The sequence below is a fragment of the Scyliorhinus torazame genome, chromosome 12 (genome assembly GCF_047496885.1).
Source record: "Scyliorhinus torazame isolate Kashiwa2021f chromosome 12, sScyTor2.1, whole genome shotgun sequence".
Lineage (NCBI taxonomy): Eukaryota > Metazoa > Chordata > Chondrichthyes > Carcharhiniformes > Scyliorhinidae > Scyliorhinus > Scyliorhinus torazame.
In genome coordinates this window covers 214735351-214861592 of record NC_092718.1, presented here as the reverse complement: position 1 = coordinate 214861592, position 126242 = coordinate 214735351, and the positions used below count along the sequence as shown (strand labels likewise).

The 126242-nt window shown below is 46.2% G+C and overlaps 1 protein-coding gene across 2 annotated transcripts; it reads right to left on the bottom strand.

The window, feature by feature from the left end:
- Window positions 1-5504: 5504 nt before the first annotated feature.
- On the bottom strand, window positions 5505-114216 carry rps6kb1b (ribosomal protein S6 kinase b, polypeptide 1b). 2 transcript variants are annotated; one of them, XM_072469923.1, is made up of 16 exons: window positions 114021-114186; window positions 94929-95058; window positions 88633-88676; window positions 87628-87748; window positions 80491-80559; window positions 70924-71071; window positions 64453-64510; window positions 61336-61436; window positions 57557-57647; window positions 56133-56223; window positions 51065-51172; window positions 49301-49363; window positions 43543-43620; window positions 32170-32277; window positions 20165-20277; window positions 5505-15675 (listed from the first exon to the last, which is right to left on the bottom strand). In XM_072469923.1, the coding sequence occupies exons 3-16, from the start codon at window positions 88656-88658 to the stop codon at window positions 15432-15434; spliced, it is 1419 nt and encodes a 472-aa protein (XP_072326024.1). In that variant the 5' UTR covers window positions 88659-88676; window positions 94929-95058; window positions 114021-114186; the 3' UTR covers window positions 5505-15431. The 2 variants fall into 2 exon arrangements, with proteins under 2 accessions (XP_072326024.1, XP_072326023.1); XM_072469922.1 differs by lacking the exon at window positions 94929-95058 and having other exon boundaries at window positions 114021-114216.
- Window positions 114217-126242: the final 12026 nt, after the last annotated feature.

Below are 126242 nucleotides of genomic sequence, written 5' to 3'. Positions count from 1 at the left end.
AAGGCGAATTTCACCCTCTCCAATTTAATAAACCCCGCCATATCGCTGATCCAGGATTCCACTCTTGGGGGCCTCGCATCCTTCCACTGAAGAAGTATCCTTCGCCGGGCTACCCGGGACGCAAAGGCCAGAATACCGGCCTCTTTCGCCTCCTGCACTCCTGGCTCCTCTTCCACCCCAAATATTGTGAGCCCCCTGCCCGGCTTGACCCTGGAACCTACCACCCTTGACACCGTCCTCGCTACACCCTTCCAAAAGTTCTCCAGCGCTGGGCAGACTCAGAACACGTGGGTGTGATTTGCTGGGCTCCCTGAGCACCTAGCACACCTGTCCTCGCACCCAAAGAACCGGCTTATCCTTGCCCCGGTCATGTGAGCCCTATGCAGCACCTTAAATTGTATTACTAAGCCTCGCGCAAGAGGAGGAAGAGTTCACCCTCCCCAGGGCATCCGCCCACATCCCCTCGTCAATCCCCTCACCCAACTCCTCCTCCCACTTATCCTTTAGCTCCTCCACCGAGGCCTCCTCCTCCTCCTGCATCACCTGATACGTTGCCGAGGTCCTTCCCTCTCCAACCCACACCCCCGACAGCACCCTGTCCTGGACCCCGCATGGCGGCAAGTGGGAACTCCACCACCTGCCGCCGAACAAACGCCCTTACCTACATATATCTGAAGGTGTTCCCTGGGGGGAGCCCAAACTTCTCCTCCAGCTCACCCAGGCTCGCGAACTTCCCGTCCACAAACAGGTCCTCCATCCTTCTAATATCTACACTGTGCCAGCTCAGAAACCCTCCGTCTATCATCCCCGGGACAAACTGGTGGTTACCTCCGAATCGGGGACCACACCAAGGCTCCCACCTCCCCCCTGTGACGTCTCCATTGCCCCCAAATTTTGAGGGTAGCCGCCACCACCGGGTTAGTGGTGTACCTCGTTGGAGGAAGCGGCAGCAGCGCCGTCACCTGCGCTTCCAGGCTCGTGCCCACACAGGACGCCATCTCCAGCCTCTTCCATGCTGCCTCATCTCCCTCCATCACCCACTTACACACCACCGCCACGTTGGCGGCCTAATAATATCCAGAGGTTAGGCAGCGCCAACCCCCCCCCCCCCGCCCCCCCCCCCCCCCCCCCCCCATCCCTGCACCGCTCCAGGAACACCCTTCTCACCCTCGGAGTCTTCTGCGCCCACAAACCTTATAATGCTCCTGTTAACCCGCCTGAAGGCGGCCCTAGGGATCAGGATGGGGAGGCATTGTTTACCGGTTGGTTTAGCACACTGGGCTAAATCGCTGGCTTTTAAAGCAGACCAAGGCAGGCCAGCAGCACGGTTCAATTCCCGTACCAGCCTCCCCGAACAGGCGCCGGAATGTGGCGACCAGGGGCTTTTCACAGTAACTTCCTTTGAAGCCTACTTGTGGCAATAAGCGATTTTAATTTCATTTAATTGGAACAGGAACAAAAACCTCGGGAGCACCATCATTTTAACTGACTGCACTCTACCCGCCAGGGAGTGGCAGCACGTCCCACCTCTTAAACCCCTCCTCCATCTGCTCCACCAGCCTCGTGAAGTTAAGCTTATGTAGGCCCCCCAGCTCCGAGCCACGTGGACCCCCAGGTAGCTGAAACTCCTCTCCGCCCTTTTTAGCGGGAGCTCACCAATCCCCCTCTCCTGGTCCCCCAGGTGCACTACGAACAACTCGCTCTTCCCCATATTAAGCTTGTACCCGGAGAAATCTCCAAACTCCCTAAGGATCCTCATCACCTCCGGCATTCCCCCCCCCACCGGGTCCGCCACGTACAGCAGCAAATCATCTGCATAGAGCGACACCCGATGCTCCTCCCCACCCCGCACCAGCCCCCTCCAGTTCCTCGATTCCCTCAACGCCATGGCCAGGGGTTCAATCGCCAGTGCAAAGAGCAGGGGGGACAGGGGACACCCCTGCCTCGTCCCCCGGTGTAGCCGGAAATACTCTGACCTCCTTCTGTTCGTGGCCACACTCGCTACCGGGGCCTCGTACAGCAGCCTCACCCACCTGACGAACCCCTCCCCGAACCCGAGCCTTTTCAACACCTCCCACAGGCACCCCCACTCCACCCTATCAAAGGCCTGCTCCGCATCCATCGCCACCACTATCTCCGCCTCCCTTTCCATCGCCGGCATCATTATAACATTCAAGAGCCTCCATACATTGGTATTCAACTGCCTCCCTTTCACGAACCCCGTCTGATCCTCGTGTATGACCTGCGACACAGTCCTCTATCCTCATGGCCAAAATCTTTGCCAGTAACTTTGTATCTACATTTAAGAGTGAGATCGGTCTGTATGCCCCACACTGTAGGGGATCCTTGTCCCGTTTCAGGATCAGTGAAATCAGCGCTCTAGACATCGTCGGGGCAGAGCCCCCCCTTCCCTTGCCTCGTGAAAGGTCCTTACCAACAGCGGGCCCAGCAGGTCCGCATACTTCTTGTAAAATTCAACCGGGAACCCATCCGGCCCCGGTGCCTTCCCCACCTGCATGTTCCCTATCCCTTTGACTAACTCCTCCAACCCAACTGGCGCCCCCAACCCCACCACCTGCCCCTCCTCCACCCTCGGGAACCTCAGCCGATCCAGGAAGCGACCCATCCCTCCCTCTTCCAGTGGGGACTCAGACCGGTACAGTTCCTCGTAGAAGTCCCTGAAGACCCCATTGACACCCACCGCACTTCGCACCGTGTTCCCTCCTCCATCCCTAACTCCCCCTATCTCCCTAGCTTCCTCTCGCCTCCGAAGCTGGTGCGCCAGCATACGGCTCGCCTTTTCTCCGTATTCATATACCGCCCCTGCGCCTTCCTGGTGGTCAACAAATTGAACTCAGCCTGGAGGCTACACCGCTCCCTAAGCAATCCATCCTCTGGGGGCTCCGCGTACCTCCTATCACCCCCACCAACCTCTCCCTCCCCCCACCCCCTCTCTCGTGTGCCCTAATGGAGATCAGCTCTCCTCTGACCACCGCCTTCAGTGCCTCCCAGACCACCCCTACTTGCACCTCCCCATTGTGATTAGCCTCCAGGTACCTCTCTATACACTTCCGGACCTGCTCGCTCACCTCCTCGTCCGCCAACAACCCCACCTCTAGGCGCCACAGCGGGCGCTGGTCCCTCTCCTCCCCCAACTCGAGGTCCACCCAGTGCGGAGCATGATCAGAAATGGTTATCGCCGAGTACTCCGTATCCTCCACCCTCGGAATCAGCGCCCTGCTCATGACAAAAAAGTCAATCCGGGAGTAGGCCTTGTGAACATGGGAGAAGAATGAAAATTCCCTGGCCCCCGCCTCGCAAACCTCCATGGATCCACCCCTCCCATCTGGTCCACGAACCCCCTCAGCACCTTGGCCGTCGCCGGCCTCCTGCCCGTCCTAGACCTAGAGCGATCCAATGTCGGATGCAGCACCGTGTTGAAATCCCCCCGCATTATCAGGCCCCGTCTCCAGGTCCGGAATCCGGCCCAGCATACGCCGCATGAACCCCGCATCGTCCCAATTCAGGGCATATACATTGACCAAGACCACCCGCTCCCCCTGCAGCTTGCCACTTACCATCACATACCTACCGCCATTGTCTGCCACAATGCTCGACGCCTCGAACGACACTCTCTTCCCCACCAAGATCGCCACCCCCCTATTTTTTGCATCCAAACTCGAATGAAACTCCTGCCCTACCCACCCCTTTCTCAACCTTACCTGATCCGCCACCTGATTCTCCTGAAGCATGGCCACATCCGCCTTCAGCCCCTTCAGGTGCACGAACACCCGGGCCCGCGTGACCGGCCCATTCAGTCCCCTTACATTCCAGGTTATCAGCCGGATCAGGGGGCTACTCACCCCAGCCGACTAGCCATATCCCTTCCTATGCCAGCCACGTGCCCGCACCCCCCATTCCCCACAGCGGCATACCCCCGCCCTCCTTTACCAACTCCAGCTCCCAATTGGCTATTCCAGCAGCAACCCGGCACCCCCCCCCCCCCCAGCTAGGTCCCCACCTAGCTGCATTGCTGCCCCCCATTGCACTCCCGTAAGTCAGCTGACCCCGGCCACTCCCATCGCTCCATCGACCCCCCCCAGTGTGGAACCCCCCCTCTGTCCACCAGCGGGATCTCATCCATTCCACTCCCAGCTCCGGCCCCTTCAGCCCTAAACGCGGGGAATAAAAAGCCCACGCAGGAATACAAAACCTGTGCTTTCCATTCGCCCGGCCCCGCCTCCCCTGGCGCAGCACCCTTTCCAGACCCGGTCCCACTACCCCTAACTCAGGCCTCTTTCTCTCTTCCCCCCCCCCCCCAAACGGGCTCCCCTACTGACCATCAACCCTCCATGGGCCCGCCCGGCGGACCTAATTAAAACAATGCCCAATCAACCCCCAAAACCCAAAGAACCCCCCCTCGAAACACAACCCAACAATCCCTCCACCGCGACCCCTCATCCCTGACCCTTAGTCTGAGTCCAGTTTTTCAGCCTGAACAAAGGCCCACGCCTCCTCCGGGGACTCGAAATAGTGGTGTCGATCCTTATAGGTGACCCACTGACGCGCCGGCTGCAGCATACCGAACTTCACCCCCTTCCTGTGCAGCACTGCCTTCGCCCGGTTGTAACCGGCCCTCTTCTTCGCCACCTCCGCGCTCCAGTCCTGGTAGATCCGGACCTCCGCATTATCCCACCTGCTGCTCTGCTCCTTCTTGGCCCACCTTACCACACACTCGATCAGCAAACCAGTGGAACCACTTCAGCACTGCCCGCGGCGGCTCGCTGGACTTGGGCCTCCTCGCCAGCACTCGGTGGGCCCCCTCCACCTCCAAGGGCCCCTGAAAGGCCCCCACTCCCATCAGCAAGGTGACCACGTAGGCCCCCACGTCCGATCCCTCCAGCCCCTCTGGGAGACCCAGGATCCGCAGGTTCTTCCACCTCTACCGGTTCTCCATCTCCTCGAACCTCGCCTGCCATTTCTTGTGGAGCATCTCGTGCGCCTCCACCTTCACCGCCAGGGCCAGGATATCGTCCTCATTCTCCGAGACCTTCTGCCGGACCTCCCGAATCGCCGCCCCTTGGGCCGTCTGGGTCTCCAGCAGCTTATCGATTGAAGCCTTCATTGGCTCCAGCAGCTCTGGCTTTCAGTTCCTTAAAACAGCCCTGGAGAAGCTCCTGCTGCTCTTGCGCCCACTGCCTCCACGCTGCCTGGTCTCCGCCCGCCGCTACATGGTCCTCCTCCCTCACACCTTTCTTTGCTTCAATGCCACTTTTTTTTTTATATCGCCCCACTCCATACACTATCGGGGGAATGTTGCTGTCCCCTTCCCACACCGAGAAACGTCGAACAAGCGCCGTTACGGGCCCTAAAAAGACCCCAAAGTCCGTTTTTAGCGGGAGCTGCCGAACGTGCGACTTAGCTCCGCATAGCCGCAACCGGAAGTCTCATTATATAATTTCCAACCTACCACCCAATCGCAAACAAACAACACAAAGACTATGTTCATTCAACTTTACCTTTAATGGGATTTTACAGCTGTTCATTCATTGACCAAGTTTTATTTCAGTAATACAGCTGATTAGGTACAAGATGATTAGCATGGAGAGAAAAAAAATGTAGCGTCACACCATTTTTACTCAGGCAACTAAATAACGTAGTCCTATCGGCATAATGAGGCAAGATTCTCTAGCAGTGAAGCACCATGCCAAAATACTGATCTTGGAGGAGGGGAAAAGTCATCCAAGATCAGATATAATGTTCTACATATAAAATGTTAGGGTGAGATACTTGTGCTTATTTTTTCGGGAGTTGGAATCGAAGGTGGGACAAAGATTGTTTAACCTCGAGTTTTGTGTTAATTATTGTGCAGAATTGAATTGTCTTACTCCTTGTTGTAACCAACAGGATTGTCCATGCAACTATTGTCAAATGAATGGTCAAAATGCCAATTGAACATGAAAGAAGGGTTTCCTGCTGAGACATCCGGTCAAGCACAGCATAAATATAATGGCAACAGTGATATCCTGCCACTCATAAGTTCCAAATCATACTTAAACACTAAAAACACCAACTTTCTCCAGCTGAATTCCTTTAATCTAATTGGGAGATGGCATCTGAACATACTCCCAGATCCGAGTGGCTGCAGGTTGTACAGTTCTCTTGTACTTGTGAATGCATTAGAGTCAGAAAAGCTGTCAAATGGGTGACATGTGGCACAGTGGTTAGCACTGGGACTGCGGCGCTGAGGGCCCTGGGTCACTGTCCGTGTGGAGTTTGCACATTCTCCCCATGTGTGTGTGGGTTTCACCCCCACACCCAAAAATGTGCTGGTTAGGTGGATTGGCCACTTAATTGGAAAAGAAAAATAATTGGCTACTCTAAATTTATTTTAAAAAAAGAAAAGCTGTCAAAAGTTCTGATGCCCTAATTTAACAAAAATTCAGCTGCAATTATAGTTCCATCAAACTTTCAGGGAATATCCTTTTTACTTGCGTTGCATTTGTAATATCTATTTCTTATACCATTAACCTCAATCATATTCAACATGTGCAACCTTCTGCTACATAAGTGGCCACAAATGAGACTTGCTGTTTTACAGATGATTGTAGAAAGCAAGATAAATTTAACGACTCCGTGATAAGTGGCTTCAATAGTGAAAATTGGTCGTCACAATACATTCAGCAGTTGCTACCACATTCAGCCTCCCTTTGAAACGGTTTACATAAACTAGTTTACACAATGTTCGTAAAATATTGTGGTTTGTCTCTTTGCTGGTCTCTAGAAATTTGGCAATCTCCACATGCCACATGCATATGATCGAGGCAAGCCGAAAATGTTGGCTTCACCAGTCATAGTAAATGGGCTCTGGCTTCCACCAGCATAGCTGCCAACCGTGGCTTTACAAAGTCATTCATCCCAACCCCCAACTCCAATTCATTCAACAAATGCAAGAATGGTAACTTCACAACCACGATAGACCTGTTCAATATCTGTAACAGTTGCAATTGAGCCACAGCCAACAATCTGGGTTGCTAGTTCTATTGTCAGAATTTGCATAAGTATTGGTTTTGAACGTCTTTACATGCTGGTATACGTAATGATGGTACAAGTAAAAAATCAATGCCCACAGTGGGTATACAATAAGACATTCAACAAATATAAAGCCCGCTTTCTGTGTTTAAGCATTTGAGACTTGATTGACAGGCTAATGGTCCTTCACTTATCCTACAAAATATTTTTTAATTTCAAAAAAAGATATCCTGATGGATGATCAATTGAAACTATCTGCATGGAGGTTGGCTATAGTGTGAATAAAGCACAAAATAAATATGAAACCCCTTGATAACTTTAGGAATTCCCTGATATTTGTATGTACAGCATTATAACATTCATATCCAACCCAAAAAACGATGTCATCCAGTCCCTTATAATCCAGTGCATGGTGTTTTGTTTTAGTTGGGAGAGGAAAAGGCTTCAAATGAGGCTATTGCAAAAAAAGAAATAGAGACTTCCCTTTTGTTGAAGAAGCCTTCAAGTTTGCAATCTCATGAGACAAAAGATTGATTAACACTTTGGATGGGACCCTTAGTAATAAACTGAGGTCATATTCAAAATGTCAGTCCTGACAGATTGTGATCTGCTGTGCTTTTCTAGTTATTTTTATTTCAGGTTTCCAGCATTTGCAGTTTTTCTGCATATTTCTGCAACAAGGTAACTTTAAAAGTATCTATGAAGTTTATGCAAATAAGATTTCTAGAGATTCATCAGATATGGATAAAAGTATGTTGCACAGAAGACAGCAATAGCTGGTCACACAATTAGATTCTTCACTGCACCATGAGTTCATCCAAAAAAAGACTGGAAGGGAATGCCTTTGTACTCAAATGTTGAATCATGTTCACCATACCCAAGGAGCACTCTTAACTTTTTAAACTTAGCACATTGCTGAGATGATAAAATTACTTTTTTTTAAAAAAACAAGGTGTCTAATTCCCCTTCTTTTCTTGTGCCCTACTTTTTCAGATCAGCAGGCAAACTGGTCTCAGATCGGTGTATGAGTAGCAGCATAGGATGTCTAGTGTCTCAATCCTCCTTCTGTTGCAGAGCACCAGGCCTCTACATGGGGCTTCAAGACCTTCCAAGTGAAGGCATGAATGAACCTATGCTCTAGTCTCTGGTACAATACATTATAGAGACAATCCATCATGCTATCACATCAAATGGATATTAAATAATGAGCTAATTGCAATACTTGGCCAGCAAGTAAGATTACAGACAGCAATGAAACAAAGATTATGCCAATAATGACTCGAATAAATCGGGAAGGATTCTGCTGCCTGTCTCAAATGTGAGAAGATTCATGCAATACAATTGTTTCCAAATTACTGCTCAGATTAAAAGATGATTAAAGAACCAGCGAGATTGCCCAATGTGATGAGCGCACTGCATAACATGGTACTGAAACATACATGGGAGCAGTAAAAACCTCAATCCCTTATTTGTATTGATTCAGTTAACTTGACCTCATTGTCCTCAAAGGGGTGGAGTTGGGGTGCTGGGCAGGAGGGTGTTGTGGGTCTGTGACCATTTAGTGTAATTACATGCATGGGGTAACTGGACAGCAGAGTTCAACTGTGATGCCCTCCAGAGTAAAACGGCAAACCAAAGCTTATTTTTACGAATGGTGAGTTGGTGGAGTCATTGGAAGGCTAATGGTGCTTCCCAGCAGAAAGGTGAAAGGCACAAAAAAAAACTTGCATCACTATTTTACACAATACTTTTAAGGATTCCATGGTTTTAATGTTTTGGAGCTGTCCTTTTCTGGCTTTGCTTCAAGGGAGCTGCCAATGGCTCATCCTGGCCAGGTACAAGTAGTTTCACAAAGATAACCTCACTGTCTCATCTTTTGATTTCCCATTCCCAAGAGAAAGCCTGTGATCAATTCCGCATCTTTCTCCAGCTGACAGCAGAGGTAAGAAATTCATTGTATTGAATCCTTGAGCTCATGCCTTTATTCTAAAATTCAGTCATCTTTCTTTAAAAATAAAGCAGGTAAAACAACATGACGCACTCACATATGTTAACAAAGCCAATAATACAGTGAACCCTGAACTAATCCAGTGCCTTGCAGCTATCAGTTGGTGAGAAAGGGTAGGTCTCCTCGTTTGGTTTTGATTTCTAGTGTGGGTGAAACTGCTGTAAAAGAGGTGCGAGGGTGAACGGGACACGAACTGATTATTAATTCCCTGTCATTAATCCAGCAAATTACCACAAGTTAAGATTAATTTCATCACTTGCTTGACGATATTCCTAGAGAAAGTGAGTACACTTGGAGCTTAACCACAATGATAATTTAAGCACTCGTTAGTTAATGCCAAAAATATCACCAGGAAGAAACAAACAGGCATGCACTTCCCTGTTCTTTGCAACATTTAAACTGAAATGTTTTTTTTTTTTAAATGCAGTTTTAAAATATTTATATTTCCCAAACTGTCTAAAGACCCAAAACAATTTGTTAAGGTCCAATATTACACTATAACATTGGTACAAGACAGTTTTGAAATTATAAAGTTATAATGTAAAACCCGATCAAGGTTTTTTACTAAACTTTAGAGTGAGACGAAGATCCTTACTCCAGGTCCTAGGCCCCAGGTTTACCCACCAGGAACAAGGCAAATCGAGAGAATGATACAGCTGAAGTGTGGACACAGCTGTAGACCGCTCTAGCCAGTCGCAGTGGGTTGGATCTTCCCGCAAGGGATGGAGTTGACAGCTTTGCAGCGATCCAACCCACACCAAACTCTGGCTCACAAACTGGAGGGCTGCACCAACCTCGTAGCGGTGGATGGCAAGCTATTGGTGAAGTACGAATAAGTCTACATGAATTTCTACCTCTTCACCTAATGAGCAAACTCGAATAAACATTATGGCAGCATCCATCGCCACATTTACAGACAAAAATAAATTTAATAGCCTATAAAGACTATACATTCATAAAAGTTTTAACGCTTTAATTAAAAAACAAATTGATATCTCTCCCCACTTCCCCACAAATTTAAGAGTTAAAAATGACAAAGAAACCAATAAATCTACAAAATAAAACCCGGGAGGGGGGGGGGGGGGGGGGGGGGGGAAAGAAGTAATTTACAAAATGTTTGCACCACAATTAAATTTCAAACCTATTATACAAAAATAAGGATCGACCCAAACATTTATAAATCTGTTGAAATACAAAGCCCAATTTTGAAATTACATCTATATTGAGTGAACCTTTTCATTATTTACAAAAAAATAAAACGGGGGGGGGGGGGGGAAACCCACAAACATCAGAACGGAAATGTGTTTTCAGCCTCCCCTCCCTCAATAAAGTATTGGATGCCTCTCTTTCCCTCCCCCCCCCCCCCCCCCGCCCCCCCCCCCAAGTCTACGGAAAGACCACCTCAAGAAGTTTTTGGGGAAGGGTGTGGTGAGGGCAGAAACTCCTTATTCTTTCTGAACATATCCAAATACCAGCTCATTAAAAGTTCAGGGCAAAACAAGAGTTCTACGAAACTATTGATTATGCACCGCTCTTAAAAGAATCCCTACACCACTGTACTGGTGACCACGGCTATGTACATGAATCATACAGTGAGTATGTAGGCCAATGGTAGAAGAATTACAATCAATCGCGAGTTCTTATGAATTATCCAAATGAGCGTTTTAGCAAGTTTATTCTCAAGGACATTCTCCCTGATGCTATATTGCCCGTCAGAAGATCAGACATAAATTTAAATCACTCAGCAAATGTTTGTGAACTATCTATAGCCCTTCAGAAATACAACCATTACAATGAATCAAGATGCGAAACACACTTCTCACCCCCCACCCACCCACCCAAACTTAACTCCTCTAGACTTTTTCAAAAGCATTGGGGGAGGGGAAGAGCTGGCTGTAAAAGTTAGCATTTGAAAGAATCGAATTAAAGCCAAAGCAGACTTTAATTATAGCTCCTATAACTAAGGAGTTCAATACTTTTAAGACAGTTCCTCAGATGTCACAAAAAGCTCATGATTCAAAAATCTTAAACTGTGATAAAGTTCAGCACAATTCTTTATAAGTGTTGGATTTTATTTAATAAAAGACACCAAAACTCATTCCAACATGCGTTTTAGTGCTCTGTAATTACAATCTTGAAAAACATATTGGCCTTTACATGATTGCAGATTGCTAAATAAAGAATCATAGAAGGCAAGAGACTAACTCCAGAACTAAGTGATCCATTGCTATTTTCGGTGGTCAGTCAGTGGCTGTGAAGCGGTACTGATCTAAGACAAAATGTCAACTAGCATGACCCACAAAGCAAGTCTATCCCCCCCCCCCCCCCCCACATAACCTTCCCAAATAGTCCAGTGGGTAAATGCACCTTTTGTTAATCCGATAGATCCACTCCCATAATGCAGTGCCTACGGAACACAACGAGACATGTGATGGGGAACATGCAGCCACTGTTCTCTCAGCCTTGCTACATCCAGCATGTCAGCTCTCGTGGCCACAGGATGTAGGTAGGACAGCCAAGAGTACCTACAACCTATTTCCCAGCTCCTAGCAAGTGCATGATCCAATTTTATACAATTTTAATGATTCAGCAAAGTCATCCAAGGCATAGTGCTCCTTCAATAGCCCGTCTAAGCTAAGAGGCCCAATTTCCAGTACACTCAAAGGAAATCTGTTTCAGAATTACTTAGAACTTGACATTTATAAAACTGTCATTTTTTGGATGCTTTTATAGGTTAAGCAGACATTATTTCTCAGATATAACACAGGTAACTGATTTGACTTTTATGCTGAAATATAGAAACAAGTTACTTGGGCAATGGGAATATTCAATTCTACGAGTGCATTCATTCATGGCCTCTGGCTTTTCAGATTATATTCAAAAACGAATGGAATCATGGAATTCAATCCAAAAATCTTTGCAAAATCCCAGAACTCATCATCACATAATGGAATTGGACTTACTCAGAAACAACAGACCTGATTGTACAGAGAGTATCTCTTTCATTATTAATAATAGCAGTAGATTTGAAGGGAGGTGTATACACTGGGCTTCAGCCTAGAGTTAAATAGAAATTTACAGGTTTCAGCACTAAAATACAAAAAAGACAGTTTTTGAAGTCATTGAAAAAAAGTTGAATAACGAAGGAGAGAGGTAGTTATGCCTTTGTAAACTTAAGATGTTAAGCTTAAAACTTCGGTTTAAAAAAATCATGACTTCAACTGAGCTTTTGAGTTAAGAGCACAACTGCCCTCTTCCTCGAGGATGCTTGCTGGCAAATGTGGTTACTTCTGGGAGTTTACAGTTTCACAGCATCGCACACAGGAAGCTTGTTAAAATTGCTCCAAACCAGTTCTCACATGACACTGCATTACATACAAGCTGACCATGCCAAATGGTTCAATCTCAGTCGGGTACGCCAATTTGTTGGGAGCCACTTGCACTGCAGCAGTGATGGGACCACAAACCACAAACATTTTTAAATTAAAAAAATCCAATCTGTCATGTCACCGTGAGGAGCTGACGTGTGAATCAGAGGCGAGGCAGGGGGAAAGAGAGAGAGAGAGAGAGAGAGAGAGAGAGAGAAAAGAGGCGGAGAGATGCCACCCGCACTTCAATGCTTACCGTGCCAGCTGATCACACAGCAGCCCTGCCAGAGAGCAAATTTTGAGATTTCTTGAGCTGAACATTTCAAATCAGCCCGAAGAAAATTTAACCAAGAGCAACTGTGGCAACTTTTAGAGTAGTTAAGACTGAATTATATCCTCGATTAACTGTGAAAGGACTTTATGGCAAATTATTATACGGTCAGCAGCACGGATTAAGAGAAGGCCATTTTCAAACAAAGCTGAGGAAGGCCATTTTGGTGGGAATTAAACATGAGAAGTGAACAGATAACAAAGATGATACTTAGCATTTTTTGATGACTGATTGGACAAATATGCTCAACTTCAAGGTTGCCATCAAGTTGGCATGCTAGCTTGGACACATATTTTCTGAGTCAAGGGGACAGTTCCAAGGTGTGTGATTGATTGGGTGATACGCTCAGCATCACAAATTCAAGCATGTGTCAGCAAGTTTGAATATTCGGTCCTGACGCTTGAGGTTTCTGCAGCAAATTATAGGCTGATCAGCGCAAGTCCGATGCCAGAACAGGAATCTCTCCACTTCCACAACATTGAGAATTAAAAATGGTACTCCTGTTGTGTTGCAAGACCCAAATTGCCTGCATGTTTTCCCAAATCAGGAGTGGAATTCTCAGCTAAGGGTTTGCTAAAAAATAGAACAGGATAATATGATCTGAGATTATTTGAAACACGTGCCTTTAAAACACAATGGAATTATTGTCGGGGGGAAAATAAAAAGGTGGAGTCCGCAATTAACCTCCTAAATAAAACCGAACTTTAGAGTTGAACACATTTAAGAAGTCAGTTCTTCTCTCCAATCTGTGGTCTCTTGCTATGATTTCTTATGCCTCAGACTGATATACTCTGCCCACAGTAAGGCCATTTCATTTGCCATGATTTTCTACTTGACAAACGTCAGGAAAGCATCCAAGAAAGACGTTTAATCCATCCCTAGAAGCAAAATGTTGTTACTGATGTAGGTTTGGGAAAGATAGTCCTTTAGAAATTGACCAAGTCCTGGAATTTCTTTAGCAAAACAAATTCAAAATTCAAGTAGCCTAAATTAACGAGAACACAGTTCTTCGATCCAAAGGACTAGAAATGGGATTAATTATTTATAAATTTAGCAAGAGAATAAAAATCACTGAAATGAATAGCTTTTGAACTGCATTTTCATGTCTCTCTATGAAAGTCTGTATACATAACAGCTGCTTTTAAGCTTTGATTTAAGCTGTCATATAGGTTTGTACTGTACTCAGAAAAAGGCCTGTGGCATGCCAGATTGCCTTTCCGTGCATAAAGACATGTATGGCTTGTATCCTATGGCTCAACTGATTTCAATAGAAGAGACAGTTGTGGAGGAAAAAGCAGCTTGTAAAAAGAAAACAATTTCAGCACACACTACACTCCACACATTCAGACCTGAAAGTCTAGAACATAGCATGACGGAATCAGAACACACATTAGACAAGTACCGTAGCTGTGGAAAACATATCTTTTAGAGGGGCTTGATGCAGCATCCTGCTCAGAGCCACAGATTATCCAAGTGAGGGTGCCAACACTCAATTTCAGACTCTTTTGAGGCGCTTGACTGTAGGAAGGGAAGATTTGATTTTGAATCTAAAAATTTAATTCCTTCAACTCCTCCTTATACTTACCACATCCAGCCGATTGGAGGAACACCAGCGTTGGGGCCTACTGTACTAGAAATATGCGGCATGGGCACCAGCATGTTAACATATTTCTAAAGAGAAGAACAGTGAATTTTAAAGGGGGTAAAAGGGAGAAAAGATTAAACTTGAGGAAACGCAAATGGACCAGATATCAAAGTGCTGGTTGCACATCATCACCTATTTGGTGGCACCCTTGGGAGATGGTATTACCCTTTTAAAAAAAAAAGACAGATCTATTGCAGTACTGTGATAATAGACAGTTCTAAGAGAGTATAGTTGCAGTAGGCAAAAAGGCAGATAATGTGGTAAACTTTAAACCTCTTCAAACATTAAGTCTACACAAAGCAAATTTAAGCTTTTAAGACTTGTATGTACAAAAGAGTTAATACAATTGTATCACCATTGTACGCATTACAGCGTAGCATATAGACTTTTTTAATCCATGATCTCTTTCCATAAACTGTATTTATGCAGGCTCCAATGTGTTACAATACAAGATTGAGTGTCTGAGACTTTGGGCTCTGATAACATTATGACAATGTGCAATCTTTCCTATTCCGGGTGCAGGCACACCCAGCATTCTCTGCACCCTTCCCCACCCTCTGGACACAAGCGGCAGTTTGATTGAGAGATTCAGGCAAAGCCGTGCAACAACTCTGCCTTTGGTAATACTGCGTTCATCAGGCACCTAAGCAGAAAGATTTCTTCAACACCATTAATGATGGTGAGCCACGGGACTTTTCTGTTAACGTCTAGTGCAGGACCCCAAGAGGTGAAATGCTGTGTGGGACATTAGTGCCCCTACACCGATGCAGTACATGCGTCTCACAAAGATGTTCATCACCCCGCCAATTATTTTAATCTCCCTTTTTTCCCCCCACTCCCCCATCAGTGATGCATATGTTTCCATTGAGTAACTGTCCTGAACCAAGACTTCCATGGTTGTTTTTGAGAGGGTGTTGGGGGAGAGAAAACAGGGAGGCTTGGTACCCTCCCAAAAACACTCTCACATTTGTACTTGATTAGCGCTCGCACAAGCGCAGTCTTGCATTGATGATTGGTTTCTTCCCTTCCTTCCACGTTCACCTGTTGTCATAGGTTCATGCGCAGATGTGCTGGTCTGTTTGGGGGCACTGGATACGTTTGCTTTTTGAAAGGCACAGAGCTCACGCCCATGGGATGTCGGATTGGCAGTGGAGCGGATGCCTCTCCACTGACCGTCACGTCCATCTGTTCCATCCCGACGTCCATTGTGTAGTCTGATGATCCACGTTCTCTGGGTGGTTCCATGTTGGCTGCCCGGCCCCAGCATTCAGCAGATGAGAACTTCACTGGGCTGCAAAATAAAGCGGCATTATGTGAACTATTCACAGATTTTTAATCCGCTCAACCTGGCCAAAACTAAATTAATACTGGACGAAAATATGTGCAGCGGGAAACTAAACCGGGACCGTCCAACATTCTGTACAAACTGGTCTACAAGATCACCTGGATTTGAGGCAACTTCTGTACACCTCTTGTTACAGCCAAGCAAAAACCTAAAAGGAAAAGCTACAATCCATGTCATAATAAGAGGGAAAAACAAAGGCTAATGAAATTAAAATTGCTTATTTTCACAAGTAGGCTTCAAATGAAGTTACTGTGAAAAGCCCCTAGTCGCCACATTCTGGCGCCTGTTTGGGGTGGCTGGTACGGGAATTGAACCATGCTGCTGGCCTGCCTTGGTCTGTTTTAAAAGCCAGCTCTTTAGCCCTGTGCTAAATCCTCATAAAGTTCAGAAAATTTTAGGCTTTCGCTACTTGGAAATTACAATATGGAAATGGGAATTCACCCTTGATGCAAGCAAGTCGATTTACACCCTTTACCTTCACCCACCTATCTATTTAATCTTGAATGTTCACAAGTTTCTTTCTCTATGTGAATTCTATGTGAACCCTAGAAGTGAATTCCGCAGGCTGACCACTGACAATTAGTGAATCAGTCGGGGCTTTTTTAACAATCTGATAGTTTCATGGTCACTTTCATTGATACCAGCTTTTTTGGTTTTTTTAAGAACTGTATTTTTTGAAAACTAAATTCAAATCCTTAAACTATCCTGGTAGGATTTTAACTCTCATTTTCTGTCCAGGCCTCTGGATCATTAATCCAGTAACACAAGATCCAAAGATGTGCAGGTTCGGTGGATTGGCTATGATCAATGCGTAGGGTTACACGTATAGGACGGGGGTGTGGGCACAGGTAGAGTGCTCTATAAGAGGGTTGGTACAGACTTGGTGGGCTGAATGGCCTCTTTCTGCACTGCAGGGATTCGATGGATAACCAATTCAATAGCACTGCAATTTATGCAGAAATAATATAACGTGTATAATTCTACATCCAGCCACAATCAAGTCAGTTTTCTCTCCTGAAGATTTACACATTGCATAATTCAGCTGCGTATAATGACATTATTTTTGCCTAAATGAAGATGGCTGGTTAAATACTCCACCAATTACACCTTGAAGGTACACCACTGTAAGCATCTGGGATTCATTGTATGGACATAATTTTTATGTGACTCCCCTGCACTCAGTAATTTGCTGGAAAAATAAACAATTAGTATTATTTAACTAACCTCCACTTACTGCATTTTGCTACTTTCATCAGGAAACATTGATGTCGTTTCTGTCACGAGTACTTTTGCTGCAGTTTCTGGCTATATATAGTGGCGCCACTAATGGGTGGCACAGTGGCTAGCACTGTTGCTTCACAGCCCAGAGACCCGGGTTCGATTCCCGACTTGGGTCACTGTCTGTGTAGATTCTGCACGCTCTCCCCGTGTCTGCGTGGGTTTCCACCCACAAGTTCTGAAAGACGTGCTTGTTTGGTTAATTGGGCATTCTGAATTCTCCTTCAGTGTACCCGAACAGGTGCCGGAATGTGGTGACTAGGGGTTTTCACAGTAACTTCGGAATGTGGTGACTAGGGGTTTTCACAGTAACTTCATTACCGCGTTAATGTAAGCCTACCTGTGACACTAATAAAGATTATTATTCCCATTTGCTGTAGCATGCAATTTAAACAAACTGTTTGTTGAGTAACTAGACTTTGCTTGTTGTAAAATTCACTAAAACCCTGCAGTAAGTCCCAAACTACCTCCAACACAATGGTATCAATAGACACTCTAATTTTCCTTTTAACATATGGTTATGGACACGCCTGCTGCCTTGCACGAAATAACTGAACTGACCAAACCTGGGATCTTCTCAGTCTCCATGCTCAGTATCATTTGATGTCCCATATGCTGGGACTTCCTCAATCTACAATATTGATCATATTTAAAACTATTTTTGGTTCTGAGCAGTAACATTACTTTCATATTTATGCCCACAGAAAAGGGCTATGCTGAGAATTTGCTGGACAATTTAAGCCAACATCAAAGTACAAATGAAAGGTTGCTTCTGATTTATTCAGTCGGGGGCAGCCGTTGCGAAATGAATACACAACAGTTCGCTGACCTACATCCTTAATTAGCAACACTTCTACAATGAGGATAAAAATTTCATTTCCACAGAAATCACACCACAAAACATTCTGTATCGATTTACTTGTGCCACAAAATAAATCATTCAAATTAATTTTTTCCTGTCCGTCAATAACCATCTATCAACTGTGTAATATGAAATATATCCAACTCGTGAAGCAATCATTAATTATTGTCAGCCTTGCTTGTACGGGTTTGATCACTGTGACATATCAGGGTAATTTCTGCATGGCTTCACTCTCTTTGTTGAAAAGGCAGTGGGTCAGGGATAGGGCCAAAGCATCAAATCATTGTTTCTATTGCAATTTTTAAAGAATCGACTAAAAAAAAGATTCGGCATGAGGAGAATTATTTACACAAACAGGTGGTTAGAATTTGAATACACAGCCCAAATGAATGGTGGAAATAGATTCAATATTAGCTTTCAAAAGGGATTTGGATAAATATTTGAGGATGAAAATAAACTGAAGGTTAGGGAATAGGTGGTGGACTCGGTGGGCTAAATAATTCAATCTGCTGCCATTTAAAAACAAGCTATAACAGGAGCTCGGTCAACCCAATCGATGTAACTGCAATACTACTTGTAACATTAACTCCTGTAGATGTTACACTTCAGGTGCGCAAAAGTATAAAATCAATTTTCTGAAAAGCCCAAGGAGCCAATCTAAAACATTAACATTTGATCACTGGTTCTGAGCAGATTGTCTACAGAATTATTTACAAAGTCTAGAACCACTTCTGACTATCTTTGTTTTTATATATAATTTGCATCTAAGTTTCGTTGGAAAAGAATAACAGCCAAACGTTTTTAAAAATAAATTTAGGAGTACCCAATTCATTTTTTCCAATTAAGGGGCAATTTAGCGTGGCCGATCCACCTGGCCTGCACATCTTTGGGTTGTAGGGGTGAAACCCGCACAAACAAGGGGAGAATGTGCGGACAGTGACCCAGAGCTGGCATTGAATCTGGGACCTCGGCACCGTGAAGCAGCAGTGCGAACCTCTGCCCCACCATGCTGCCCTAATAACAGCCAAACTTACCCAATGCCGTTTCACCAAAGTGACAGCTGCCTGGGCTACAAGTTTTAAATTCTGAGCACAGGTTTCACAGACCAGGCTTGTATTCCCTTGTGAACAGGAGGTTAAAATGTTGATCAAACCAAGGTGTTCAAGGGCAGCACGGTGGCTCAGTGGTTAGCACTGTTGCCTCAGGGCACCGAGGTCCCTGATTCGATCCCAGCTTTGGGTTACTATCAGTGTGGAGTTTGCACATTCACCCCGTGTTTGCATGGGTTTCGTCCCACAACCCAAAGATGTGCAGGGTAGGTGGATTGATCACACTAAATTGCCCCTTAATTGGAAAAAATGAATTGGGTACTCTAAATTTTTTTAAAATAAAAATAAATCGAGGTGTTCAAGGCGATTAAAGGATTTGGATAGATAGGTAAGAGAGAAAGCATTTCCTCTGGTGATAGTCCAGAATAAGAGACTAGAATCTTCACACAAAGGGTAGTGGAAATCTGGAACTTTCATGCCAGAAAGCCTTTATGATCTGGACATAAACTGATCCGAAAGCAAATTGATAGTTTTAGTTGGAGTTAAGATGCATCTCGGAATGACAAAATAGGATTGAGATTGAATGGGTGGGCGGAACTTGTGGGTGGAAACCCACGCAGACACGGGGAGAGCGTGCAGAATCTTTCAGTCTTGCCTGTAAGTGATTCCAGTTCCACACCAGTTTGGCTGACTTTATCTGCCTCAGATGTGGGTTAGCAAATCACTTCGGTGCATCAATTAAGGGTAGCAAAGGGTGGATGATCAACGCTGACTGTACCAGCTAAGCACTCCCCAAGGGTAAAATAAAGATCTTGCATCTCATCAGGAGTAGGGAATTCACTAGCTTCAACATAACCAACAAAATTAAACACAACTCCATTAAATAAATTCAAACACAAAATGCCAGAAATGCACAGAGCAAGTTCGTATCTGAATTAGAACGAAAGTTTAAAGATCAGGTTGGACTCTTGAGTAGAATGTATGTGGAAAATAAATAGTAATAGACTGGCTGAGTCATGGGGCTCATTCCTGTATTGGCATTGTAAGGAGGCTTTCACCCAAAAACTTCTATTTTCATGTTGATCTACATATGCATTGCACCTTTCATCCTGACCTCCAGTTTTCTTTTGTAACATTATCTCAGTTACAGGGAGTGGAACTTATTATTAATACAAGAGGATTGTGCTACAAGTGCAAAGCGTGTGTCTATTGCCGATATAGAACATACTGAAGAACATTTAATTACCTGACAGGAGTCCTAGGGCTGCCAATAAATCTGCGAGGTGAACGGATTTTTGGCTCAAATGAGAATTTTTCCTTAACGCTTTCCAGTACTGATGGAGCCACATAAGTGAATCCCTGAAATTGGAGAAAAGAAATGTCATATTTTCATTCTCATACAGCTGCAATTCCTTTTTAAAAAAAATAGAGTACCTAATTATTTTTTTCCAATTAAGAGGCAATTTAGCGTGGCCAACCCACCTACCCTACAATCTTTGGGTTGTGGGGGTGAGACCCACGCAGATGCGGGGAGAATGTGCAAACTCCACATAGACAGTGACCTGGGGCTGGGATCGAACCCTGGTCCTCAGCGCCGTGAGGCAGCAGTGCTGACCAATGTCTCACCCCTTGCAGCTGCAATTCCATAAAGAGCTGGAGCCCCCTGACATCTCTCGCAATTATTCATTCTTCACATGAGCCGTGACAACATGTGATGAGCTAGGCAGCAATCACAATGGCATTCGATCTTGTCCTTGCCAAACCTCACCTGCACCTTTGTAAGACTGCTGTTCATCGACTGCAGCTCCGCCTTCAACACCATTATCCCAACAAGACTAACAGCCAAACTCCACAATCTTGGACTTGACCCCTCCCTGTGCAGCTTGATCCTCGACTTCCTCACCAACAGTCCCCAATCTGCCAGGATAGGCAACAGCACCTCATCCACAATAGTCCTCAACATCAGGACTCTGCAAGGATGTGTGCTCAGTCCTGTACTCCCTATACACACACATGACTGTGTGGCAAGATTTAACTACAACTCAATCTATAAGTTTGGGGATGATACGACTGTGGTGGGCCGTATCACAAACAACCCACGAATCAGACTGCAGGAGGGAGATAAATTACTTGATTGCATGGTGTACCGAAAACAACCTCTCTCTAAATGTTGGTAAGACCAAGTAACTGATCATCGACTTCAGGAAGTGTAGCACGACACACTCCCGTCTGCATCAATGGCTCCGAAGTAGAGGCGGTTGATAGCTTTAAGTTCCTGGGGTCAACATCATCAACAGTGGGGACTTCCGGTTGCGGCGATGCACTGCTAAGCCGCACGTTTCGGCAGCTCCCGTTCTAACGGACCTTTGGGCTCTTTTCGGGAGCCCCAACAGAATTTTTTTCAGACTAAACCCAGTGTGGGGTGACGAAGGAAGGTGTCCCCCCCCCGGGTGTATATGGAAAGGACCAGTGGCAGTGGCCAGATTGCGAAGGATCCTCTGGAGCAGCGGCAGAGAAGAGAAGGAAGAAGCAAGATGGCGGCGGATGGAGCCCAGGCGACATGGGGCCCGGACCAGCAGGAATTCTTCCGACGGTGTATGGAGGAACTAAAGAAGGAGGTGCTGGCGCCGATGTTATTGGCAATCGATGGGCTAAAGGAAACACAAAAGGCCCAGGCGATAGAGCTCCGTGGGGTGAAGGCAAAGGCAGCCGAAAACGAGGATGAGATACAGGGCCTTGTGGTAAAAATGGAGACGCATGAGGCGCTACATAAGAGGTGTATCGAAAGGCTCAAAGTCCGGGAGAACAGCTTGAGGAGGAAGAACCTCCGGATTCTGGGTCTCCCCGAAGAAATGGAGGGAGCTGACGTTGGGGCTTATGTGAGCACGATGCTCCATACGCTAATGGGAGCCGAGGCCCGCTCGGGCCCCCTGGAGGTGGAACGGGCTCACCGGGTCCTTGTGAGAAGACCAAAGGCTGGAGAACTACCAAGGGCAATAGTGGTGAGATTTCACCGCTTCACGGACAGAGAGGCTGTCTTGAGCTGGGCCAAGAAGGTACGGAGTAGCAGGTGGGAGAATGCGGTGATATGAGTGTATCAGGACTGGAGTGCGGAGGTGGCGAGAAGGAGGGCGAGCTTCTCGGGCCAAGGCGGTGCTTCACAGGAAGAAAATAAAATTTGGGATGCTGCAGCCGGCGCGATTGTGGGTCACGCACCAGGGCAAGCACTACTACTTTGAAACGTCGGATGAGGCATGGACCTTCATCCAAGAAGAGAAACTGGACCAGAACTGAGGGACTGATGTTGGGGGGGGGGAGACAACGAGTTTGATGTACAGAAGTGTAAATTGGGGAAGGGGAGGTTTATAGTAACGAGACGATAGACGGGGAATTTTTCTCCTCTTGATGGGGGGACACGGAGAAATGTGGGCGCCGGTGGGGAAAAGGGGACTGAGAGGGGGGATGGGGAATGGGGGGACTGCGCCATGGGGGGGCGGGGCCGATCCGGGAAAGCGCGGGGTTTTTCCCGCGCTATGGAGATGATGGCGGGAAGATAGGCGCAGGAAGGGAGTTCCACGCATAGGGGGGTCAAGGAGAGAACGGGGGAAGCCGGGGTCAGTTAGAGTTAGCTGACTTTCGGAAGCATTATGGGGGGAGTAACCATGCTAGATGGTGATCTAGCGGGGGGGGGGATCAACTGGGTTGCTGCTGCTGGGAGCGAGTGGGAGCTGGCAAGAGAAGAGGTGGCCGGGACGGGAAGGCGCCGCCTGGGGGACGTGTGGGTGCGAGGGACCCGGATGGGGGGGGCTGGCCTAGAACAGGGGATGGCTAGTTAGCGGGTGGCCCCCCAATCCGGCTGATCACGTGGAATGTGAGAGGCCTAAATGGGCCGATTAAGAGGGCCCGAGTGTTCGCGCACTTAAAAAGACTGAAGGCAGATGTGGTCATGCTTGAGGAGATGCGTCTGAAGGTGGCGGATCAGGTTAGGTTAAGGAAAGGATGGGTGGGACAGGTGTTCCACTCAGGGTTGGATGCAAAAAATAGGGGGGGTGGCGATATTGGTGGGGAAACGGGTGTAGTTCGAGGCTAGGAATATAGTGGTGGATAACGGGGGTAGATACGTGATGGTGAGTGGTAGATTGCAGGGAAAGGAAGTCGTGCTGGTAAATGTATATGCCCCGAACTGGGATGACGCGTGATTTATGAAGCGGATGCTGGGACGTATCCCGGACCTGGAGGTGGGAAGCCTGGTAATGGGGGGGGGGGGGGGGGGGGGAAAACGGGGACTTCAACACTGTGCTGGATCCAGGGCTAGATCGGTCTAGATCCAGGACCGGAAGAAGGCCGGCAGCGGCAAAGGTGCTTAGGGGGTTCGTGGAGCAAATGGGGGGAGTGGATCCGTGGAGATTTGCTAGGCCGTTGGCCAAAGAATTCTCCTTTTTCTCCCATGTCCACAAGGTATACTCCCGAATAGATTTCTTTGTTTTGAGCAGGGCACTGATCTCGAAGGTGGCAGGAACGGAGTACTCGGCCATAGCCGTTTCAGACCATGCCGCGCACTGGGTGGATCTGGAATTAGGAGGAGAGGGAGCAGCGCCCACACTGGCGACTGGATGTGGGATTATTGGCGGATGAGGGGGTCTGTGGAAGGGTGCGAGGATGTATTGAGAGGTACCTGGAGGCCAATGATGATGGTGAGATCCAGGTGGGGGTAGTATGGGAAGCGCTGAAGGTGGTGGTTAGGGGAGAGTTGATCTCCATTAGGGCTTACAAGGAGAAAAAAAGAGGGCAAAGAAAGGGAGAGATTAGTGGGGGAGATTTTGAGGGTGGATAAAAGATATGCGGAGGCCCCGGATGAAGGACTATATAGAGAGAGGCGAAGACTTCAGACGGAGTTTGACCTGCTGACCACAGGAAAGGCAGAGGCACAGTGGAGGAAGGCACAGGGGATGAGATACGAATATGGGGAAAAGGCGAGCCGGCTGCTGGCCCACCAACTTCGCAAGAGGATAGCGGCGAGGGAAATTGGGGGAGTTAGGGATGAAGCGGGAACTACGGAGCAGAGAGCAGGGAAGGTAAATGAGGTGTTTAAGACCTTTTATGAGAGGCTATATAGGTCCCAACCCCCGGAGGGAAAAGAGGGAATGCAACAGTTTCTGGACCAACTAAGGTTCCCGAGGGTGGAGGAGCAGGAGGTGGCAGGTCTGGGGGCGCCAATTGAGGTGGATGAGGTGACTAAAGGGCTGGGGAATATGCAGGCAGGGAAGGCCCCAGGACCAGACGGGTTCGCCAGTGGATTTTTACAGGAAATATGTGGACTTGTTGGCCCCGCTGCTGGCGAGAACCTTTAACGAGGCCAGAGAAGGGGGGACTCTACCCCCGACAATGTCGGAGGCGACGATATCACTAATCTTGAAGCAGGATAAAGATCCGCTGCAATGTGGGTCATATAGGCCTATCTCACTCCTGAATGTAGACGCCAAGCTGCTGGCAAAAGTGCTGGCGACGAGGATCGAGGATGGTGTCCCGGGGGTGGTGCATGAAGACCAGACAGGGTTTGTAAAGGGGAGACAGCTGAATGTCAACGTGCGACGGCTGTTGGGGGTGATAATGATGCCCCCAGCGGAGGGGGAGGCAGAGATAGTGGTGGCGATGGATGCAGAGATGGCATTCGATAGGGTAGAGTGGGAGTATCTATGGGAGGTGTTGAGGAGGTTTGGGTTCGGGGAGGGGTTTGTCAGTTGGGTCAGACTCCTACATGGGGCCCCAGTGGCAAGTGTAGTCACAAACTGGCAAAGATCGGAGTATTTTCGGTTACATAGGGGAACAAGGCAGGGGTGTCCCCTGTCCCCATTACTGTTCGCGTTGGCAATTGAACCACTGGCCATAGCGTTGAGAGACTCTAAGAAATGGAGGGGGGTGGTTAGAGGGGGAGAGGAACATCGAGTGTCACTCTACGCAGATGACTTACTGCTATATGTGGCGGATCCTGTAGAGGGGATGACAGAGGTTATGCAGATATTGAGGGAGTTTGGAGATTTTTCGGGATATAGGCTAAATTTGGGGAAGAGTGAGCTTTTCGTAATACACCCTGGGGATCAGGGAAGAGGAATAGACGCCCTGCCGTTAAGGAGTGGAAAGGAGCTTCCGATATTTGGGGATTCAGGTAGCTAGGAGCTGGGGAACTCTACACAAACTCAATCTGACGCGGCTGGTGGAGCAGATGGAGGAGGATTTCAAGAGGTGGGATATGCTGCCGCTCTCACTGGCGGGCAGAGTGCAGGCGGTAAAAATGATGGTTATCCCAAGGTTTCTTTTAGTATTTTAATGTTTCCCCATTCTGATCACGAAGGCCTTTTTCAAGAAAATAAGACAGGAGCGTTATGAGTTTTGTGTGGGCAGGGAAGACGCCAAGGGTAAGGAGGGGAACCCTGCAGCGTAGCAGGGACAGAGGGGGACTGGTGTTGCAGAATCTGGATGACTACTACTGGGCCGCCAATGTGGCGATGGTTTGTAAGTGGATGAGGGAGGGAGAGGGGGCGGCGTGGAAGAGGCTGGAGATGGCATCCTGTAAGGGAACGAGCCTAAAGGCGCTGGTGACGGCGCCGCTGCCGCTCTCCCCGAAAAGGTATACCACAAACCCAGTGGTGGTGGCGACCTTAAGGATCTGGGGGCAATGGAGGCAACACAGGGGGGTGATGGGTACCTTGGTGTGTTCCCCGATCAGGAATAACCATAGGTTTGTCCCAGGAAGGATGGACGGAGGGTTCCAGAGCTGGCATCGGGCAGCAATTAGGAGACTGAGAGACTTGTTTATTGACGGGGAGTTTCCGAGCCTGGGAGCGCTGGAGGTAAAGTATGAGTTGCCCCCGGGGAATATCTTTAGATACATGCAAGTGAGGGTGTTTACAAGGCAACAGGTTAGGGAATATCCGCTGCTCCCGACACAGGGGATCCAGGATAGAGTGATTTCCAGGGTATGGGTCGGGGAGGGCAAAGTGTCCGAAATATATCTGGAGATGAGACGCGAGGGGGAGGCGCTGGTAGAGGAGCTGAAGGGAAAATGGGAAGAGGAGCTGGGGGAGGAGATTGAGGAGGGGCTGTGGGCTGATGCCCTAAGTAGGGTAAATTCCTCGTCCTCGTGTGCCAGGCTTAGCCTGATACAATTCAAGGTTCTACACAGAGCACATATGATGGGAGCAAGACTGAGCAGGTTCTTCGGAGTGGAGGACAGGTGTGAGAGGTGCTTGGCAAGCGAACCACACACACATGTTCTGGTCGTGTCTGGCACTGGATGAGTACTGGAGGGGAGTGGCAAAGGTGATCTCAAAGGTGGTGAAGGTCCGGGTCAAGCCAGGCTGGGGGTTAGCTATATTTGGGGTAGCGGAAGAGCCGGGAGTGCAGGAGGCGAAAGAGGCCGATATTCTGGCCTTTCCGTCCCTGATAGCCCGGCGAAGGATCCTACTTATGTGGAAGGAAGCAAAACCCCCCGGCGTGGAGGCCTGGATAAACAATATAGCAGGGTTCATAAAACTGGAACGAATGAAATTGGCGCTGAGAGGATCGGCGCAGGGGTTCTCCAGGCGGTGGCTACCGTTCCTTGACTATCTCGCAGAACGTTAAGGGAAAATAGATCGTCAGCAGCAGCAGCCCAGAGGGGGGGGGGGGGGGGGGGCACTATTTTTTGTTACTTTGTTAGTTCACTATTTTATTTAAATAATGGTATTTATCAGCTATTGTGTTATTTTTACGTTGATTTGTAAAGTGGAAAAATTCTGTTTGAAAACTACAATAAAATATATTTTTTTAAAAAAACATCACCAACAGTCTGTCCTGGTCCACTCACGTTGATGCAACAGTCAAGAAAGTCCAACAACGTCCGGCCCCGCCTGCCCGGACCGCGCAACTGGGCATGCGCGGCGCCATCTCACCGCCGCTGCAAACCCGGGATCCCCTCCCCTTCCCAGGATCCACCCCTTCCCGGGATCCACCCCTTCCCGGGAGCCACCCGGCCCAGGATCCACCCGGCCCAGGATCCACTCATAGAATTTACAGTGCAGAAGGCGGCCATTCGGCCCATCGAGTCTGCACCGGCTCTTGGAAAGAGCACCCTACCCAAGGCCACACCTCCACCCTATCCCCATTACCCAGTAACCCCACCCAACACTAAGGGCAATTTTGGACACTAAGGGCAATTTATCAACCCCAATCCACCTAACCTGCATATCTTTGGACTGTGGGAGGAAACCAGAGCACCCGGAGGAAACCCACGCACACACGGGGAGGATGTGCAGACTCCGCACAGACAGTGACCCAAGCCGGAATCAAACCTGGGACCCTGGAGCTGTGAAGCAATTGTGCTATCCACAATGCTACCGTGCTGCCCCACTCCCCTGGGATCCGCCTGGATCCCCCCCGGGATCCACTCCCCACCCCCGGGATCCACCCCACCTGTATTCACCCCTCACCCCCGGGATCTACACCACCCGGATCCACTCCCCACATCCGGGATCCACCCTGCCCGGATCAACTCCCCACCCTCGGGATCCACTCCCCACCCCCAGGATCCACCCCACCCGGATCCACTCACCCCGGGACCCACCCCCAGCCCTGGTATCCACCCCCTCCCCAGGATCCACCCCCCCGGATCCACTCCCATCTACCCCCGGGATCCACTCCCCCCAGGATCCACTCCCCACTCCCAGGATGCATCACACAAGTTTGCCATCCCCACATTGATTCTGTATATACCTCCCGCTGCCTCAGGTAGGCAGACAGCATTAACAGTGACCTCTCCGACCCAGGTTTTTCAGAAGGTACAGAAGTCTGAAGACCTGCACATCCAGACATAGGAACAGCTTCTTCCCCACAGCTACAAGACTCCTCAACGACTCCCCCTCGGACTGATCTGTTCCCTGTAAGAACACTATTCACGACGCCCTATGCTGCTCTTGCTCATGCATTTGCTTTGTTTGGCCCCTTGTTCTGCACTGTAACCAATCACTGTTTGTCGATGTACCATTTGTCAATGTTCTCTGTTGATTATTCTCTTTGTCTACTATGTACGTACTGTGTATGTTCCCTCAGCCGCAGAAAAATACTTTTCATTGTACTTTGGTACATGTGACAATAAATCAAATCAATCAATCATAAGGTGTAATTAGATAGAAGCAAGAGTCCTGGTTCATCTCTTGCCTAGTTTTTAAACAAAAATCAGAGTATCCAATTCTTTTTTTCCAATTAAGGGGCAATTTAGCATGGACAATCCACCTACCCTTCACATCTTTTTGATTGTGGAGGTGAGACCCACAGAGAATGTCCAACTCCACATGGACAGTCACCTGGGGCTGGGATCGAACCCGGATCCTCAGCGCAGTGAGGCAGCAGTGTTAACCATTGCACCACCGTGCAATCTCTTGCCTAGTTTGATTTTCATTCCCCGCAACACATTTTTCTGCTGTGATGAGTTTCCAAAAGGATATTGCAGTCAGATATTTAGATATTTCAGTAAGCTCAGGGAAGGTGGTAAAAGAGGGGGAGGGGTGGCATTGTTAGTCAAGGACAGTATTACGGTGGCAGAAAGGACGTTTGATGAGAACTCGTCTACTGAGGTAGTATGGGCTGAGGTTAGAAACAGTAAAGGAGAGGTCACCCTGTTGGGGGTTTTCTATAGGCCTCCGAAAAGTTCCAGAGATGTAGAGGAAAGGATTGCAAAGATGCTTCTGGATAGGAGCGAAAGCAACAGGATAGTTGTTATGGGGGACTTGAGCTTTCCAAATATTGACTGGAAACGCTATAGTTCGAGTACTTTAGATGGGTCCGTTTTTGTCCAATGTGTGTAGGAGGGTTTCCTGACACAGTATGTAGATAGGCCAACGAGAGGCACGGCCATTTTGGATTTGGTACTGGGTAATGAACCAGGACAGGCGTTAGATTTGGAGGTAGGTGAGCACTTTGGTGATAGTGACCACAATTCGATTACGTTTACTTTAGTGATGGAAAGGGATAGGTATATACCGCAGGGCAAGAGTTATATCTGGGGGAAAGGCAATTATGATGCGATGAGGCAAGATTTAGGATGCATCGGATGGAGAGGAAAACTGCAGGGGATGGGCACAATGGAAATGTGGAGCTTGTTCAAGGAACAGCTACTGCGTGTCCTTGATAAGTATGTCAGGCAGGGAGGAAGTGGCCGAGCAAGGGAACCGTGGTTTACTAAAGCAGTAGAAACACTTGTCAAGAGGAAGAAGGAGGCTTCTGTAAAGATGAGACATGAAGGTTCAGTTAGGGCGCTCGAGAGTTACAGGTTAGCTAGGAAGGACCTAAAGATAGAGCTAAGAAGAGCCAGGAGGGGACATGAGAAGTCTTTGGCAGGTAGGATCAAGGATAACCCTAAAGCTTTCTATAGATATGTCAGGAATAAACGAATGACTAGGGTAAGAGTAGGGCCAGTCAAGGACAGTAGTGGGAAGTTGTGCTTGGAGTCAGAGGAGATGGGAGAGGTGCTAGATGAATATTTTTCGTCAGTATTCACACAGGAAAAAGACAATGTTGTTGAGGAGAATACTGAGATTCAGGCTACTAGACTAGAAGGGCTTGAGGTTCATAAGGAGGCGGTGTTAGCAATTCTGGAAAGTGTGAAAATAGATACGTCCCCTGGGCCGGATGGGATTTATCCTAGGATTCTCTGAGAGGGACCTGGGATTCACGTCGCATTACATTCATCCCCCACCATCTGGCCTGCAAAATTCTACCAACTGTCCTGGCTTGACACAATTCACACCTCTTTAACATGGGGTTACCCCATCTCTGGATCTGTAAAGATTTAATCACCTGCTAATGGTCGCATTCCAAGCATTTGGCATCTTTGAATCTGGCTATATACGTGTTTCTGGAACACACCTCTTCATTCACCCGAGGAAGGAGCAGCGCTCCGAAAGCTAGTGATATCGAAACAAACCTGTTGGACTTTAACCTGGTGTTGTAAGGCTTCGTACGGTAAGATTCTTGGCAGTGTGGATGAGCAGAGAGATCTCGGTGACCATGTACATAGATCCCTGAAAGTTGCCACCCAGGTTGAGAGGGTTGTTAAGAAGGTGTATGGCGTGTTAGCTTTTATTGGTAGAGGGATTGAGTTTCGGAGCCATGTTGCAGCTGTACAAAACTCAGGTGTGGCCGCATTAGGAGTATTGCATGCAATTCTGGTCGCCGCATTATAGGAAGGATGTGGAAGCATTAGGAAGGATGTGGAAGCATTGGAAAGGGTGCAGAGGAGATTTACCAGAATGTTGCCTGGAATGGAGGGAAGATCTTATGAGGAAAGGCTGAGGGACTGGAGGCTGTTTTCGTTAGAGAGAAGAAGGTTTAGAGGTGACTTAATTGAGGCATACAAGATGATCAGAGGATTGGATAGGGTAGATAGTGAGAGCCTTTTTCCTCGCATGGTGATGTCTAGCACGAGGGGGCATAGCTTTAAATTGAGGGGCGATAGATATAGGACAGATGTCAGAGGTAGGTTCTTTACTCAGAGAGTAAGGGCGTGGAATGCCTTGCCTGCAACAGTAGTGGACTCGCCAACACTAAGGGCATTCAAATGGTCATTGGATAGACATATGGATGATAAGGGAATAGTGTAGATGGGCTTTAGAGTGGTTTCACAGGTCGGCGCAACATCGAGGGCCGAAGGGCCTGTACTGCGCTGTAATGTTCTATGTGCTGTAAACGTACCTAGCCCTACATATCTTTTGGTGATTTTGATTGAGGGATAAATATCGGCCAGGACACTAGGGAGAGCTTCTCTACTCTTCTTCAATTAGAACCATGGGATCCTTTATTTTCAACGAAGAGGGCACTGGAGGATGTGCAGAGGAGATTCACTAGATTAATCCCAGAGTTGAAGGGGTTGGATTACGAGGAGAGGTTGAGCAGACTGGGACTGTACTCGTTGGAATTTAGAAGGATGAGGGGGATCTTATAGAAACATATAAAATTATTAAGGGAATAGATAGGATAGATGCGGGCAGGTTGTTTCCACTGGCGGGTGAAAGAACAACTAGGGGGCATAGCATCAAAATAAGGGGAAGTAGATTTAGAACTGAGTTTAGGAGGAACTTCTTCACCCAAAGGGTTGTGAATCTATGGAATTCCTTGCCCAGTGAAGCAGTCGAGACTCCTCCATTAAATGTTTTTAAGATAAAGATAGATGGTTTTTTGAAGAATAAAGGGATTAAGGGTTATGGTGTTCAGGCTGGAAAGTGGAGCTGAGTCCACAAAAGATCAGCCATGATCTCATTGAATGGTGGAGCAGGCTCGAGGGGCCAGATGGCCTACTCCTGCTCCAAGTTCTTATGTTCTTGTGTTGATTCCCTCAGTACTACTCTGCAGTGTCTGCCTGGATTATGTGCTCAAGGTTTCTGAAAAGTTGCTTGAACTCCTACCCAGAAAGTACATAATTTACATCTTTCACCAGAAATCTTTTGACTGAATATTTTCAATGAAATCCTCAAACCAATGGGAATGTTGAAAAATCTTCTCGTGTATCTGACTATAAAAAGTTTGAGGCGCAAGGCTAGTGTTGGGGAGCCTGGCATTTTTCAAAGGACACAAATTTAAATTAGTGAAAAATAAACTTAAAACAGGGAGTAGGAACATTCTTTTCACTCAACCGACAATAAACTTGAATATATACATCTTTGTCGTACTGCAACCAACCAACATTTCTGGGATGGGGTAACAGCGCATTAAGGACTTTCATTAAAGTCCAGCCAAGCTCATGGGGCAAAGGTTTCCTCTACCTGCTGGTTGCAATGGTTCTGTGAAGTGAATCTGAACAGTCTTTAACTAGCACCTAGGTGGCATGGTAGACAAAACTGATCCTATTTAGCACCAACTGGCATCAATGGTAAAACTGCCACTGTCAGATGCTCGAGGTCAATGCTGAAGCGCATTAATGGAATGGAGGGGGATCTTGTCACAGAAATGGACTGTCCAGCCTAACTGGTCTAAGCCTGAACTTATGCTCCATGTGGCCTTCCTTATACTCTGCATCAGGATACCTTTCCGTTCCTGTCTCCCTCAAGTGCTCAACAACTTTCCCTTAAATGCATCTGTACTATCTTCCCCAAATAGTCCTCGTGGTCCATATCGTGTTCCATTCTCCGGTGCCAATATTCGTTAACTTGATGGGAACTTTAAAAAAAACCACATTAAATTACCTCAAACATGGGCACATGGTATATCCGACAGGCTTACCAGGAAGACTTGATTGGCACTTTCACTGAGGGTTGAGTCATCAGGGCTGTCAACAGGTGTCTGTCGTGTGAACTTTGAATCAAACTGACTGACATCATCATCCGATTGCTGGAGAGAGAAAAGAAAAACACATGACTAATCTAGAATTGGGTGACTAATCCTTCAGATCTTCTCATCCTTTGTCTCCCATTCATTCTTTCTGGACACTCAGCACAACTCTGAACAAAAAATGTCCTTTGTTTACATAGAGCATGGGTCAACACAAGGCAGATTAATTACATTGTGCAAACAAAATTCAGCACTTTTGAAACATTAGATTGAGATCTGTAAAAAAAAAAAAAAGTCAATTCCTTTCGCATGCAAGGTTCTTTTACCAGAACATTTGACATCTACTGATGCTCCTTTCAGGAGCAGACCCTGACATAAATGAAACAAAACATTACCATCTTACACTAATGTGAGAAGAGGGGAGAAAGCAACTTTTGGAAACACGAATTCTCCCACACTTCACCATTACCTCTTATCCGCCGACAATATTCTAAATCAAGTAACGTGTTTTGATCATTTATTTTATCCTACCTCCAGTCACATATTATACAGTCCCATGAGAATGTTGGTAATTAAAGATAACAGAAACACAGCAAACCAATGGAAGGGAAGCAAAGCTCAGAACACAATAATATTATTTGACCAGGTGCATCATCAAGGAACCTCAGCAAAACTGAAATCAATGGGAATGAGGGGAAAAACGCTCCGTTGGTTGGAGTCATACCTGGCACAAAGGAAAATGGTTATGATTGTTGGAGGTCAATCCCAGGACATCACTGCAAAGGTTCTTCAGGATAGTGCCCAAAGTTCAATCATCTTCAGCTGCTTCATCAATGACCTTCCCTCCATCATAAAGTCAGAAAGGGGGATTCACTGATGACTCCACAAAGTTCTGTACCATTCACAACTCAGTCCGCGCTGGTATGCAGCAAGACCTGGTCGGGTTTGTGCTTATAAGCGGCAAGTTATGGACTTCCGGTTGCGGCTATGCTGAGCTAAGTCGCACGTTCGGCAGCTCCCGCCAGAAACTGACTTTTGGGTTCTTTTTAGGGGCCCCAGCGGCATTTACTCGACGGTTCCCAGTGTGGGAAGGTGACAGTACGATTTCCCCGGCACTGTATGGATTGGACCAGGAGTGGAGAGGTGAAAAATGTAATTCTGGTGCAGCGAAAAGTGTGAGGGAGGAAGGCCAAGATGGCGGTGGGTGGAGACCAGGCAGCGTGGGAAGAATTGGTCGCAAGAGCAGCAGGAGTTTCTCAAGCGCTGCTTCATGGAATTGAAAGCAGAGCTGTTAGAGCCGATGAAGGCTTCGATCGACAAGCTGGTCGAGACCCAGAAGGCTCAAGGGGCGGCGATCCGGGAGGTGCGGCAGAATCATAGAATTTACAGTGTAGAAGGAGGCCATTCGGCCCATCGAGTCTGCACCGGCACTTGGAAAGAGCACCCTACCCAAGGTCAACACCTCCACCCTATCCCCATAACCCAGTAACCCCACCCAACACTAAGGGCAATTTTGGACACTAAGGGACAATTTATCATGGCCAATCCACCTAACCCGCACATCTTTGGACTGTGGGAGGAAACCGGAGCACCTGGAGGAAACCCACGCACACACGGGGAGGATGTGCAGACTCCGCACAGACAGTGACCCAAGTCCGGAATCGAACCTGGGACCCTGGAGCTGTGAAGCAATTGTGCTATCCACAAGGCTACCGTGCTGCCCTCGGAGAATGAGGACGAGATATTGGGCCTGGCAGTGAAGGTGGAGGCGCACGAGGCGCTGCATAAGAAATGGCAGGAGAGGTTCGAGGACATGGAGAATCGGTCGAGGAGGAAGAACTTGCGGATTCTGGGTCTCCCGGCGGGAGTGGAGGGGTCGGATGCTGGAGCATATATGGTCACCATGCTGAACACGTTGATGGGCTCTGGTGTTTTCCCGAGGCCCCTGGAGCTGGATGGGGCCCACCGAGTCCTGGCGGGAAGCCCCCTGATCCGGCTGATAACTTGGAATGCGAGAGGCCTGAACGGGCCGGTCAAGATGGCCCGTGTGTTCGCGCACCTGAAGGGATTGAAGGCAGATGTGGTTATGCTCCAGGAGACACATTAGAGGGTGGCAGATCAGGTTAGGCTGAGAAAGGGGTGGGTAGGGCAGGTTTTCCACTCGGGGTTGGACGCAAAGAATCGAGGGGTGGCGATTTGGTGGGGAAGCGGGTGTCGTTTGAGGCGCTGAACATCGTGGCAGACAATGGACGTAGGTATGTGGTGGTGAGTGGTAAGCTGCAGGGGGTGCGTGTGGTATTAGTGAATGTATATGCCCCGAATTGGGACGATGCCGGATTTATGCTGCGCATGTTGGGCCGGATTCCGGACCTGGAGGCAGGGAGCTTGATAATTTGGGGGGGGGGGGGGGGGGGGGGGGGAGGAGACGGACACTTCAACATGGTACTGGATCCAGCATTGGACCGCTCCAGGTCCAGGACAGGTAAGAGGCCAGCGGCGGCCAAGGTGCTGAGGGGGCTTATGGACAAGATGGGAGGAGTGGACCCATGGAGGTTTGTCAGGCCGGGGGCCAGGGAATTTTCTTTTTTTTCCCACATCCATAAAGCCGACTCCCGGATAGACTTCTTCGTTATGAGCAGGGCACTAATCCCGAGGGTGGAGGACACGGGAGTATTTGGCCATAGCCATCTCAGACCATGCCCCGCATTGGGTGGAGCTGGAGCTAGGGGAGGAGAGGGACCAGCGCCCGCTGTGGCGCCTAGATGTGGGCTTGCTGGCGGATGAGGTGGTGGGCGGGCGGATCCGGGGGTGCATTGAAAGCTATCTAGAGGCTAACGATAATGGGGAGGTGCAGGCAGGGGTGGTCTGCGAGGCGCTGAAGGCGGTGATTAGGCACTCAAGGAGCGACAAAGCCTCCAGGCTGAGTTCGACCTGTTGACCACCAAGAAGGCAGAGGTGCAGTGGAGGAAAGCGCAAAGGGCGGTGCATGAGTACGGGGAGAAGGCTAGCCGGATGTTGGCACACCAGCTTCGGAAGCGGGAGGCAGCGAGGGAGATTGGGGGAGTTAGGGATAAAGGGAGGAAACACGGTGCGGAGTGCGGTGGGAATAAATGGGGTATTTAGAGACTTTTATGAGGGGCTGCATAGGTCTGAGCCCCCAACGGAGGAGGGGGGATGCGTCGATTTTTGGAGCGGCTGAGGTTCCAGAGGGTGGAGGAGGAGCAGGTGGCGAGGCTTGGGGCACCGGTAGGGCTGGAGGAGTATGCAGGCAGGGAAGGCACCGGGGCCAGATGGGTTTGGGTTAGGCTACTTTACGAAGCCCCGGTGGCGAGTGAGGCCACGAATCAGAGGAAGCCGGAATGCTTTCGGCTGTACCAGGGGACGAGGCAGGGGTGCCCCCTATCCCCCTTGCTATTTGCATTGGCAATTGAGCCTTTGGCTATGGCTCTAAGGGAGTCTAGGAACTGGAACGGGCTGGTCTGGTGGTGGTGGGGAGAGGGAGAGAGAGAGAGAGAGAGAGAGAGAGAGAGAGAGAGAGAGAGAGAGAGAGAGAGAGAGAGAGAGAGAGAGAGAGAGAGAGAGAGAGAGAGAGAGGGGGGGGGGTAACACCGGGTATCGTTGTAAGCCGATGACCTGTTACTGTATGTGGCGGACCTAGTGGGGGGGATGCCGGAGGTGATGCGGATCTTCAGGGAGTTTGGGGACTTTTCCGGGTATAAGCTCAACGTGGGGAAGAGTGAGCTCTTCGTGGTATACCCAGGGGACCAGGGAAGGGGGATAGACGAGCTTCCACTGAAGAGGGCGGAAAGGAGTTTTCGATACCTAGGGATCCAGGTGGCCAGGAGCTGGGGGGCCCTACACAAGCTCAACTTGACGAGGCTGGTGGAGCAGATGGAGGAGGAGTTTAAAAGGTGGGATATGCTGCCACTCTCCCTGGCGGGTAGGTTACAGTCGGTGAAGAGGACAGTGCTCCCAAGGTTCCTTTTTATATTCCAGTGCCTCCCCCATCCTGATCCCGAAGGCCTTTTTTAAGCGGGTCAGTAGGAGCATCATGGGATTCGTGTGGGCGAAAAAGACCCCGAGGGTGAGAAAGGTGTTTTTGGAGCGGAGTAGGGACAGAGGAGGGTATTACTGGGCTGCCAATGTGGCAATGATACGCAAGTGGGTAATGGAGGGGGAGGCGTGGGAGAGGCTGGAGATGGCATCCTGTGTGGGCACGAGTCTGGGAGCGCTGGTGACAGCACCGCTGCCGCTCCCGCCGGCTAGGTACTTTAATTTCGGGGCAGTGAAAACACCACAGGGGTGAGGTAGAGGCTTCAGTTTGGTCCCCGATCCGGGAGAACCATCGGTTCATCCCGGGAAGAATGGATGGAGGATTCCTGAGCTGGCACAGGGCAGGAATTAGAAGGATGGGGGACCTGTTTTTAGATGGGATGTTTGCGAGCCTTGGGGCGCTGGAGGAAAAATTTGGGCTTCCCCCCGGAAATGCCTTCAGGTACATGCAGGTAAGGGCGTTTGTAAGACGGCAGGTGAGTGAGTTCCCTGTCTGCTTCCAGCACGCAGGATCCAGGATTGGGTGCTCTCGGGGGTGTGGGTTGGAGAGGGCAGGGTCTCGCCGATCTACCAGGAGATGCAGGAGAAGGAGACCACCTCGGTGGAGGAGCTAAAGGGTAAATGGGAGGAGGAGCTTGGGGAGGAGATAGATGAGGGTGCGTGGGCGGATGCCCTGGGTAGGGTTAATTCTTCCTCCTCTTGCGCCAGGCTTAGCCTGATACAATTTAAAGTTCTTCACAGAGCGCATATGACAGGGGCGAGGCTGAACAGGTTCTTTGGGGTGGAAGACAGGTGTGGGAGGTGCTCGGGGAGCCCAGCAAATCACACCCACATGTTCTGGGCGTGCCCGGTGCTGGATGGGTTCTGGAGGTGTATTGAGAGGACGGTGTCTAAGGTGGTGAACACCCGGGTTAAGCCGAGCCGGGAGTGCAGGAGGCGAAAGAGGCCGGTATTCTGGCCTTTGCGTCCCTGGTAGCCCAGCGGAGGATTCTGCTACAGTGGAAAGATGCGATGCCCCCACACGTGGAAGCCTGGATCAGTGACATGGCAGGGTTCATTAAATTGGAGGGGGTAAAATTTGCCTTGAGTGTCTGTGCAAGGGTTCTTCAGGCGGTGGCAACCGTTCCTAGACTTTCTAGCGGAGTGTTAGGAGGTGGTCAGCAGCAACCCGGGGGGGGGGGGGGGTGTATTTTGTGTTTTCTACTGTGTTTATTATTGCTTAATGGGGGTTTGTTTATTGGGGGAATTTGTGATGTAGTTGTAAGATGTTTATTTATGTGTTCTTTGTTTTTCTTTTTTCTGTATGGGGGCAAGGGTTTGTTGAAAATATGTAAACATTTTAATGAAAATATTTGTAAAAACAAATAAATAAATAAGTGGCAAGTTACATTCACACCTGAAGTGCCAGGCAATGGCCATTGGCAACATGAGAATATGCAACCATCTCCCTTTGACATTTAATGGTATCACCATTGTTGAATCCCCTGGGGGGGGGGGGGGGGGGGGGGGGGGGGGGGCTCGACACCATCCTGGACAAAGCAGCCTACCATCTATAAGATGCATTGCACCAACTCATCCAAGGCTCCTTCAACAGCACCGTCCAAACTTGCAACCTTTACCAGCTTGAAAGACAAGGGCAGCAAATGCATAGGAACACCACCCTACCTACAAATTCCCTTCCAAACCACATACCATCCTGACTTGGAACTATACCGTCATTCTTTCACTGTCGCTGGGACAAAATCCTATACCTCCCTTCCTTACAGCACAGTGGGTGTACATATATCACATGACTAGAGTGGTTCAGGATGGTGGCTCATCCCCCACCTTATCAAGGGCAATTGAGGATGGACAATAAAAGCAGGCCTAGCCACATCCAGTAAAAAAATTCTCATTAATCTGTACATAGTTGTTTGCAGCCAGAACAGTAGCTAAATAACTTCATGTATCCAATCATAATTTATAAAATAACTCAACTTAAGTATTTACACTTACTTCTATCTACAGTTGTGTGTATTACTTAGTATATAAACAAAAACTAGAACAAAAATAACATTTAGGCGCCAGGCAGTTGCGACTGAATGGTTACAGTGCAGTCTGTTGAATTTTCATTGCACAAGTTCACATTCCTCCAAATTACAGTTCAAAGAAAGTAATTTTAGGAATAAGGTCTATAGTTTTCAACTTAAATATATTCTAAAGTGTTCGGTCTCAGAGCCAACATTCCTTGGGAGATTCATTTTATTGGTTCTGGAGAGATGGTCAATATTGACAAGGCTCCATGCATTGTCCATCCCTAATTTTAAGTGACTGTGATTTGCTAGGCCAGTTCAGAAAACATTAAAAGTGACTGCTGTAATGCAAACTAGTGTCACGCCTTTGCCAGATCAGGTAGGGCACCATGAACAAATGAGATTTTTACAACATTTTGGCAAACTTTCATGTTCCAGTGTCAAATTATCAGATTTACTGAATCCCATTGCATAACCTGCCATTGTGGAATTTGAACTCAAACTTCTTGTTGCTATGTCAGTCCCGTAACCATTACACTACCATACTCATGTTTAAAATGAATGTTGGGAAGTTAATTATTTAAACAACGCTTCGATCCTGTTCCTGTGGTTTGGAAACATGGCCCCAGCAGAAAACAGCTTGAATCCTATCTTCAATGTCAGACTATGGGCCCTTAAAAACAATAAATGCAACCCCTCAAATTATTCAGATATATTTAAGTGCTAGCCTTCCTCAGTGGCAGAACTGTCATGAGTCAGAATTTTGTGAATTCAAGCTGTATTTCACAGACACATGCAGAATCTGGGCCGACAGGCCACTGCGGTACTATTTTACAGATGGCATTAAACAGTGTAACCATCTGCCCTCTCAGGTGGAATTCCATGGCACCATTTGAAAGAGGGGCAGGGTTCTCAGTGATCTGTGCAACATTTATCCCCTAACCCAGTGTTTTTCAAACTTTTTTCCCCGGGACCCACTTTTGCCAACTGGCTGATCCTCAGGACCCACTTGATCGCTGGCAGACATGATGGGCCGAAGGGCCTCTTTCTGTGTTGCAAAACTACATGACTCTATGAAAGTAGAGATATATTCAAAGTGCAGACGGCAGAGAAGAGCCACGAGATTGATGTCAATGTTGGAAATTTTTTTTTAAAAGATTCACATTTTTTCTAGCACATTCACAACTACACGAGTATAAAGTAGTTTGAAACCAATGGTAGCGCAGTGGTTAGCACAGTTGCTTCACAGCTCCAGGATCCCAGGTTCGATTCCCAGCTTGGGTCACTGTCTGTGTGGAGTTTGCACGTTCTCCCCGTGTCTGCGTGGGTTTCCCCCGGGTGCTCCAGTTTCCTCCCACAGTTAAAGATGCGCAGGTTAAGTGGATTGGCCATGATAAATTGCCGTTAGTGTTCAGAAGGTTAGGTGGGGTTACGGGGATGGGGTGGAGGTGTGGGTTTAAGTGGGATAGTCTTTCCAAGGGCCGGTGCAGATTAGATGGGCCGAATTGCCTGCTTCTGCACTGTAAATTCTATGACTAAGTACAGTTACAGTCACTGCTGTGATGCCAATTTATGCACAGCAAATCCCAACAACAGTAATGTGAACAAGCCAGGGGCTGATTCTTCAGCACCGCCCGCCACAAGCGAGAAGCCGACAATTGTAAAATCCATTGACCACCGGCGCGATTCTCCTGTCGCTGGGCGAACCCGGCCGGAGAATCCCACCCCAGATAATCTATTTTTGTGATGTTGATTGAGGGATAAATGTTAGTGAGGACATCAGGGATAATTCCCTGCTCCTATTCAATGCAACCCCATGGTATCATTTACATCCACGAGAGGCAGAGCCTCCATGAAACATGGTAACTGGAAAATGGTATTTCTAGCAGGGCAGCATCCCTGCAGTACTACACTTGGCCTGATGTGGAGGTGAACCCACACCCGTCTGATGTAGAGAGAAGAGCGTTACCCATTGAGCTATGACTAACAGAGGAGACACTAGAGAAATTTAAGCTTAAAAGCCCTTAATCTTAAAAATAATCTTGCAGAAAATGCAGTATGCTAATAAATGGCTGGGGAAGAGGAATCCAGAACATTACTGTAAATTAAACTGTGGGAGTAAGACAAAGGGAGACAGCTTTAAACTCAGAACAGCTATTTTGGGGATTGATATCAATATTTACTTCCATACAATGCAAGATGATTTTGTGGGGTTGGGGAGTGCAGACAAAGACAGCGAGTTTCCATAAAATTCTGAGGATTTTCCTCTGGTATCTGTTGTAAGAGTCCCAATTGTGATTATTCTGTGCCAGGTTTAATCAGGTAAATGCAATGAGTTGTATTGTGGGTGAGGATCGACACCCAGACCCAGAAAGAAAGACAGATTTCACCAAACTCTGTTATCCCTCGCACTCTCCAAGCTGGTGCTGGGCTTCCCAAAAGCTCCTTCCGATGACAGGACCGACAGAGAGAGAGAGTGTAAGCGGAGGGCTTGCAGGGTGGGGGTCTGTGCCAGCGACTCTATAGAAATGAGTCTCTAGGTGGGCGAACCTGGAAAGCTACTCAATTTAAGATTAGTTAATTGAAAGATTTCAGTTCAGTGAAGTGTCGGATTGATTGGTGATGACCCCCCGTCCCTTTAATCGGCTTCAGCATTGTCCTTGTGATGGTTCCAAATTACAGCTAGCAATCTGTTTGTAATGCCTGTCAGTCTGCCAGTCCACTCTGCTTCTTACTCCTGGCCATACATTCTCCCGTATCTCACCTCACACATAAGCCATTTTCATGGACCTTTTTTTGGTTTGCGCTCCTGCTGATCTTACCCAGTAGTTGGGATACCCATGTTAATTTCAGGACGCGCCACAACCCTTTTTACACCTGCCTGCAACCCACCCGCAGGTCGCGACCCCCACTTTGAAAAAGCCCGCCTTAACCAACATCATTAAAACAGAGGGCGGCACGGGGCGGAGTGGTTAGCACTGCTGCTTCACGGCACCAAGGACCCGGGTTCGAAACCGGCCCCGGGTCACCGTCCGTGTGGCGTTCGCACATTCGTGTCTGCATGGGTCTCACGCCCACAACCCAAAGATGTGCAGGTTAGGTGGATTGGCCACGCCAAATTGCCCCTTAATTGGAAATAAATAATTGGGTACTCTAAATTTACAAAAAAGATGAAAACAAATGATCTGATCATTAGCTCATCACTGTTTGTGATTGGCAACCATGTTTCCCACATTACAATCGTGACACTTCAAAAGTACGTGGATCGTAAGTGCTTTTGGACACTCGTCATAAAATGTACTAGCATAAATAGGGAGTGCTGCAAGGTTCTATTTTAAAATGAGATTTTAAACTGAAGCCCTGACTGCCTGTTCAGGTGGACAGGGAAATAAATCTCACGGTAATCTCCAAGGAGCAGGGCAGTTTTCCCATTGTCCGGAGCAATATTTATTGTTCCACCACCAGCAAGACAGATCGTCTAGCCATTTATTACAATGTTGCTTGCGCGTCTGTGTGTATTTCCTTCTGCCAGGTTTCCCTACATAAAACGGTGACTACATTTCAAAAGTATTTAATTGGCTCTGAAATGTACTGGGACATGATGAGCTCATAAAGTAGCAGCAGACACATGGGAACACCACCACTTGCAAGTCCCCTTCCAAGTCACACACCATCCAAACGTGGGAGCTATATTGCCATTCCTTCACTGTCATTGGGTCAAAATCCTGGAAACATCTTCCTAACAGCACTGCAGGTATATTTACTTCACATGGACTGCAGCATTTCAAGAAGCCATGATGTGGAGATGCCGGCGTTGGACTGGGTGAGCACAATAAAAAGTCTTACAACACCAGGTTAAAGTCCAACAGGTTTGTTTCTAATCACTAGCTTTCGGATGGCTGCTCCTTCTTCATGTGAATGAGGAATTTTCACCTGAGGAAGGAGCAGCGCTCCGAAAGCGAGTGATATCGAAACAAACCTGTTGGACTTGAACCTGGTGTTGTAAGACTTCTTACTGATTTCAAGAAGATAGCCCATCATCATCTTTTCAAGGGAAATTAGGGATGGACAATAAATGCTGGCCTAGCCAGGGACACCCATGTCCCGTGAAAGAATAAACAAAGAAAAACCCATATAACCTCAAGATTGTTGGGATGCCTGAAGGCATTTGAAGGTGCAGAGGCCGGGGCGTACATGGCAAAGATGCTGGAGAAATTGATGGGGGATGGGGCCTTTGACTGGCCCCTGGAGGTTGATTGAGCACGGAGGTGAATTTTGCTTGGGTGGTGGGACTCAGAGCCGGCAGAGGGCGGATTTGTGGGTGAGTGACCTGGCGGAATTCCTGAGGCTGGAGAAGGTTAAGTTGTTGCAGTCAAACGAGGGCAAAGACCTCCCCTCTCCCATTGATTCTGTCTACACCTCCTGCTGCTTCAGGAAGGCAGACAGCATTGTCAGTAACCCCTCACACCCAGGCTTTGCCCTCTTCCAAACCCTTTCATCAGGCAGAAGATAGAGAAGTCTGCAGACCCGCACATCCAGACATAGGAACAGCTTCTTCTCCAGACTCAACGACTCTCCCTCGGACTGATCTGTTCCCTGCAAGAAAACTATTCATGACGCCCTATGCTGCTCTTGCTCATGTATTTGCTTTACTTGGCCCTTGTTCCGCACTGTAATCAATCACTATTTGTCGATTATTCTATTTGTCTAATGTGTACGTTCCTTTGGCCGCAGAAAAGTGCTTTTCACTGTACTTCGGTACATGTGACACTAAATCAATCAATCAAAGAGGGAGACTTTCAACTTCTCCATACTTGATCGTAACAGCACAACTTAACTTTTTATTAAGTTATTTTTCCCTTGGTTAGAATGGATTACATTTATGAAACTACCAAGAAACCTATATGCAGCTAATTGGTACAGCCCTGGAAGATCCCATGTTCGATGCAATGTGTGTTGAAGTGGCTGATCTCAGCCTTGGTAGCAACACGAGATTTAAAAATCAGCCTCAGCAACCTGGTTGTAGGAAGTGGAAAATGGAGGATTTTCTATTCCCAATATTATTCAGCAATGCTTGAATGAAGTAAGCATATGAGAATATGGTTAGGCTTGACTGTGATGCCCCTGCATTGGCCAAATGGTTGGCTGACATTCACTGCGTAGGCTCACGCAATAGAAATGACAAGTGCAGCACCATGGGAGCAGCCCCATGAATCAAAACCAAGAAACAGAATAAGGGAAGGGATAAGATTACACTTACCAGAAATGGCTTGAAAGGTGGTTCAACTTTCCGAGCTAGAAGATCCTCCCAGTTTGTGTGTCGGAAGAAAGGATGAGCCTGTATTAAAATTAATTGAGTCAATTAATAAAAACCGAATTTAAAATTTAAAAACTCACATCACGAGTACATATAACACGGAGTCTGCAAAATGAAATGAAAATCGCTTATTGTCACAAGTAGGCTTCAAACAAAGTTACTGTGAAAAGCCCCTAGTCGCCACATTCCGGCGCCTGTTCGGGGAGGCTGGTACGGGAATTGAACCGTGCTGCTGGCCTGTCTTGGTCTGCTTTAAAAGCCAGCGATTTAGCCCAGTGTGCTAAACCAGTACTAAAAAGATAGAATCCATACATAGAAAGCATATTTATTAGTTGTTAGTCTCGTATGCTGTTTGCCGGAACTTGCTTAGCACAAAAAGCTTGTTTTATTTGTCTTAACAGTTAAAAACTCTTAAAAGCAATTAGTTGGTTGCAAAATGTCTCGGGACATCCTGGGAAATGATACATGTACTTATATAAATTCTTGTTGTTACGATTTTGGTAGAGAACAGCAAGTTTTCTTTTTAAAAATCCCCAAAACAAATCAAAGAACATATATTAATAACTACATTATCTTAAATTGTCATTTACATTAAAGACATTAAAAGTACAACAACCAAGGGCAGCGCGGTGGTGCAGTGGTTAGCACTGCTGCCTCACAGCGTCAAGGTCCCAGGTTCGATCCCAGCTCTGGGTCACTGTCCGTGTGGAGTTTGCACATTTTCCCTGTGTTTGCGTGGGTTTCGCCCCCACAACCCAAAGATGTGCAAGGTAGGTGGATTGAACACCCTAAATTGCCCCTTAATTGGAAAAAATAATTGGGTACTCTAAATCTTTTTTTTTTTTTAAAGTACAACAAACAAAGTTACTTATTCTCGAAACCTATCCAACTTCAACTGTTAACAAAAAAACCCTCTTCCCTTCTTCCACACATCACCATTTTTTTGATGCACTCTCAAATATTTGTTTAAACATCTACTTCCTCTCAAGAGAAATTAGGAAACAGGCACTGGAGAAACGGAATTAACAACAGGCAAAATTAATTTGTATGCCAAGTTCAAAATTTGATGTGTGTATAAAATGGCAGCCCGGTACCGTGCCAATCATAGTGGAAGGAGTACTCAACCCTGATGTTTCCGCAATCTTATTTCAGATGGACACTGCTTGGGAGATTCCCTCACGGAGGGGGGGGGGGGGGTCATCTGACATACGGGAGTGCTATGGGGGGAGCAAAAGAGCTAGACGCGAGTCTAGCGGGGGGGGGGGGGGCAAAGCGGAATGAGACACAGAAGAGGTGGTCGGGGGTCTCCCGTCTGGGGGACTGGAGGGTGAGGGCGGCGCGGGCACGGGACTGGCCTAGAAAAGGAGATGGCTAGTCGGCAGGGGGTGGGGGGCCCCAATCCGGCTGATAACGTGGAATGTGAGGGGCCTGAATGGGCCTGTAAAGAGGGCCCGAGTGTTCGTGCACTTAAAGGGACTGAAGGCAGACGTGGTCATGCTCCAGGAGACACATTTGATGGTGGCGGATCAGGTCAGGTTAAGAAAGGGATGGGTAGGACAGGTATTCCATTTGGGGCTGGATGCGAAGAACAGAGGGGTGGCAATATTGGTGGGGAAGCAGGTGTCATTTGAGGCCAAGAATATTGTAGTGGACAACGGAGGTCGATACGTGATGGTGAGCGGTAAGTTGCAGGGGACGTGGGTGGTATTGGTAAACGTATACGCCCCGAACTGGGATGGTGCCGGATTCATGAAGCGCATGTTGGTGCGCATTCCGGACCTGGAGGTAGGAAGCTTGATAATGGGTGGGGATTTTAATACGGTGTTGGACCCAGCACTGGACCGCTCCAGATCTTGGACCGGAAAGAGGCCGGCTGTGGCCAAGGTGCTTAGGGGGTTTATGGATCAGATGGGGGGGGGGGGGGGGGGGGGGGATTGGACCAGTGGAGGTTTGCCAGGCCGCAGGCCAGGGAATTTTCTTTTTTCTCCCACGTGCACAAAGCCTACTCCCGGATAGATTTTTTTGTTCTGGGCAGGGCGCTGATCCCGAAAGTGGAGGGAACGGAGTATTCGGCCATAGCCATTTCAGATCACGCCCCGCACTGGGTGGAACTGGAGTTGGGAGAGGAGAGGGACCAACGCCCGTTGTGGCGGTTGGATGTGGGACTGCTGGCGGATGAGGAGGTGTGAGGGAGGGTGCGGGGGTGCATTGAAAGGTATTTGGAGGCCAACGACAACGGGGAGGTGCAGGTGGGGGTGGTATGGGAGGCGCTGAAGGCGGTGATCAGGGGAGAGCTAATCTCCATCAGGGCTCATAGGGAGATGATAGAGGGCATGGAAAGGGAGAGGTTAGTGGGGGAGATTTTAAGAGTGGACAGGAGATACGCAGAGGCCCCTGAAGAGGGACTACTTAGGGAAAGGCGACGTCTCCAGACGGAGTTTGACCTGCTGACCACAGGGAAGGCAGAGGCATAGTGGAGGAAAGCGCAGGGGGCGACGTAGGAGTATGGGGAGAAGGCGAGTCGGATGCTGGCACACCAGCTCTGTAAGAGGATGGCAGCGAGGGAAATAGATGGAGTCAAGGATGGAAGTGGAGCTACGGTGTGGAGTGCGACGAAAGTAAATGAGGCATTCAAGGCCTTCTATGAGGAGCTGTACAGATCCCAGCCCCCAGCGGGGGAAGAGGGGATGTGATGATTCTTGGACCAACTGATGTTCCCGAGGGTGGAGGAGCAGGAGGTGGCTGGTTTGGGGGCACCAATTGGGTTGGAGGAGCTGATCAAAGGTCTGGGGAGTATGCAGGCAGGGAAGGCCCTGGGACCGGATGGGTTCCCGGTTGAGTTCTATAGGAAGTACGTAGATCTGTTGGCCCCGTTGCTAGTGAGGACTTTTAATGAGGCAAGGGAGGGAGGGGACCCTGCCCCCAACAATGTCGGAAGCGACAATTTCTTTGATCCTGAAGCGGGACAAGGACCCACTGCAATGTGGGTCGTACAGGCCGATCTCGCTCCTCAACATGGATGCTAAGTTGCTGGCAAAAGTGCTGGCTACGAGGATCGAGAACGGTGTCCCGGGGGTGATTCACGAGGACCAGACGGGATTTGTAAAGGGTAGGCAGCTAAACACCAATGTGCGGCGGCTCTTAAACGTGATAACGATGCCATCGGTGGAGGGAGAGGCGGAGATAGCGGCGGCTATGGACGCGGAGAAGGCCTTTGACCGAGTAGCGTGGGAGTACCTCTGGGAAGTGCTGCGTAGGTTTGGGTTCGGGGGAGGGTTTATTAGTTGGGTTAAGCTCCCATACAGAGCCCCGGTAGCGAGTGTGGTTACGAATCGGTGGAGGTGGGAATATTTTCGGCTGTATCGTGGGACGAGGCAGGGGTGCCCCCTGTCCCCCTGTTGTTTGCATTAGCAATTGAACCCTTGGCCATGTCATTAAGGGAGTCTAGAAAATGGAGGGGGGTGGTCCGAGGGGGGAGAGGAGCATCGAGTGTCGCTTTATGCAGACAACCTGTTGCTGTATGTGGCGGATCCAGTGGAGGGGATGGTGGAGGTCATGCAGACTCTAAGGGAGTTTGGGGATTTTTCGGGCGATAAGCTTAATGTAGGGAAGAGCGAGCACTTTGTAATAGTCAGGAGACCAGGAAAGGGGGATAGACGATCTACCGCTGAGGAGGGCGGAAAGGAGCTTTCGGTATCTGGGGATCCAAATAGCTAGGAGTTGGGGGGCTCTACATAAACTGAATCTAACGAGGCTGGTGGAGCAGATGGAGGAGGACTTCAAACGATGGGACATGTTGCCGCTCTCGCTAGCGGGTAGAGTGCAGTCGGTCAAAATGGTGGTCCTCCCGAGGTTTCTTTTTGTGTTCCAGTACCTTCCAATTGTAATCACCAAGGCCTTTTTTAAGAGGGTAGACAGGAGTATTATGGGTTTTGTGTGGGCGAATAAGACCCCGAGGGTAAGGAGGGTGTTTCTGGAGCGCAGTAGGGACCGAGGAGGGTTGGCGCTGCCGAATCTGGGTGGCTACTACTGGGCAGCAAATGTGGCGATGATCCGTAAGTGGGTGATGGAGGGAGAGGGGGCGGCATGGAAGAGGTTGGAGATGGCGTCCTGCAAGGAAACGCGCCTGGGGGCGCTGGTGACGGCACTGCTGCCGCTCTCGTCGACAAGGTACGCCACGAGTCCGGTAATGGCGGCAACGCTAAAGATCTGGTGCCAGTGGAGACGGCACAGGGGTGCAATGGGAGCCTCGGTGTGGTCCCCGATCAGGGGTAACCATCGGTTTGTCCCAGGGAGGATGGACGGGGGGGTTTCAGAGCTGGCATCGAGCAGGGATTAGAAGAATGGGGGACCTGTTCATTGATGGGACGTTTGCGAGCCTAGGGGCACTGGAGGAGAGGTTTGGGCTACCCCCGGGAAATGCTTTCAGATATATGCAGGTGAGGGCGTTTGTGAGGCGACAGGTGAGGGACTTCCCGTTGCTCCCGGCACAGGAGATTCAAGACAGGGTGATCTCGGGTGTGTGGGTCGGAGAGGGCAAGGTGTCGGCGATATACCAGGAGATGAAAGAGGGGGAGGCGTTAGTAGAGGAGCTGAAGGGTAAATGGGAAGAGGAGCTGGGGGAGGAGATTGAGGGGGGGCTATGGGCTGATGCCCTAAGTAGGGTTAATTCCTCTTCTTCGTGTGCCAGGCTTAGCCTGATACAATTTAAGGTGGTTCATAGAGCGCACATGACAGGGGCGAGGCTGAGTAAGTTCTTTGGGGTCGAGGGCAGATGTGCAAGGTGCTCAGGAAGTCCATATGTTTTGGTCATGCCCGGCACTGGAGGAGTTCTGGAGGGGAGTGGCGGGAACAGTATCTAAGGTGGTGAAAGTCCGGGTCAAGCCAAGCTGGGGGCTAGCACTATTTGGAGTAGTGGACGAGCCGGGAGTACAGGAGGCGAAAGAGGCCGGCATTCTAGCCTTTGCGTCCCTAGTAGCCCGGCGAAGGGTCTTGCTAATGTGGAAGGAGGCGAAGCCCCCCAGCGTAGAGGCCTGGATAAATGATATGGCAGGGTTTATCAAGTTGGAGAGGGTAAAGCTTGCCCTGAGAGGGTCTGCGCAGGGGTTCTACAGGCAGTGGCAACCGTTCCTAGACTATCTCGCTGAGCGTTAGATGAAGGTCGGTCAGCAGCAGCAGCAACCGGGGGGGGGGGGGGGGGGGGGGGGGTGGTGTTGTCCTGTCTGGGGGATATTTGAGCAAGAAAATACATGAAGGATCTGGAAAACTGACATGTACGGGAGGAATCCAAGTACAAAGCTCTGTAGCATATCGTTTTACCATGTTCATGTCTTGCTATGTGCGCTTTCTTTCTTTTTGTTACCCGGGGGGGGTGTTTGTAAGGGTAAAAGAATTGTGTTAAAATTCTTAATAAACATATATATATTTTTTAAAACATCTTATTTCAGATGTCGATCCAGAGGAAAATCCTCAGAATTTTATGCAAACTCGCTGTCTTTTAGTCTGCACCCCCTGCAGCAGGAGGCACTGCCAGCACCAGGATGGCCTTTCTGCAATTAATTCATCTGACTGGTGAAGCATACCAGTTACTTTAACTCGGTTCTTGTCTTAGGTCAACACATATTTGGAGAGCTAGGTGATGCCAGGATGCAAGGAATCTGCTAACCAAATCTGAATTTTAAAGTATCTGCTACAAACATACCTGGACATCTGCTGCATCTCCAACTCCAGCCCCGAGGCGCGACGAAGCATTTCTTTTTAGCAGCTAAAAAACACAACATAAATGACAAAAGTGCAAACTTTAGCAATGATATACCTAATTTGAAAGCTAGCTTAGTGATTTTACACTGTTTGAATTTGTAGACGTGCTCAAAGAAATAAATCAGTTTCACGAAAGTGGTGCAGCCCCAGTAGCAAAGTTCCAGGTTCAGTTTGTGACAAATCACCAAGGTTTCTGGCATTATACTGAACTTAATGCTTCAACTAGGGCTGTGAACAAAACATACCCACTGCGTTATGCATCTTAAACTGAATTGCCTCGATGGAACAAAAATCAGCTTACTCAGCCTGGACAGTTCAAGTTGCTGGTCATATCATTCACAAAGGCTTAATTTGTGACGGTGCCATCTCACACTCGCTCTCAATTTGGCGAAATTCCGTTCAGACACCCATTTCAATTCCACCCTCTAGTCACACCTTAAAGAACATCATTTTTAAAATGAATTGGCCCTTGAGATAAGAGTATTGAACTAGCAGCTTTCAGCTGGATCCTGTCTGATGGGTCAATGGCTCAAAGAGGGCGGGGAGAGGAAACAAAATTAAGTAATAATATTTCAAAAGCCCTCGTGATTCTTAGAGAAATGGAACAACGGTGGACAACTGGAGTTAAGATACAGATCATCTATGATCCAACATGATTGACAGATTAGAATTCCTACAGTGCAGGAGGCCGGCGTTCGGCCCATTGGGTCTGCACTAACCCTCCGAAAGAACACACTACCTAGGGCTCATGCTCCCACCCTATCCCCGCAACCCAGTAAACCCATCTAACCCTTTTTGGACACGTAGGGGCAATTTATCATGGCCAATCCACAGAACCTGCACATCTTTGGACTGTGGGAGGAAACAAGAGCACCCAGAGGAAACCCACGCAGACACGGGGAGGACGTGAAAACTCCACATAGCCAGTCACCAAGTTCTGAATCGAACCCGGGTCCCTGGCGCTGTGAGTCTGCAGTGCCAACCACTGTGCCATCATGCCGCCCTCTGAACAGGCAACGATCCTAAGAATGAGAAAACAAAGGCTGAGGAAGGCAAGGAGTTAATTACTCAGCGAGCACAGGAGCACTGACATATTATTTAAGACGTGTGGCAAACTGCTAAAGGGAGTGGTGTGGCATTTGGAACATTCGGGGGATCCGCTCTTAAGCAATTTGATCTAATTAAATGAATACTCCTGTGCTCAAATTCAGGCAACATGGAGATCCCAGTAAGGCCCCACAGGCCATAAAAACGAGCCTCAGGATACTATAGTTACCCCTGAATGTACTAATTTGGCGCACTTTACAAAGCAGAAGCCTGGAGAAGACTATCTTAACTGATCAAATCAGTTGTGAAGGCCAGATCTCAGTGGTGACTTTATCTGACACACCTTTCTTATTTTTTCTTTAAATTTAGAGTACCAATTCTTTTTTTCTAATTAAGCAGCAATTTAGCCTGGCCATTCCAGCTAACCTGCACATCTTTGGGTTGTGGGGATGCAACCCACGGCGACAGGGAGGAGAATGTGCAAACTCCACACGGACAGTGATCCAGGGCCGGGATTCGAACCGAAGTCCTCAGTGCCTTAGGCAACAGTGCTAATCACTGTGCTGCCTGTTTGACACACCTTTCAGCGATTATTTCTGCCAACAATTTATTCTCACTACAAGCCAGCTTATATCAGGAAGAAAATTGGACAACATACCTTTTTAAGAAGATCTCTGGCTTCCTGCGTGAGGTAGGGTGGCAGATTGAGTTTACACTTCAGGATCTTATCAATTGTCTTCTTCCTATTTTCCCCAGTGAATGGAGGCTAAGCAAAATTGAAAAAGCACAAATCAACTCATACTAAAGTTTAAAAAACAAAATGAAATTTTAAGCGTCAAGAGTCTCAAGAATGCCCGATCATTAACAATTGATATACTTACGGTAAAAGTGTTAAACATAAAAGGTGAAAATTATTGTGTCATGTATAACAGTCTTTCATCTCGTCAAAGCTACCAGTTTATTTTGTGTTCCCTATCCTTGTTCATCTTGCAATTATGCACCTCAAAAGGAATGGGGAAGCAATTTATGCTCCAATCAGTCCTGTTTTTCAGGAAGCTACTAAGAGCTATTCAAGTGTATAAGATAATTAAATCACTTAGATTCACTCTGTTCACACAACCCAACCGCCCCCTCCCCCCCCCCCCCCCCCCACCTCATTCAACCAGCTGATGTGGGCTTGAGAATAAAACACACTGGAACTGCAGAAGTCAAGTCGACTATTTTACAGCACAGAGGCTACACAAAAGTATTAAATAGAATTCACCACAAATTTTAAACTTGCTTACAAATATATATATATATATATTTTTTTTTTTTTTTTAAATAAAATATTTTTATTCTCCTCCTTTTTCACATTTTCTCCCAAATTTACACCCACCAACAATAAACAAATATGTAAATCCCCAAAACAATAACAACAATCCCAGCCTCCCACCAATCCCCAAACATTGGCATGCATGTTTACATAAACAAATGACAAAAAGGAATCAGGGATTACCCATAGTCACCCTTAATACACACAGCCCCCTCCCCCACAACCCTCCCACCCATCCCTCCCAACTAATGTTCGATGTTATCCAGTTCTTGAAAGTGCATAATGAATAATGCCCATGACTTGTAGAACCCCTCCGTCCTTCCCCTCAGTTCAAACGTAACCTTCTCAAGAGTCAAGAATTCCAACAGGTCCCCCTGCCACGCCAGGGCACAGGGTGGAGAGGCTGCTCTCCATCACTTACAAATATTTCTCCAGAATGCTTAAAAAAAAAAGTCAAATCCCATTACATTTCCTTAAGGTTTTGCAAAATTCCTCATGTTGCCAATTTTTAACCAAAGAAAATACCTGAAGTTCAAACTAAAATTAATTTATATTAGGTTTTAACCACAAGGTGTTTTCTTAGGCATAAGGTTTAAAACTGCTCTGTTCATAGATTCTTTGTATAAGTATATTTTACTGATGATCATAATCTGACGATTTAAAACATTAACTACTACTATGCACTTCCAAGTAGAATTAAGGCATGCATTGTGAAGTTGCTTGATATTTTTCAAAGTGCCATATAGTTTCGTTTATAGATCTAGATTATTGGATCTTCAAAAGTACTTTTAATTTTAAAAATGGAGGGGAAAATATTATCGATGCCACTCCTGGGGTATTCAGTGGCCCATACATCTGAACTTCAGATTAAGGCAAAATGGGTTTGATTGTTCTGCTCCTCATGCCAAATAACCCTTTCAATATTCACTGGTCACAAGGAATGTCCACCAGGAAAGCACCAGGGACTGTCAGTACTGTGGAACTAAAGAGTAAGCAACTTCTTGTGAGAAAAAAAGGAGAATGGGAGTGGGGGGAAAAAATACCACCTCAAACCACTGTCAAGAATTATCATCCATATTCTTGTTTATGAGTTCTAAGGCAGGATGAATAACCAAAGGACCTTCCATTGGGTCCCCAGGGATTGAGGAATCAAAGGAAACTCAGCTATATAAAAAAAAGTCCCAAGGTCACAAGATCACAAAGGCAAGAGTTAACCTGTTAACATGACACCTTCTTTATCAATAGGTAGTATCTACTTTCACTAATCTTCTCAGTGGTAAAAAATGCAACCTCCTGCCAATTTCAAATGGCAGTGTCTTCAGTTGAAAAATGGATAATGAACTATGGGCTACTTGGGAGCGACTGGGAAAAAATGCTTTCCAGGTTTTATTAAATCTACTGTCCAATTGAATTAAGTGATTCTGAATTTACACTGGGCATATAATCATGTCTTTATGAATAATAATTTAGTTCCCTCACCGCTGGCCCCAATAACTATTTTAAACCAATATCTAAGCATTATTTCGCCATAAAATTAGGCTAGAAGAGAAATTGATAACACAAAACTATGTTAATCACAACTCTTGGGCTTTTTTGTTGTTGTGTTAACTCTCTCCCCTTGATTGTCTGAAGACACTGCCTCTTGAGTGGGGCACAGGACTGTAAATTCCAGCTATAAACATCCTTCACTCACATAGCCATCTAGAATATCAAAGCATAGCATGATCCCACGCTTAGTTGAGTTCTGTTTTTCATCAGGAGTCACTGAATTATTAAATGGGATTACTGGTTGATTGGCCCTCCTCATCCCAGGGAGCATAGATAGATATCATAGAATTTACAGTGCAGAAGGAGGCCATTCGGCCCATCGAGTCTGCACCGGCTCTTGGAAAGAGCACCCTACCCAAGGTCAACACCGCCACCCTCTCCCCATAACCCAGTAACCCCACCCAACACGAAGGGCAATTTTGGACACTAAGGGCAATTTATCATGGCCAATCCATCTAACCCGCACATCTTTGGACTGTGGGAGGAAACCGGAGCACCCGGAGGAAACCCACGCACACACGGGGAGGATGTGCAGACTCGCACAGACAGTGACCCAAGCCGGAATCGACCCTGGAGCTGTGAAGCAATTATGCTATCCACAAGGCTACCGTGCTGCACTGAAGCTAATTGCAGCACATTATTTGCCGCCCCATCAAAATGCTCCAAGAATGGCACTACAGGAATGCTTAAAATAGGCTACAAATCCTGGCAAATCAAAAGCAATGCTTTGATCGATATTAAGATAATACCTTAGAGAATAACAGGATGCTATTTGAAGGTTCAAAGGGGTAATTTTAGGGGCAGGAGGAATGCAATTTGATTTCTTATGATGAAGTAATAATTATCTATCACCCTATTAACTAACATCCTCCTTTTAATCCACTAATGGTCATCCACTATGGGGAGCACGGTAGCATTGTGGATAGCACAATTGCTTCACAGCTCCAGGGTCCCAGGTTCGATTCTGGCTTGGGTCACTGTCTGTGCGGAGTCTGCACATCCTCCCAGTGTGTGCGTGGGTTTCCTCCGGGTGCTCCGGTTTCCTCCCACAGTCCAAAGATGTGCAGGTTAGGTGGATTGGCCATGATAAATTGCCCTTAGTGTTGGGTGGGGTTACTGGGTTATGGGGATAGGGTGCCGGTGCAGACTTGATGGGCCGAATGGCCTCCTCCTGCACTGTAACTTCTATGATAATCTATGATCTGAATTTTCATCCCTTTCTCACCAACCCACTTATCTGTGGAAACAATCTCACTATTTATTTACCAACAAAGGCTTGCACCACTTCAGAATATTTTCGTTCCCCGTTCTTGCGATCATTCTACTGAATTTTCACCCTGCCTGTCCCATGACTGTATTTTTTCCAGGCAGTCACCAGGCAGGAATGTTCCCTTCCAGTCGGGGAACACTTCAGCAGTCAAGGGCATTCAGCCTCTGATCTCCGGGTAAGCGTTCTCCAAGACGGCCTTCAGGACGCGCGACAATGCAGAATCGCCGAGCAGAAGCTTATAGCCAAGTTCCGCACACGAGTGCGGCCTCAGCCGGGACCTGGGATTCATGTCGCATTACATTCATCCCCCACCATCTGGCCTGCGAAATCCTACCAACTGTCCTGGCTTGACACAATTCACACCTCTTTAACCTGGGGTTACCCCATCTCTGGATCTGTAAAGATTTAATCACCTGCTAATGGTCGCATTTCCAAGCATTGTCTGGCATCTTTGAATCTGTCTATATATATGTTTCTGGAACATACCTCTTCATTCACCTGAGGAAGGAGCAGCGCTCCGAAAGCTAGTGACATCGAAACAAACCTGTTGGACTTTAACCTGGTGTTGTAAGACTTCTTACTGTATCTTTTCCGTACTCTAACTGTATACAGAACAGTGTCAACTAAATAAGACTTACGCTATGCAACTTAAAGGTGGCAAATTTTGTCACACCATGCCTCTCATGAACTGCATTCCTAAGGTGTGAGAATTCAATTCTTGTTTAACTGTAGATGATCACTCGTCTTTGTTATGGGGCTTCAGCTTATGTTTGGACTGCAATCTTTAACGCAGAATTAAATAAAAATCAAGGCTGTATGAAGATGGTTTACAAAAAAATGAAGCAAAGACAAAACAGATAAACTAATCCTGCAGTCTAAAGGATTTAACTTGCACTTTGTAGGGAGATTAGGGGAAAAAAGATTGGATATTTGAAATTTAGCTGCAGCAATGCGAGTCAGACTATTTCAGAACATTTTGAATAGCTATCACACCAACACAAGAGAAAAAGAAAATTAGGGATGAGAATGAAACCCAAGAAAAAAAGCGTAAAAATATTGGCATTTCTACAACTTCTTAAAATGGATGCAATGTCTGTTAAATATTGCTGATGTAACATTATTTTCTTGGAGTACAATTATCATGGAAAAAACCTGGAACATTACCCCGGTCCACAAACAGCATGATACATCTGCACCTACTGTCAACATCAACCATTATCAGACATGGCAATCAAGTTAAAACTATATGCTGCAAGTAATTTGTGATCCATGAAGCCCAGGGCAACTATTTATGATTATGTTGCTTAGCTACTTGCTTTTCTTGTTTGCTACCTACTTGCTTTTCTTGTTAGCTTCATTGTTACATAAATCCCAAGTCATAACACCAAGTGCTGATATCAGCAGTCTGAGATATATATAAGTGGATGGGGCAAGATTCAAATTCTACCGAGTCACCATGGTAAGATTTACTGTACCACTCACTCCCCACTAGTTTTCTCACCATGTTTTAGACCACATTAGTGACATTCAGTACCTAATTTCTGGACACTGTGAAAGGTCAAAAGCATGCAGTTTTTAAAATTGTGCACCTACTGCTCCAGTCAGCATGTCGTACATTAGGGCTCCTAAACTCCACCAGTCCACAGCACGATTGTGTCCGCTTCTCATCAAAATTTCAGGTGCCCTGAGAGAAAAAGGAAAGGAACAGGGGGAATCTAATTTCTCTTCAGTTCTGTTCCATATGCTGCAGCATTACACTTAAAATGAGGAAGGGGACGCAAATCTTTGTAGGGTTTTCTATCAGAAGCCGGTATATTTTTAGGAAATTCAAGAACTGCTAATCACCGGACTCCAGTTGCATCTCAGTTTGACTTATTTCCTCTAAAGGGGGTCTCCAAAGTGGTGGGAAGGTGGTATACTGAGAAGGGGGTGTCAAGTACACCAAGGAGTGGTGTTGGCCATGCCAATATGAATGTTGTAGTTGGGACAATCCCAATGTTTTGGCAGAGTTAGTCAAAGAGTTAGTGCGAGGAACCAAAAAAATACTTTTCAATACATATCAAAATATGGATATGCATGCTATCTGTGCATTAAAATGAAATCTTAAGCTTGCTTATAGAATCACGGAATCCCTACAATGCAGAAAGAGGTCATTCGGCCTATCGGGTCTCCACCAATCCTCCAAAAGAGCACCCTACGTAGCCCATGCCCCCATACTATTCCTGTAACCACATCTAACCACACAGACATTCACCAAAGGCCGGATTGAACCCGGATCCCTGGTGCGGTGAGGCAGCAATGCTAACTACTGTGCCGCCATGCCGCCCCTTAGTTTTAAGTAGTCCTGAAGATCAGAAAGAATTTATATTTCAAATTTTGCGTCTCAAGTTCTCAAAGCACTTTCAAGAATTCCAACAGCAGCGATTTAGCAGTGAGATAAATGATCAGTTAAAGTCCTAATGGTGTTGGTGAGGGAAGAATGTCAGTCAAGTTAACATGATGTTATTGCCATGGAATTTGTGAACTGGCAGTGGAGGCAGACAGGCATTAGTTTAAGGACTTGTGGTGTATACAAAGAATGATTGAATTATACCAATATCTTCAGGAGACATTGGAATTCTAATATGCTGCAGTATGGTCTGGCTAAAATGCTACACCCTGCCCACAATTTGACACAAATATTTTTCCAATCTTAATCTTGCGATTGGGAAAAGCCAACAAGTCATCATTCTTGCACAGATTTCTAGTAGTGGGGTTGATCATCAAAGCACAGGTTTGGGGAGAGACACAACAAGATCTCCAGCCAGTACTCCTGGCTTGCACTAAAGATAAATTGAAAAACAGGAAAAATTCAAGTAAGCTCAAATAGACTCCACTTAGCTTAGGTTCTTTGTAATCCAGTTGCAGATATGATTATTCAGAAGAAATGATTCAAATTCCTAATAAAATATGTCAAGATTTAAGGCATTCTTTGTAAACACTACATTTCCAAACAATATTTTAAAAAAAAGACTCACATGTACTCAATTGTGCCACAAAAAGTATGGGTCACTGCACCATCATGAATTGATTCTTTACATAGTCCAAAATCTGTCAATTTAACGTGCCCTGAAACAAAAAGTAAACAAATGGTGATTGCAGTGCATACAGGGGATTGAGGGATTACAAGGTAGCAATCTGGCCACAGGGTTCAAACAATCCAACAAACACTAGGCAAACAGTTGACCTCAGGCTGCCAATTTACACGTAATCCTAGGCAGTAGGGCACTGTTGGCCAATAACTAGTGTCCTCTGAACTCATTCACTGAAGTACAATTTTGTAATCTCACCTCAAAATCGGCTATTTATATTTTCTGCTCATTCCTGAAAGTACTGATTTTTGTTGAGCTACAATTCTGCGGAAGCCAAGACCCCGCCCAAGTTGCCATTATTCACATAACCCTATCGAGCAAATGCCATTGAGCTCCCGAGGGGGAATCACAGCTAAGTCCAATTATGCTCTTATTTGACATGCATGCACCCACACTTTCCAGCAAGGGTCATGAATGCCCAACAGAAGCAGAACCCCTGGCTGATTCTTTCCTGTGACAAATATAGCACTTCATCTCTGATCAACTACCTTGGAATAAGAAGTGAGCCAGTGCTCTACTAAGTTGTGTAGTTGTCCATTAGGGCAAGTTAGAAGATTTAAGATTTGATTTTCAAACTTTAAATTTCTAACTTTATCGTTTTGTGCTATAGTTGGTGAGTTTTGGCACCTGCCAACCTAGGCCGGGTTTCTTCAAGAAGATTAACAATTGAGCTTTTTGACAACTTAGGTTTTGAACAGAATTATGCAGTTAATTGAGACATATGAGAGGATCTGAAATACAGGGAAGAATCGCAAAACATCAGCAACACAACTAAATATATTAAAGTGGATTACGTTAACGCCGACCCCAAAACCAGAAGAGATAAGAAATGTAGACTTTCTAGTGACATTTCTTCCAGTGAGTAAAATGATACACAAAAATGATTAGAGATTAGGTCAGGGAACTTGGGAGATGGAAATGCATTACTTAGTTTCAGACTTCAAATAAAAAGTCTTCCCACCTCATCAAAATTCTTCATAATTATTTATACCATCAATAAATCTCTGCAGCCTTTTCTACTCCAAAGGAAATAGCCGTAACATCTCAGTCTCTTATCAGTTTCATATAGTACATAGTGCAGAAGGAGGCCCTCACTTCCACCCTATCCCCGTAACCCAATAACCCCTCCTAACCTTTTTTGGTCACTACGGGCAATTTGTCATGGCCAATCCACCTAACCTGCACATCTTTGGACTGTGGGAGGCACCCGGAGGAAACCCACGCAAACATAGGGAGAACGTGCAGACTCCGCACAGACAGTGACCCAGCGGGGAATCAAACCTGGGACCCTGGCGCTGTGAAGCCACAGTGCTATCCACTTGTGCTACCCATCCCTGATATTACCTCAGTGGATCTAAGAGATGATAGATGAAATACACATGTGCACTGGGGTGGAAATGGAAGTGACCAATGAACAAACGTTAACACTCAATATTATAACGAACTGTAACTCTTTAGGTGCCACGTGGGGTGGGACAATTGCATAAATGTTGAATTATAGCCAGTACCAAATGCTAATCTCTTCACGCGCCACCCACTGTGAAGTGATAAGTCAAGCCCAAAAGGAACCAAATATTGAACTTCTTCGGGTAACCAGTTTCTGAGTTGTGCTGTACTCGACCAGTACCCTAAAATCTTTTAGCAGATCTCCATACAAACATTTGTGATAGTGACAACTATCAATCTTCATATCAAATCACTCCATTGTAAACCTGTCTCTCAGAACCGTACGCATGACGCATGCGTGACACGAGTTGTACATCAACAGAGGCGCAGCTCAGAAAGCTAGAGGTGGAGCTGTTGCAATCAATCTGCTTGATATTACGCTACTGTTCAAGTGCAAAGGTGGTTATTCTTTACTTGCATCATATTGAATTGAAGAGTCAGTAGAGCTCCATGCCTGTGCATACATACACTTCTACCAATTGTCCAGTCAGCACTCTTCAATTGAAGCTATTTAAACCAAGGCATTCACATCAGGCAGCCTTAATTTTTTTTTGGTAAAATTTTAATATGGAAGGCAGACTTTGTATTGGCAGTAGATTTGAAATAAAATCAATTCTTGGAAAAAGTCTCACTTATATTAGCCTCTACTAACAGCTGTATATTCCGCTTTTGGCACTGGGACACTGAAAATAATGTAGCTGTATAAATGAACATAAATCAAATTAATACAAAAAGTCAATTACCTCTGTCAACTTCTACAATTATGTATTGCATTGAACTATTGGATGCAAAATGATTCTCAATGGAGGACATGCAGTCGATCACAGAAATAAAGCTGTATCCTGTTTGCTATGTACTCCACTGTTGAGTGCCAGTTTAGCTCAGTTGGCTGGACAGCTGGTTTGTGATGCAGAGTGAGGCCAACAGCACAGGTTCAATTCCCATAATGACTGACGTGATTCATGAAGGCCCTGCCTTCTCAATCTTGCCCCTTGTCTGAGGTGTGGTGACCCTCAGGCTAAATCACCGCTAGTCAGCTCTCCCCCTCAAAGGGGAAAGCAGCCCATGGTCATCTGGGACTATGGCGACTTTACTGCTACTGAAACTTCAGTAATGACATGAAATCCACCCGAACAGAGAGAAAATCTCAGCAGGTGAACATTGTGGTGTAGCTAAGACAGAGAGAAGATTGAAAGTCCTCAACATTGGCCTGCCCAGTGTTAGTTTATTTCAGCTGGGGCAGCAGTAGCCTCTATGTCTCTGCAATTGGTTAGGACGAAAGGGATTAACTAAAACTTCCTGAGCCCCACTCCGGATTGCTATTCAGTGACAAAAATGATCATCAAGGACAGGGTAGAGCTGTGAATTGATGCACCCAATTCTTGGGTGGCCAGCAAATTCTACTAAAGCTCACACATTGAGAAACCACATGGGCAAAGTACCAGAGAACAGCTTTTGCAAGCACATCCAAGAGGAGGGTTACAGATTTTGACCTGTCCAAATAAGCCCAATGACAACACTGATGTGGCATGGTGCACAGTTTCAAATATACTACATGACGATATTTTTCATCATACATTTTCTAACACTAATTACAAGAGCAGAAGGGGACCAAAGCAAAGAAAACACATTTTTTTTTTAAAAGGAACATGAGACTTTAGGAACTAAAAAGTTTCTGCAACCTCCAAGCGTTAGAGCTATTAGACTAAAATGTTACTCATGCCGAATTATTTCATAATGCAAGCAGTTGAGAAAGAACCAAGCAACCTGCATTTTTAATCAACTTTCAATGCAGCAACTACCGGCTATCAAATAAATAAATGGGGACTGGTTAGTTCTGGACGTTCTTGCCAGTGGGATCTTCAGGTCCCCCTGACGGCACATCCCCGCCGCGCGTGGCTTTCCTGGAGACGAGGGGTGCACTCAACGGGAAACCCATTTGACAATGGCAAGATCCTGCCGCCAGCCAATGGCAGTCCATCATCCGCTGCCAAACAAGCGGGTTGCACGGAAAATCCCATCCTTGGTCTTTGCATTTTGTCTATCAGACTTGCGCGAAAGCAGATTTAATCAATCCCTATAAAATTCCGAAGCACAATTTCATTAAGATAAGCACATGCCCAAAATTTGAAACGCAGCTGACACTAAAGAATAAAATGTCCTCAGCAGCCACGGCTGCACTCAGCTCATCGCACCCAAATTGCTGAGTTTCTATTTACCTTGATGATTGAGCATGATGTTTTCTGGCTTCAAGTCTCGATAGATAATACCCTTCTGATGCAAGTGCCCCAAAGCCATTGAGATTTCCGCTAAATAAAAACTTGAATTTGTGGGGTGGGGGAAGGGGAGAAAATAAAAGCATTAGTATTTTTAATAGTTTATCCAGAAGCAAACTATTTTGGGAGAAGTTCCAACAGCTTTTTCTTGGAAATGGTATACCAGTAACCATACCTTTTAATGACTTAACCTGGCAATGCAGAGTAGCGTCAAAGTTCAGATCAGTTACTTGGTTATTTTGGCTTTCAAGTTGCAATAAAATTAATTTATAATTTAAAATCCCAGTACAATTACCACATTTTCATGCAGTTGTCCATCTTAAATCGAACAAGTTCGCAATTTTAATGGTCTTCACCCCTTAACATCTGATCCACTGTTGGTAAGTAGCAGACCCACCAAATGTCACATGCATTCATCTCAGTTAAAAATACATCACGAAGGAATAAGCAGAACTACATCCGGCTATTGGGCAATACACTAGAGAAATCTTGAATCTCTGGTCATCCCTTTCCAAAAAGGATCATTAGGCATAATTTTAACATTTAGATAATGTTCTGACAAATGAAACCCTTACCCTTCTGCTTTAGCGGCTGTGATCAATTAATTTTGGCCATTTGGCAAATTCCTTGCATTTTTAAATTCTATTTCCTCATTCCCCCCATAAAACCACAATTTGCAGCCAATGTTATTCTATGACAAGTCCTGGTAGGAAGCATGCTCAATAAGACTGCCAATTTCCCAATTTAAGATTTCTTCAGTTCTTAAATGTTTCAAGTGGTTTGTTCAAGAGCAACTTCTCCAGCTATTACCTTAGTACTGATTGGTTAAATGAGAATTTGTTTTCCCGATACAACACACGAGTGCTTTCTCACAGCTAAGAGAAGAGGTGGTCGGAGACAAGAAAGCAGGACATACACCAAGCAGAGCAAGGTAGCACAGTGGTTAGCACTGTGGTTCCGGATTCGATTCCCAATTGGGTCACTGTCTGTGCGGAGTCTGCATGTTCTCCCGGTGTATGCAATGGGTTCCCTCCGGGTGCTCCAGTTTCCACCCAGAAGTCCCAAAAGACTTGCTTGTTAGGTGAATTGAACATTCTGAATTCTCCCTCTGTGTATCCGAACAGGCGCCGGAATGTGGCAACTAGGGATATTAAAAAATAAAGCCCACCCTTTCTGGCCCAGTCTCTTTTTATTCTCATTAATGCATGAAACAAGCTTCTGCTTAAATGCATCAAAGCTATCCGTTTCAAATACTCACATGTGGCAGCAAGTTCATATTTTTAAATTTTTGATACAATAATTTTTTAAAAATTGAAATATGCAATCACTAACGGTAGAAGTGTTTCACATTTTTAATAGGCAAGATGAGTTAATTTACTGGAGACACCATAATCCAACACTTTACTTTGGATGTGATTTGTTTTGGTGACCCTTTTCAACTGGTGGATCTATTCAAACTTGAATTCAATCTCTTCAAACCAAGTAGTGCAATGCAAATCTCAAAACCACCAGAATCAACCATTATAACTTTACAGGAGCAGTCTTCTCTCATGCAGAACCGACTCATGATGACTTCCACTTCCTACACGCAACAACTCTATTTACGCAAGGACTTTTCAAGCAGCCTGATCTAAATCATCAGGCAGGTCACAATGAGGCAACAACCAACCTAGTATTCCCAGGGAATCGGATTGAAAAGGATACTTGGGCTCACTTCCAATCGGCACCTCACTAAATGCTTCTTTTCAGATGTGTTTTGGTTGGAAATCAGATTAACTGCAGACCACATCCTTCAAGAGTTTATCACCAGTAAGGAAATAACAGTCATGTCAGATGCCCAAATTGAATCCAGATGCAGACAGTTCAATCATATTTGGCTTCCCTCACAGGATGTTTCCACTTTTGAGGGAGTTCAAAATGAGGCACCATAAATATACAGTAGCCAATAATAAACCCACTAGGGATTCATGATAAACTTATTTATCCAAAGAGTAGTTAGACTGTGGAACTTGCTGTCTCACGAGGTGGTCAAAGCAAATAGCATAGACACATTTAAGGGGAAGCCCCAAGGTAAGTGACTGTTCTGAATATTGTGGACTGAAGTTCCACTGCAAGAATTGAGCAAAAAAAAAAAAGACAAGGCTGACACTCCAGTACAGTGAGGGATTGCCTCACTGCCAGAGGTGCCATTTTTCAGAATATACATTTAACCCTCTTGGGGGTGGTGGTGTAGAAGATCCCATGGCACAAATTCGAAGAAGAATTATGCCCAGTGTCTTGGCTAATGTTTATACCTCAATCAACATCACAAAAAGAGATTATGCAGTCATTATCATACTGCTTGAAGGAGCTGGATGTACAAATTGGCTGCTGCGTTTTGTACATTACTCAGCGAGTACACTCCAATAAGTACTTCACTAGTTGTAAAGGACTTCTGGGTATGCAGTGATCATGAAAGGCGCTACATACAGGGGCTGGTTTAGCACACTGGGCTAAATCGCTGGCTTTTAAAGCAGACCAAGGCAGGCCAGCAGCACGGTTCAATTCCCGTACCAGCCTCCCCGAACAGGCGCCGGAATGTGGCGACTAGGGGCTTTTCACAGTAACTTCATTTGAAGCCCACTTGTGACAATAAACGATTTTCATTTCATTTTCATAAATGTGAGTCTTTCTGTTCAGAATAACGAGAATTCCTGATTAAGATGGAGAGGAGGAGGAGTCTTTAATGTTTGAAATTCTCTACCCCATAGAGGAGTGGAAGCTAGGTCATTGAATATATTCACGACTGAGTTTGGCAGATATTTGATTTACAATGGAATGAAGGACTATGGGAACAGACAGGAAAGTGGAATGAAGCCACGATCTGATCGGCCACGATCTGATTAAATTACCTGACAGATTCAAGGAGCCAAACTCCTATTTCTTATCTCCTTATGAATAGGATATGGCAATAGTGATTGTTGCAGTAGGAGAGGAGAAACATGTGAAGCATAGCAGACGAGCTGGGTCAAATGATCCATTCCTATACTGTGCTTCCAGTGTCAATAATGCACTACTCACCAAGCAGTGTCTTCCATAAAGATCCCTTCCCTTTCCAGCTGCATAAAGAGCTCTCCACCTGCAATGACATAACCAATGAATTAAGGGGCAAGTAACTAAATGAGCACGGTGCCAAAAAAGGACTGAGGGAATACTTTACAGTTAGACAACTGTAAAGAAAACCACAATGGGAAACTGTTGTATTTATTTAGAATCACGGTGCCTTTAGCTAACAAAGCAAATGAACAGCTTACATTTTCCGATCAACTGGTTCAACATTTTTTTAAAACAAAGATTCTAAAACTGCAGCTCCTTATGACCCCAATAGTTCTTTGAATACATGCACTATTTAACATGAAACAGGTAAGGAAGGCCCCAGGTTTAAAGGCACCATTGGCACTTATTACGATCCCTGACCAGACCCCAACAGTGGCTAGGATACTGGACTGAAACCCTAATATTTTATTTTTTTAAGACTGCGAAAAGGATACTTCGCTCCTGACGTGATTGCTTGAAAAAAATAGGGATTTGGTATTTTAAAACAAAACATAATTAACAGTATTAAAATCTTTAACCTTACCCGAAAAGAGCTTACAATACCCTTTAAACAATACTAAATATAGTATATACAATATACAGATATCTGGCTGGATATCTTCAAAAAACTGTTTCAGCTGGTTTGTTTCAAGTCTGCATGCTTTAAGTACTAATCTTTTTTAACTGTCCTACGATGAAAGCAAAAGCCTTACTTGGGGACTCAGTGCTAGCCAGATCAGAACTCAACTCCAAAGCTTTCTCACAATGTCTGAATACTTTAGCTCCACCCAGCAATTACATCAGCTCCCCAAAGCTGAAAACAAATCAACTTCCCAGACTGAAAACCCAGAGACTCTCCCAAACAATAGTTCATTAGCCCAAGTTATAGTGGTCAATTTCACTTTTGGTTCCTAAAAGCTTTCTGGTCTTGCAAAACAAGATTCTTTTAAAATCATGGCTATTGCAGTTAAACACACTAACCCAGGTGTTTAACCCTTAAAAAATGTCAAATGCTTATAATTCAATATATCTAAAATTCTTCACTCATCACACTGCTTGCACAATGGATAGTTTAAAGCTGGGTTCGTTTGGGGGGGGGGGGGGGGGGGGGGGGTGAAGGCGGGAGGAGCGAAATTCAGTCAGGGCAAAACTATTTAATCTCATTAATTACCATATTTTAGTGCACTGACATTATAAATAAATATCAGGTTGAAAATTGTTAACTCAAAGATACTTGAAAAGCAGGGTTAAGGGCTGGGTTGAGAAATAACCCTTTTGATCACAGCTCATACTTCTAGAATATTGATCCTCAGTCCAATTTGTCTTTTTTTAATATTGGACTCAATATGCAGAGATAGGTTCATTCCACCCCAAATCTTTAAAAAAGAATGTTTACAATTAAGGTACAATTTAGCATGGCCAATTCAACTACCCTGCACATCTTTTTGGGCTGTGGTGGTAAGACCCATGCAGACACAAAGAGAATGTGCAAACTCCATATGGACAGTGACCCAGAGCCAGGATTGAATCCGGTTCCTCAGCGCCGTGATGCAGCAGTGTTAACCACTGCACCATCCTTCATTCCACCCCAAATCAAAGCAGGAAATTAACAATGACACTACCGGATGTAAAGCAAACTACACATTCAGCAAAGCATCCGTATGCCCATTCCAATCAATTTATTACAACATGTCTTTGAACAACATTAAATATATTATTTGGTTATTAACACATTTCTGGTTGCAAGAGCTTGCTGTACATAAACTAGCTGCTGCATTGCCTACATTATAATAGTGGCTACACTTTAAAGGTGCTTCAGTCCAAAAAGGTTGGGTGGGGTTGCTGTGTTGCGGGATGTGGTGGAGGCGTGGCCTTAAGTGGGGTGCTCTTTCCAAAGGCCGGTGCAGACTCAATGGGCCGAATGGCCTCCTTCTGCACTGTAAATTCTATGATTCTATGACTACGAGGAGAGGTTGAGTAGACTGGGACTGTACTCGTTGGAATTTAGAAGGATGCGGGGGGATTTTATAGAAATATATAAAATTATGAAGGGAATAGATAGGATAGATGCGGGCAGGTTGTTTCCACTGGCAGGTGAAAGCAGAACTAGGGAGCATTGCCTCAAAATAAGGGGAAGTAGATTTAGGACTGAGCTTAGGAGGAACTTCTTCACCCAAAGGGTTATGAATTTATGGAATTCCTTGCCCAGTGAAGCAGTTGAGGCTCCTTCATTAAATGTTTTTAAGATAAAGATAGATAGTTTTTTGAAGAATAAAGGGATTAAGGGTTATGGTGTTCGGGCCGGAAAGTGGAGCTGAGTCCACAAAAGATCAGCCATGATCTCATTAAATGGCGGAGCATGCTCGAGGGGTCAGATGGCCTACTCCTGCTCCTAGTTCTTATGAGCTATAAAATGCTTTGGGACTACCTGAGACCATGACAGACACTGGATAAATGCAAGCTTTTTCCTTCCATTAAGCAACCCCAGCAACAATTCTATGACTGTGCAAAATTTTCTGAGACAGGAATGTTGTGGCATACATTCATCAATCAAACACTAATACTCAGAATAGTAACGCCTGATAAGATTTACATCAATGACCGTCAAAGCAGGAGTTAAACATTAAAAGCTAGGACAGCACAGTGGCGCAGTGGTTAATGCTGCTGCCTCACTGCGCCGAGGTCCCAGGTTCGATCCCAGCTCTGGGTCACTGTCTGTGTGGAGTTTGCATATTCTCCCCGAGTTTGCGTGGGTTTCGCCCCTACAACCCAAAGATGTGCAGAGTAGGTGAATCAGCCACACTAAATTGCCCCTTAATTGGAAAAAATGAATTGGATACTCAAAATTTTAAAAAAACATTAAAAGTTCGACTTAAAAATGGGAGACAAGTGCAGCATTACGTTTGCAGGCCCTTGAGGCAAAAAGAAAATCAAATATACTGTTGCTTAAAATGTATACTAGAAATTCTGACACAACAAAATTATTCTATGTTCACCCAGTCAGAATTAGATTATACATTGAGATATAGAGACTCTTCAATCTGGAAACAGGCTAGTTGGCCCAACGGGTCCTTGTTGACAATTTTCCTCTGCAGAAGCAAACAACTCGAATCACATTGCCCCACTTGGTTGGAATATCCCTTCAACCTTTTTGCCTTTGTCTACCCAATCTGATCTTGAATGTAGACTAAGCTTCTCCCACAATCATTAACTTGTGACGTGAATTCTACAGCCTTACAACTGTGTAAAGAAATTTATCCTTTCAGTTCTAAGTGAGATTTAATCTTGTATCCATGGCCTCTGTCCTTCACCCCTCAACTACAACAGTCTCCTTCTATCTACCCTATCCTCATTGTTTTGTTACTGTTTGAGTAAGGAGTCTGATATAGATTTTAGGAATTTAATTCCTGTTTCTCCATTTACTCACTCTGCAATAATTTTGTTCTAAATCAGAAAATGCTAGAAGAATTGATATTAGTTTTAGCTAATAATCACTAATGTGGAATCAAATCCACAAAATGCCAGAGCAATTAACAACTACTTTAGTTCTGTCTTTACGGAGGAAATCATAAATAACTTTGCTGAAATGCGAAGGAATCAAGGGCTAGTAAGGAGAAGAAATTGAAGGAAATTCATGTTACCAGAATAATAGCTTTGGGACTGAGAGTTTTGAAATCCTCAGGGCCTGATAATCTACATCCCAGGGTACTAAACAATAGCAGCCAAGGAAATTGTGGATGCGTTGGGTGTCATCTTCCAAAATTCTGTAGATTCTGGAACAGATCTGGCAGATTGGAGGGTGGCAAATGCAACCCCGGTATTTAAAAGAGGGAGAAAATGGAAATACTGACCAATTAGCCTAACATCAATAGTAGGGAAAATGCTTGAGTCTATTATAAAGGATGTGATAACAGGACACTTACAAAACATCAAAGTCAACATGGATTTATGAACGGGAAATCATGCCTGACAATCCGACTGGAGTTTTTTTTGAGGACAGAACTAGTGGAATAGATAAGGGTAAACCAGTCGATGCGGTGTGCTTGGATTTTCTGAAAGCTTTTGATAAGCCCCACATAAGAGGTTAGCATGCAAAAATAAAATGCATGGGATTGGGAATAATATATTGGCACGGACTGAGAATTGGTTAGCAGACAGGAATAAATGGGTCCTTTCCGAAGTGGCAGGCAGTGACTAGTGGGGCCCCTCAGAGATCAGTGCTTGGGCCCCAGCTATTCACAACATACATCAATGATTTGGACATTTCCAAGTTTGCTGATGACACAAAATTTGGTGGGAAGGTGAATGGTGAAGAGGATGTTAAGAGGCTTCAGGGCAATTTAGACAAGTTGAACGAGTGGCAGATGCAGTATAATACAGATAAATGTGAAGTTATCCACTTCGGATGGAAAAACAGAACGGCAGAGTATTATTTAAATGGTGATAGATTGGGAAATGCTAACGTTCAAAGGCATTTGATGTCCCAGTACACCAGTCACTGAAAGCAAGCATGCAGGTACAGCAAGCAGTGAAGAAGTTGACCTTCATTGCAAGAGGTCCCCGAGTATGGAAGCAAGGACATCTTCTTGCAGCTGTACAAGTCCTTGCAGTCCACACCTGGAGTATTGTGCGCAGTTTTGGTCACCTTATCCAAGGAAGGATATACCTGCCGTAGAGGGAGTGCAGTGAATTTCATCAGACCGATTCCTGGGATGGCAGGATTGTTGGATATGGGGAGATTCAGTCAACTTTCCCTGTATTAACTGAAATTTAGAAGAATGAGATGGGATCCAATAGAAATATATAAAGTTTGTACAGACTGGATACAGGGATATTATTTCTTCTGGCTGGAGGGTCTAGAACAAATGGGTCACAGTCTCAGGATACGGGCAGACCATTTAGGACTGAGGTGCGGAGATTTATTCACTCAAAGGGTGGTCAATCTGTAGAATTCTCTACCACAGAAGGCGCAGGAGGCCAAATCACCGAGTATATTTAAAGAAAAAATAGATTGATTTCTGGACTCCAAAATGTGTCAAGGGGTATGGGAGAGTGCTGGAGTATGACGTTGAGATAGAGGATCAGCATGATCATATTGAATGGCGGAGCAGGCTCGAAGGACCGAATGGCCTAGTCTGCTCCTATTTTCTATGGTACTCAGCCGGTCAGGCAGCATCTGTGGAGACAAAAAGCTGTTTCAGGTCAACGATGACCATTCACCAGGCCATTAACTCGGTTTCTTCTCTCCACAGATTCTGCTTGACCTAAGCATTCCGACGTTTTGATCTTATTTCAAAATTCCAGCACCTGCAATATTTTGCTTTTTATTTTTATTTATTTAAATTTCCAATTAAGGGACAATTTAGCGTGGCCAATCCACTTACCATGCATATCTTTGGGTTGGGGGGATGAAACCCATGCAGACAAAGGGAGAATGTGCAAACTCCACACGGACAGTGAGCAGGGGCCAGGATCGAACCCTGGTCCCTGGTGCCTTGAAGCAGCAGTGCTAACCACTGATGCACGGTGTGCCGCCCTTATTTTGCTTTTTATTAATAATTTTGATGTTCTTACTCAGCCTTCTAATGTAACTGCATATTTTCTCTTTCATATCTTTCCCACAATTTGAGGTCTATAATACACCAATACAAATGTAAGATGGTCTTCTTCCCTCCTGCAGGCATAACCATATTCATTATCCGCTTTCTCATCTATCTCAACCTCTGGGCAACATGCAGCCTTTCTTCATGATATTACAACCGAATGCCTCCTCTCTCTTTTTTCTATCCTTCTTGAGTATACTATATGTATATCCTATATTTATTTTATAACCGAAAGCAGCCTAAATTTAACATACATCTATGTCTACTTTTCAGATAATCAAAGCAATTCAGTTGCAACTTCAACAAAATTCTTAAAAATCTCTGTTGAGCAAAGCAGTGGTCCATACATTGGATCACCAATGCAGTGTTGAAGCGAAGGAAAGGTTACAGGTTTGATCCATCAAGTTAAAAGTTTGATAATTTCTCACTAAGACAAAAGCCTCAAGGGAGGCTTTTGCCAGTGTTTGCTTTGAGCTAGTTCGCTTGTAGAGTTTTGGGAGCAAGCTACCCATCTGTTTCTAGGCATGCTAGGGCAACAGATTAGATTTATTGTCACATGTACTGAGGTACAGGGAAAAGCATTGTTCAGTGTACAGTCCAGGCAAATCATTCCATACATGAAAAACATAGGACATACGATAAATACACAATGTAAATACATAGACATCGGGTGAAGCATACAGAATATAGTGTTACAGCAGCGGAGAAGATGCCTAGAGAGATCAGTTCAGTGCGTAAGAAGGCCATTCAGGAGTCTGGTAACAGCGGGGACGAAGCTGTTTTTGAATCTGTTGGTGCGTGTTCAGAGTTATGTATCATTTATCCACTCATTGAAAAATGTTATGGTACTGACCACTGAGATACTCCAGGATGAGGTAGAGTTTGCCTCCAGTCTGGAAAGCATACATCAAGTCCACGATGAACGGATGCTTCACGTCTTCTAAGATACTGCGCTCTGCTTTAGTATGTGCTGTGTCCTTTGCATTACGAACAATCATTGCCTGCCAAAGCAAAATAAAAATTACTTGCTGCCACAGTTTGTATGACAATTTAAAACGGTTTGATTCAAATTATTGCACTGGAAAGGGGACTGGATGCTTAACGGATTAGAACACAGCAGCTTCAGATCAGGGTTTAAATCCAGACATGTCTGACAAGATTAAAGTCTCCGCGGTGACGGCGGGCGGGAGGCGGCCGCACAATGGAGAGTCCCCGCTCGGGAACGGCAATTTCGGGGCTTTAAGCCCGGACCCAGGGTCCGCGGAGGCGGCAGAAGAAGGGAGAAGGCACGGAGAAGACACAGGAGGAAAAAAAGAACAAAGAAAAATGTCAAGGGTGAGCAGAAAAACGGCCGGAAAAAACCCAGCTGGAGGCCCGTCGGGGAGTGGAAAGGTCACCGCGGGGTCACCAGGAAAAATGGAGGCTGGAGCACCAGGGAAGGCCGCACTGCTTACGGCAAGAAATAACCACGGCGATGGCTGCGGAATTTGAAAAGCAGTTGGCGCAGATTGCGAAATGCATGGAGACGGTGAGGAAGGAGATGAGGGAGGCTTTGAGTGTGCTGGTGGAGGAGGCGGTTTCCCCGGTGAGGACGGAGGTGGCGAGCGCAGTGGCGGAGGTGCGAGAGCAAAGGGAGGCGCTGAAGGAAGTGGAGGAGACGGTATTGCAGCACGGTGATCAACTTACCACGATGGGGAAAGAGATGCGTAAGGTGATGGACACGAACAAGAATCTGCAAGGAAAAATGGAAGACCTGGAAAACAGATCCAGGCGACAGAATTTGAGGATTGTGGGGCTGCCCGAAGGAGTTGAAGGACCGAAGCCGACTGAGTATTTTGCCACGATGCTGGCAAAACTACTGGGGGAGGGGGAGGACCCCTCCCAATATGAACTAGATCGGGCTCATCGGTCGTGGAGGCCTGTATCAAAGGCGAGTGAGCCGCCAAGGGCAGTGACTCTGTGCTTCCGTAAGTACAGGGTGACGGAGAAGGTCCTGAGCTGGGCCAAGCAGAAGCGGGTGGTGCAGTGGGCTGGAGCTGGTATACGTGTATACCAGGACTTTACGGTGGAGCTGGCAAGGAGGTGGGATGCCTTCAATCGGGTGAAGAGGGCACTGTACATTAGCAAGGTGCGGTGCGGCATTGTATATCCAGCGAAGCTGAGGGTGACTTACAAGCTCAGGGGCTTTTATTTTGGAACGGCGGAAGCAGCGGAGGAGTTTGCGAAAGCAGAAGGACTGTGGCAGAACTGACAAACTGAGGAATGGCCATGTGCCGATGTAACCTCATGACTGTATTTTCTTCTTTTTTGTATCACTGCGCGCGGGTGTAGAGACTAAAGGAGCCAATGTGGTATATATTTGGACGAGGGAAGGGACGGGACTTTCACTCGAAATGAGAGTTCTTTGGGGTGTAGGTGGATAGGCGGGGTTTGTGTGCTAAAGGGGGATCTTTGGGCTTTCCTGGGGCCGGGCAAGTGGGAAGGGATCCAGGCGGGGGCCTCCACGCTGGCCGGTGTGTGCCGGCCAGTGAACGGGAGTGAGGTGGGGGGAGGGGCTGCGGCCATCGGAGCCTGGCAGAACAGGGTCCGAGTGGTCTAGCCGGGGTGGAAAGGAACCGAGGGTAGGGGAGGAGTTTTACAAGAGGCAGTGGACGGGAGGAGCTGGAGGCCTGGGGTTGGGAGCTGTGTAGGATTAAGGGTGACTACGGGTAATCCCTGATTTACTATTTTTGTCATTTGTTTATGTAAACATGTGGGTTGAGGTTTGGGGGTTGGTGGGTAGGTGGGATCGTCGTTGTTATTATGGGGACTGACATATCTTGCTGATTATTGTTTATTATTGATGGATGTAAATGTGGGAGAAAATGTGAAAATGGAGGAGAATAAAAAAAAAAATTTTTTTAAAAAAGATTAAAGTCTCCCCTCTGCCAATTGCAAAGTTTAAAAATAAATGAGTGTCCATAGCCTCAGTTCAGTTGCTCGGAAGTTGACAGCAGAAAGCTGTTCAGATATTGCACCGTCAGTCCAAAGGGTCATAATGTAACTATCAAAGCAAGTGGCAACAAGTCACTGGCATAATAGGAACACTTTTTTGAGGTTGGGATTAGTCAACAGCATTTCAGTGTGCTATAGGCAACTACACATTCCACACAGCCTGCTCCTGTTGCTAGCATTTTCATTATATGTACATGGACTGTGAACATCATTTGCAATGCCAGCATCAATTGTCCACCTCTAATTTCTCACAATGTGATAGCGAGCCACATTGTTAGGCTATTGCAGTCCATGAGGTGTAGGTACACTCAGTGCCAAGAAGGGAGTTCCAGGTTTTTGACCTAGTGACAGTTGTTGCGACGCCCTGGGTAAGTGCGGTCAATTCCAGCCCCACTTATTCCAGAGTCACAACACAAGTGAATTAATTGGCTGCCCAATAATTCTTTTTGTTTTTTTTTTTTTTAAATATGTTTTTATTAAGAATTTTTCAATAACAATATTTTCTACCTAACAAACCCCCCCCCCCCCCCCCCCCCCGTAACAAAAAAAAGAAAAAAGAACTTGCGTGGCAAGACATGAACATGGCAAATCAATAAGAAACAACTTTGTACAGTGGATTCTTCCCGTACATGTCAGTTTCCAGATCTTACCATGTGTTTTCTTGTTCAAATGCCCCCCAGAATAAAAAACCTTCTCTCCCCCCTCCCTCCCTCAACACAACCGCTGTGTACCCCTCCCAGTCCCCCCCCGGGTTGCTGTTGCTGCTGTCCGACCTTCCTCTAACGTTCCGCGAGATGGTCTAGGAACGGTTGCCACCACGTGTAGAATCCCTGCGCAGACCCTCTCAAGGCAAACTTTATCCTTTCCAACTTGATAAACCCAGGCACATCATTTATCCAGGCCTCCACGCTGGGGGGCTTTGCCTCCTTCCACATTAGCAAGATCCTTTGCCGGGCTACTAGGGACGCAAAGGCCAGAATGCCGGCCTCTTTCACCTCCTGCACTCCCGGCTCGTCCACTACTCCAAATAGTGCTAGCCCCCAGCTTGGCTTGACCCGGACTTTCACCACCTTAGATACTATTCCCGCCACTCCCCTCCAGAACTTCTCCAGTGCCGGGAATGACCAAAACATATGGACATGGTTTGCCGGACTTCCTGAGCACCTCGCACATCTGTCCTCCACCCCAAAGAACTTACTCAGCCTCGCCTCCGTCATGTACGCTCTATGAACCACCTTACATTGTATCAGGCTAAGCCTGGCGCACGAGTAAGAGGAATTAACCCTACTTAGGGCAGAAGCCCATAAGTCCCTCCTCAATCTCCTCCCCCAACTCCTCCTCCCATTTACTCTTCAGCTCCTCTACCAAAGCCTCCCCCTCTTCTTTCATCTCCTGGTATATCGCCGACACCTTGCCCTCTCCAACCCATACGCCCGAAATCACCCTATCTTGAATCCCCTGTGCCGGGAGTAGCGGAAATTCCCTCGCCTGCCGCCTCACAAACGCCCTCGCTTGCATATACCTGAAAGCGTTTCCCGGGGGTAGCCCAAACTTCTCCTCCAGCATCCCTAAGCTCGCAAACGTCCCGTCAATGAACAGGTCCCCCATTCTTCTAATACCTGCCCGATGCCAGCTCTGAAACCCCCCGTCCATCCTTCCTGGGACATACCGCTGGTTGTTTCTAATCGGGGACCACACCGAGGCTCCCGTCGCACCCCTGTGCCGTCTCCACTGCCCCCAGATCTTTAGTGTTGCCGCCACCACCGGGCTCGTGGTATACCAGCGCCTCCAGGCTTGTTCCTTTGCAGGACGCCATCTCCAACCTCTTCCACGCCGCCCCCTCTCCCTCCATCACCCACTTACGGATCATTGCCACATTGGCTGCCCAGTAGTAACCCTCCAAATTCGGCAACACCAACCCTCCTCTGTCACTGCTACGCTCCAAGAACCCCCTCCTTACCCTCGGGGTCTTGCTTGCCCACACAAATCCCATAATGCTCCTGCTTACCCTCTTAAAAAAGGCCTTAGTGATCACAATTGGGAGGCATTGGAATACAAAAAGAAATGTCGGGAGGACCACCATTTTAACCGACTGTACCCTACCCGCCAGCAAGAGTGGCAACATGTCCCACCTTTTAAAATCCTCCTCCATCTGTTCCACCAACCGCGACAAATTAAGTTTGTGCAGTGCCCCCCAGCTCCTAGCTACCTGAATCCCCCAGTATCGAAAGCTCCTTTCCACCCTCCTCAACGGCAGGTCGTCTGTCCCTCTTCCCTGGTCTCCCGGATGGATCACAAAGAGCTCACTCTTTCCCACATTGAGCTTATAGCCCAAAAAGTCTCCAAACTCCCGTAGGATCTGCATAACCTCAACCATCCCCTCCACTGGATCCGTCACATACAGCAACAGGTCGTCTGCGTACAGCGACACTCTATGTTCCTCTCCCCCTCGAACCACCCCCTTCCATTTCCCCGATTCCCTTAACGCCATGACCAAAGGTTCAATTGCTAATGCAAACAGCAGAGGGGACAGGGGGCACCCCTGCCTCGTCCCTCGATACAGCCGGAAATACTCCGACCTCCGCCGGTTCATGACCACACTCGCCACCGGGGCTTTATACAGGAGCTTAACCCAACTGATAAACCCTCCCCAGAACCCAAACCTCCTCAACACTTCCCAGAGATACTCCCACTCTACCCGATCGAAGGTCATCTCCTCGTCCATGGCTGTCACTATGAAATGAAAATCGCTTATTGTCACAAGTAGGCTTCAATGAAGTTACTGTGAAAAGCCCCCAGTCGCCACATTCCGGCCCCTGTTCGGGGAGGTTGGTACGGGAATTGAACCGTGCTGCTGACCTTCCTTGGTCTGCTTTAAAAGCCAGCGATTTAGCCCAGTGAGCTAAACCAGCCCCTCCGCTTCTCCCTCCACCGATGGCATTATTATCACATTTAGGAGCCTTCGCACATTAGTATTTAACTGCCTACCCTTTACGAATCCCGTCTGGTCCTCATGGATCACCCCCGGTACACAGTCCTCAATCCTCATGGCCAACATTTTTGCCAGCAACTTAGCGTCTACATTAAGGAGCGAGATCGGTCTATACGGCCCACATTGCAGTGGGTCCTTATCCCGCTTCAAGATCAAAGAGATCGTCGCCTCCGACATTGTCGGGGGCAGGGTCCCCCCTCCCTTGATTCATTGAAGGTCCTTACCAGCAACAGGGCTAACAGGTCGACATATTTCCTGTAGAACTCCACCGGGAACCCATCCGACCCCGGGGCCTTCCCTGCCTGCATGCTCACCAGTCCTTTAACCAGCTCCTCCACCCCGATTGGTGCCCCCAAACCAGCCTGGCTGCCCAATAATTTACAGTCACCAGGTTTGCAAGTTGAAACACAATTACTGTTTATTTATAACAGAAATAAAGATGAACTGTGCAGTAATTAGAACGGAATAATGGCCAGCTAACTTACTCCACTCCTCCCCCCCCCCCTCCTTACCGACCCATCCACACAAGACAAACCAACATAAAAGTGCAGAATGGAGTAGAAATAATAAGGATTAAGGTAAAAGAAAGAAAGAGTTCTTGCTTTCGATGTTAAATTATTTGCAGCAGGCTGGCCTCCCTGTAGGTTGATTGATCGAAGCCACCAGAGTACAGTTGGTTATGATCTTCTTGTAGAAACATTCATTCAGTACTCAGGCAGTTGGATTTCTTCTCGAGAGACACTTTAGCCTGTATTAAACTGAGCCTTCAACTCAAAATTTTTGAGTCTCTCTCAAGACTGTGTCTCGGAACAAACCCAGCTTCCAGCCTGGGTTTTAATCTCAATCCTTTGCAGTTTCAACAAAATGGCATCCAGCCTTACTGGGAAGAGAGGAGAGTTCTTACACGGGATTTTTAGAGAGAATGAATCAGATCTTTGAGAGAGACATAGAGAGAGAGCTAGAGCTCCTCCATTCAGACTTCAGAATCCAAAGATAAATAAAAACTAGCTTTATTCTAGAGAAACATTCCAGGGAAATCAGAACCAATCATAACTGGTTAGCGGCAAAGCTCAGCACTTCCAGCCAGTTCACTGACTGCCAGCCAAGTCAGTCAAACTGAGTCATCACTGATCTCTCCTGCTTGAATTAAAGACACAGGTCCATTAATCAACCACTGGTAAAAACTGTAATAGCAAAAAAAAAGGGGGGGGGGGTGGAGGAAACAGGGAACAAACAGGGTTTAAACAGGAGGATCCTTACACTGTGAAGGAATTTGCTGTGGGAGTTAGTACGGAAGACAGAAAAATAGTTTACAGTGAGGAAATTAAGTTAGAATAGAGAAGCAGAACATTCATGTCATACTAATACAGTAAAAAAAATAAAGAAAATCCTGATTTTGGGGGGGGGGGGGGGGGGGGGGGGTTTGGGGGCTAAAATAATATTACAGAGCAAGTCATCCCACAGCATCTGTCCACAAAGATTAGTGTTCAGTATAAACCAAGGGAAAGAAAATAAAAACAAATGATATCAAGATCAATGATACAATGAGAATGGAATCTATTTATTTACATTCTTCTGTGTTCTTCTCAGCGTGACCAGTCAATTCCAGCCCTGTCCATAAATGTCACTAATGTGCACCATAATTGACAGGCAAAACAGCACTGAGCTTAAAGAAAGCCAATAAAACAGCACACCCTCTTGCAGGGGAGAATGCTCTTACTCTCCCAACAACATAGTGATTAAGTGCACTATTCAGTTTGCTGAACCAAATAGACCACTAAAACTACATATTATCACCGATCTGCATAAAATTAACCAATCACAGCCAGATATGTAAAACCTCTGGACTACAGAAGGGGCAAACAAACAGGCTTGGGTTCTTGTTTGTTGTTGAAAAATGTATGGATCTTCTCACCTAAAAAGTTTACCACGAACCCGGTGGTGGCGGCAACATTGAATATCTGGGGACAGTGGAGGCGACAGAGAGGGGTGCGGGGAGCCCTGGTGGGGTCCCCAATCAGGAACAACCATAGGTTCGCCCCAGGAAGAATGGATGGAGGATTTCAGAGCTGGTTCCAGTTGGGAATTAGGAGGGTGGGAGATTTATTTATAGATGGGACTTTTGCGAGCTTGGGAGCATTGGAGGAAAAGTATAAGTTGATGAGGGAAGAGGGGGAGGAGTCGGTGGGCGAACTAAAAGGAAAGTGGGAAGAAGAACTAGGGGAGGAGATAGAGGAGGGTATGTGGGCTGATGCCCTAAGCAGGGTAAATTCCTCTTCCTCATGCGCCAGGCTTAGCCTGATTCAAGTTAAGGTGCTACATAGAGCACACATAACGGGAGCAAGATTGAGCAGGTTCTTTGGAGTGGAGGACAAATGTGGGAGGTGTGGCGGGAGCCCGGCAAACCACGCACATATGTTTTGGGCATGCCCGGCACTGGAAGGGTATTGGAAGGGAGTGACGGGAGTGATTTCGCAGGTGGTGAAGGCCCGGGTCAAACCAGGCTGGGGGTTAGCTCTATTTGGAGTTGCGGAAGAGCCGGGAGTGCAGGAGGCGAAAGAGGCCGACGTTGTGGCCTTTGCGTCCCTAGTAGCCCGGCGCAGGATCCTACTCATGTGGAAGGAGGCGAAACCCCCCGGACTGGAGGCCTGGGTAAATGATATGGCGGGGTTCATTAAACTGGAGCAGATAAAGTTTGCCCTGAGAGGATCGGCTCAAGGGTTCACCAGGCGGTGGCAGCCATTTCTCGACTACCTAGGGGAACGTTAGAGGGAAGACAGATGACCAGCAGCAGCAACCCAGGGGGAGGGGGGGGGGGGTTTAGTTTAGGTCAAAGATAAAGGGGTTTTGTTACTTGTGTATTGTTTAAAATTTCTGTATTGTTATTGTTGCGTTTGCTTTGTAAGAGGGGAAAAATTGTTGTTTGGGAAAAAAATTTCAATAAAACATTTATTAAAAAAAAAAAGAAAAATGTATGGATCTGGACCTTAGCAAGGACAGGATCAGGCTTAACAGTGGATCAGGCTTAGTAACAAACCCCACAGTCTAATGCTCTCTGTCAAAGCTCACATATAATGAACAGCTAGTTAACAGTTATTTAGACAAGGTAGTGAAATACAGCCAGCAACTGTGGAAGGACAACTCAGCTTGTCAGCAACTTTCAGGTAGATGGGAAGAAAATGCAAAAATAACAGGTTTATTTTTGCTTCATTTAGGAGAGGGGCAGCTACGTTTCTCCCATACTATTTTAAACTCCAGAATGCTATGAAAGGAATGGTAGCCTCATCCACCTGATCTGTATCTCAGCTCCAAGTTTCTGGATAACCTTACCTAATAATAATCTGCTAATTTCAGTCTTGGAACATGTAAACACGTCGACAGCCTTTTTCGGTCTGAGTGTTTAGTAAGAATTCCACATTTCAGCTACTGTGTACAAGAAGTGCTTCTTCATTATTGAATAGTCTAACTTTAATATTATCCTGGATTCCCTCGCCAGAGGAAATAACTTCTATATCAAGTCCTTTCTAAAGTTTAAAACTTCACAGTCAGATTACACTTCCAGTTTCTGAGCTCACAAGCCTTGGCATTATTCAGGTTTATCTCCACTATTTCCCTTCCAAAGCCAACATATCCTCCCTAAGTTAGATGCCCAAAACTAAATATAGTACAATTCTCCCATAGTATTTTAATCTTTTGAGAAAAAGGAAACTATTTCATCCGCCTTTTCAATTATTTTTTTAAAATGAATACCAGCTTTTGGCCCCAACCCCCTCTGCTCCTCCGAAGTTCCCACTCTTTCACCATTTGGATCGAAGGAGGACAAATAACTGAATTTTTCACTTCCCCACATTGAAGACCATCTCCCAAAGACTGAGTCACTCCCCTAATCAGTCTATACCCTTTTAGAACTTCCTGCTCCAAGCCATACAATTCACTGTGCCTATCAGAGCTTTTTAAAATGCCCGATTCAAATGTTGGGTTCAAAAAGATCATTTACACCCACAAGGCAGAAGCAACTAGTACTGCAGATTCCCCTCTTTGGGTATTAGTCACAAGTAACATCAACATATATCCACAAACACTCAAGAGAGCATCCTGCACATTTTTGACATCATGTTGTCAGAAGCCATCGTGGTTATTTGTGGAAACTTTATTTTTAGCTAACCTTTATAACAGATTAGTGCAAGACAGCGCCAAGGTGGGAGGTACAGTGCAGATTTTATTTAATAATTTATGAATATCAGACAATTTTCTTTGGACATCCCTTTTAAAAAGCATTGTTTCAATGTAGGAAACTGGATTTATATGGGAGACAAGTTTGGATCGGTCACAGAAATTGAGAAAAAAATTATATCTGGGAAGTAAAATAAAATTCGCAATGATTCTGGGTTTAGGGTACTGAGAGTTGGATAGTTTAAAGATTGCACACACTACCTTCTTTAGCACTTTCATGGCAAATATCTTTCCAGTATAAGCTCCTGATACTTTTCTTACTTGGAAAACCTGCAAATGAGAAAAATGTTTTATACTTTACTTTTGAAAAACACATCTAATCCAGAACAGAACGTCAAAGTATCAAATCAATTCCCATTATGTAGATTCCTCATTTCAGCAGACGTGAGGGACAGCAAGCATGTGGGAGAGGAAAGGGCTACTTTTATTTTCAAGTACTTTTATCTGTAAGCATTCAAAGCAAAAAGCTGGAAACATTCAAGTTGAAATTACTTTAGATCTCCAAACTCACCAGAATGCAACCTTATGCAGCTCTACGGGACCCATCAAATACTTTTTGATTTAATTGATTCGTTCACGAGTTATGGGAGCCATGGGCAAGGCCAGCATTTGCTGCCCATCCCTAATTCTCCAAGTGTTAGAGTCTGTCTGAATCAATGCAGTCCCACTGTGCAGTGCTGTTAAGTAAAGAATTCCAAGATTTTGACCCAACGATGATAAAGGAACAGCGATACACTTCCAGGCCAGGATGTAGTATGACTTGGAAGGGAACCTGGAGGTAGTGATGTTCCCATGCATCTTCTGTCCTCGTCTTTCCAGGTGGTAAAGCTCATGGGTTTGGAAGATAAGGTCCAAGAAATATTGTCAGTTGCTACAGTGAATCTTGTAGATAATACACAATGCAGCCATGTTGTCAGTGGTGGAGGGAATGAATGTTTAAGATGATGGGTGAGGTACTGATCAAGTGGGTTCCTTTATCCTGGATGGTCTTGAGCTTCCTGGGTATTGTTGGAGCTGCACTCAACCAGGCAAGTGGAGAGTACTCCATCATACTCCTGACTTATGCCTTGTTGGTGGGGCTTGGGAAGGAGTCAGTCACTGTAGAGTACCCAACCTCTGAGCTGCACCCCCCCCTCATGGCCAATTCACCTAACCTGTACATCTTTGGGTTATGGGGTGAAACACATGCAGACACGGGGAGAATGTGTAAACTCCACGCAGCCCGTGACCCAGAGCCGAGATTCAAACCTGGGTCCTCAGCGCCGTAGGCAGCAGTGCTACCCACTGTGCCACATACTGCCCCAGTAGCCACAGTATTAAATAGGGTGGTGTGGTAACGTTTCTGGTAACCCACAGGATAGGGGTGAATTTCTCAGTGACAGAATGGTTAGGAACCAGAGGACACCAATTTAAAGTGACTGCAAAAGAGCCAGTGAGCAAAACTTTATTTTGCAGCAAGTGGAGAGGACCGGATGACTAACAGAGCATATTCAATTGTGACTTTCAGAAGGGAATTGGAAAATTATCTGAACAGGAATAAAATTGATGGGGTACAGGGAAGAGGAAGGAGAGTGGGATCAGTGGAGTAGCTCTTAGAGCTGGTATAGACATGACAGGGAAAATTATCTCCCATGTGCTGTTATAATTCTATGATTCTGTATTGATGGTGGGTGTTAAACAACTGCAATACCATTGGATGTAAAGTGGAGGTGGTTAGACTCTCTTGCTGCAGATGGCACGAGGGCATCATGAACCTTGCTTTTTAAATTATTTCATGGGGTGAGGGTGTCGCTGGCACAGCCAGCATTTGTTGCCCATCATTGTTGCCATTGAAGTGAATGTCACACGTGGCCATTTCAGAGGGGAGTTAAGAGTCAACTACATTGTTGTGGGACTGGAATCACATGCAGGCCAGGCAACTTCCTTCCCTGAAGGACATTAGTGAACCAGATAGATTTTTACAACAATCAATGATAGTTTTATTGTTACCATTCCTGAGACTAGCTTTCAATTCCAGATTTCATTTGAAATTGGATTTGAATTTCACCAGCTGTCAGGGTGGGACTTTCCATTTATCAATCTAAACCTGAATGTTAGCCACGTCTTAATACGCATGTAGGCATGGACCAATTCATTATCTGATGAATAGTGAATGGAACTGAACATTATATTTGCAGTTTAGATCTTAAGGTGGAGGAATGGTCTTTGTTAAAGCAGCTGACGTTGGGTGGGACTAGAACACTGCTCTGAGGCACGCCTTCAGAGATGTCTCAGGCCTGAGATGTCCCACGCCTGAGATTATTGGCGTCCAGCAACTACAACCATTTTCCTTTATGTTAAGTATGACTCCAGTCAGTGGAGTGTTTCCTCTCAATTCCTATTGACTTAATTTTACTAGAACTTCTTAGTGTAACTCAGTCAAACGTCACCTTGATGACACTCTCGCCTCACCTCTTGAATTCAAATCCTCTGTTCATGTTTAGATCAAAGCTTTAATGAGACCTGGAGCCGAGTGGTCCAGGCAGAAAACAAAATGAGTATCGGCGAGCAGGTTACTTTAAGTGCCATTTGGTGGCACTGCCGATGACACCTTCCATCACTTTGTTGATGCTTGACAGCAAACTGATGAGAGGCTATCACGCCTGAAAACCTCTGCACTGGCAAAGTGGTTTTGCACACTCACCTGGTGCTGAAGTTGCATGCTCAGATGTTTCCTGCTTATCAACTGGCACCACAAAATTATCTGTGCTTGGCCCCAAGGTCCTCTCTGACCAGATCTGCAACTGATGCAAGGATAACACAGCTCTGAACAAGTTTGAACACAAAATAATGGCTCCATGCAGAATATATGTTCCTGGTTAGTCTTGAATAAGTCAGTTTCAGCTGGGCTGCTGCAATGGTTACAGTAGCCCTCGATTGAAGGAAAGGAAATAGTCAGTACTCCGGATCCTGAACACTATCTGGCAACTTGCTAGGAAACATGCAAATTCACAGTAGGTGATGATGGGAATGAACTCAGCTACAATGTTCTTCAAAGAGAAAAAGTCAATGGATATACCTTCTTCCTCTTTTAAAGTATAATCCACGGTTTCCCCAATTGTTCAGCCAGGTCAAAAGATACTCAATTTACTGTCTGACCTCTTAAAAATTAAAGATTTTAAATATATATCCTCTCTAACAAGAATACCGTTTTGGATACTGGGGGGGGGGGGGGGGGGTAGCGGCAGAGGCCTATCAGGGGAAAACAACAGCAGCAGAGAGCAGTGGCACCACGGTTGGCTCAGTTGTTCAGCAGGGTGGATCAAAGCATAGAATAGTAGTTATAGGGGACTCTATAGTCAGGGGCACAGATAGGCGCTTCTGAGACCGTGAAAGAAACTTCAGGATGGTATGTTGCCTCCCTGGTGCCAGGGTCGTGAATGTCTCTGAACAGGCATGGAGGAGTCTGAAGAGGGCAGGTGAACAGCCAGAGGTTGTGGTACACATTGGTATTAATTTTTTTTCTATTTTTTTTTTAAATATAAATTTAGTGTACCCAATTAATGCTTTCCAATTAAGGGGCAATTTAGCATGGCCAATCCACCTAGCCTGCACATCTTTGGGTTGTGGGGGCGAAACCCACGCAAACATGCGGAGAATGTGCAAACTCCAGTGACCCAGAGCTGGAATCGAACCTGGGACCGTGAGGCGGCAGGGCTAGCCCACAGTGCCACCGTGCTGCCCCACACATTGGTATTAATGACATAAGGCCGGAACTGTAACAAAGTCTGGGAAGGGGAGTTCAAGGAGTTAGGTAATAAGTTTTAAAAAACAGGGCCTCCAGGGTTGCAATCTCAGGATTGCTCCCTGTGCCACGCGCCAGTGAGGCTAGAGTTGTAACCTCGGGATTACTCTGTGCCATGTGCCAGGAAGATAGTGCAGGTAAACATGTGGCTAAAGAGCTGGGGTAGGAGGTAGGGTTTCAGATATCTAGATCATTGGGATCTCCAGGACAGGTGGGACCTGTACAAAAAGGAGGTTACATCTAAATTGGAGGGGCCAGGGGTTTGCTATCATCACTCGGAGGGTTTAAACTAGTGTGGTGGCAGGGGTGGGAACCAGTGCAGTAGGTCTGCAGGTGAAGTAACTGAGGGAGAGCTAAAGACTAAGGCCAGTAAGACCAAGAGGAAGAGTAGGCAGGGAGAAGTTGCTGAACACAGCGGGACTAGTGATCTGAAGTGCATTTGTTTCAATGCGAGAAGCATAACAGGTAAGGCTCGTGGTGCTCTGCAGGGATCAGTGCTGGGTCCTTTGCTGTTTGTAGAATATATAAATGATTTGAAGGAGAATATAGTGGGTCTGATTAGTAAGTTTGCAGATGACAAAGATTGGTGGAGTTGTGGATAGTGAAGAGAATTGTCAGGATACAGCAGGATATAGATTGGTTGGAGACTTGAGCGGAGAAATGGCAGATGGAAGTTTAATCCAGACAAATGAGAGATAATGCACTTTGGAAGGTCTAATATAGGTGGAAATTAAACAGTAAATGGGAGTACTGACAGGTAGAAGGGTCTGGACGTACAGGTCCACAGGTCACTGAAAGTGGCAACACAAATGGATAAGGCAGTCAGGAAGGCATACGGCAAGCATCGAGTATAAAAATTGGCTTATCATGCTGCAACTAACAAGGTACAGAACCTTGGTTAGGTCACATTTGGAATATTGCATACAATTCTGGTCGCCACACTACCAGAAGGATGTGGATGCTTTGGAAAGGGTACAGAAGAGCTTTATCAGGATGCTGCCTGGTCTGGAGGGTATCAGCTATGAGGCGAGATTAGATAATCTCGGGTTGTTTTCACTGGAACAACGGAGGTTGAGGGACGACTTGATAGAGGTTAGCACGGTGGTGCAGTGGTTAGCACTGCTGCTTCACAGCGCCGAGGTTCCAGGTTCGATCCCGGCCCTGGGTCACTGTCTGTGTGGAGTTTGCACATTCTCCCCTTGTTTGCATGGGTTTCACTGCCACAACCCAAAGATGTGCAGGGTAGGTGGTTTGGCCATGCTAAATTACCCCTTAATTAGAAAAAATGAATTGGGTACTCTAAATTTATTTTAATAAAAGGTTTATGGTGCAAGGGGAAAAGTTTAGAGAAGCTGTGCGAGGCAAGTTTTTAAAAAAATGTTTTACAGAGGGTAGTGAGTGCCTCGAACCCGCTGCTGGGGAGGTGGTGGAAGCAGTTACGATAGCTGCGTTCAAGAGTCATCTTGATGAATACACGAATAGGATGGGAATAGAGGGATACGGACCCCGGAAGTGCAGACGATTTTAGTTTAGTCAGGCATCATGATCGGTACAGGTTTGGAGGGCCGAAGGGTCTGTTCCTGTGCTGTACTGTTCTTTGTACAATTTATGTTTCCGGTAAAAAACAATCGGCACATGGCACAGTGGTTAGCACTGGGACTACGGCGCCGAGGACCCGGATTCGATCCCGGCCCTGGGTCACTGTCCGTGTGGAGTTTGCACATTTCCCCGTGCCTGCGTGGGTTTCACCCCCACAACCAAAGATGTGCAGGGTAGGTGAATTGGCCACGCTAAATTTCCCCTTAATTGGAAAAGAAAAATAATTGGGTACTCAAAATTTATTTTAAAAAGTGAATATTTTTCCTTCAATACCTGATTCATACCACAAACTAAATCTAAGCTTTAACATTTGCAGCATGCAAGAGGTGCATTTACTTCTCCAACTACCGGATCAGTATATTGCATTTGTTCAGAATGCACCTTGGCAGCAATAAAACATGAAAACCCAAAACATTTTTCAGTTCATACGCTACACTTCCCATCCCTAAACATACCAGACTGTCTGAATCGACTAGGCATCCTTCAGATGTAAGCTAAGACGATGACAATTCACAGACTGTTCAATTACAAACATGCCCTCACCCATCATCTCAGCACTTGCAAAATATACAGCAGTGATCAGGAAAGGGAACCCTGCTGTTTCCACCCATGCCCCTTTCCAGCACCAGCCCAGAAACTAAAATCGACTATACCACACCCCAACCCGACACACAATCCAATCCCTCGTGTTATATGCTTTGAAATTAGTTAACTCAGCATTTGCCTTTGTTCAAAACTGAGGGCTTCCCTCATACAAAGCTGTCGTACTGGACTATGGATTTGTTCAATAAGCCTCTGGGGAATAAGCCTCTCTATGCTTTTTCCTTCACCAAACTAGTGTACAATCATTATCACATAAAAATATTACTTTTTAAAAGCTGTTTTTCTACAATGTTCCAATTAAAATAAAGCCATGCTGGGGTTCACAATTTCTCTTTGCATTTAAGCCAGCACTCCAACACCATATAATGATTCAAGATTAATGATCAAGGTCAATGGAAATTCTGCATTCTGAGCTTTCTACAGCATCCACTGAAATCTACAGCATCAGAATTTTGGAATGATAGCTGACTTTCTGTCTGCAGCATTAGAAATTCCCCAGGCAAATTTAAAAGGAAGAAAGAGCATTTGGAGTTGCCACACTGTCCCTTTCATCTCTGCAATGGGAACTATCCAGCCCGGACTGCTACAAAAGTTGCCTTGCTGTTCAACATTGGACGTAATTAGTCAAGCTCAGATTGTACATAGGTCTGCAGCAGAGAAATGACTTGCGAATTAAGCTGAGAGCGTCCCCGAGTTCAGAGGAACATTTTTTCCAGTTTTGATGGGCCAATGGGAATTCAACTGTGAAACACAACTGCACAACAAAGTTGTAGGCATGTTATCGTTGTTTCAATTACTTATTGCCCCAATGACAACCCTCTCCTCCTGCGCTCAAGATAAAGCCACAGATAAATAAGGGAGCATCACTGAGGAAAGGCACTCACATCTAGAAAACCAAACTGTAGACCTGTTGGATCTGATCTGTCGGAAGGGAATGAAATGAATGAACCAAAAGAGCCAAAATGCTTTCTATCCATATATGGCTCAAGGATGAAGAGATTCTTTCAGCCTCTGATGTGGAATTCACATGATCACTGTGGAAATAGTCCTCCTAGCTCTGAATGTAAATACCTGGCAACTCTGGTTTAATCTCCCATATCACTTTCTAGAGCAAAAGAAACCTCTCAGATGCGGTGACCATGAGAGTTCTTTAATCTAAAATGTGGTAAGGAAAGGGAGAGCGCGAGAGAAAACGGAGGAATGAGTTTGACAAAGCAAAATAGAGGAAAGGTGACAGATTAAGCTGCAAGACAGTAAGGATCAGGGAATACTGTCCAGCACCAGGGAAAAATACCAGCTTAATTCAATCAGCAAGGCACAAAACTGGAGTTTAAAATCAACGCGACCCTTACCTTGCCATAACCACCTTTGCCCAGTACACGCAGAAGTTCAAAGCATTCTGGTCTGATCTTTTCTGGACCTCGGTTCACATTATTTTCAGAGATTTCAAATTTTTCGCAATGCTCCATATCCCTGAAAACCAGGAGAAAATATCCATTGAAACTAAAATGGTAATGTTCTGAAAGAATAATTCAGAGAAGTAAAGCAACTTTAACGTATTGCAAGAGGAGGCAAATAAATAGGAGAGGAGTACTTTCAAAGTAATTTGTTTTATTTTTAAAATTTAACCATCCTCTTCAATTTTCCCTCTCTTACAGGTGATTACTATAGGGGCCCAGTTTCGATTCACAGCTTGGGTCACTGTCTGTGTGGAATCTGCACGTTCTCCCCTCGTCTGCGTGGGTTTCCTCCGGGTGGTCCGGTTTCCTCCCATAAATCCCGAAAGATGTGCTGTTAGGTGAATTGGACATTCTGAATTCTCCCTCCGTGTATTCGAACAGGCGCCGGAGTGTGGCGACTAGGGGATTTTCACAGTAACTTCATTGCAGCGTTAATGTAAGCCTACTTGTGACAATAATAAAGATTATTTGAAAAAAGATTATATCTCTGTACAATTTCTCTGGGGTCATCTCTGGTACCTCAACTAAATTCTTATGAGAGCTCTGTGAATGTTGGCAGTTTAATCCACCTGAACTCAATCTACCCAGCATACAATGTCAGCAAAATGCAACTTTTATCAGCAGGCAACAGAATGAGTAGTAAGAATTAATGCTGCTCCCCTCACCTTATTCTGAGGCCCAACTGTTGCCACACCTTAAGTCTACCAATGATGCTGGGCATTTAGGATAGGGGTAGATAGAATGGAGGGAAACATTCGCAAGACACTCTCAGCTGTTAGGTTTACTGGGGATATCAGTGTGCAAAGCTGCATTGCCTAACAATTTAAATTTCCCACTTTTTAATGCACCTCCTCATTTCATAAAATATTTTAAAAATGAAACAAAATCCTAACTCACAGCTCAAAGGCAACGTCATGCTCCATGCAGTCACTGTATTGCACCTGGAAAACAATATCAATTCATTAGTACAATGTATTTCAACATAGGTATTCCTCTGCATAATGTTGTATAGTTTTTGCTATTTACCAATATCAAAAATTAGTTTATTTCCACAGATCCCAAGAAATTTGTGCACGGTAGAAGTAATTTTTCAGCAGTTGCACGGCTATTGCATTCTCCTTCCAAATCCTGATTTGGACCCGTTCCCCAATTTTTTTTCCCGATGTTCCTGCCTTTCCGATTCTACACAGTTCGGTTCTATGCAATCTTTGACCTACAGCAGGTTCTGGGCTTATAGGTACACAAATTGTTGATGGTGGCAGGGCAGGTTGAGAAAGTTGTTAATAAGGCATATTGGATTGTGGGATTTCTAAAGAGAGACATGGAGTACAAAAGCAAGGGAGTTAAGGGGAATCTTTAGAAAACGTCGATTTAATCATCAACCGGCATACTATATTCAATTCTGGGCACCACACTTTAGGAAGGAAGAGAAGGTCACGTCGAGAGTCACCTCGTCCAATTGCAACCTATCACCTAACTATTCTAATATCGTTTTCCAGCACTTGGCCCATAGCCTTGTATGCCTTGGCACTGCACGTGCACATTTAAATATTTCTGAAATATTATGACGGTCTCTGCCTCCATCACGCTTTCAACAGTGTTCCAGACTCCCACCGCCCTCTGGATGAAAAAGGTTTTCTTCACATCCCCTCTAAACCTCCTGCCCCTTACCTTAAATCTATGCCCCCAATTAATTGATCCCTCCACCAAGGGGAAAGGTTTCTTGCTGCCTAATTTATCTATGCCTCATAATTTTATACATTTCAATCATGTCCCCCTTTGAGTCTCTTCTGCTCCAAGGAAAACAACCCCAGACTATCCAATCTCTCGTCAAAGTGGGTGCAGGAAAGATTCTTTGGTTCCAGGCAGGAGGGACTGTCTCCTTAAAGAGATGGTTGAGAGGAGAACTAGAGGGTACTTATTTACGGTCAACAGAAAAAGCACCAAAGGTGACATGAGAGAAAAAGTTGCCTCCCATTCTCTGATTTCTAAATTTAGCAATTCATCGCTCATGTGCCAATTATATTTTCGGGGGTATCTACTCTTTTACTCTGGATATTTTTGGTTTCCATGTTTCAGACTATCCTTATAGGTTAACTTCATCTATGTTAATTCTCATCAAGCCCAGGAAATGAACAAATTTAGCTACTGGTTTATTCTTGCATTTTCACACAACGTGCTTAGTTCTTCAGAAGGCAGAAAACATTGCACTAGAATTTTACTGCCAAGCAACCACATTTTATAACAGTTAAACTTTGCTAACACACTAACAGATTCAAAAACAGCTTCTTCCCCGCTGTTACCAGATTTCTAAACGACCCTCTTATGGACTGATCTGATCTCTTCACACATCTTCTCTACTGAGTAGTTCTTACACTCTTGTATACTTCACCCGATGCCGTGACTATGCATTTACATTGTGTATTTTATGTTTGCCCTATGTATTTTCTTTTCATGTACAGAATGATCAGTCTGAACTATATGCAGAACAATACTTTTCACTGTACTTCAGCACACGTGACAATAAACAAATCCTATCCAACTTAGCTGATACCTTATGTAAAAAATAGTAAACAACTGCTTTGATAAATTACAATAACATTCTTAGATACCAGTTATTTTCCCTTTTCATCCACCATTTAGAGAAGCTAACCACCCAATCCTTTTGGGAGGTTCGGAGAGAAAGGAGGTCAAGAGGGATTTAAGTAGACAATTCCAGAATATGCTACCTGGGCAACGGCAAGCCAGCAATAATAGGGTGGAGGTTGATGAGCAAAAGTCCATCAGAGAAGAGTTTGGGCCGAGCTGGAATTTGGGGATAAGGATCTGTAGAGTTGGAATGGATACAAGTGATGTCATGGGGGATATTTAACAAGCGTGTTAGGGGAATTGGAACCAATATGGGTCAGCAAGGACAATGGTGCGGAGGCAAACAAAATTTGGTACCAGATAGTGTACAGTGTGATAAATGTAGGAATTTCAGATGTATTGTACTATATGTATTTGGTGCAGTACGGGTTAAAACCTGGTTGAGTGTGTGTGACTGCGCAGTCACGGTTTTAAAGATCCTGATATGAAAGGCAGCAAGCTTTTTGGAGACAGAGGTGCAGTTGAATCATCGTAAAAGTTGGGCTGGTGGAATTTTGTTTATATAAAGAAGGTTCCCTGGAGAGTAGATAACTAGAGAAATTATGTTTGGCTCAGTAAGATGGTATAGTTAATGGGAGGAACCAGAGGCTGAAGCAGTCAGGTGCTAAGTTTTCAGGTTCTGAATTCAGTTAAAGATTTGACTGTGCACAGACCAGCAGCTGCTCTTAAAGCAGTGACTTTTGATCTGTCTGTGAACAGGAGCAGTTTTTCTCAAAACAGAAAGTTCAAGATTTGCCTGTGAACAGGCCAGGAGCAGTTTCTCCCTTTTTTTAAATTTTCCAATTAAGGGGCAATTTAGTGTGGCCAATCCACCTACCCTGCACATCTTTGGGTTGTGGGGATGAGACCCACGCAGACACAGGAAGAATGTGCAAACGCCAGAACGGCAGTGACCCGGGGCTGAGAGCGAACCCGGGTCCGCAGCGCCATGAGGCAGCAGTGCGCCACCATGCCACGAAAGAGTACTTTCTCAAAGGCTGGCCGATTAAACTTTACACAGACAGGCAAGAATCTGCAAGCTGTTTCCTAACCGAATTTCTCTCTCTCCAAAAAGTCTTTTAAAATCAACCTCTATTAAGCAAGTATTTCTGGGTCTTTAAAAGTGGATTTTGACCCAAGATGAGTGTTGTTTGAGTGGAGATAAACATAGCAGTTAGGAGTTATTGTTTCATTGTATTGTTAAGCATTGTTCAATGGGCAGTTGTAAGTTGTTTGCTTGTATGAGGTTAAAGTTATTTTAATCCTGTGTTAGTAATAAAGTTTGTTATAATATATCATATCCCTATTTGTGCATGGAATCGCTCCTGGAGCGAGGTACCCTTTCCTCAGTCTTATAAATTAAATGATAAAATTGAGGTTCCTGTCAAGAACCCTTGAAACAGGGCAGCACGGTGGCGCAGTGGGTTAGCTCTGCTGCTTCACGGCGCTGAGGTCCCAGGTTTGATCCCGGCTCTGGGTCACTGTCCGTGTGGAGTTTGCACATTCTCGCCGTGTTTGCGCGGGTTTCGCCCCCACAACCCAAAGATGTGCAGGCTAGGTGGATTGGCCACACTAAATTGCCCCTTAATTGGAAAAAATTAATTGGGTACTCTAAATTTATTTTTAAAAATTATCCTCAAAACTGTTAGGGTCTAGTCCGGGATTGTAATAACAGGCTGTTGATTTTTTGATCAACCGATGTTTAGCGTGTGCAAAGAGTGACTGATCACAATGCATCACTAGAATTCCCCTAAACATTCTCTCATCCTCTTTTGAAGATGTTTGTTCATGCTGGGATGCAATTCAAGAGGGACCATTAATATTCCTGTACTTCAGTGAAGTGACTATTCTTCCTATATCAGCTTAGTAAGTACAAGGCAGCCTATATTCCATATCCAGACCTAATACCGCAAATGTGGTTTTCATATCGCTGAGACACACATTATGTATCGTTAAGCAGTTATTGCTGTAATAAAAACAATCAGACTGTGTATATAACAAATTGAACAGTTGTGTATATTCATGGAAATGATTAGCACCTTAGTTACAGCTCCAACCATATGCAGTTCTACAGGAATAGCGGCAAATGTTCAACAGCGAAAGCACTAATGCAGAGTCTCGTAAGAATTCTTTTCTCATCATGTCATTAATTACAAAGTAACAAGCCTATTAATTATTTTGCAGCTAACAGATTTTGAATCATCCCACAGCCCATAAATTTCAGATTTTATGAACAATAATTTACAACCTCGAACAAGTTAAGTCTATGACTGCCGAGAAATACATGGATTCAAATAGATAAACAAACAAAAGGAGTCACCCAGAAACCATGTAAAAAGCTGTAGCACTTTTTTGCTCTTCCTGATATTGCCATTTTTCTTCATCACCAGTTTGATTCCTTTTCATAGGGTATGAATTTGGACCATTCTTGGTTTGACGCAGGTACTTATCCTGGCCTTGGTTCACCAATGGCGCTGTACGAGTTATGATTTTTCAACCCATTCATTTTGGCTCAACCCAGCTTGTTGCTTTTGACTGTGTAGGAGATTTTCCAATTGACACCGTACCCGTTTTGGGGTACATCCAAATTGATACATTAACAGATATTTAACATTTTGATTGCCACTCCAATCACTATTCTACATGATTTGTCTGAAATGGGTCCTGCCGATATTCCAGCAGAACTAAGTACTAAGACTTGTGCTCCAACTCTTGCTACATCCCTAGCCAGGCTGTTCTAGTACAGCTACAACACTGGCATTTAAAACTGGCGATGTGAAAAATCGCCCCAGGCGTGTCCTATACACAAAAAGGACAAATCCAACATGGGCAATTAATGTCCTAGTCTCCTGTCAATCATCAGTAAAATTATAGAAGGGATCATCAACTGGGCTGTCAAATGGCACTTGCTTACCTGTTCACTGACATGGGTTTTGCCAGGGTAACTCAGCTCCTGGTCTTATTACAGCATAGATTCAAATACGGACAAAACAATTGAACTCTGGAGGTGAAGTCAGAGTGACTCCCTCAACACTAAGGCAGGATTTGATAGAGTATGGTATCAAGGAGCCAGAGCAAAACTGGAGTCAATGGGAATCAGGTGGAAACCTCTCTGCTGGTTGGAATCGTATCTAGCACAAAGGAAGATGGTTGTGGTTGTTGGAGGTCAATCATCTCAGCTCTAGCACATCACTGCAGGAGTTCCTCAGGGTAGTGTCCCAGATCCAACCATCTTCTGCTGCTTCATCAATGATCTTCCTTACATCACAAGGTCAGAAAGGGGGATGTTCGGACAGCACTGTGGCGCAGTAACTAGCACAGCTGCCTCTCACCATCGAGGTCCCAGCATCGATCACAGCTCTGAGTCACCGTCTGTGTGGAGTTTGCACATTCTCCCTGTGTTTACGTGGGTTTCGCCCCCACAACCCAAAGATGTGCAGGATAGGTGGATGGGCCACGCTAAATTGCCCCTTAATTGGAAAAAATGACTTGGGTACTCTAAATTTAAAAAAAAAAGAAGTGGGGATGTTCACTGATGATTGCACAATGTTCAGTACCATTCGCAACTCCACAAATACTGCATCAATTCACATCCAAATGCAGCACAACCAGGACAATATTCAGGATTGGGATGATAAGTGGCAAGTAACATTTGCCCACACCCACACAAGTGCCAGGCAATGACTCTGTAACGAGAGAATCTAACCCCCACTCTCCCCCGGACATTCAATGGTATAACCATTGCTGAATCCCCACTCTCATCATGGCAGGTTACCATTGACCAGAAACTGAACTTGACTAGCCATATAAAAACTGTGGCGAGAGGAACAGATCAGAGGTTAGGAATTATGTGGCAAGTAACTCATCTGCAGACTCCAAGGTACAAGTCCGGAATGTGGTGGAATATTCTTTCCTTGCCTCCAACAACACTCGAGAAGCTCAAAGCCATCAAGGACAAAAGAGCACACTTGTTTGGCACTCCTCCCATAGGCATTCACTTCCTCCACCACCGAAACCCAGTGGCAGAAATGTGTACCAAGACTCCTCAGGCACCACCTTCCAAACCCACGACCGCTACCACAGAACTATAGAATTCCTAGTGCTGAAGGCAGCCATTCGTCCCATCGAGTCTGCATCGACCCTCTGCAAGAGCACTCTAACTAAGTCTACTCCCTCGCCCTATCGTTGTAACCCCATCTAACCTGCACCTCTTTGGTCACCAAGGGGAAATTTTATAATGGCCATCCACCTAACCTGTACATCTGTAGTTTAGACTGTGGGAGGAAACCGGAGCACCCGGAGGTAATCCACGTAAACACTGGGAGAATGTGCAAACTCCACAGTCACCCAAGACTAGACAGAACCTAGGTCCCTGGTGCTGTGATGCAGCAGTGCTAACCACGGTGCCGACCAGAGGGGACATAATTGCAAAACCCCTCCCTTGTTTGATTTGCCAAAGCAATCTCATCATCTGGTAGGAATGCTTTGTACCTGCAACAATAAACCAGTCTCTTTCACGGACTGTCTCTACTGTAAATCGAATTTCTTCTGGTTAACTGACGTACTTTTGTCTGACAATTTCGTCATGTTTTCTTCCACTCCCTGAGTCGTGGCCTTTTCCTTCTCTTCCAGCTTGTTGTCAGCACAAGTTTCTCATTGCTCAGAAACTGCTGCATTCCATCGAATCACCCCCATCTACAAGGAGAAGGGCACAGATGCATGGGAACACCACCACTTACAAAATTCTAATCCAAGCCGCACGCCATCCTGACTTGGAAATAAATCACCATCCTTTCACTGTCACTGGGTCAAAATTCTGGAATACTCTCCCGAACAGCACTGTGGCTGCACATACACCACATGGATTGCAACGGTTCAAGAAGGCAAGGCCATCATCACCTTCTGACGGGCAATTAGGGTGGGCAATAAATGCTGGCCTAGCCAGCGATTGCCTCATCCCATGAATGAATATGAAAAAATCCTTGTGTATTGCTGCCTTGTTTAAAAACCCCAAGAAGGGGACTTCCGGGTGCGGCGATGACCAGCTAAGTCGCACGTTTCGGCACCTCCCGTTGAAACTGACTTTTGGGCTCTTATTAGGAGCCCCAACGGCAATTTTTAACGGCCAAAATCATTGTGCGGTGAAATAGGAGGGAATCCCCCCGGATAAATATGGATAAAGGAGAGGATAGCGGCCGGATTGCAGTGGATCCACTGGAGCAGCGGCAAGGAAGGGAAGCTCGAAGCAAGATAGCGTTGGAAGGTGGCTGTTTGGTATGGGGCCCGGAGCAACAAGAGTTCCTGCGGCGCTGTGTGGAAGAGCTGAAGAAGGAGGTGTTGGCCCCGATGCTACAGGCGATTGAAGGGCTAAAGGAGGCGCAGAGGACCCAGGAGTTGGAGCTTCGGGTCGTGAAGGCAAAGGCTGCGGAGAATGAGGATGAAATACAGGGCCTGGTGGTAAGGACAGAGACGCACGAGGCACAGCACAAAAGGTGTGTGGAGAGGTTGGAAGCCCTGGAGAATAACTCGAGGAGGAAGAATTTAAGAGTCTTGGGTCTTCCCGAAGGCACAGAGGGGGCGAACGTCGGGGCATATGTGAGCACGATGCTTCACTCGCTAATGGGATCGGAGGCCCCGACGGGCCCTTTGGAGGTGGCGGGAGCTTATCGAGTTCTGGTGCGAAGACCAAAGGCAGGAGGAATACCTCGAGCCATAGTGGTGAGGTTTCACCGCTACAATGACAGAGAGATGGTTCTAAGATGGGCGAAGAAAACTCGGAGCTGCAGGTGGGAGAACGCGGTGATCCACATGTACCAGGATTGGAGTGCGGAGGTGGCGAGAAGGAGGGCAAGTTTCAACCGGGCCAAGGCCGGTGCTCCACAAAAAGGTTAAATTTAGAATGTCGCAGCCGGCGAGACTGTGGGTCACATACCAAGGGAAGCACCACTACTTTGAGACGGCAGAAGAGGCGTGGACATTCATTGTGGAGAAGCTGGAATAGTCTGGCGAGAGAAAAAGCTTCTGTAATAAAGTGGTGGGGTGATTATGTGGGACGAGGAAGGGGAAGGGGGTGGGGGGGGGGGAATTTTTTCAATTTTGTAACTTTTCTCTTTTCCCCTCGTTTTGCGGGGGGGGGGGGGAAGAGAGTATGGGGAACTGTGGGCGCCGGCGGGAAGGAAAGGGGAAGGAGAAGGGAACTGCGCCATCAGGGGTGGGGCCGAGTGGGAAACGCGGGCTTTGCTCCCGCGCTATGGTAATTGTGGCGGGAGCGGGGACGCAGGAAGGAGGGGGCCTCGCACAATGAGGGGCAGAGGACAAACGGGGGAAGCTGAGGTCAGCCAGAGTTTGTTGACTTTGGGAGCAACATGGGGGTGCAACTACGCTAGAAAGGGACCTAGCGGAGGGGGGGGGGGGGGGGGGGGGGGCGGGGGGGAGAGTTAACTGGGTTGTTGCTGATAAGGGGAAGGGGGAGCTGTTATGGGGCGGGGTGGTCAGGACGGGAGAGCACCGTCGGTGGGATATACGGGTGGAACCGGGTGAGGAGCTGGGTTAGAAAAGGGGGTGGCTAGTCGACATGGGGGGGGGGAAGAGAGGAGGGTAAAGAGCCCCCCAACCCGGTTGATCACGTGGAACGTGAGAGGGCTGAATGGGCCGATTAAAAGGGGCACGGGTACTCGCACACCTAAAGAACTTAAAGGCAGATGTGGTCACGTTGCAGGAGACGCACCTGAAACTGGCAGATCAGGTTAGACTCCGTAAAGGATGGGTGGGGCAGGTGTTCCATTCGGGCTTAGATGCGAAGAATAGGGGGGTGGCTATTTTAGTGGGGAAACAGGTACTGTTTGAGGCAAAGACCATAGTGGCGGACAGTGGGGGTAGATACGTGATGGTGAGTGGCAGACTACAAGGGGAGGCGGTGGTTCTGGTGAACGTATACGCCCCGAACTAGGATGATGTAAACTTCATGAAGCGTATGCTGGGGCGTATCCCGGACCTGGAGGCGGGAAAGCTGGTAATGGGGGGAGACTTCAATACGGTGCTTGATCCAGGGCTGGACCGGTCTAGGTCTAAGAACGGGAGGAGGCCGGCAGCGGCCAAGGTGCTTAAGGACTTCATGGAGCAGATGGGAGGAGTAGACCCGTGGAGATTTAGTAGGCCTAGGAGTAAGGAGTTTTCATTTTTCTCCCATGTTCACAAGGTGTATTCATGGACAGACTTTTTTGTCCTTGGAAGGGCACTGATTCCAAAGGTGACAGGGACGGAGTACATGGCCATAGCCATTTCGGACCACCCTCCACATTGGGTAGATCTGGAGGTAGGAGGGGAAAAGGAGCAGCACCCCCTCTGGAGATTGGATGTGGGGTTGTTGGCAGATGAGGGGGGTATGTCTAAGGGTGAGGGGGTGTATCAAAAGGTACCTGGAGCTTAATGATAACGGAGAGGTCCAGGTGGGAGTGGTCTGCGAGGCGCTGAAGGCGGTGGTCAGAGGGGAACTGATATCCATAAGGGCCCATAAAGGGAAGCAAGAGAGCAAAGAAAGGGAGCGACTGTTGAGAGAACATCTGAGGGTAGACAGGCAATATGCAGAGGCACCGGAGGAGGGACTGTACAGGGAAAGACAAAGGTTACATGTGGAATTTGACCTGCTGACCACGGGCAAGGCAGAGGCACAGTGGAGGAGGGCGCAGGGAGTACAGTATGAGTACGGAGAGAAGGCGAGCCGGTTACTGGCCCAACAACTGAGGAAGAGGGGAGCGGCGAGGGAGATAGGTGGGGTGAGGGATGAGGAAGGTGAGATGGACCGGGGAGCGGAGGGTAAACGGGGTGTTTAAGGCATTCTATGAGAGGCTGTATAAGGCTCAGCCCCCGGAAGGGAAGGAGGGAATGATGCATTTCCTAGATCGGCTGGAATTCCCGAAGGTGGAGGAGCAGGAGAGGGCGGGACTGGGAGCACGGATTGAGGTGGAGGAGGTGGTAAAGGGGATTGGGAGCATGCCGGGGGGGGGGGGGGGGGGGGGGGGGGGGGGGCGGGCGGGACCGGATGGGTTCCCGGTGGAATTTTATAGGAAATACATGGACCTACTGGCCCCGCTTTTGACGAGAACCTTTAATGAGGCCAGGGAAAGGGGGAAGTTGCCCCCGACCATGTCGGAGGCGACGATATCGGTACTCTTAAAGAAGGAAAAAGACCCGCTGCAGTGCGGGTCTTACAGGCCTATTTCCCTCCTGAACGTGGATGCTAAGCTCCTGGCCAAGGTGATGGCGACAAGGATAGAGGATTGTGTCCTGGGGGTGGTCCACGAGGATCAAACTGGGTTTGTTAAGGGGAGACAGCTGAACACGAATATACGGAGGCTGCTAGGGGTGATGATGATGCCCCTGCCGGAGGGGGAGGCGGAGATAGTGGTGGCGATGAACGCTGAGAAAGCATTTGACAGAGTGGAGTGGGACTACCTATCGGAAGTGTTGAAGAGATTTAGTTTTGGAGAGGGGTTTATTGGATGGGTACAGCTGCTATATAGGGCCCCGGTGGCAAGTGTGATTACGAACAGGCAGAGGTCCGACTACTTCCGTCTTTATAGAGGGACAAGACAGGGGTGTCCCCTGTCTCCGATACTGTTTGCATTGGCAATTGAGCCGCTGGCCATAGCACTGAGGGGCTCTAGGAAGTGGAGGGGAGTACTCGGGGGAGGAGAAGAACACCGGGTATCATTGTATGCAGATGGTCTATTGCTGTATGTTGCGGACCCAGTAGAGGGGATGCCTGAGATAATGTGGACACTCAGAGAGTTTGGGGAATTTTCGGGGTATAAATTGAATATGGGGAAGAGTGAGTTGTTTGTGGTGCATCCGGGGGAGCAGAGCAGGGGAATAGAGGATTTACCGCTGAGGAGGGTAACAAGAGATTTCTGGTACTTAGGGATCCAGATAGCCAGGAACTGGGGAACCCTACATAGGCTTAATTTAACACGATTGGTGGAACAGATGGAGAAGGATTTTAAGAGATGGGACATGGTGTCCCTGTCACTGGTGGGCAGGGTGCAGGCGGTCAAAATGGTAGTCCTCCCGAGATTACTTTTTGTGTTCCAGTGCCTCCCGGTAATGGTTACGAGGGCTTTTTTCAAAAAAATTGAGAAGAGTGTTATGAGCTGTGTGGGCTGGGAAGACCCCGAGAGTGAGGAGGGGGTTTTTGCAGCGTAGCAGGGATAGGGGGGGACTGGCACTGCCGAGCTTAAATGATTATTATTGGGCCGCCAATATCTCAATGGTGTGTAAGCGGATGGGAGAAGGGGAGGGAGCGGCGTGGAAGAGACTGGAAATGGCGTCCTGTAAAGGAACCAGCCTACAAGCATTGGCGACGGCGCCGTTACCGTTCTCCCCGAAGAAATACTCCACAAGTCCAGTGGTGGTGGCAACGCTGAAAATTTGGGGGCAGTGGAGACGGCATAAGGGAATGACGGGTGCCTCGGTGCGGTCCCCGATAAGGAACAATCATAGGTTTGTCCCGGGGAGAATAGATGGGGGATTTAGAACATGGCAGAGAGCAGGGATTGTGCAACTGAGGGATATGTTCCTAGACGGGACGTTTGCGAGTCTGGGAGCGCTGACGGAAAAATACGGGTTGCCCCAGGGGAATGCATTTCGGTATATGCAATTGAGGGCTTTTGAGGCAACAGGTGAGGGAATTTCCGCAGCTCCCGACGCAGGAGATTCAGGATAGAGTGATTTCGGGGACATGGGTGGGGGATGGTAGGGTGTCAGATATATACAGGGAAATGAGAGACGAGGGGGAGATCATGGTGGATGAGCTGAAGGGAAAATAGGAAGAAGAGCTGGGGGAAGAGATCGAAGAGCGGCTGTGGGCAGATGCCCTTCGCAGGGTAAACTCTTTGTCCTCGTGTGCCAGGCTTAGCCTGATACAATTCAAGGTCTTGCACAGGGCAAGTAAATTTTTCGGGGTAGAGGATAGGTGCGGGAGATGCGCAAGAAGCCCAGCGAACCACACCCACATGTTTTGGTCATGCTCGGCACTGCATGGGTTCTGGGTGGGGGTGGCAAATGTGCTTTCGAAGGTGGTGGGGGTCCGGGTCGAGCCAAGCTGGGGGTTGGCTATATTCGGGTTTGTAGAAGAGCCGGGAGTGCAGGAGGGGAGAGAGGCTGATGTTTTGGCCTTTGCGTCCCTAGTAGCACGGCGATGGATATTGTTAATGTGGAAGGAAGCTAAACCCCCGGGCGTGGAGGCCTGGATAAACGACATGGCAGGGTTTATAAAACTGGAACGGATAAAGTTTGCACTAAGAGGTTCGGCCCAAGGGTTCACCAGGCGGTGGCAACTGTTCATTGACTATCTTGCAGAACGATAAAGGAACTGGAAAAGTAGCAGCAGCAACCCGGGGGGGGGGGGGGGCTCGGGTGTGTTTTTGTATGGATATTTTTACTTGGATATGTATATTGGCTTGTTTGACTTTATTATTTGGGAGAGTTAATATTTTGTTATGGCAGTTGCCATTTAGTTTATATATTATTTATTTATTTGTTAAAAACGGTCACTATTATTTATATTGTTTTTATTGTTGTAAAAGGGAAAAAATTTTGTACTGTTTTGTTTGGCCGAAATTTTTTTTGAATAAAATATATTTTAAAAAAAACCCCAAGAAGCAACTGTATGAAAAAAAAACCTTCAGTAATAAAATTGTCAATTGTATAAACATACTTGTACAACATAGGATTTGCTGATGTTACCTACGGATGTCAAACGCACAGTAATGCTGCCAAGATTTCTCTGGCACCTCACTATATAAAATAATAATGAATTTAGTTCCAAGATTAGTCAACGCTGCCTGTTTGTACTGTTATTGTTATCGGGTCACAAGATTTGCGATAACTGATTAATTCATTTGCATGGATTTCTGGGAGTTTTGCCATCGTTACACGGATTACACACCCTTTTAGGATTTTCCAAAAGCCAGTGGCCTCAGTCGCAGGAAATGACATCACTGAGGGGCAAAAAGTTTTTCTTCCTGTGAGTGCCAAGTAAAGATAGGACAATCAGACCAAGCACTTAAAATTCCCCACTGATGTCTCTCTCTTTACTCCCCTCAAGATAATATAGATCCATTTCTGCAAGATGCCCTCTGGGACCTCACACTTTGTCGCCATTTCACGTGCGGATCTAGACAAAGAGTGAAATATCAGCCAGAAGTGCTGCTCTTTGCCCGTTGGCCCCTGAATGAATGACAGGTAACTACAGATGGATTGAAATGCTGTCCTTTGTCAGGTGTGGCTCAGTTGGTAGAACGCTCGCTTCTGATTCAGAATGTGGGCAGCACAAGTGATTAGCACTGTGGCTTCACAGCGCCAGGGTCCCAGGTTCGATTCCCTGCTGGGTCACTGTCTGTGCGGAGCCTGCACGTTCTCCCCGTGGCTGCGTGGGTTTCCTCCGGGTGCTCCGGTTTCCTCCCACAGTCCAAGACGTGCAGGTTAGGTGGACTGGCCATGATAAATTGCCCTTAGTGACCAAAAAAGATTAGGAGGGGTTATTGGGTTACGGGGATCAGGTGGAAGTGGGGGCCTTGACAATATTTATCTATTAATCAACATCTCCAAAATGTATAATCTGGAGCTTCCTGCACGCAAATTGGCTGCTGTATTTCCTACATTACAACAGTGAATACACTCCAAGAGCACTTCATCGGCTGAAAAGCATTTTGACATGCATCTTACTTGTGAAAGTCATGATAGAAATGTTCTGATTTCTTTTAAATACTCACCGCCTTTGCACCATCGCCGTATTGAGAGGCAAAGCACTTTGTCTCTCTTCACAGTGTTCAATGAACTCAACCACACCATTACTCATTAGCCCCTCTTCAGTGATACACATTTTTGGCACAGCCCTCACTGATTCAATTCCTATCTGCTACAGCAGCTTCTTGTCAGTTGCTAACAATGTTCCATTCCCCTCTTTTCTTCACCAGTATGTGGCTGTGCAGTATCTTCAAAATATATGTGCCAATAGTTACCTTTAATACACCTTCATCAACTCCCCCCCCCCCCCCCCCCAAAAAAAACTACAAAACACCCATCACCTCGATGCCACCCCAAACTCCACCTTGGAGAAAGTCCATCATCCAGAACTCCACTTGCTTACCTTCCAGCCCACATTAATCTCACTCATTTATCAACCATATTCTTACTGGTCCGCATTGACTCCATATAACTCTGCTCCACTAATTCACTTTATTTCTATTCTGTCATATGTGGCAGAGTGTTCAACCACCTTATTTCTTCACACAGAAATTCTCTCCCTAAACCCTTCCACATTAATCTTTATCCACATCCAAATACCTGAAAATCCTTACTTGCGACACCCACTTGTAAAATACAATAGAAGGATATTGAACTACATTGAAAGAGCTGCACAGGCAGGCTAATTGTCAAAGGTTAATTCTGATAGCCACTAAAAGGGACTTAATATGTCCAAACATCTGAGTATTAACAGAGCAAAGCAAGATGTGACATATACCAATGCTGGTTTTAAGGAAGATACATTTTCTTCTAAATATACATTTTAATGTGCTTGGAGCTTTAAGCTTTTCTCATATTTGCATCTAGGACAAGGGTCACTGATTAAACAATGGTTAAGCAAGTTACATTCCATTATTACATGTGATTCTAGGAATTTTACCAATGTTTTCAGAATTGCATTCTTAAATCCTGTCTCATTTACCCAGAAAATAAAGACATTGAATGTGAGCCAAAATCAGCTCAGACTGCAGTAATCTTCAGTGTCTCTGTCCTTGCTGACATGCAGGCAAATTATCTTCACCATGGCACACCATCTTAAACTCTGCAGGAGCACTATTTTACTTTGCTGCACAAGAAGTTAATTGTACTAAGAAACCGTCGATAATTCTTTACAATTCAAAACAGTATTTAGACAGGTCAGGGACCCTGTTCAAACCTCCTTCTATGTTTTTTTAATAAATTTAGAGTACCCAATTCTTTTTCCAATTAAGGGGCAATTTAACAGTGCCAATTAACCTATCCTGCAAATCTTTGGGTTGTGGGGGTGAAACTCACGCAAACACGGGGAGAATGTGCAAACTCCACAGACCGTGACCCAGAGCCGGGATCGAATCTGGGACCTCGGCGCCATGAGGCAGCAATGCTAACCATTGCGCCACTGTGCTGCCCACCTTCTTCTATGTTAACAGTCTAACAAAATCAGTTATAAAAACAAGTTCCTTTTATTCTCACAACAATGTTAAATTTATTTTATTAAAATAGTCAAAAATCAACAAACCCTTAGCTACAAAATGACAATACTTTAATACTGTTACTATATATAACTTTCACTTCCCCTTCATCCGTTGGCTCCCTTCTCATCACAGTATCAGCTAACTTTAAATTTCCATTTCCTTTGTGCAAATAAACAAACATTAAAAAAGATATTGAGTAAATCACAATTACTCATAACCTATGTACTAATAATGTACCCGCAAAGGAACCCACACAAAACACTCACTGAACTTATTACAAGGTTATGATGGTGTCCTTCCTGACATTTTGACCAGAATGAAAGATTTTCCCCTCCAACTTAATGTTTGCAAACCAGAATAATACTCTCGCAATCACTATCTGCTCTCGCCTTAACTTCTCTAAATTCCCGAGGGCAGCATGTGGCGCAGCGGACAGCACTGGGACTGCGGCGGAGGACCCGGATTCGAATCCTGGCCCTGGGTCACTGTCCGTGTGGAGTTTGCACATTCGCCCAATGTCTGCGTGGGTTTCACCCCACACCTCAAAGACGTGCAGCTTAGGTGGACTGGCCACGCTAAATTGCCCCTTAATTGGAAAAAAAAATAATTGGGTACTCTAAATTTGTTCCATGGCTTCCACCCCAGGTTAGGTACAGAAGAATGAATTTTTGTCAGTAATGATCGACCTTGAACTGAGTTGCTTGCTTTTTCAATCTTTCCCAACCATGGGTCCCTGCAAAGTTCCCTCTGCTCCTCCAACAACTCCTTTGCTTTTCATCAGTTAATCCCCCCCACTCCATCATTGATAGCTGTCCCTTCAATCTCCATGATCTGGTTTAGCTCAGTGGGCTAGAAAGCTGGTTTGTGATGCAGAACAAGGCCAGCAGCTGAGAATTCTGAACTCTCCCTCCGTGTACCCGAACAGGTGGCGGAATGTGGTGACTAGGGGCTTTTCACAGTAACTTCATTGCAGTGTTACTGTAAGACTACTTGTCACAATAAAAGGTTATTGTACCTTGCCTTTGAAATTCCATCCCCAAATCCCCCCACCCAAGAACTTTTTCCTTCAACCAAGCTCCTGGGCCCCTGTCCCTCCCACACATTTTTCAGATCTTCGTGATGTGTCGCATTAGTTTCCTAGCACCACACAAGCAGCTTTAGAATGGGGCGGCACTGCGGGACAGTGGTTAGCACTGCTGCTTCATGGCGCCGAGGACCCGGACTGTCCGTGTGGAGTTTGCACATGCTCCCCGGGTCTGCGTGGTTCTCACCCAAAAATGTGCAGGTAAGGTGGATTGGCCACGCTAAATTGCCCCTCAATTGGAAATTTTTTAAAGCGTTACAATATCTTTTCATGCAAGAGCTACAGAAATACAAGTTGTTAAATTGACCCAGTCCTGCAGCTGGAGGGTTATAATTGGCCCTTGCACCCTCGGTAAGAAAGAAAAGGTTACCCATCTAGTGCTTCCCAGCACCAGAAAGGTACATAGGTTGGCTTTAGTGATGATAAAATTGGAATTGACTGCAATGCCTGTTAACATTCAAGCTCAAAGTTCACATATGATGATACGCCACTTGGATGGTGTGGTGCTAGCAGCAGTGAAAATGGTTTCTCAATAATAATTAGCACCTTGTGACAGGGAGGATAATTATCCAAAACATAGTGATGCATTACTCTTATGTCATAAACAAAGTGGCTACAATTCTATCTATGGAGGCAATCATGTCCTACAGGACCGAGAATAAAGATTGGCCACTTAAACACAGCGAAGACAAGGGCAGCACGGCTGCGCAGTGGTTAGCACTGCTGCCTCACAGCGCCGAGGAGCTGAGTTCAATCCCGGCCCTGGGTCACTGCCGTGTGGAGTTTGCACATACTCACCATGTCTGCATGGGTTTCACCCCCACAGACCCAAAATATGTGCAGGGTAGGTGAATTGGCCACGCTAAATAAATTGTCCCTTAATTGGAAAAATAATTGGGTACTCTATATTTTATTTTATTTTTAAACACAGGGAAGACAGTTGGGGATGAGGGAACAGATCATCTGCCTTTAACTTGGAAAAGTTGCTCAATGTAACTTAGAAATATTCAATACCCAGGATTTACTTTAACTTCTGTCACTTGCTTAAGAGGACACCTCAATGACTCGACAGCACACAAAACTTAAAGATGGACCTCCATAATAGTAAATAATTATTGTTGGACATCCCACCCCCCAAAAAATCAACGAATGTATCCAGCAAATGGCTGAACCATACAGAGGGTTGCAGGTTTAGACCCCATGGCTGGATGATGTTACAAATGATCTCTCTACCCTTAAGTAAAAGCTTGAAATCTGTAGTTATATATATTTCTATTTAGGAGGTACCAAAAGGCAAATGGCACTAATGAATCCCTGCTTAGGTACAGTTACAATAACTCTGGCAAAGGAGGGGATCAGAAGAGAGAACACTGGCAGGCAATACTTGAAGGGAAAAATATAAAATTGTCATTACCACAATTATTAGAAATTATAAGTTGAAACTTTAAGTCACTGATGCAATATTTTTCACAGGTAACCTACATTAATTCTTAAGCATTTAAATTAGCTATGAAATATGCATAAAACAACATTTCCCATACTTCGATGCTGAAGAGGTTGACTCAACACGTTTGATCAAAACCACGATAATTTTGCTTCTTACATAATGCCCTACATATTAGGCTGCAAACTGTGTCCAATGATGTACGCCATCTTTGGGGTAAGAAGAATTCACCACTTGCAACTAACTGCCTTCCAACAACTCAGGGAAATTTAACCACTCACCATGCTTTTGCTTCGACTGGATGCTGCCTAGAGATGGGACAGGGTGGAGTCAATCACACAAATTTCTGAGCCATTCAAAAGATTATTCGCCTCTCTACATTTTGCAATTCATTTATGATAAATAGGGAAGCAGTCTTTTTGTTTCGAACAATGAAGTTGACAATATGCAAGGTATCATATTCCATGGCTTATCACAATCTTTATTTACATTCAAAACTCAAGATTTCCCTGTGTGGATGACTTCAGCTTCTTCCTCTAGCCGATATTGTGATACTTCATCGTCCTGATTTTTGATGTGATGCAGTATTCACTTCAATGGTTTTCAAAGTTATAAGATCAAACTTACATGAGGGAAGTCCAGCAGACATGCGGACAATACCAATGAGCTTAAAAGGCAATTAATGCTTTTCAAGAGACAAGTGACAGAGACAGTTACAAGGTAGGTAGTTGGGGTTAAGATCCATTTAAGGGGTGTGCTTGTTGAGCCTAAACTGTAACCACATTCGAATTGCTCAAAAAGAACAAAATACTACAGATCTAGAAATCTGAAATAAAAACAGAATGTGTTGGAAATACTCAGTAGATCTGGCAGCATCTGTGGAGGTCTGAAAGGTTAATGCTTCCTCTCGCCACAGATCCAAGTATTTCCAGCATTTTCATTTCTTTTATTATTATTTTAAAAAAAATTTTAGAGTACCCAATTCTTTTTTTCTAATTAAGGGGCAATTTAGCATGGCCAATCCACCTAGCCTGCACATCTTTTTGGACTGTGGGGGCGAAGCCCACACAAACACAGGGCCACTCGGACAGTGACCCAGAGCTGGGATCGAACCTGGGACCTCGGCGCCGTGAGGCAGTAGGGCTAATCCACTGCGCCACCGTGCTGCTCGTTTTTTAATTCTAATTGCCCAGGTCACCATTGAAAAATTGATGCAACACAAGGCACTTACTGCTTCAGAAATCAACTTCAGTAGAAGAAATACATCCTGCCATGTATTTGACAAGAACGTCCTAGCAAAGATAATACTCTCCCGCATCTATGCACCTCCCTCATAAAAGTGCTAATAAATGATCCAACACATCAACGTATAAGAGTTCAAAACTTCAAACACTTATCAAACCCATCCCACAATGCAGTATTAGAATCCCAAATCAGAAGCGTTTCCAACTGTCTAGTCATTGAGTGACTACACTTTTAGCAGGTTTCTTCCCTGCCATTTTGAAGATAGATTCTGCACACCTAAACAATTTAATGGCAATTTACTGCGTTTTGCAGCAGATTGCGCTTTATTAACAAGCCACTTAACATTATGAAGAACTGTTTTGCAAAGCTGCCATGCATCATGACCTTGCACATCAGTTTTTTCTAAAGCTTAAAAAAAAACACCCAATAATGTGAATGCAGACTGTCTAAAAGTAGGTGTGCTCAATTGTTTGATTTAAATGTTGTGTTTGTTTCACCATCTGCAGTGGCATGATTTGAACCTGGGCCCCACAGCATTACTCTGGATCTCTGGTATACTAGTCCAGTGAGAATACCACTATGTCACTACCTTCCCTAAATTGAACAGTATCTTTCAAAAGGCATTTGGATATAAACTTGCTAAAGAACAAAACTGCAGGGCTATTTGGAAAAATCAAGAATGTAGGTGCAAATAGTTCTTTTAAAAGAGCCAGCACAGGCACAATGGGCTGAATGGCTTCTTTCTGTACCGTATCATTCTATGGTCAGGATGGCTGAGTGCTTTAAGGCGCTAAACTCAAGGTGTGTCCTCCATTGCCCTTGAAGATCTGATGATTGGGGGCCGATTTAGCTCACTTGGCTACACTGCTGGTGTGTGAGTATAACAAGGCCAGCAGCGCGGCTTCAATTCCCGTACCAGCTGAGGCTATTCATGAAGGCCCCACCTTCTCCAACTTTGCCCCTCGCCCGAGGTGTGGTGATCCTCAGGTTAATTCACTACCAGTGACTCCCCCTTGACTTTTTACATCATTCTAAGTACCACTCCCTCCTAACTTTGCTGAAATTGATTCAGGTACCCAAGAGTTCCAATTTTAAATGTTTATTCTTCTTTTTAAATCATGTGGAGACTTCCTCTTCACTACAGGATCTTCTTCAGCCCTACAATCCTATCCTCGATTTTGCCATTCCTCTACTCTGGCATTCTATGCATGGCCCTCTTCCCTTATGTTCCATCATTATTACCCATGCCTACACTCATCTAGGCTCCACACAAATACCCTCCCAAACCCAAAGGAACTCTTCTTTGATAAAGCAATTGATCAATCCTCCCCATCCACCACTTTAGACATGCACCCTTCCACCAACAGAACATGGCTACAAGAATACCATCTGCAAGGAGTGCTGCATCTCCCAAATCTGCAACCTCTGTCACCTAGAAGAACAAGGGCAGCAGGTACATGGGAACACCACTACCTCAAATGCCAACTATACCATCCTGACATGGAAATATATTGCGCTTCCTTCATCGCTGTTTGCAAAGTCCTGGAACTCCTACCGAGCACCACACACAATACAACCATTCAAGAAAGCAGCTCATCACAGCTCAAGGATAATTAGGGATAGACAATAAATGCTGCACTTGCCAGTGACACTCATCCCACGAATAAAAATAAATCTCCTCCTTTGCCTTAACATCTGATTACGCCTCTGTGAAATGCCTTGGGACATTGAGTGTTCCCTAGGTAAGACACAAAGGAGTAAGATATTTCATTTTTGATTCGTGGATTTTGCGGCGGCGGAGAGGAGAGGGGTCACCTTCAGTATCACTGACATCAACAAGTACACTATACAATGCATTTCATCTTGACAGCAATCTGGACTAGTCACAGGTGTATGAAGGATGCAATTTCTTCAGAAGTCCAAATAGCGATTTTAAAGCTAATAGCCAAATCTGGAGTACATACATAAATTTCCTGGATGCCCCAAAAAACTCCATTAACCTTCATTGGCCCTTTTGCTGTAATTGGATGGAAGTTGCAGCAATTTATTACTCAAATGTCACTAAGCTGAGAACAAGGTCGCTCTCACACAAATAATGGTAAGAATTAAGGCTTGTGTCCAGAGAACTGCACAAATCTGTAGGTTCAGAAGAGGATGCAAAACTATATCTTCAGCAAACGTGACATCATTAAAGATTAGAACTTTCAGATGTCTCTAGCATGTACTGTAAAATATCCATAACTGGGTATAATATTCATTAGTGTTCCACAGAAAGTGACTTATTACATTTCAGCAGAGGGCAGCACAGTGGCGCAGTAGTTAGCACTGCTGTCTCACAGTGCCGATGACCTGGGTTCGATCCCGGCCCCGGGTCACTGTCCGTGTGGAGTTTGCACATTCTCCCCGTGGGTCTCACCCCCACAACCCTAAATGATGTGCAGGATAGGTGGATTGGCCACGCTAAATTGCCACTTATTTGGAAAAAAAATAGAATTGGGTACTCTAAATTTACATTTTTAAATATTATTACATTTCAGCATACATTCTCATTACAAATAAACATTTGCTGTTTCAGGTGGTCAAAAACTAAATCTGGCAGCACTGCGGCGCAGTGGGCTAGCCCTGCTGCCTCATTACAAATGTGAGGTTATCCATTTTGGTAGGAATAACAGCAAAAGGGATTATTATTTAAATGATAAAATATTAAAACATGCTGATGTGCAGAGAGACCTGGGTGTGCTAGTGCATGAGTCGCAAAAAGTTGGTTTTCAGGTGCAACAGGTGATTAAGAAGGCAAATGGAATTTTGTCCTTCATTGCTAGAGGGATGGAGTTTAAGACTAGGGAGGTGCTGCTGCAATTGTATAAGGTGTTAGTGAGGCCACACCTGGAGTATTGTGTTCAGTTTTGGTCTCCTTACTTGAGAAAGGACGTACTGGCACTGGAGGGTGTGCAGAGGAGATTCACTAGGTTAATCCCAGAGCTGAAGGGGTTGGATTACGAGGAGAGGTTGAGTAGACTGGGACTGTACTCATTGGAATTTAGAAGGATGAGGGGGGATCTTATAGAAACATATAAGATTATGAAGGGAATAGATAGGATAGATGTGGGCAGGTTGTTTCCACTGACGGGTGAAAGCAGAACTAGGAGGCATAGCCTCAAAATAAGGGGAAGTAGATTTAGGACTGAGTTTAGGAGGAACTTCTTCATCCAAAGGGTTGTGAATCTATGGAATTCCTTGCCCAGTGAAGCAGTAGAGGCTCATTCATTAAATGTTTTTAAGATAAAGATAGATAGTTTTTTGAAGAATAAAGGGATTAAGGGTTATGGTGTTCGGGCCGGAAAGTGGAGCTGAGTCCACAAAAGATCAGCCATGATCTCATTGAATGGTGGAGTAGCCTCGAGGGGCCAGATGGCCTACTCCTGCTCCTAGTTCTTATGTTCATGGCACAGAGGTCCCAGGTTCGATCCCGGCTCTGGGTCACTGTCCGTGGTGGAGTTTGCACATTCTCCCCGTGTTTGCGTGGGTTTCGCCCCACAACCCAAAGATATGCAAGCTAAGTGGATTGGCCATGCTAAATTGCCCCTTAATTGGAAATAAATGAATTGTGTACTCTAAATTTATTAAAACAAACTTAAGTTATCTGCAAAATGTCATGTGGACAATAACAGCAAATGCTTGCCCTTGATCAAATTTCACTGCCAAATCAAAATCTAGCTTGAGAAATTTGCGCTATGCAACAATTGCAACTTTGCACAGAAACAAATGCACAGCTTTGCAGAAAACAATCCTAAAACGAGAAGTAAATTTCCTCGGACTTTGTAAGGAAACTGAATTGCCTTATTCGGTCACTAAACCAATTGCTCCTTGTACTATGTAAGCAGCAAAGTCGCGGGTAGAATGGTTTTAAAACATTAAAGTTCTGCCTTCAGTGTCTTCTGGCAAAATCCAATGACGGCAACTCTGCCAGACTACATTTTAACAAACCACCAGAAGGTGTGCAAGAACAGTCAAGGGCAACGAACTGTTCATTTATTTCTCCTTCGAAAGCATTTCTGCGATTTGGCACCCACTCTACCTTGAAACAGTGCAACTGGAATTAAGAACTCAACATACAAGAGATCACAGGCACTTTTCAGATCTGTCAAAGCAAAAACAGCAACATTTGTGGACATTTGGGCAGTGCGGTGACACAGTGGGTTAGCACTCCTGCCTCACGGCGCCGAGCTCTCAGGTTCGATCCCAGCCCCCGGGTCACTCTCTGTGTGGAATTTGCACATTCTCCCCGTGTTTGCATGGGTTTCGCCTCCACAACTCAAAGATGTGCAGGGTAGATGGATTGGTCACGCTAAATTGCCCCTTACTTGGGAAAAATGAATTTATTTTTTAAAATTGTGGACATTTTAGAGCTAAATTCACACAGTATGTGATTGAATCGTAAGATGCAAGAAAGAAGATTCACAAGAATGGTTCTGGGGATGAGAGACTTCAGTCGTGTGGATAGATTGGAAAAGCTGTTCTCCATCAGGAAGAAGTCTTACAACACCAGGTTAAAGTCCAACAGGTTTGTTTCAAACACTAGCTTTCGGAGCATTGCTCCTTCCTCAGGTGAATGAAGGAGGAAGGAGCAGTGCTCCGAAAGCTAGTGTTTGAAACAAACCTGTTGGACTTTAACCTGGTGTTGTAAGACTTCTTACTGTGCTCACCCCAGTCCAACGCCGACATCTCCACATCATGGTCTCCATCAGGAAGGTTGAGAGGAGATGAATAACAGAAATGTTCAGAATCATGAGAAGGTTTGGAGAAACTGTTCCTATTGCAGAAGAGTTGAGAACGAGAGGGCACCGACTTAAGGTGAAGGGCAAAAGATGAAGGGCTTTTCACAGTAACTTCATTGCAATGCAAGCCTACTTGTGACAATAAAGATTATTATTAAAAGAACCAGAGACGACATGAGGACGACCATTGTTATCAAGTGGTCAAGATCTGGAATGCGCTGCCTGAATTGTGGTGGAGAAAGTTTTTCAAAAAGAATTGAATAATTACCTGGAGAAAACATTTGCAGAGTGAAGGGCAAAAGATTGGAGAACGAGGCTAGCCAGATTCCCCTTGCAGAGAGCCAACATGGACATGAAAGGCCGAATGACCTCCTATGATGGGCAGCATGGTAGCAAAGTGGTTAGCACTGTTGCTTCACAGCTCCAGGGTCCCAGGTTCTATTCCCAGCTTGGGTCACTGTCTGTGGGGAGTCTGCACGTTATCCCCGTATCTGTGTGGGTTTCCTCCCAAAGCTGTGCAGGCCATGGATTGGCCATGCTCAAGTTGCATCTTAGTGTCCAAAAAGGTGGGGTGGGGTTACGGGGATAGGGTGGAGGTGTGGGCTTGGGTAGGGTGCTCTTTCCAAGGTGCAGAGTCGATGGGCTGAATGATCTCCTTCTGCACTGTAAATTCTATGATTTTGTAAGTCACATTGGAGTCACCACAGTGACTCATCTTTCTCCAGCCCAAATTCTTTGTTACATGAGAAGTCAAGTAAACATGAGCATCACAAAACGTTATCCACCAGATAAAACTTACAATGGAATTGGAAGATTGTTTAAAATCACAGGACTGACTCAATTATCCTGCGGTCAGACCCAACGAATTGAGCTTAAAAGGCGGCAGGAGTGGATACACTAATCAGAATTAGCACTTTCTATTCCTCGTGAACAGCCCATTCGGTTCCAGCATGTTTAAAATCTTTGTTACAAACATAAAACAACCGTGTTCCGGTTATTACTCACGCGTGGCGGGCAGCAAGCTGGCTATGTGAGTTGGAGGGCCGCGGTGTAATTTTAAACAGCAGCCTAAATACTCTGGTGGAGCAGCCCGGAGCCAAGGGGGGAGTTAAGTTCTGTCACAGACCTCCCGACAGGTGCTGCCAGCAACGCCTCACAACTGCGAGTGCGGGAAGGTGGGATATGCAATCATTGCAAAGAGGTTCCTGCGGCAAGGATTTCCCGGGGGGGGGATAAAGGGGGTTTAAAAAAAGAGGGCTAGGATTTCATGAACGATTACACTTTTGGCCAGTTCGGGTCCAAACCTGCACAGCTGTTGGACCCAGAGGCGCGCGGGCCGGGTGTGAATTTATCCCCTTGCTGCAGGAATGTTATATACATTTGAGTTTTTTTATTGCATTGAATAAGGTGCAGATCTGCTGCTGCTGGGTTGTTGTTGCTCTCTGGCTCTCCCCAGGGTCTCTCTCTGCCCCGGTTGCAGCCGCCTGCACCTGTCTCTCTGGGCTGGGTTGGGTCGCCTCCTCCCTCGAGCTCCAGGAGCTGCCACGAGCGCACAGACAGCGCGCGCCAGCCGGCCGCCGCCGCCAGCGTCCGCTTCACACCCCACCTGCCGCCCTCGGCCACCGGACCACGCTGCCGGCTCCTGCTGCAACGGGTAGGCCCACAACCCCGCCGCCACTCGGCCCTTTCACCCTCGCCGGGCCACTCGGGCAAAGGGGGGGGGGGGAAGTGCCCCCCCCAGCCCGGCTTCACTGCACACACCCCTCTCCCCGGGGCCTAGCCCGACAGGCCTCGCCTTCACCTCAGGCGTTCTTTCTCTCGCCGCCGCGACAATTTTTTTCTTTTACCTCTTCCAGATCCTCGTCCGAGCCGCCTTCATCCTGCTGGTACTCGGGGTCCAGATCTATGTCGAACACCCCGGCCATGTCTCTCGGCTCCCGTGCGTCGCTCTCCCTCGCGCTTCCCTGGCCCGCCCGGCTTCGCTCCTCATGGGTTCCACTCGCCCACCATCACTGCCACCGCTGACGACGGCGACGTGCGCGGCCTCGCCACGGGGGCGCGCCGCCGCCTCAATTTCCTCCGCCCCGCTCGACGCACACGTGGGCGCGCAATGCGTCGCACGCGACGTCCCTGCTGCGGTGCGGCGGGACAGGACGGGAGCATGCGCACTCTCGACCAGCGCAGAAGCCCTTCAGAACCGACAGGTGGGCACAGTAAGAACTCTTACAACACCAGGTTAAAGTCCAACAAGTTTGTTTCAAACACTAGCTTTCGGAGCACTGCTCCTTCCTCAGGTGAAGGGGGGGTGGCACGGGAGCAACTCCAGCCAGTTTATTTTTTTAAATTATATAGATACATTTAGAGTACCCAATTATTTTTTTCCATTAAGGAGCAATTTAGCGTGGCCAATCCACCTACCCTGCACATCTTCGGGTTGTGGGGGTGAAACCCACGCAGACATGGGGAGAATGTGCAAACTCCGCACAGTGACCCAAGCCGGGAATTGAACCTTGGACCCTGTGAGGCAACTGTCCTACCGTGCTGCCCAGATTGTCCAGCATTTTCTGTTGTTGTCCCAACACAAGATTAGTGGGAAATCCCTTCCACAGAATAGTGGTTCCCATTGCCCCATGCTAATAATGTGGATGCATTATTTACCTGCAGCGAGAATAACAACAAGCACAACTTGCAATTATATAGCTCCATTATTGTATTAAAACTTCCATGATGCTTTGCACGAGAACTATAAAGGGCGGCATGGTAGCACAGTGGTTAGCACTGTTGCTTCACAGCACTAGGGACCCGGGTTCGATTCCTGGCCCCAGGTTACTGTCCATGTGGAGTTTGCACATTCTCCCCTTTATTGCGTGGGTTTTCTCCGGGTCTCCAGTTTCCTCCCACAAGTTCCGAAAGACCTGCTTGTTAGGTGAATTGGACATTCTGAATTCCCCCACCGTGTACCCGAACAGGTGCCGGAATGTGGCGACTAGGGATTTTCACAGAAGCTTCATTACATTGTTAATGTAAGCCCACTGCTGACAATAAAGATTATATTTTTAAAATCTGACCGCATTTGTGGGTTTCCTCCGGGTGCTCCGGTTTCCTCCCACAGCCCAAAGATGTGCAGGTTAGGTGGATTGGCCATGCTAAATTGCCCATAGTGCCCGAAGGTTAGGTGGTGTTACGGGAAGAGGGTGGGGTGTGGGCTTCAGTAGGGTGCTCTTTCCTATAGATTCCTATAGGTGGCATAATGGTAATGCTATTGGACTAGTAAGGCAGGCTCCTGCTCTGGTGGACATGGGTTCACATCCCACCAGCAACTGGTGAAATTTAAATTTAAGTACTAAAATCTGGGATTATAAATCTTGTTTTAGTAATGGTGACTATGAAACTGTCCTTAATTGTTGTAAACATTCACTAATGTCCTTCAAGGAAGGAGAGAGCGCGGGTAAATGGAGTTGAAATCAGCCATAATTGAATGGTGGAGTGGACTCGATGGGCCGAATGGCCTTACTTCCGCTCCTATGTCTTATGGTCTTAAATGTGCTATCCTTACCAGGTCTGGCTACATATGACTCCAGGCCCACTGCAATTTGATTGGTTCTTAACTGTTTTCTGAAATGGGCGAGCAAGCCACCCAGTTTAAGGGCAATTAGGGATGGGTAACAAATGCTGGTCTTTCCAGTGATGCCCGCATCCTATGAAAGAATACATTTTTTTAAATTAACTAAAGCGCAGCACCTTACCAGCACTAATTAGTTCTCTGTTTATTCTAGTAACAACCTATCCATCAGGTTCTTATAGGGTCATGTGTACCCTTGTGCGAGGAATCTCAGTTCCCATTGACTGGCGTAAATCTTCAGATCCTCCTAATCAGCACAAGGCACTGTCCTCAGATTATTCCAAAGATGTGTAGGTTAGATGGATTAGCCATGATCAATGCGTGGGGTTATGGGGATAGGGTGGGGGAGTGGGCATGGGTAGGAGGGTCGGTGCAGATTCGATGGGCCTAATGGCCTCCTTCTGCACTGTAGGGATTCTATGATTCAATTGTCACAAATCAATCCCTTGTCGTCCTCCTCCCACACCATTTTGTCACTCATGATTCCTTTGATAGAACACTTGCCGGTCAGTCACTCTCAGTTCAAGAATTTACATAATCCAGGCTGATACTTCCATCCAATAGAGAGACTGCGCTATATTTTTGGAAGTGCCTTTTTCAGATGCGATGTTAAACTGATGACCTGTTTCTCAGGCAGATGTGCAAGATCCTACATCTCAATTCAGAGACCAGCAGTGGAGCTCTCCCAATGTGTTGGCCAATATTTATCCCTCCACTAACATCACTAACAACATTATCTCCCTGAAGTTCGTAGCTCCTGGCTTTGGGAAAGTTGGCTGACTCATTTCCTTCATTATTTATTTATTTAAAAAAATTTAGAGTACCCTATTAATTTTTTCCAATTAAGGGGCAATTTAGCATGGCCAATCCACCTAGCCTGCACATCTTTGGGTTGTGGGAGCGAAACCCACGCAGACACGGGGAGAATGTACAAACTCCACACGGACAGTGACCCAGAGCTGGGATCGAACCTGGGACCTCGGCGCTGTGAGGCAGCAGTGCTATCCACTGCGCCACCGTGCTGCCCCATTTCCTACATTATAACGATGATTATATACAAAAGTGCTTAATTTTTTTAAAGTGTTTTTTGGATGGCCTGAGGTCGTGAAAGGCAAGTTTTTTATTTCAAGTCTTCAATTGGTGACTGTGCCCTCGAGTATTGTGCATCAACCGGTCTCAATATCGCATTATCAAGTCTGCCACAGAGAGTTGACTTGGTTCCAATTATTTGTTGGCAAGCACATCGGAGCCAGCTCAACCTCAGAGAGTCTACCCTCTTAATTCCCCTGGCTCGCCCTTGAACTCCCGCCTCAAAAAAATATAGCTTGTCATTGATATCAACTCTACCTCAAAATTATGCAAGACTTTGATAGAGTAAATAAGGAGGAACATCAGTGACAGAAGGGTCAGTATTCGGAAATCATAGATTTAAGGTGATTGACAAAATAAACTGTCATGAGTAAAGTTTTGTTATGGGCCAGGGTTTAGAGAATCCCAAAATGTATCATGGAGTTAACCTGACCCACAACGTTTAATAGATTGTGGTATGGGGAGCACACGGCTCACTCTACAGGTATGGTACAGCAGAAAATGGACCAGTGTTTTTTTAAAACAAAACAATGTTTATTCTATGAACTCAGGTTAATCTTTTTAAAACAAACAGTGAATATCTTAGCAACCAGTAAATCAAATACACCCTCCAAAGAATACAACACTAAGTAACCTGTATGCTGTCCTTTTGCATCCAAAAGACTTAACAAACCTTCAAACAGGAGCATGTTAGGTTTACATTTAATACTGAGACCTTTTCACAATTCTGAGTTCACCCAAATGATCCATAGATAGTCTTTGGATGGCAGAGACCAACAGCAGTGCAGCTCACTGTAAAAACACAGATACACCCAAGCCTTTTCTCAAACTGAAACTAAAAAGCAGAAGTAGAGCTCAGCTCCACCCACACTCTGACATCATTCCAGTAACATGAGCAGTAACATTTCTTAAAGGTACATTTCTTAAACACACATTTCTTAAAGGGTACTCTCACATGACAGTATAAAAGCAAATTACTGCGGATGCTGGAGTCTGAAACCAAAGAGAAAATTCTGGAAATATCAGCAGGTCTGGCAGCATCTGTAGGGAGAGAAAAGAGCTAACGTTTCGAGTCCAGATGCTTTGACAAAGGGTCATCTGGACTCGAAACGTTAGCTCTTTTCTCTCTCTACAGATGCTGCCAGACCTGCTGAGATTTTCCAGCATTCTCTCTCATGAGTAAAGTATTAATCTAATTACATTTTCAAAGTTACTATTAAATCTGTGCCAATCCCCTTCTGGCAGTGCATTCCAGATCATTACAAGATGTCACCGCTTTCTGATCCTTTTCGTTGGTCACAGGATGTGGGCATCACTGATAAAGCCAGCATTTATTGCCCATTTCTAATCACCCTTGGGAAGGAGGTTGGTGATCTGCCTTCTTGAAGACAACTGAGTGGCATGCTAGGCCATTCAGAGTAAAGAGTCAACCACTGCAGTCATATGCAGACCAGACCTGGTAAGAATGGCAGATTTCTTCCTCTAAAGTGCATTGGTAAACCGGTTGACTTTTTACAACAATCTGTTAATTTCAAAGCCACAATTTTTGAGACTATAGAACCCACAGAATCCAGACAATGCAGAAGGAGGCCATTTGGCCTGTCAAGTCTGCACCGACCCTCCGAAAGAGCACCCAGCCTTGGCCCACTCCTTTGCCCTATTCCCATAACCCCACCTAACCTAACCTGCACATCCCTGGACACTAAGGGGCAATTTGGGATGGCCAATCCACCTAACTTGCTCATCTTCGGACTAGCTTCTTAACTCAAGTTTTTTTAGTTAATTCGATTTAAATAGCCAAGTTGTGCTGGTAGCTTTGATTCTTGTCTCTGGATCATTAGCCCAGACCTCAAGATTACTAGCACGACGATTATGGTGCTGTACCCGAGAGTTGCGTAATACAAAACCTACTGTAATTCATCTTCACACTGTCTACCGGGAGGCATGGGAGCATTTCAGATTTGAAACCTTACCTTGAGTGTGTTTCTCTCCAGCTCTCTGTTGAAGCACTAACATTTCTGTTTACGCAGTGCATCCCTCTTAGAAAAATGACCCCCAGCTCTTTAGAAGCAGAAAGAGTGGACATCAAGTAAGAATCTGGGGATGTTCTGGAGGGACGATTATTGACATAAGCTTTTCAGAGATCTCTGAAACACAGGAACCGGAGAAGGTCATTTACCTCCACAAAGCAATTCCACCACTGCTGAGAGGGTGGCTGATCCCTATCCTAAATCCATCACCCTCCTTGGCTCCACCTCCTTTTTTGCCCTTGTCTAGAAAGAAATATCTACTGATCTCAAATTAAAAATTATTAATTGAACTAGCAGCTATTGCTATTTATGAAAGAACGCTCCAAACATCTACCACGCTTTTCACGACACGATAGCACAGTGGTTAGCACTGTTGCTTCACAGCGCCAGGGTTCCGGGTTCGATTCCCACTTGGGCCACTGTCTGTACGGAGTCTGCATGTTCTCCCCGTGTCTGCGTGGGTTTCCTCCGGGTGCTCCGGTTTCCTCCCACAAGTCCTGAAAGATGTGCATGTTAGGTGAATTGGACATTCTGAATTCTCCTTCAGTGTACCCGAACAGGCACCGGAATGGTGCTGGTTTAGCACACTGGGCAAAATAGCTGGTTTTAAGGCAGGCCAGCAGCACGGTTCAATTCCCGTACCAGCCACCCCGAACAGGCGCCTTAATGTGGCGACTAGGGGCTTTTCACAGTAACTTCATTTGAAGCCTACTTGTGACAATAAGCGATTTTCATTTCATTTCATGTGGTGACTAGGGGCTTTTCACAGTAACTTCATTGCAGTGTTAATGTAAGCCTACTTGTAACAGTAATAAAGATTATTATTATTATCTTGTAATGATCCGGAATATGCTACCGGGGAAGCTGGTGGATACAGATTTAATAGTAACCTCTAAAATGTAATTAGATTAATACTTTCCTCATGACAGTTTCTTTTGCACAGGCGCCAGAGTGTGGCGACTAGGGGATTTTCACAGTAACTTCATTGCAGTGTTTGTACAAGCCTAGTTGTGACACTTATAAAGATTTATTTATTTAATTACCTTAAATCTGTGATCTCTGGTTACTGACCCTTCTGTACTGGCATTTCTCCTTATTTACTCTCTCAAAGCCCTGCATAATTTTGACGTAGATTTGATATCAATGAGCAGCTATATTTCTTGAGGCGGGGGTTCAAGAGCGAGCCAGGGGAATTAAGAGGAGAAACTCTCTTGAGGTTGAGCTGGATCCAGGATGATGTGTTCGGCAGGCATTAATTTCTCTTCTGAATGGCTGAATCTGATTTTTAAAGCTACAGTTCATAGGATGGGTGTGGGTGTGAGTGCAAAGGCCAACATTTGTTGCCCATCCTGAAACCTCCTTCTGAGCAGCACGGTGGGTATACCTGAACCTGATGGACTGCAGCGGTTCTTGAAGGCAGCTCAGCATCACCTTCTCAAGGGCATTTAAACAGCAAGGGCTGTTTAGCACAGGGCTAAATTGCTGGCTTTGAAAGCAGACCAAGGCAGGCCAGCAGCATGGTTCAATTCCCGTACCAGCCTCCCCGAACAGGCGCCGGAATGTGGCGACTAGGGGCTTTTCACAGTAACTTCATTTGAAGCCTACTTGTGACAATAAGCGATTTTCATTTCATTTCATATTCCCTATTATTGGGAACCTAGACCCAATTGACCAAGTGGTTCAGTCATGGAGTCAGTACATCGAATGGCTCCATTTCCTGTTTACTGTGAATGTCATCACGTGCAAGCAGAAGGTGATATTCTGACAGTTTACGGGCCCCAAACATATAATTTGATTAAAAACCTCACCTCCCCAACGGCACCTGACTCGAAGACCTTTGACCAGATAGTGAAATTGGTTCAAGAACATTACAATCCGAGGCCTTTGATTATCCTCCAACGTTATGTGTTTAATTCTGCAGTGAGGGACCATGAAGAGTCTGTCTCAGCCTTCATAGCCAGGCTTCGCCAGTTTGCTGAGCACTGAGAGTATGGGACTGCGCTTAGTGACATGTTGTGCGACCGGCTGGTTTGTGAGGTCCATAATCTTAATACCCCGAAGAAGCTTCTGGCAGAGACCACAATTACATTGGATAATGCGATCGAGATAGCCCAGGCGATTGTGTGCATCGAGAAAGATGCCACTGAGCTTCAAAGAGTGGCTGATGGGGAGGTTAACCAAGTATGGGGTGGTACGGCCACCAAGTCTGTAGCGGGATCAACAGGCACAGCTCAGAACCAGGCACACTCCCCGGGACAGAACCGGAACCCAAGGAGTGGGAAGGAATTGGGTCATCAAACTGAATCCGAGCTGGACTGCCCGCATTGCGGGGACAATCATCCCTGGGACACCTGCCATGTTTGGAAGTTTGCATGCGTCCATTGCAACCGAAGTGGGTGCATTCAAGCATGTTGCCACGTAAGGTAAAGCACGTCAATACAAAAAGAAAACAGCAGCAGCTGTCCACAATGCTATTGAACATAGTGGAAAAGAGCTCTGAAAAAGATCATGCAATGCATTGGTTGTATACAGCCAAATTGAATAATTAGTGTAAATGGTATACCCCTTAAAATGGAAGTCGACACTGGGGCTTCATTGAGCATAGTGGGTGAGCAGACCTATCTACATGCAGGAACACGGGGCTGGATTCTCCGTTTCAGCGGGTAAGTGCCGAGTGAAACGGAGAATCTACGGGCGTTTTACGAAGCCAAAATCGGCGCCAAGCCTTCACCGATTCCGGGACCGGTGAGCGGCTAGCAGCAGCGCCGGGTGAAACTCCCGGCTCCCATGCCAAAAATGGCCGGAGAATGGCTGGGTCCGTGGCTGCGCATGTGCACGGGGACGACTTGCAACGATTGCGCCGTACAACATAGCACCAGCAGTGCATGGACCTGACCCGCCAAATGCGACCCCACAGGCCACCCCCACCAGTCCTCCCAGTCCTTGCGGAAGCTCCCCCGGCCAGCGGGGCGGATCCTGGCCGAGTGTGGCGGCGCTGAACACAGTCCGCAGCTGCCACACCGGGTTCCCGACCGCTCAGACCACACATCAACCGCGTGGTCAGGAACTCAGCCCATTGGGGGCGGAACATTGCGGGAGGACCTTCCAATGACGCACCAATGCCGCCGTTTCAATGGCGTGTGCCGCGTGACGCAATGACGCCATTTCGGAGGGTGTGGAGATCTACTCAAAATTGGACCTCAGTTACGCCTTCCGCAACTAGAGTTGGATGAAGAGTCTCAGACGTTTACTACAATCAATATCCACAATACCCAAAAGGCCTTTTGCAGTACACCAGGTTCCCATCGCAGGATGGAAAATCTCCTCCAGAGAATCCCATGGCAATAATTTACCTCGATGACTTGTTAGTCATCGGCCGTACACCAGGATAACACATGGCCAACCTAGAGGAAGTATAAAGTGATTTCATGATGCAGGGTCCACCTAAAATGCGAAAAATGTACTTTCCAGGCCTCAGAAATGATGTACCTAGGATTTCTTGTTGATGCAACAGGGTTGGAAGAAAAGGTCAAGGCTCAATGAGATGTCCCTACACCCAAAAATGTCAGCGAACTTAAGTCCTTCCTCAGTATGGTCAATTATTGAATTTAAGCACAACATTGGCACCATTACAACAGCTATTGAGGAAAAATCAGAGGTGGCAATGGAGGAAACCTCAAGAGGATGCCTTCCGAGCTGTGAAGGAAGGATTATAGTCGCCAAACCTCTTGATGCATTTTGATCCGGGGAAATCAATCGTGTTGACATGTGGTGTGTCTCCATACAGTATAGGGGCCATTCATTCCGACAAAATGAAAGCTGGTTCGGAATGCACCATCGCCTTTACCTCAAGGATCCTTTCTGAACCAAATCAAAACTCTTCCCAGGTTGAGAAGGAGGTCTTAGTGGTTATATTCAGTGTGAAGAAATTCCACCAGTATGTCTACGGTCGATGGTTTCACACAGTGACTGACCACAAGCCAGTACTGGGCCTGGTAAGGGAAGATAGGCCCATACTGCCCATTGCCTTGAAGAGGGCGCAGCGTTGGGCACCGCTGTTGCCAGCTTACAGCATTGGCCTGCGATGTGGATGCATTAGGTTGCCTGCCCAAGAGTATTCCTCCATCACCGATACCCCAGGAGATCATTCCAGCCCTAAACTTCCTCCACACCCTGCCAGTGTCCGTGGGGCACATCCACAGCTGGACCCAAAGAGACCCTATTCTTTCAAAGGTCAAACAAATAATACAGGGGCAGCACGGTGGCGCAGTGGTTAGCATTGCTGCCTCACGGCACCGAGGTCCCAGGTTCGATCCCGGCTCTGGGATCTGTGTGGAGTTTGCACATTCTCCTCGTTTTTGCATGGGTTTCGCCCCCACAACCCCAAAAAATGTGCAGTGTAGGTGGATTGGCCACGTTAAATTACCCTTTAATTGGAAAAAATGAATTGGGTACTCTAAATTTATTTTTTTAAACAAACAAGTAATACAGTCTGGCTGGCTTTACAAGAAATCTGAACAGCTGAGGCCCTACTTCACTTGTCAAGACTGTTATATTTTAAATAGTGACCTATCTAAAATATATATATTACTCTTGAATCCACCAGGATGATAAAATGACCAATAGTCTTCTTGTTGAAAGATGAACTATTTAATGAGTAATAAAATAATAAACTGAGTCCTTTTACTCAATACTAAACTAACAATAAAGAATTAAAGTACAATACAGATAACGATATAACTATACACTATTATATCAAACTAGTTCTAACTTCTCCCACTCTAGCTATTCTATGTCTTGCTTGTTCGCTGTTCTGAATTACTTCTTCATGTCATCTGACTTAGAAAAGGCAGGAAATCAGTTCTTATAGTATCTGACTGTGAGCCATCTAGTGTTGAAATGACTGTACTACATTTACATACATTGATCATGTATATTGATATCTGAATATCCCAACAAAGACAAGTTGACACTGTCATGTGAGAGTACCTTTAAAAAATGGGTGTTTATAACTGGGTGTGTATATAAATATCTGCAGTGAGAGTACCTTTAAGAAATGGGTGTTTACTACTGCAGTGATGTCAGAGTGTGGGTGGAGCTGGGCTGTCTGTCAGCTTTTTACTTTCGTTTTTGAGCAGGCTACAGGGTGTGTTTTAGTTTCGTTTTCAGTGTTGGAGCTGAAGCCAGACCAAGCAGGTGCACTGCTGTTCTCTCTGCCATCAAAAGATTATCTCTTGATCATTTGGTGAGTTCAGAATTATAAATGTTTTCAGTAGTGACTTTAACCTGATGTGCTTCTGATAAAGGTTTTGTTTTTAAGTCGTATGGATGTTAAAAAGGAAAGATTAAAGGTTTACTTAGTGTTGTAGTCTTTGGGGGTTGTATTTGAATTAATGGTTGCTAAGATGTTCACTGTATGTTTTAAAAAGGTTAACTTGAGTTCATAGAAGAAACATTGTTTTGCTTTTAAAAATGTGTTATAACCTGCCTACTTATCATTGGCTGGGGACTAATGACTAATGACAATCCCATAATCCTGTGGGAGTATGAGCTTCCCCAATGAGGGGGCAGAGAAACCATTAGTAAACTCCTCGTATAAATAAAGCTGGCCAGATTAGGAACCAGCAGGAAGGAGTGTGCAGCAAGGGAAGTTGCTGCTGCTGTTATATGTATATATATATATATATGTTATTGTAAATAAATGTTATTACTTTGTATCCTTAAAACTCGTGCTGGATTCTTTGTGGCCCTCACAAAACTGGCGACGAAGGTTAAAGTGAATAGCTGTCTATACTGCTGAAGCCACCTCCCTGGATTTTTGTTGGATACAGGTTGGAAGTTGTTTTCTATTATACCATGCCTCTGTACGGACGTTTGGATGTTTTTGATGCTGCGCTGGAAAGCTGGAACCAGTACACACAACGGATGCGTTACTATTTCCGGGCAAACAATATCACCGAAAACGAGCGCCAGGTGGTCATATTGCTCACCGCCTGCGGCCCGCATACGTTTGGGGTGATTAGGAGCCTTACGTACCCAGCTGCGCAGACACCAAAACGTTTGATGAACTTGTGAATATAGTGGGGCAACATTTTAACCCAACCCCGTCCATGATAGTCCAGCGTTACCGGTTTAATACCGCTGAGAGGACCCCTGGAGAATCCCTTGCCAATTTTCTATCCAGGCTACGCAGGATTGCGGAGTACTGTGACTATGGTGAGACCTTGTCAGAAATGTTACGCGACCGTTTGGTTTGCGGTATTAACAATGCGGCCACCCAGAGAAAGTTGTTAGCTGAGCCAACATTGACTTTTCAACAGGCCATTCAAATAGTATTGTCCTGAGAGAGCGCAGAACGAGGAGTGCAAGATCTACAGGGAATGGAAGTGCATGCCTTGGGGCGCAACCCCTTCCGCCTGAAAACGTCCCCCCGCACTCCTGCGGTACCTTGGGCGCGGCAACGTCCGGACCGACGCCAGTGGCCGTCGGACGTTCCTCCCCGAAGGGAGCCTTCTCCAGAACCAATGGATGAGGAGCCATGTCCGTGTCAGACTTGTAGGTGCCGACCCCATCGCGGACGGCGGTCCTGGGGGCGCCAGAGGCGCTGTCGTTCCGACCAAAACTGGGACCAGCCCAGGGGCCGTAACTGGGACCAGCCCAGGGGCCGTACCTTCTATGTGGATGAACCTGCGGCAACTACTCCTGAGGACGTGGAGACGGAGGACGACTGCCTGCAGTTGCATTGTGTGGCAGCTCCCCGTGTGGCCCCCATTAAGGTGACAGTACGGGTCAATGGCCACCCGCTTGAGATGGAGTTGGACACTGGCGCAGCAGTCTCCGTGATCGCCCAGAGGACATTCGACCGCATCAAGCAGGGTATACAGACCCTTACATTAACCGACTCACAGGCCAGGTTGGCCACCTACACGGGGGAACCACTGGACATTGCAGGAACTACAATGACCCCTGTTGTTTATGGACGCCAGGAGGGGCATTTGCCACTTATCGTGGTTCGCGGCCATGGGCCCAGCCTGTTGGGGCGGGACTGGTTGCGCGATTTGCGGTTGCAATGGCAGCACATCCTCCAAACAGTTTCTGAAGGGTTGACTGAGGTGCTAGGACGATACCCAGATGTATTCCAGCCAGGTTTGGGGAAAATAAAAGGGGCCGTAGCCCGTATCCAAGTCGAACCAGGAGCCACGCCGCGCTATTTCCGGGCCTGCCTGGTGCCTTATGCCTTGCTCGAGAAGGTAGAAGGGGAGTTCACTCATTTGGAGAGTTTGGGTATTATCAGGCCCGTCCGTTTTGCTGACTGGGCAGCACCAATT

Bases quoted from the DNA above. Each gene is read 5' to 3' on its own strand.
- rps6kb1b (XM_072469922.1), bottom strand. From the start codon at position 114,098: ATGGCCGGGGTGTTCGACATAGATCTGGACCCCGAGTACCAGCAGGAT. The intron at 71,072-80,490 runs GTAGTGTGTGCA...TTGCTTTGGCAG, and splicing joins CCATGAAAGTGCTAAAGAAG to GCAATGATTGTTCGTAATGC. The intron at 20,278-32,169 runs GTAAGCCTGTCG...CTCCAATTTCAG, and splicing joins GTGCCAATCAAGTCTTCCTG to GGATTCACTTATGTGGCTCC.